Source organism: Ranitomeya imitator, chromosome 1 (assembly GCF_032444005.1).
Source record: "Ranitomeya imitator isolate aRanImi1 chromosome 1, aRanImi1.pri, whole genome shotgun sequence".
NCBI lineage: Eukaryota > Metazoa > Chordata > Amphibia > Anura > Dendrobatidae > Ranitomeya > Ranitomeya imitator.
Window position 1 is genome coordinate 857,437,304 of NC_091282.1, and position 140,733 is coordinate 857,578,036.

A 140,733-nucleotide genomic window follows, 5' to 3' on the forward strand; every position below is an offset into this window, starting at 1 on the left:
CCACGCTCTGTTTTATAGAGGCACAGAGATTCCCCTACAAAACGTCTTGTTTGCATGCAAAGGATATCCTATACTATAACATAAAATATATATATATATATATATATATATATATATATATATATATATATATATATATATTTATCCCACTCATTACAACTCTAATCGCAGCTTTTCACGTAACTTTTTATTTGTGACATATATATGTATGTATATGTGTTCACTCTGAGGTGGGAGGGCGTATATAACAGGGGCTTATTTTATGGACGTGTGGATGACAGATTGATAGTCTTATTGTAGCAAAATATCTGTGTTTAGTTCTGTGCAGTTTCTTTTTTATGGGTGAAGTTCTGTATGTTTAATGTTAATTTAAAGTAACCTTTTCAGGATCAGTCAGACATATTGCCTGATCTTGTTCCCTAACAATTTTTTTTTTTTTTTTTTTTGCATTGTTTTGCACAGCGGAGGAATATAGAGGAAGAAGAAAGCCTGTTTGCTAAAGGAAAGCACTTAGTTTCAGAATATGGAATCAGTTGGTAGAATAATGTATAACAGCGATGGGGATTGGTGTAAGAACATAATTGATGCCATTTGCTCTATGCTAAAATTGGAGTCCTCCATTTTTTATTTTTTTTTCTCCCCAGATGTGGGGCATGTAAATTTCATTATTCTTTGTTTTTAAAGAAAAAAAAAAAAAAAAGCCACTTGATGTTGAACTGTGAAGAATGTGTTCATTTGTAATTGCCAATTTATTCCTTGTAAGAGTCAAATATTCTACCCAAGATGTCGTGTTCTCATTGCTAATACATATATTTTTGGTAAGGGTGCCCAGACCGAAAGTGATTAGCTTCTGTGTTTTCCCCCAAAAAAAGACCTACCGTGTCAAGTGATCCAATGAATATTACCACTATCTTTTTAAAGGGAGTCTGTCACCTACTTTTTCGCCTATAAGCTGCAGCCACCGGCATCAGGGGCTTATCTACAGTATTCTGTAATGCTGTAGATAAGCCCCGATGTAACCTGAAATATGAGAAAAAGAGGTTAGATTATACTCACCTGGAGGGCGGTCCGGTCCGGTGCCTCCCATCTTCATAGGATGACGTCCTCTTCCTTGCTTTTCTGCACCCTCTGGTCCATCCCCATCCTTTGGGTATTGAAGAAAACCAGACATATGTTTTTTTTTTTATTTAAGTGTTGGAAAAAAAATCCAAAGTTTGTTTAAAAAAAAAAAAAAGCATTTTCCGATACCCGTAGCGTCTCCATTTTTGGTGATCTGGGTTTGGATGAGGGTTTTTTTTTTTTTTCTGTGTGTGTGCGCTGAGCCAACATTTTTTATGATAATATTTTGGTGCAGATACGATCTTTTGGTCACCCATAATTGCATTTTAACCCCTTTCTGACCTCAGACGGGATAGTACATCCGAGGTCAGAACCCCTGTTTGATGAGGGCTGCGGCAGTGAACCTGCATCAAAGCCGGGACATGTCAGCTGTTTTGTACAGCTGACATGTGCCCGCAATAGCGACGGGTGGAATCGCGATCCACTCGCCACTATTAACTAGTTAAATGCCGCTGTCAAACGCTGACAGCAGCATTTAACCAGCGCTTCCGGCCATCGGGCCGGTAATGAGCGCATCGCCGACCCCCGTCACATGATTGGGGATCAGCGATACGTCAGGATGATAACCATAGAGGTCCTTGAGACCACTATGGTTACTGATCCCGGCCTGCTGTGAGCACCACCCTGTGGTCGGAGTCCATAGCAAGCCTGCAATTCCGCTACATAGCAGCGATCTGATGATCACTGCTATGTAGTTGAGCCGATCGAGTTGTGCCAGCTTCTAGCCTCCCATGGAGCCTATTGAAGCATGGCAAAAGTGAAAAAAAAAAAAAGTGAAAAAAAAAAATATATAAAAGTTTACATCACCCCCCTTTTTAAAAAATAAAAAACTCAAACCTACACATATTTACAATCGCCCGATCGATCAATAAAAAAAGGGATTAACCTGATCGCTAAATGGCGTAGCGAGAAAAAAAAAAATCGAAACGCCAGAATTACATTTTTTTGGTCGCCGTGACATTGCATTAAAATGCAGTAACAGGTTCTTTTGATCGCCCATCTGCACAAAAGTGGTATCATTAAAAACATCAGCTCAGCACGCAAAAAATAAGCCCTCACCCGACCTCAGATCACGAAAAATGGAGATACTACGAGTATCGGAAAATGGCGCCATTTTTGGGGGGGATTTTTTTTTTCACCACTTAGACACCAAACATGCATATGTTCTTTTTTATCTATGAACTCGTACTGACCTGGAGAATCATAATGGCAGGTCAGTTTTAGCATTTAGTGAACCTAGCAAAAAAACCAAGCAAAAAATAAGCGTGGCATTGCACTTTTTTTTTTTGCAACTTCACCGCACTTTAAATTTTTTTCCCGTTTTCCAGTACACGACATGGTAAAACCAATGATGTCGTTGAAAAGTAAAACTCATCCCTTAAAAAAATAAGCACTCACATGGCCAAATTGACGGAAAAATAAAAAGTTATGGCACTGGGAAGGAGGGGAGCAGAAAAACGGAAAATCCCAAGGTCATGAAGGGGTTAATGCAATGTTGCAGCTACGAAAAAAAAGTAATTCTGGCAGTTTTACTTTTTTCTCATTACGTCGTTTAGCGATGAGGTAAATTTTTTTTTTTTTTTTTATTTTAATGATGGATCCAGTGATTCTGAATGCGGCGATACCAAATATGTGTTTTTTTGTGTGTTTTTTAATTTTGATTGGGGTGAAAGGGGGGTGCTTTGTGTATACAGTTGTGGCCAAAAGTAATGACACCCCTGTAATTCTGTCAGATAATACTCAATTTCTTCCTGAAATTGATTGCAAACACAAATTCTTTGTTATCTTCATTTAATTTGTCTTAAATAAAAAAAAACACAAAGAATTGTTCTAAAGCCAAATTAAATATACCGTATATACTCGAGTATAAGCCGAGATTTTCAGCCCATTTTTTTGGGCTGAAAGTCCCCCTCTCGGCTTATACTCGAGTCATATACCCGGGTGTCAGCAGGGGAGGGGGAGCGGGGGCTGTGTAATCATACTTACCTGCTCCCAGCGCGGTCCCTGCAGTCCCTGGCTTCTCCAGCGCTGCAGATTCTTCCTGCACTGAGCGGTCACATGGCACCGCTCATTACAGAAATGAATAGGCGGCTCCACCTCCCATAGGGGAGGAGCCGCATATTCATTGCTGTAAATGATCGGTGCCATGTGACCGCTCAATTACAGGAAGAAGCTGCAGCGCCGGAGAAGCCAGGGACTGCAGGGACCGCGCCGCAGCAGGTAAGGGGAGCGCAGTGCTATAATTACCTGCTCCTCGCTCCGGCTCCGTCTGCAGTGTCCTCTAGCAGTGACGCTCAGGTTAGAGGGCGCTGTGACGTAGTCAGTGCGCGCCCTCTGCTGAGCGTCAGTGCTGGAGACGGAGCCGCAGAGGAGCAGGTAATTATTGAAAGCGCCGGCGTCCTGAGAAGAGAGGTGAGTATGTGATTTTTTTTTTTATGGCAGCACCAGCAGCATTCTAAGGAGCACCTATGGGGCCATAATCAAAGGTGCAGAGCATATATGGGGCAGCATTATAAGGAGCACCTATGGGGCCATAAAGGTGCAGAGCATATAAGGGGCACAGCATTATAAGGAGCACCTATGGGGCCATAAAGGTGCAGAGCATATAAGGGGCACAGCATTATAAGGAGCACCTATGGGGCCATAAAGGTGCAGAGCATATATGGGGCACAGCATTATAAGGAGCACCTATGGGGCCATAATCAAAGGTGCAGAGCATATATGGCACAGCATTATAAGGAGCACCTATGGGGCCATAAAGGTGCAGAGCATATAAGGGGCACAGCATTATAAGGAGCACCTATGGGGCCATAAAGGTGCAGAGCATATATGGGGCACAGCATTATAAGGAGCACCTATGGGGCCATAAAGGTGCAGAGCATATATGGGGCACAGCATTATAAGGAGCACCTATGGGGCCATAAAGGTGCAGAGCATATAAGGGGCACAGCTTTATAAGGAGCACCTATGGGGCCATAAAGGTGCAGAGCATACATGGGGCACAGCATTCTAAGGAGCACCTATGGGGCCATAAAGGTGCAGAGCATATATGGGGCACAGCATTATAAGGAGCACCTATGGGGCCATAAAGGTGCAGAGCATATAAGGGGCACAGCATTACAAGGAGCACCTATGGGGCCATAAAGGTGCAGAGCATATATGGGGCACAGCTTTATAAGGAGCACCTATGGGGCCATAAAGGTGCAGAGCATATAAGGGGCACAGCATTATAAGGAGCACCTATGGGGCCATAAAGGTGCAGAGCATATAAGGGGCACAGCATTATAAGGAGCACCTATGGGGCCATAAAGGTGCAGAGCATATATGGGGCACAGCATTATAAGGAGCACCTATGGGGCCATAATCAAAGGTGCAGAGCATATATGGGGCACAGCATTATAAGGAGCACCTATGGGGCCATAAAGGTGCAGAGCATATATGGGGCACAGCATTATAAGGAGCACCTATGGGGCCATAAAGGTGCAGAGCATATATGGGGCACAGCATTATAAGGAGCACCTATGGGGCCATAAAGGTGCAGAGCATATATGGGGCACAGCATTATAAGGAGCACCTATGGGGCCATAAAGGTGCAGAGCATATATGGGGCACAGCATTATAAGGAGCACCTATGGGGCCATAATCAAAGGTGCGGAGCATATATGGCACAGCATTATAAGGAGCATCTATGGGGCCATAATCAAAGGTGCGGAGCATATATGGGGCACAGCATTATAAGGAGCACCTATGGGGCCATAAAGGTGCAGAGCATATATGGGGCACAGCATTATAAGGAGCACCTATGGGGCCATAAAGGTGCAGAGCATATATGGGGCGCAGCATTATAAGGAGCACCTATGGGGCCATAAAGGTGCAGAGCATATATGGCACAGCATTATAAGGAGCACCTATGGGGCCATAATCAAAGGTGCGGAGCATATATGGCACAGCATTATAAGGAGCATCTATGGGGCCATAATCAAAGGTGCAGAGCATTCTATATAGCACAGTTGTATATGGAGCATCTATGGGGCAATAATGAACGGTATGGAGCATCTATTTTTATTTTTGAAATTCACCGGTAAATGCTGCATTTTCTACCCTAGGCTTATACTCGAGTCAATAAGTTTTCCCAGTTTTTTGTGGCAAAATTAGGGGGGTCGGCTTATACTCTGGTCGGCTTATACTCGAGTATATACGGTAATTCCACACCAAACATAAAAAAGGGGGTGGACGAAAGTATTGGCACTGTTCGAAAAATCATGTGATGCTTCTCTAATTTGTGTAATTAACAGCACCTGTAACTTACCTGTGGCACCTAACAGGTGTTTGCAATAACTAAATCACACTTGCAGCCAGTTGACATGGATTAAAGTTGACTCAACCTGTGTCCTTGTGTGTACCACACTGAGCATGGAGAAAAGAAAGAAGACCAAAGAACTGTCTGAGGACTTGAGAAACCAAATTGTGAGGAAGCATGAGCAATCTCAAGGCTACAAGTCCATCTCCAAAGACCTGAATGTTCCTGTGTCTACCGTGTGCAGTGTCATCAAGAAGTTTAAAGCCCATGGCACTGTGGCTAACCTCCCTAGATGTGGATGGAAAAGAAAAATTGACAAGAGATTTCAGCACAAGATTATCCAAAATCCGCACAAAGAACCTCGACTAACATCCAAACACGTTCAAGCTGCCCTGCAGTCCGAGGGTACAACAGTGTCAACCCGTACTATCCGTCGGCGTCTGAATGAAAAGGGACTATATGGTAGGAGACCCAGGAAGACCCCACTTCTTACCCCGAGACATAAAAAAGCCAGGCTGGAGTTTGCCAAAACTTACCTGAAAAAGCCTAAAACATTATGGAAGAATGTTCTCTGGTCAGATGAGACAAAAGTAGAGCTTTTTGGGCAAAGGCATAAACATAGAGTTTACAGGAGAAAAAAAGAGGCATTCAAAGAAAAGAACACTGTCCCTACAGTCAAACATGGCGGAGGTTCCCTGATGTTTTGGGGTTGCTTTGCTGCCTCTGGCACTGGACTGCTTGACCGTGTGCATGGCATTATGAAGTCTGAAGACTACCAACAAATTTTGCAGCACAATGTAGGGCCCAGTGTGAGAAAGCTGGGTCTCCCTCAGAGGTCATGGGTCTTCCAGCAGGACAATGGCCCAAAACACACTTCAAAAAGCACTAGAAAATGGTTTGAGAGAAAGCACTGGAGACTTCTAAGGTGGCCAGCAATGAGTCCAGACCTGAATCCCACAGAACACCTGTGGAGAGATCTAAAAATGGCAGTTTGGAGAAGGCACCCTTCAAATATCAGGGACCTGGAGCAGTTTGCCAAAGAAGAATGGTCTAAAATTCCAGCAGAGCATTGTAAGAAACTCATTGATGGTTACCGGAAGCGGTTGGTCGCAGTTATTTTGGCTAAAGGTTGTGCAACCAAGTATTAGGCTGAGGGTGCCAATACTTTTGTCTGGCCCATTTTTGGAGTTTTGTGTGAAATGATCAATGTTTTGCTTTATTCTATTTTGTGTTTTTTTCATTTAAGACAAATTAAATGAAGATAATAATACCAAATAATTTGTGTTTGCAATCATTTTCAGGAAGAAACTGATTATTATCTGACAGAATTGCAGGGGTGTCAATACTTTTGGCCACAACTGTATGTGTGTGTGTATGTATATATATATGTATATATATGTATGTATATGTATGTGTATATATATGTGTGTATATATATGTGTGTATATATGTGTGTGTATATATATGTGTGTGTATATATGTGTATATATATATATGTGTGTATATATATATATATATATGTGTGTATATATATATATATATATATATGTGTATATATATGTGTGTGTGTGTGTATTTTTTTTTTTACATAGGCTTTTAAAAATATTCTTTTACTTTACTCAATAATCTTCACAGGAGACTAGAAGCTGCCATAACCCAATCGGCTCTGCTATATACAGGCGATGATCAAATGGCCTGTATGAAGCTGCCTTGCTATAAGCACCGGCAATACGGCAGTGACAACCATAGAGGTTTGCTGCAGACCTCTGGTTGTCATGCCAACCCATCGCTGATCCGCGATCACGTGACGGCGGCATTTAACAGGTTAGCGGGAATCGTGATCCACCCGTGGCGGTTCCGGGTGGATGTTGGAAGTTAGGAGGTGCATCTCAGATTATCTGATGTGAGTGATGGACAGGGTCTTTGGAAATGATTTGCACCAACTCTAATTAGAAGGTATAAAAAGGAAAATAAGAAGTCTTGAACATGGGAAATAACAAACTGGCATTATTGGGCCATTGACCAAAACTGTTTCTGACGTCGGCTGTCTGCTATCATTTCAGTGCAGGAGGGAGCACACAAATCAATCCTCGCTTCTGACATTGCTCTTCTCATTTGCAAGCACAGGGACTCAAACATATTTTTCAAGCACCCGTGCATGCTCGGATAACACGTCATCTCAGCACCTTCGCTCATCACTACTCTTTCACTTCCGTTTAGGAGAGAGCGCAGTAATGACTTTCTTTGCTTCTGACCATGCTATTACTTCAATGCAAAAGAGAGCGCACACATCGCTCTCTCCTCGCTTCTGCCATTTCTCACCTCTGCTATTACTTCAATGTAGGAGAAAGCGCACAAATCACTGTCCTTGCAGCTGAAATTTCTACACCGCTATTCCCCAGCTAGACCATCTGTGAGGATAGTGATTTTTGCTTCTTTTTTTTTTGTGCAGTGAAATGATAGCATAGTAGAGAAGCAATGTCAGAAGTAAAGCGTGATGTCTTCTCGCTCCTGCAAAGAGTTTTATCTTCCGACAGCCCTTGCTCCATCAATATAAAAGTAGCAGTAGTTTAAGTAACTAAGCACCTTCACTTGCATATTACAATAGTTATTTTGGGGGGGCAATAAAGGAACCAATTTTATGGTTGCTCAGTCTCTTACAAAGCTATATCGTTACTTTAAAGTTCTAATTTAGGGTGACAGGTAGTGTTTTCAGTTGGGGTACTGAAAATAAAGGGACAGCAATGATATTCAATGAGGCAGATAAGCTTTTTTTTTTCAGACTGAATCGGCGCATGAAAAATTGCAACGTGCAGTAGTTTTTTGTGTCAAATAACTCACCTATTCAATTCTTAGTGTACAAAAAAACATCAGATTCAATACAGTGCCACAACACACCATTCGATTTTTACAAATAAATGTAAATTCTTTCATAGGAAACTTTAATTTGTAAATCTATATATATATAATTGTCTATGGGGTACTTCTGTCTGTAACGGAAATCCCGCATCGCTGATTGGTCGCGGCCTGGCACCTGTGACCAATCAGCGACAGGCACAGTCCGGCCGAGAATTAGTCCCTCCCTACTTCCATCCAGTCAGTGCCCGGCACCCGCTCAATACTCCCCTCCAGTCAGTGCTGACACAGGGTTAATGGCAGCGTTAACGAACCGCGTTATGCTGCGGGTAACGCACTCCGTTAACGCTGCTATTAACCCTGTGTGACCAATTTTTTTACTATTGATGATGCCTATGCCGCATCAATAGTAAAAATAATAAAACGTACTATTCTCACCTTCCTTCGTCCGCCGATGCGTGCGCTGTTGCCGCCAGCTTTTGTTCCCAGAGATGCATTGTGAAATTACCCAGAATACTTAGTGGTCTCGCAAGACCGCTAAGCCATCTGGGTAATTTCGCAATGCATTGCTGGGAACGGAAGCTGGCGGCAGCTGCGCGCGCATGGGGACAGCTTCGCTGGACGCCGGCGGGTGAGTATAGAACTATTTTTTATTTTATTTTTTTTTAACGGGGATATGGTGCTCACACTGCTATATATTACGTGGGCTGTGTTATACTGCGTGGCTGCTATATACTACGTGGCCAGTGTTATATACTGAGTGGGCAGTGTTATAGACTGCGTGTCTGCTATATACTACATGGCTCCTATATACTACGTGGCATGTGCTATATACTATGTGGCTGCTATATACATACATACATATTCTAGAATACCCGATGCGTTAGAATCAGGCCACCATCTAGTGTTTAATAACTGCAGATGTATAAAAATGGATGCCATAAGGACGGCAAATGAGGAAAAAAAAAATCTTCTGCGTCTTCTGGATGAATCATGGACATTTTTTTATACTATATACAGTACAGTCCAAAAGTTTGGACACACCTTCTCATTTAAAGATTTTTCTGTATTCTCATGACTATGAAAATTGTACATTCACACTGAAGGCATCAATACTATGAATTAACACATGTGGAATTATATACTTAATTCCAGTTGTTTCACACTTTTTTGTTATGTCTTATATTCTAGGTTCTTCAAAGAAGCCACCTTTTGCTTTGATGACTGCTTTGCACACTCTTTTTTCGGACTTTCTTAAAGTAATGATGGCCACTCATTTTTCTTAGCTGCATTTTTCTTGCCATAATACAAATTCTAAGTAAAGAAAAACGAGTGGCCATTATTACTTTAAGAAATGTAAGTCAGTCAGTCTGAAAAATTGCATGTAAAGAAGCTGCGGAGACACCATCACGTGTTTCTCGACGCAAGCAGTGAATAGCCAGGCCTTTCCCCGGGAAGGAACAACCACGGGAAGGGCAGCATCCTATGAAGGAAAGCCACCTATGCCAAGCATGGTATCCATCCACAGACAGCTGTTTCGGGGTTTTTGCCCCTCATCAGTGTGGAGTAGGAATCTGGCTATTAGGAGCAGTGCCTAGTAAAAAGGCTATAAAGGTACAGATGATTGGCCTCGGGGAGACCAAAACATCCAACACCGTGGAGACACCATCACGTGTTTCTCAACGCAGTGATTCCAGAACACTGCCCCCATCCCTTATGGGAAATATGCAGATGCATGTAAAGAAGCTGCGGAGACACCATCACGTGTTTCTCGACGCAAGCAGTGAATAGCCAGGCCTTTCCCTGGGAAGGAACAACCACGGGAAGGGCAGCATCCTATGAAGGAAAGCCACCTATGCCAAGCATGGTATCCATCCACAGACAGCTGTTTCGGGGTTTTTGCCCCTCATCAGTGTGGAGTAGGAATCTGGCTATTAGGAGCAGTGCCTAGTAAAAAGGCTATAAAGGTACAGATGATTGGCTTCGGGGAGACCAAAACATCCAACACCGCGGAGACACCATCACGTGTTTCTCAACGCAGTGATTCCAGAACACTGCCCCCATCCCTTATGGGAAATATGCAGATGCATGTAAAGAAGCTGCGGAGACACCATCACGTGTTTCTCGACGCAAGCAGTGAATAGCCAGGCCTTTCCCCGGGAAGGAACAACCACGGTCTGAAAAATTGGGCAAACTTTGAAAGTGTCCCCAAGTGCAGTGGCAAAAACCATCAAGCGCTACAAAGAAACTGGCTCACATGAGGACCGCCCCAGGAAAGGAAGACCAAGAGTCACCTCTGCTTCTGAGGATAAGTTTATCCGAGTCACCAGCCTCAGAAATCGCAGGTTAACAGCAGCTCAGATTAGAGACCAGGTCAATGCCACACAGTTCCAGCAGCAGACACATCTCTACAACAACTGTTAGGCCGGGGTCACACTAGACCGTAATACGGCCGAGTGCAATGCGATAAAAAATCGCATTGCACTCGGACCAATGTTAGCATATGGTGCCGCTCCCAGCAGCCGACTTTTTGTCGGCCGTTTTCCTCGGTCCGAGACACTCGCAGCATGCTGCGATTGTCACGGACCGAGGAAAACTCTCGGCTCACTCGCACCCATATAAGCCTATGGGTGTGAGTGAGACAGCGCACACCACTCGGATATCATCCGAGTGATGTGCGCTATAAGCGGACCCCAGCAATGGAGGAGATGGAGAAATTCATTTCTCCGCCTCCTCCGCAGCTGTGCTCCGATCCTCCCTGTGTGAGAGAATCGGAGCACAGACGCATGACACTCGGCACCTGCCCTGCTGCGAGCAGGAGCCGAGTGTCATTAGCATATTGCATCCGATGCTCTCGCATCGGATGCAATACGCTAGTGTGACCCCGGCCTTAAGAGGAGACTTTGTGCAGCAGGCCTTCATGGTAAAATAGCTGCTAGGAAACCACTGCTAAGGACAGGCAACAAGCAGAAGAGACTTGTTTGGGCTAAAGAACACAAGGAATGGACCTTAGACCAGTGGAAATCTGTGCTTTGGTCTGATGAGTCCAAATTTGAGATCTTTGGTTTCAACCACCGTGTTTTTGTGCGATGCAGAAAAGGTGAACGGATGGACTCTACATGCCTGGTTCCCACCGTGAAGCATGGAGGAGATGGTGTGGAGGTGCTTTGCTGGTGACACTGTTGGGGATTGATATAAAATTGAAGGCATACTGAACCAGCATGGCTACCACAGTATCTTTCAGTGGCATGCTATTTCATCCAGTCTGCGTTTAGTTGGACCATCATTTATTTTTCAACAGGACAATGACCCCAAACACACCTCCAGGCTGTGTAAGGGCTATTTGACCAAGGAGAGTGATGGGGTGCTACGCCAGATGACCTGGCCTCCACAGTCACCAGACCTGAACCCAATCGAGATGGTTTGGGGTGAGCTGGACCGCAGAGTGAAAGAAAATGGCCAACAAGTGCTAAGCATCTCTGGGAACTCCCAACAATTTTGAAGAAGACCAATTTTGAAGCTCATTAAGAGAATGCCAAGAGTGTGCAATGCAGTCATCAAAGCAAAAGGTGGCTACTTTGAAGAACCTAGAATATAAGACAACAAAAAGTGTGAAACCGAAATTAAGTACATAATTCCACATGTGTTAATTCATAGTTTTGATGCCTTCAGCGTGAATGTACAATTTTCATACTCATGAAAATACAGAAAAAAATCTTTAAGAAGGTGTGTCCAAACGTTTGGCCTGTACTGTACGTTTCATGTGAACTTGGCCTACAGGCTCATTCAGACATCAGTGTTTCCCTTGTGAGGTCTGTTCACATGTCCGTTTTTTTTTTTTCTTTTCGGATCAAATCATAAAATCTATCTGAAAAAAAAATCAGAACGCACTTGGATGTCATCCTCTGTTTTTCATGGACTACAAGAGAGAAACTTTTTTTTTTCTCTCCCCCCCCCCACCCCCCCTTCCAAGAAAAAGTAAAGAAACTCAGACAACACTGACACTGAACAAAATCAGTGAGAAACTGGAACCGGATTTCTCAAATGAAAGTTAAAATGGATGCCTGAATGAGTCCTTAGACTGATTTCAGTTTGTCGATTTGCAAGGTGAAAGAGTTTTAAAGGAAGTAAGTCAACATGTAATCTTCCTGTGCGGCATCGAACGAAATCCATCTAAAATGGACAGCGAGCTGCCAGTGCAAGATAACACCTTTGAAAGCAGTAAACTCGGGCGTAATTATTGCGGTTGCAGGGGGTGTGACGGGCTGTACGGGAGGAGGTCCTTTCAGGACCTATTTCGGCTGGATGTGCTTATAAGTATTTGATACACTGCCAATTTTGCAAATTTTCCCACCAACCAAGAATGGAGAGGTCTGTAATTTTTAGCACAGATACTCTTCACCTGTGAGAGACAGAAACTAAAAATAAAAACCAGAATATCACATTGAATGTGTTTTTGTATAATGAAATTGCATTTTTTTTCATTAAATAAGTATTTAATCACCTACCAACCAGCAAGAATTCTGCTCTCACAGACCTGTTTGTTTTCTTTACGAAGCCCTCCTACTCTACACTTACTGCTTGTACTAATTGCACCTTTTTGAACTCGTTATCTGTATAAAAGACACCTGTTCACACAATCACACTCCAACCTCTACACCATGGCCAAGACCGAAGAGCTGTTTAAGGATACTGCGGACAAAATTGTAGACCTACACAAGGCTGGGATGGGCTGCAGGATAAGAGGCATGCAGCTTGGTGAGAAGGCAACAACTGTTGGCACAATTATTAGAAAATGAAAGAGACAAGCTGACTGTCAATCTTCCTCACGCTAGGGCTCCATGCAAGATCTCACCTCATGGGGTAAGGATTATTCTGAGAAAGTTCAGGAATCAGCCCAGAACTACATGGGAGGAACTTTTCAATGATTGAAAAAGAGCTGGGACCACCGTCTCAAACATTACTATTAGTAACACATTACGTTATCATGGTTTAAAATCTTGCAGGACATGCAAGGTCCTCCTGTTCACCCCAGCACATGTCCAGGCCCATTTAAATTTCGCCAATTACCATTTGGATGATTCAAAGGAGGCATGGGAGAAGGTCATGTGGTCAGATGAGACCAAAGTAGAACTGTATGGTATCAATTCCACTCACTGTGTGTGGAGGAAGAAGGATTAGTACAACCCCAAGAACACCGTTCTGAATGTGAAGCATGGTGGGGGGGGGGGGGGGCGGAAATACTTTGGGGGTGCTTTTCTGCAAAGGGTATAGGTCGACTGCACCGTATTGAAGGGAGTATGGATGGGGTCATGTATCGCGAGAATTCGGCCAACAACCTCCTTCCCTCTGTAAGAGCATTGAAGATGGGTTGTGGCTGAGTCTTCTAGCACGACAATGACCTGAAACATAGACCAGGGCAACTACGGAGTGGATCCGTAAGAAGCATTTCAAGTACTGGAATTGGCCTAGCCTGTCTCCAGACCTGAACCCAATAGAAAATCTTTAGCTGGAGCTGAAACTCTATGTTGCCCAGTGTAACAGGGTCTACCAAGCTGGGGTACCTCTTTCAGCACCACCCCGTGTTTCAGGAGGTCCACTCTGCTTTTGCTGGATTCTGAATGAAGGACGCTGGCTGGAATTCCTTCATTACATGACACCATATAAAAGCTGACGGCTACTCCACGTATTTCCAGTCTAAAAGAACACACTTTATTCACAGCACACAATATATAACACAGATACACAGGGCAGGCCAATAGAAAAAGCAGGCCAGACATACATTACAATTGCCGCAGGGGGCCGGAGCCTGCTGATATTTACTGTGGGAATTACAAAGGTGGTGGAGGACAAAAGGGGAATATCATGTCCTCTCTGCCCAAGGGCGCAGCCTGTGGACTGATGCATTTCACATGGAACCTATTATACATAATATATAATGCATAACATATTCGTGGTGCTGGGGGTTCTGTAACACGGCTCCCCTTTTCAGCGACGCGATCGGCATACACAGTCTGATCCTTAATAGATCGGTTTGGGGATGACCGAAGTTTATGGGGTTGGTACAAGTTCCGTTTGTCGACTTAGTCCATCAGCATTACCGTTTTGTTTGCCGGGTCTGTAGTGGATGGTGAAGTCGAGAGGTTGTAGGGCTAAACTCCACCGCAGTAATCTGGCGTTGTCTCCGGAGACCCGATTAAGCCAGACTAGGGGATTATGGTCCGTTAAGAGGGAAAACTGTCGTCCATACAAATATGGTTGTAACTTTTTGAGTGCCCATACTATTGCCAGGCACTTCTTCTCAATGGCCGCATAGCTCACTTCACGGGGCAGTAGTTTCCGACTCAGGTAAGCTACCGGGTGTTCTTGGCCGTCCAGCCCGACTTGGCTCAGTACTGCCCCCAATCCAAACATAGAAGCGTCTGTGTGAACAAGGAAACGTTTAGTTGGATCGGGTGCGGCCAATACAGGGGTATTGGTGAGGGCGTCCTTTAGCTGGCGGAAGGCTTCCTCACACTCTGGGGTCCAGGTTACCTGACGGGGTTGGTTCTTACGGGTCAGATCAGTGAGGAGCTTGGCCACGCTGCTGTAATTGGGAACGAATTTCCTGTAATATCCCGCTGTCCCTAGAAATGCCATGACCTGGGTTTTAGTGCTTGGGGTGGGCCATTTGGCTATGGCCTCAATCTTGGCTGGTTCTGGTCTCTGTTTCCCACTTCCCACCCAATGCCCTAAATACTGAACCTCTGATTTGCCCACGTGACTCTTGTTTGGGTTCAGGGTGATTCCGGCCTTGTGGATCCTGTCTAATACTCACTCTAGGTGATTTAGATGCTCTTCCCATGTCGCGCTGTAGATGGCGATGTCATCCAGGTAGGCACACGCATAGTCCTGGAGACCATCCAGAAGCCGGTCAGCCAGCCTCTGGAAGGTCGCCGGGGCAGTCTTCATCCCGAATGGCATAACTTGAAACTGGAATAAGCCAAACGGGGTGACAAATGCCGACTTGGGAATAGCATCAGGACTAAGGGGAATCTGCCAGTAGCCTTTGCATAGATCGATGGTGGTCAAATACTTTGCCCCTGCCAGCCGGTCTAACAAGTCATCCACACGTGGCATGGGATACGCATCCGTCACTGTTTTCTCATTGAGCTTACGATAGTCTACACAAAACCGTGTAGTCCCATCCTTCTTGGGCACTAACACTACGGGGGATGCCCAGGGACTATCTGACTCTTCAATGACCCCTAAACGCAACATCTCTTGTATCTCTTGTTGCATCCCTTCTCGTACAGACTCAGGGACGCGGAAGGGGGGTTGTCGCAGGGGGGTCTGATCCTGGGTCTCAACCTTGTGTTGTGCCAGGTGAGTGTACCCGGGTTTCCCCGAAAACATCCTCTGTCGCTGCCTCAACAACTCCTCCGCCTGCTGTCTCTCCCAGGGACCTAAGTCTTCACCCCAGTGTACCTGGTCCCATGTTTTAGACTGAGTCCTCTCCCCTAAGACATCAGGCAAGGGAAGTCCGGCTAAATTCTCTGCTTCAGGTGCACAGATGGCTACTACCTCTTCAGGGCGCTCCCGATAGGGCTTCAGCATATTCATGTGGAACATGCGGATAACCCTGGGGTCGTCACAGTCGGTGACATTATAGGTGGTGTCGGCTATTTTCCCCACTACCTGGTAGAGCCCCTGCCATGCAGCTTGGAACTTGTTCTGCCTAGCGGGCTCTAACACCAGGACCTTTTGCCCTATTTCCAAGGTGCGCTCTCTGGCCCTCCGATCGTACCATACGTGCTGGCGCCGCTGGGCCACCTGCATGTTCCCACGTATAGCCTGGGTCAGCTCCTGTAGGCGGTCCCGGAATTCCAGCACATAGGGTACAATAGGAACCCCTTCTTTGATGCTCTCCCCTTCCCAGTGTTCTAGCACTAAGTCTAGGGGTCCCCTTACCCGTCTCTCGTATACAAGTTCGAATGGGGAGAACCCCGTGGATTCTTGGGGCACCTCTCGATAGGCAAATAGGAGGTGAGGCAAGAATTTCTCCCAGTCCCTGTAGGTCCTGGTAAAAGTCCCAATGAGTTGTTTTAACGTCCCGTTAAAGCGTTCACACAACCCATTGGTTTGCGGGTGGTACGGGGCGCTTTTAATGGACTTTACGCCGCACAGCTTCCACAGTTGGTTGGTCACCTCTGCTGTAAACTGGGTACCCTGGTCTGAGATAATCTCCTGGGGAAATCCAACCCGTGAGAAAACCTGGAGCAGGGCAGCCGCCACCATCTCTGCCAGTATGTTAGGTAACGCAACCGCCTCTAGATACCGTGTGGCATAATCTACCACTGTCAATATATACCTTTTCCCTGACGGACTGGGTTTGGCTAACGGCCCTATCAGATCGACTGCTACTCGGCTAAATGGTTCCTCCACAATGGGGAGGGGGCGTAATTTGGCCGTGCATCGATCTCCCCTCTTGCCAATGCGCTGGCAACTGTCACAGGTCTGGCAGTATTGACGAACATCATAGGTTACCCCCGGCCAAAAGGAGTTTTGTGTCAGACGATGCCTGGTGCGGCTGACGCCAAAGTGCCCGGCCAAGGGTATGTCATAACAGATTCGCAGTAACTCCTGCCTATACTTCTTGGGAACTACCAGCTGTCGTTTGATAGTGGGGCTCGTCCCTGTGTGGTGCTGCTCTGTGATCTGGTAGAGGAGTCCCTGCTTCCATATAAACTGTTCCCCTTCCAGTACCCCTCTCCCCTCCTGTGCCTTCCCACGATATCCCTCCAATGAAGGATCCTCAAGTAACTCCCTCTTAAATTCATCTGGGGTGGCCCAAGAAATGTGTCTGGCTATGGGAATTCGTGTAGGGCTGGGATGTCTTACCTGGGCCTCCTCTGAGTGTGATTCCGCCTCCGCAGCTCGAGCTTGTCTCCGGGTGGTCACAGGATATATCTCAGCCAGAGGGGCAACCGAGAAGGCAGACAACATGGGCCCCAAGTCATTTCCCAGCAAAACGTCTGCAGGCAAATCCTCAATCAAGCCGACCTCAACAAGGCCATCCCCAACTCCCCAGTTCAGGTGAATCCTGGCAGTGGGCAGTCGATGTATGGCTCCCCCTGCTACATGGACTGCCACTGTCCGGTCCGTCTTGTCTTGGTCCCGTACGAGATGAGGCTTCACAAGGGTCAAAGTTGCTCCGGAATCTCTTAGTCCCTGCATACGTTTCCCATTAACCCACACGACCTGTTGATGCTGTTGTCTATTATCTGCCCGGGCTGTCTGCACGGGGTCTACTTCATGCAGCACTTCCTCCATGTCTTCCACCCCTTGGTTAGTTGTAGCCCCCAATGCTGGGTCAGCTTCGCCTTGGTAGCAGTGTACAGCGGCCCGGCGGAAGGTAGCTGTTCCCGCCTTTGGCCACTGGTTATGCTGAGTCCGGTTAGGACATTGTCTTTGCAGGTGGCCCAGCTGACGGCAGGTGTGGCATCGCGCCCCAGGGGAACTGTGGTAGGCCGGGTTTCTAGCTGGTCCCCCTACAATCTTCGGTGGTTTGGGGCCCTCCAGGTCCATGGGCGGACCCCTAGTGACCATCTTTGATCCGGGCAACTGAGGCCTCCTGGCGTTATGATGTTCATCGGCCAGACGAGCGGCTTCCTCAAGAGTCATTGGCCGCCTGTCCCGAAGCCATTCCTGTGTCTCGGGGTTTAGTCCATTAAAGAATCGTTCTAACAAGATTCTAACAAGAGCTGGAGGACGTCCTCCTTAGTGGTTGCTTGGCTCCCTTGTACCCACTGTAGCAGTGACCGCCGTAATTTACAGGCCCATTCAGCGTGGGTATCGGTTACACGTTTTATAAGTCCGCGGAACTTTTGGCGGTATGCCTCTGGTGTCAGCGCATACCGGGCCAAGATCACTTCTTTGATCCGCTCATACTCCATACAGTCCTCATCAGGTACCGTGCGATAGGCGTCCGCTGCCCGGCCTGTTAGCTTGCTGGCCAGAATCTGAACCCGTTCCTCCGGCTTCACTTGATGAAGGGCACACTGCCGCTCAAAGTCCTGCAGAAAGCCATCAATGTCTTCCTCTGCCTCCCCCAACTGTCGGAAGGCATTATACTGGATCTTTTTGTGGCTTACTGTTGAAGGTACCTGGGCGGAGGCCAGAGCTCCCCCTGCTCGCTGACTCTCCTCTCTCCGCTCTGCCATCTCCATCTTGGCCAGCTCCACTTTGGTCTGCTCTGCCATCTCCATCTTGGCTAGCTCTATCCTGGTCCACTCAGCCTTCAGATCAGTACGCACATCAGCCATCACCTCTCGTATGATCTCTACTGCAGGGTTTGGGCCATAGAACGCCAGTCTGTTCTTTACCTCCTTCTGGAATTCAGTCTCCTCCACGTTCACATTGGGGGGCGCTGCACTGTCGTGTTCCATGATGGCTGCTATCAAATCCGCTTTTGTTTTGTTGCTGGCGATTAACCCTCGGGCTTCCACCAGATCTTTTAATGTAGTCCCCTTTAACTTCTGGTAGTTGTCTTCCATTCATTCCTTTCCTCCTCTAGAAGGGGTATCCCGCTGTCTGCCACCAGTGTAATGGGGTCTACCAAGCTGGGGTACCTCTTTCAGTACCACCCCGTGTTTCAGGAGGTCCACTTTGCTTTTGCTGGATTCTGAATGAAGGACGCTGGTTGGAATTCCTTGATTACATGACAGCATATAAAAGCTGACTGCTACTCCACGTATTTCCAGTCTAAAAGAACACACTTTATTCACAGCACACAGAATATATAACACAGATAAACAGGGCAGGCTAATAGAAAAAGCAGGCCAGACATACATTACAATTGCCGCAGGGGGCCGGAGCCTGCTGATATTTACTGTGGGAATTACAAAGGTGGGGGAGGACAAAAGGGGAATATCGTGTCCCCTCTGCCCAGGGGCGCAGCCTGTGGACTGATGCATTTCACATGGAACCTATTATACATAATATATACTGCATAACATATTCTTGGTGCTGGGGGTTCTGTAACACCCAGCAACAGTCCCGAAACCTAAAAGATCTGTATGGAGGAGTGGGCCAAAATCCCTGCTGCAGTGTGTGCAAACTTGGTCAAGAACTACAGGAAACCTGTCTTCTGTCATTGCAAACAAAGGTTTCTGTACCAAATATTAAGCTCTGTTTTCCCATTGTTTAAAATACTTATATCATGCAATAAAATGCAAATTAATTATGTAAAAATCATACAATGTGGATTTCTGGTTTTTTAGATTTTGTCTCTCACAGTTGAAGTATATTTACGATAAAAATTACAGATCTCTCCATTCTTTGTAGGTAGGAAAACTTGCAAAATTGGCAATGTAAAAAAATAAAATGTTCTGTATGTCCTGAAAGGATTTAGAACGCTACAAGGGCCCATACATCTGACCAACATACGGGGAGTCGAGGTGCACATCTTACACCGTGGCCCATCTGACTCCAGTTACGCCACTGCGTAAGCTGCTGCTGCAATGCTAGCTTAAGTAATAATGTAAGGGATAAAGATATTGTGACATAATACAGTGTGGTCAGTTATTAAACTGGGGAACATAATTCTCCAGTTTATAAATAAAGGAAAGAAAACAAATGAAAAAAAAACTTTGTCCGCATGGCTAAGCACGTCTGGTTTTACTATAAAATATTTTTCCACTTCTTGAGGATGATGAGGGTAACCTCTGGCAATATGTAATATCTAGATATATATTAAGTAAAAAAAATATGTTCTCTTAGTTACTACTGTCACGTTCTTCACCTGTATTTGAAGCAGAATAGGGAATTCTAGGGTGTATTTGGGACAGACTTGTCAGGGGTGCCATTTGTGTACTGAAGTTAGGTTGCCAACCCCTGTGTCCAGGAAGCGTCACTCTAGGGCAGGGGTGTCAAACTGCATTCCTCGAGGGCCGCAAACCATGCGTGTTTTCAAGATTTCCTTAGCATTGCACAAGGTGCTGCAATCATTATGTGTGTAGGTGATTAAATTATCACCTGTGCAGTACAAGGAAATCCTGAAAACATGACCTGTTTGCAGCCCTCGAGGAATGCAGTTTGACACCCCTGCTCTAGGGCAGGGGTCCCCAACTCCAGTCCTCAAGGCCCACCAACAGGTCATGTTTTCAGGATTTCCTTTGCATTGCACAGGTGATGCAATTATTACCTGGGCAAGACTAAGGAAATCCTGAAAACATGACATGTTGGTGGGCCTTGAGGACTGGAGTTGGGGACCCCTGTTCTAGGGGACACCAGGAATGTGAGAGAGGATAAGAAATAGAAGTAAAGGGAAGTAGAAGGGAGTGGAAAGAAAAGGAGCCGGAGTCTCTCCTGGGCCGGTGCCAGCCTCTAATGTTTGTCATGATACATAAGCGTAAAGAGGGCAGAAAATGAGATGAATAGTGATGAGCGAATATACTCGTTACTGGAAATTTCTCGAGCATGCTCTGGTGTCCTCCAAGTATTTTTTTGTGCTCGGAGATTTAGTTTTCTTTGCCACAGCTGAATGATTTACATCTGATAGCCAGCATAAGTACATGTGGGGGTTGCCTGGTTGCTAGGGAATCCCCACATGTACATATGCTGGCTAACAGATGTAAATCATTCAGCTGCGGCAATAAAAACTAAATCTCCGAGCACTAAAAATTACTCGGAGGTCACCCGAGCATGCTCAAGAAATCTCCAGTAACAAGTATATTCGCTCATCACTAGAGATGAATAGATATGAGCCAGGTGAGAGGGCCAATACCTATTTTTGACAATCAACTAAAAATGGGGTTTCTCTGTACATAATCCAGGGCGCCCAGGTATGATTTACTTTTTCTGGACTGTGACTTGGCCTAAAAATTGTTTCATTCTGAGGGTATCCTTAAGTTCTGACACAAATTCAATACCTGATGGAGATTTCTCTTGTTTCAAGTATCTTGGAATCAATTTCCTAGCCACAGGTGTCATGCAGTGCAGTACAGCGCAACCTCCACCAGGGGGAGCCTGGTAGGAAAGCCAGACTGCACACACAGAGCAACTGAACAGACACCACCTAGTGGCGAGAGCGAGGTCAGGAAAACCAAGTCAGAGCACAAGACAGCACAACAGTACAAAAGGGTTTAGACAGAATGGATAGTCAGGACATAGTAAGGGATCCGTAAACCAGGACGGGCAAAATACGGTTTTAGGCCATGTGCACACGCTGCGGATTCCGTTGCAGAATTTTCCGCAGCGGATTTGATTAAATCCGCAGTGCAAAAAGTACTGCGGATTTATCACTTTTTTTGTGCGGTTTCCACTGCGGTTTTAGACACCTGCAGATTTTTAATATGGAGCAGGTGCCAAACCGCTGCGGATTCCGCACAAAGAATTGACATGCTGCGGAAAATAAACCACAGCGCTTCCACGCGGTTTTTTCCACAGCATGTGCACAGCGGTTTTTATTTTCCATAGGTTAACATTGTACTGCAGGGGTGTCAAACTGCATTCTTCGAGGGCTGCAAACAGGTCATGTTTTCAGGATTTCCTTGTACTGCACAGGTGATAATTTAATCACCAACTCATTATTTGTGTAGGTGATTAAATTATCACCTGTGCAGTACAAGGAAATCCTGAAAACATGACCTGTTTGCAGCCCTCGAGGAATGCAGTTTGACACCCCTGTTGTACTGTACACCACATGGAAAACTGCTGCGGATCCGCAGCGTCAAAACCGCTGCGGGTCCGCAGCAAAAACCGCAATGTGTGCACATACCCTAATAGGGACAAACTGAAACGGAGTCAAAAAGCCAAGCCAAGAGATCAGAAACAGGGAGTCAAGCAGATATACAAACAAAGAGACACTGGGAAAGGGCAGGCAGGGGGAGATAACAGACACAGGACAAGTCGGGGTTCACAGTAGGACAAATCAAGGGCTTCCAGAGTCAGGTTCACACGCCAAAGACAGAGCTATACCTGACACTACCCTCAGGATACCTGAGAGCTAAATAGCAAACCCGAGCCCAGAATGAGGCAGAGAAAAGTTAACCCTTGACATGATCCACCCAGAGAAAGAGCAGACAAGACTAAACTCCGGAACGGATCATGACAACAGGAAGGAAGTGCCTGAGCAGGCCTTTTTATTAAACTGGAGATTGAAATATCACTTAGGGAAGGCAAGCTAATTCCATTAAAGGCTGTATGCTGCTCATAGAAACATCCTTTAATATTATTTCTAAACACTCTTTTTCAGTGATTACTTTGTATCTCTGTTCATACTGCACCCACACACAACTGATACACCATTTGAAAGGTAAACTTACCCCCATAGGCAAGAAAATAGCCAAACAAACCACACATCCACGATGTGATCACAAAATACAGTTTAAACATTAACTTTCATAAACCTGCAGTAAGGAAAAATTACCTGCAGGTGGTACCACACTACCCCAAAGCACAAATCCAAACAGATTGCACAGTTTACTGCAGGTGAGTCACACATTTGGAAACATGCACTGCCTATTGTACATTTCAAGCTGCATTTGGAGCGCAGACCTGACATTGTTTGGGTTTGGAATCACTTTGCAGCATGACTAGGAAGAGGCATATAAAAAGCAGGGCAACACGAACGAGACGTCCCAGACCTCTTCAGACACCATCTCAGCGAACATCAAACAGACTACAAGCTCATGAACAAAGACTTGAAAACCATAGACAGGCTCAGCGTCGGACTGGAGAACCTTGGGCCCACCAGAGAAGAATCATTATTGGGACCCACCTTTCAGTTATATACAAATAATACCAATTCTGTTGCAAAATGAGGTAATATCAAAGTGTTTATTAGCATAACACAGTAACCTTCAAAAGGAACCTGAAGACCCAACTCTTCTGACAAGCCTACAACCTGCAGTGATCCTCAGTCTACTGAACCGCCGCATGACCAGCTCCCCCCTCCCCTAGTGTATCCTCACCCATCCCCTGTAGACTGTGAGCCCTCGCGGGCAGGGTCCTCTCTTTACTTGTGTGTGCCTTCTATTGCTCATGTTTACTGTACCTATCTATGTATACCCCTTTTCACATGTAAAACGCCATGGAATAAATGGCACTATAATAGTGAATTATAATTAGCCAATAAATAACTAATTTAACTTAATGTATAAATAACAAACTAAAGAAACACTCCAGGCAAAAAAGAAACACTTATGTCTCGTTCAGGGCCTGTTGGAAAGTTGCATAACACAACAAGGCTGGAGTCACACTAGAGAGGAATACGGACGAGTGCTATGCGACAAAAAATTGCTTGGCACTCGGACCAATTATGTGGCAGCTCCCATCATCTGGTTTTTTTTCCGTCCGTATTATACGTGCAAGTGAAATCGCAGCATGCTGCTATTTGCAACGTATATCGGCCGAGACTCGCCAATGCAAGTCTATGGGTGTGAGGAAAAAACGGGTACCACACGAACCATGCGTGTGATTTGCGAGAAATATGCATCAGTGACACACATATATATGTCTTTATATTTCATAGAGCGATAGCAGAATAGCCGATAATTCATTTGTCGGCTTCTGTAACATTATTGCAGAAGCCGACAGGATAGGAGACATGGTTTACATACAGTAAACCATTGCAGAACAGTTAGACTTGTATATGTCAGTGTCTAATACTGTTATTACTATTTGTGTGTACAATTTGGGACCTGTATGTATTTAATAAAAGAATGTATTCACGGAAAAAACTGGCGTGGGCTCCCGCACAATTTTCTGCGCCAGAGAGGGAATGCCAGTGACTGAAGGCAGATGTTAATAGCCTAGAGCGGTACCATGGTTATTTGCCCCCCTGGCTTAAAAAATCTGCCCTCAGCCACCCCAGAAAAGGCGTATAGCCTCTCTATTCACACTGTCCTGTAGCGGTGGCGTATGGGGTATTAAGGTGTTAATGTCACATGTACAAATCTCATATATACATCCACAATATTATATGGGCCGATACGGTGCTCAGTGAGAAAGAAAGTGGAAACCACCCAATGCATGAATACACCAACCAATCCAGAACAATTGGATAAGCAGAAAATCCCAGACAGGAAAATAGGTGAAAACATATATTTTTATTAATTAATAGGTAGCAAGCAAAATACCATAAGAAATACATAAAATTAATGTGCACGTACACAGGACTGAAATACATATAGCCATATAAAAATATATATATATAGTAACCCCTAAATGGTAATAAAAGTACAAATAGTAGCCCACGTACTAATAAATTTAATATAAAACATGTGTGTGACTATATAAAGTGCAAATACTGTACCCATGCGCACCCCCACGCATGTTTCGGAACAGATTCCTTCTCTGACGAAGGGTTAAATAGTTTACAACCGGGAGCGGTGCTAATGCTACCTCCCTGGCTGTAAACCACTGAAGAATGAATGTGATGCTTCCGGCAGCAGCATCAGTGACGTCAGCGCAGCCTCCCAGCTTGACCCGAGGTGAACTCTTGAGCGTGGGAAAATGACAGTTCATTTTCCCATGCTGCCAAGTTCATGGCTGGGAGGCTGCGTTGACGTCACTGATGCTGCTGCCGGCAGCGTCTCATTCATTCTTCAGTAGTTTACAGCGGGGCTGTAGCATTTTCACCACTCCCGGTTGTAAACTAACCCCCAGATATGGATTACTGTGTGGGACCTTTCGGCAGACAGGTATGGTATATTGTTGTTCTTTATTTTTAATTTTTTACAGGAGATCAAGGGCATGGTTTGGATTTAGCAGAACAATAAAGGTGGCAAAACTGTTCTTTTATTTCATTAAAATACTTTATTCTGCATGTGTGTGTGTTTATTTAACCCTTTACAAACTTTAGGATTAGCAATTTAGCAATGGATATTACCCCATATGCCACTGCTACAGGGAAGTGGTAAGAGAGGGGCTAAGTGCCTTGAATTGGTGCATCTTACAGATGCACCTTTTCTGGGGTGGCTGGGGGCAGATTTTTTTCAGCCGGGGGCCAATAACCATGGTCCCTTTCTAGGCTACTAAGACCTGCACTCAGTCACTGGCTTTCACTCTCTGGCACAGAAAATTGCCCTGGAGCCCACTCCAGTTTTTCCATGAAAACATTCTTTTATTAAATACATACAGGTCCCAAATTCTACACACATAGTACTAACAGTATTAGACACTGACATATATAAATCTAACTGTTCTGCATGGGTTTACTGTATGTAAACCATGTCCCCTATCGGGTTCTGCAATGATTTTACAGAAGCCAACAAACAAATTATTGGCTATTCTGCCATCTATCTCTCTATGAGATATAAAGACAAATATATATATATGTGTGTGTGTGTGTGTGTCTCACTGACATATATATATATATATATATATATATATCTACTATATAAAGCTGAATGTGTGTGTGTGTGTGTGTGTGTGTGTGTGTGTGTGTGTGTGTGTGTGTGTGTGTGTATGTGTGTGTGTATGTCCGGGATTGGCATCTGCACCGTCGCAGCTACAGCCACAAAATTTTGCACAGTCACATGTCTGGACCCCGAGAGCCTCATAGGCTATATTGTGAGGCGAAATTTTAACCCCGTGCGTTCCAATTCACCAAACAATTTTGCCCCTATCTACATAATGGGGAAAAAAGTGAAAGGAAAAGTGTTGGAAGCGTCGCAGCTACAGCAACAACATTTTGCACAGTCACACGTCTGGACCCTGAGAGCGTCATAGGCTACATTGTGAGGTGAAATTTTAACCCCACGCTTTCCAATTCACCAAACAATTTTGCCCCTATCTACATAATGGGGAAAAAAGTGAAAGGAAAAGTGTTGGAGGCGTCGCAGCTACAGCCACAAAATTTTGCACAGTCACACGTCTGGACCCTGAGAGCATCATAGGCTATGTTGTGAGGTGAAATTTTAACTCCGCGCTTTCCAATTCACCAAACTATTTTTCCCCTATCTACATAATGGGGAAAAGTGAAAGGAAAAGTGTTGGAGGCAAATTGACAGCTGCCAGATGTGAACAAGGGGTACTTAAAGAGTGAGAGCGATGGCGCCAAAGAGTATATACCGTACAGTTGCTACGGTGGGACCCCGACATGGGATACTCACCACACACGGGGATATGAACACACACACAAAATGCGTCACACACTACCACGTGCTTGAACACATATACCCCCCTCAGCACAGATTTCACCACACATACACCAACCTCGCCACATAAAAGTCGAAACACAAAAGTCGCCGCTCAAAACTCACCACGCGCAAAACTCGCCACATGCAAAAAATAGGCTCACGCAAAACTCGCCACAAGTGCAAAACTCACCTCATGGAAAACTCGCCACACGCAAAACTTGCACATGCAGAAAAATTGCCACATGCACAAAATTTGCAACACATGCAAAAGTTGCCTCACACAAAACTTGCACATACTCAAAAGGCACCAGACATAAAACTCACCACGCGCAAAACTCGCCATGCGCAAAACTTGCTGCACACAACTTGCTACACTAACCTGTCACATGCAACTCGACACACAAAAAGTTGCTACACGCATGTTGCCACACAAAACTCATCTCACAAAAGTCGCTACATGCATGTCGCCACACACAACTCAACACACACAACTTGACAAACGAAACTCGCCCTAAAACACACACAAGTCTGGTATTAGCCTTCAAAAATAAAAATCTGATTAATAAGCAGACAAACTACAAGAGCAACAAATGTACCATATAGGAAATATGGCAGCTGTCAGTCACATGACCTGTCTATTATGTGTATGTGTGAGGTAATATATACTGCCAGGGGGAGGGCTTCCTGTTGGCTGGGGATTTATCAGGCTGCCAATTTATCTTACAAATACTGAGGTAAAAATACTGAGCAAATAACGTGTTAACGAGGTCTAATACAGGAGATCACACAGGTATATACTATATACAGGGGAGATGACACACAGATATATACTATATACAGGAGAGATGACACACAGGTATATACTATATAAAGGAGGAGATGACATACAGGTACATACTATATACAGGAGGAGATGACATACAGGTATATACTATATACAGGAGGAGATGACACACAGGTATATACTATATACAGGAGCAGATTACCTACAGGTATATACTATATATAGGAGGAGATGACATACAGGTATATGCTATATATAGAAGATGACATACAGGTATATACTATATACAGGGGAGATGACACACAGATATATACTATATACAGGAGAGATGACACACAGGTATATACTATATAAAGGAGGAGATGACATACAGGTACATACTATATACAGGAGGAGATGACATACAGGTATATACTATATACAGGAGGAGATGACATACAGGTATATACTATATATAGGAGGAGATGACATACAGGTATATACTATATATAGGAGGAGATGACATACAGGTATATACTATATACAGGGGAGATGACACACAGCAGGTATATACTATATACAGGGGAGATGACATACAGGTATATACTATATACAGGAGATGACATACAGGTGTATACTATACAGTGGGGCAAAAAAGTATTTAGTCAGTCAGCAATAGTGCAAGTTCCACCACTTAAAAAGATGAGAGGCGTCTGTAATTTACATCATAGGTAGACCTCAACTATGGGAGACAAACTGAGAAAAAAAAATCCAGAAAATCACATTGTCTGTTTTTTTAACATTTTATTTGCATATTATGGTGGAAAATAAGTATTTGGTCAGAAACAAAATTTCATCTCAATACTTTGTAATATATCCTTTGTTGGCAATGACAGAGGTCAAACGTTTTCTGTAAGTCTTCACAAGGTTGCCACACACTGTTGTTGGTATGTTGGCCCATTCCTCCATGCAGATCTCCTCTAGAGCAGTGATGTTTTTGGCTTTTCGCTTGGCAACACGGACTTTCAACTCCCTCCAAAGGTTTTCTATAGGGTTGAGATCTGGAGACTGGCTAGGCCACTCCAGGACCTTGAAATGCTTCTTACGAAGCCACTCCTTCGTTGCCCTGGCGGTGTGCTTTGGATCATTGTCATGTTGAAAGACCCAGCCACGTTTCATCTTAAATGCCCTTGCTGATGGAAGGAGGTTTGCACTCAAAATCTCACGATACATGGCCCCATTCATTCTTTCATGTACCCGGATCAGTCGTCCTGGCCCCTTTGCAGAGAAACAGCCCCAAAGCATGATGTTTCCACCACCATGCTTTACAGTAGGTATGGTGTTTGATGGATGCAACTCAGTATTCTTTTTCCTCCAAACACGACAAGTTGTGTTTCTACCAAACAGTTCCAGTTTGGTTTCATCAGACCATAGGACATTCTCCCAAAACTCCTCTGGATCATCCAAATGCTCTCTAGCAAACTTCAGACGGGCCCGGACATGTACTGGCTTAAGCAGTGGGACACGTCTGGCACTGCAGGATCTGAGTCCATGGTGGCGTAGTGTGTAACTTATGGTAGGCCTTGTTACATTGGTCCCAGCTCTCTGCAGTTCATTCACTAGGTCCCCCCGTGTGGTTCTGGGATTTTTGCTCACCGTTCTTGTGATCATTCTGACCCCACGGGGTGGGATTTTGCGTGGAGCCCCAGATCGAGGGAGATTATCAGTGGTCTTGTATGTCTTCCATTTTCTAATTATTGCTCCCACTGTTGATTTCTTCACTCCAAGCTGGTTGGCTATTGCAGATTCTGTCTTCCCAGCCTGATGCAGGGCTACAATTTTGTTTCTGGTGTTCTTTGACAGCTCTTTCGTCTTCACCATAGTGGAGTTTGGAGTCAGACTGTTTGAGGGTGTGCACAGGTGTCTTTTTATACTGATAACAAGTTTAAACAGGTGCCATTACTACAGGTAATGAGTGGAGGAAAGAGGAGACTCTTAAAGAAGAAGTTACAGGTCTGTGAGAGCCAGAAATCTTGATTGTTTGTTTCTGACCAAATACTTATTTTCCACCATAATATGCAAATAAAATGTTAAAAAAACAGACAATGTGATTTTCTGGATTTTTTTTTCTCAGTTTGTCTCCCATAGTTGAGGTCTACCTATGATGTAAATTACAGACGCCTCTCATCTTTTTAAGTGGTGGAACTTGCACTATTGCTGACTGACTAAACACTTTTTTGCCCCACTGTATATAAGGGAGATGACAAACATGTATATACTGAGGTGAAAATGAGAGGTGTGAGGTGAAAATGAAAAGGTGTGAGTGCAAAATGAGAGGAGTGAGGGAAAATAGTGTAGTGATCGGAAAATGACAGATGTGAGGTCGAAATGACAAGTGTTAGGCGGGAATGAGAGGAGTGAGGGAGAAAATGAGAGGTGTGAGGGAGAAAATGAGAGATGTGAGGGGAAAATAAGAGAAGTGACGTGCTATAACTAACCACAGATATTTACTATGCCCAGACAACGCCGGGCTCTTCAGCTAGTATATATATATATATATATATATATATATACAGTGGGGCAAAAAAGTATTTAGTCAGTCAGCAATAGTGCAAGTTCCACCACTTAAAAAGATGAGAGGCGTCTGCAATTTACATCATAGGTAGACCTCAACTATAGGAGACAAACTGAGAAAAAAAAATCCAGAAAATCACATTGTCTGTTTTTTTAACATTTTATTTGCATATTATGGTGGAAAATAAGTATTTGGTCAGAAACAAAATTTCATCTCAATACTTTGCAATATATCCTTTGTTGGCAATGACAGAGGTCAAACGTTTTCTGTAAGTCTTCACAAGGTTGCCACACACTGTTGTTGGTATGTTGGCCCATTCCTCCATGCAGATCTCCTGTAGAGCAGTGATGTTTTTGGCTTTTCGCTTGGCAACACGGACTTTCAACTCCCTCCAAAGGTTTTCTATAGGGTTGAGATCTGGAGACTGGCTAGGCCACTCCAGGACCTTGAAATGCTTCTTACGAAGCCACTCCTTCGTTGCCCTCGCGGTGTGCTTTGGATCATTGTCATGTTGAAAGACCCAGCCACGTTTCATCTTCAATGCCCTTGCTGATGGAAGGAGGTTTGCACTCAAAATCTCACGATACATGGCCCCATTCATTCTTTCATATACCCGGATCAGTCGTCCTGGCCCCTTTGCAGAGAAACAGCCCCAAAGCATGATGTTTCCACCACCATGCTTTACAGTAGGTATGGTGTTTGATGGATGCAACTCAGTATTCTTTTTCCTCCAAATACGACAAGTTGTGTTTCTACCAAACAGTTCCAGTTTGGTTTAATCAGACCATAGGACATTCTCCCAAAACTCCTCTGGATCATCCAAATGCTCTCTAGCAAACTTCAGACGGGCCCGGACATGTACTGGCTTAAGCAGTGGGACACGTCTGGCACTGCAGGATCTGAGTCCATGGTGGCGTAGTGTGTTACTTATGGTAGGCCTTGTTACATTGGTCCCAGCTCTCTGCAGTTCATTCACTAGGTCCCCCCGCGTGGTTCTGGGATTTTTGCTCACCGTTCTTGTGATCATTCTGACCCCAAGGGGTGGGATTTTGTGTGGAGCCCCAGATCGAGGGAGATGATCAGTGGTCTTGTATGTCTTCCATTTTCTAATTATTGCTCCCACTGTTGATTTCTTCACTCCAAGCTGGTTGGCTATTGCAGATTCAGTCTTCCCAGCCTGGTGCAGGGCTACAATTTTGTTTCTGGTGTCCTTTGACAGCTCTTTGGTCTTCACCATAGTGGAGTTTGGAGTCAGACTGTTTGAGGGTGTGCACATGTGTCTTTTTATACTGATAACAAGTTTAAACAGGTGCCATTACTACAGGTAATGAGTGGAGGAAAGAGGAGACTCTTAAAGAAGAAGTTACAGGTCTGTGAGAGCCAGAATTCTTGATTGTTTGTTTCTGACCAAATACTTATTTTCCACCATAATATGCAAATAAAATGTTAAAAAAACAGACAATGTGATTTTCTGGATTTTTTTTTCTCAGTTTGTCTCCCATAGTTGAGGTCTACCTATGATGTAAATTACAGACGCCTCTCATCTTTTTAAGTGGTGGAACTTGCACTATTGCTGACTGACTAAATAATTTTTTGCCCCACTGTATATATATACACACTGCTCAATAAAATAAAGGGAACACTTAAACAACAGAATGTAACTCCAAGTAAATCAAACTTCTGTGAAATCACACACTGTCCACTTAGGAAGCAACACTGTTTGACAATCAATTTCACATGATGTTGTGCAAATAGAGTAGACAACAGATGAAAATTATTGACAATTAAAGGAGTGGCTCTGCAGGTGTGGACCACAGACCACAACTCAGTACCAATGCTTTCTGGCTGATGTTTTGGTCACTTTTGAATGTTAGTTGTGCTTCCACACTCGAGGTAGCATGAGACAGACTCTACAACCCAAACAAATGGCCCAGGTAGTGCAGCTCATTCAGGATGGCACATCAATGTGAGCTGTGGCAAGAAGGTTTGCAGTGTCTGTCAGCGTAGTGTCCAGAGGCTGGAGGCGCTACCAGGAGACAGGCCAGTACCCCAGGAGACATGGAGGGCGCCGTAGGAGGGCAACAACCCAGTAGCAGGACCGCTTCCTCAGCCTTTGTGCAAGGAGTACTGCCAGAGCCCTGCAAAATGACCTCCAGCAGGCCACAAGTTAAAAATCGACTCCGTGAGGATGGTCTGAGTGCCTGAGGTCCACAGATGGGGGTTGTGCTCACAACCCAATACCGTGTAGACAGACGTGACAGAGTCGTGAGACACCGTGGGGAGCGATCTGCTGCCTGCAACATCTTCAGCATGACCGGTTTGGCAGTGGGTCAGTAATGGTGTGGGGTGGCATTTCTTTGGAGGGCCGCACAGCCCTCCATACGCTCGCTATAGGTAGCCTGACTAACATTAGGTTCCGAGATGAGATCCTCAGACTCCTTATGAGACCATATGCTGGTGTGGTTGGCCCTGGGTTCCTCCTAATGCAAGACAATGCCAAACCTCATGTGGCTGGAGTGTGTCAGCTGTTTATGCAAGATGAAGGCATTGAAGCTATGGACTAGCCCGCCCATATCCCAGACCTGAATCCGATGGGACATCATGTCTTGCACCACTGATAATCTCCCTCGATCTGGGGCTCCACGCAAAATCCCACCCCGTGGGGTCAGAATGATCACAAGAACGGTGAGCAAAAATCCCAGAACCACACGGGGGGACCTAGTGAATGAACTGCAGAGAGCTGGGACCAATGTAACAAGGCCTACCATAAGTTACACACTACGCCACCATGGACTCAGATCCTGCAGTGCCAGACGTGTCCCACTGCTTAAGCCAGTACATGTCCGGGCCCGTCTGAAGTTTGCTAGAGAGCATTTGGATGATCCAGAGGAGTTTTGGGAGAATGTCCTATGGTCTGATGAAACCAAACTGGAACTGTTTGGTAGAAACACAACTTGTCGTGTTTGGAGGAAAAAGAATACTGAGTTGCATCCATCAAACACCATACCTACTGTAAAGCATGGTGGTGGAAACATCATGCTTTGGGGCTGTTTCTCTGCAAAGGGGCCAGGACGACTGATCCGGGTACATGAAAGAATGAATGGGGCCATGTATCGTGAGATTTTGAGTGCAAACCTCCTTCCATCAGCAAGGGCATTGAAGATGAAACGTGGCTGGGTCTTTCAACATGACAATGATCCAAAGCACACCGCCAGGGCAACGAAGGAGTGGCTTCGTAAGAAGCATTTCAAGGTCCTGGAGTGGCCTAGCCAGTCTCCAGATCTCAACCCTATAGAAAACCTTTGGAGGGAGTTGAAAGTCCGTGTTGCCAAGCGAAAAGCCAAAAACATCACTGCTCTAGAGGAGATCTGCATGGAGGAATGGGCCAACATACCAACAACAGTGTGTGGCAACCTTGTGAAGACTTACAGAAAACGTTTGACCTCTGTCATTGCCAACAAAGGATATATTACAAAGTATTGAGATGAAATTTTGTTTCTGACCAAATACCTATTTTCCACCATAATATGCAAATAAAATGTTAAAAAAACAGACAATGTGATTTTCTGGATTTTTTTTTCTCAGTTTGTCTCCCATAGTTGAGGTCTACCTATGATGTAAATTACAGACGCCTCTCATCTTTTTAAGTGGTGGAACTTGCACTATTGCTGACTGACTAAATACTTTTTTGCCCCACTGTATATATGTTCTATCAAACTATGAACAACAGTGATAAGCAGTTATGCTGGAGATAGACATTTCTTACTTCTTGTGTGTCACTGTTCTCCACTGCCCTTATGTAATCTTATACTTGGTTAACCTCATGCTGCCCCAACCGCCCTACTTACAATGTATGAAACTGAAAGTGAAAATGTGTTGCAAATTCTTAGTAGTAAAGCTCCTCCTCTAGACTAGATGTTTGATGTGCGTCTTCCAAGCATCTCACAGCTGCTACTCAGAAGAGGAAGACTGTAAGAAGTGGTCTGATCACTTATATGATGGTGAGAAACTGAATAAGCACGATGTTAATATTTGACAACAGTAAATTTATTGTTACGAATTGATAAAATCCAGGAGTCAGAGTTGCAACTGTGGCTTACCGACTCCACAGCCCTACCTGTCACACAGTGATGTAAGTGGTGAGGTAGACAAAATTCTGGTCATCTCTCCACTAAGGCCATGTTTACACGTTGCGGATTTTACCACGGATCCGCAGCGTTTTTGATGCTGCGGATCTGCGGCAGTTTTCTATGCGGTTTACAGTACCATGTAAACCTATGGAAAACCCAATCTGCTGTGCACATGCTGTGGAAAAAAACGCACAGAAACACAGCGCTGTTCTTTCCACAGCATGTCAATTCTTTGTGTGGATCTGTAGTGTTTCTGCACCCATAGACTTGCATTGATTCGGGAACATCCGCAGCAAAACCGCAGATGTAAAAATGATCTACGGTTTAGCTGCGGGGGAAACGCTGCAGATTGGGAGGAGGGAAGTGTGTGGGCGGAGAATGTGCATGTATGTGTGTGTGGGCTGTCCGTGGGTCTGCCGGGGCATCTGCAGGGCTGTCGGGGGTCTGTGCGGGGGCTGCCGGGGCTATCGGGGGGCTGTGCGGGGGTTTTTTGGGGGGGTGTTTGTGTGTGTGCAGGCATCGTCCAATGGGACTACAAGTCCTATCGGCTATGCCTGCTACAGTGACAGTGATTAGTGTCCCAATGATGGGACAGTAGTAGTTCCATCATCCGGCTAATGTGTTGAATGTAAAAAAAAAACAACAACATACACACATACAGTACATACAACATATGATATACAGTACATACAACATACAGTGCATACAACATATCACATACAGAACATACAACAGTACATACAACATACTGTACATACAACAGTACATACAGCATGACATACAGTATATACAACATTACATACAACATATGACATACAGAACATACAACAGCACATACAACATATAGCACATACAACATATGACATACAGTACATACAACATATGACATACAGTACATACAACATACAACAGTACATACATCTGACATACAACATACTAGAGTACATACAACATATGACATACAGTACATACAACATATAACATACAGTACAAACTACAGTACATACAACATATGACATACAGTACATACAACAGAACATACAACATATAGCACATACATTACATACAACATATGACATACAGTACATACAACAGTACATACAACATATGACATACAACATACAACAGTACATTCAACATATGACATACAGTACATACAACATATGACATACAGTACATACTACAGTACACACAACATATAACACAGTACATACTACAGTACATACAACATATAACACAGTACATACAGCATACAGTACATACAACATATAACAAGTACATATAGCATACAGTACATACAACATATAACAAACCACATACAGTACATACAACATATGACATACAGAACACACCACATACAACAGAACATACAACATATGACATACAGAACACACCACATACAACAGAACATACAACATATGACATACAGTACATACAACAGAACATACAACATAAGATATACAGTACATACAACATACAACATACAACAGTACATACAACATATGAAATACAGAACATACAACAGTACATACAACATATAACAAGTACATACAACATATGACATACAGAACATACAACAGTAGATACAACATATGACATACAGTACATACAATATATAATAGAACATACAACATATTACATACAGTACATACAACAGAACATACAACATATGACATACAGTACATACAGCAGAAAATACAACATTTAGCACATACAACATACAACAGTACATACAACATACAGTACATACATACAGTATATACAACACATACATATAGACATACAGTACATATACACAACACATACAGTACATACAACATAGAGTACATACTCACTATCACCTTGATCCCCGAAGCCATTGCTCACCTGTAAAAAATATTAAAATAATAAACAATATACTCCCTATGTCCGCAGATATCCAATTAGTATATACAACACATACATATAGACATACAGTACATATACACAACACATACAGTACATACAACATAGAGTACATACTCACTATCACCTTGATCACCGAAGCCATTGCTCACCTGTAAAAAATATTAAAATAATAAATATACTGTGTCCGCAGATATCCAATTAATATGACTGTCCCACGACAATCTCCCTTGGAGAACAGCCACATCAGCTGATGCGACCGCTCTCCAGGGGCTCCAGGAATACAATGACGGAAGGTCTCCTTCCGCACTGTATCCCTCCGCCTCTGTGAGAAATAGTTCCTACTCTCGCTTTTGGCACTGCTGTGTGGGAAAATTCCCACGCAACTTTGCCATAAAGTGAGACTAATGAACTCAGGTAACCGCTTCAGTGATGCACTGCAGAAGCCATTGTCTCCTGTCAGTGTGTCACTGGTGGCCCTATAGAGCAGTGACATCACCCAATGTCACTGTCACGGATCCCTCTCTGTGCTGCCGCTAATTTGTCACGTATCAGCTCTCAGCACGTGACTTGGGGTTGTGCCTGCAAGGGTTAATCTATCTCCCCTCTCAGTCCAGCATTCAACCTCTGTCTTATGCTGTAATGGGAGCATAAATCACACACCAACCCAGACCACACAACCGCTCATTCACACTGCCTCCACTCACCGATTACACAGGCGATGAGTCCTGGACTATTAGTAATACTGTCACCACTCATAAGGCTCACACACCTTAGGCTATGGATTCTTTAGAACATACAGGGTTCAACTGTTAAAGTTTTATGCTTTAATACAAAAAGGTTCAGTGCTTACAGTAAAGATAAAGGTATAAAAATATGTTAATAAAAAGACATACAACTATGCAAAACAGTATAAAATAAACAGGAGAAAACTTACAGAAATAGCTAACTGGTAGTCTGCTTCTGCTCCCTGAAGGTAGACTGGATCACATCAGCTTCCCAGGCTGCCCTCACATGTGAACAATTTTGAATGTATACAAACCAAATTTATAGAGTCACCCTGGAGGTAAGATTTCTGGACCAGCCCCTCAAGTTGATATTCTAATTGCTTGTTTTTGATTGGACCACGGCCGTGCCCCCAATGATTATATTATTTTCTCTGAGATCCTTTGTGTAAAGCTTCCCACAGATAGATAGTGTCAGTCTGTAATTGACATCTCTCTTCAAACAGATAGGTGACAAATGTTGCCTTTCTTCTTGGTTCCCAGCACGACTCCCTGGTGAGATTGGAGACAGAAGTCTGCTGTCTCAGGAAAATACATATTAATACCTGGGTGAGACCTGCAGCCTTCAGGACAGATGTTCAATTATTACTAGTCACACAATAAACCTATACATAGTTCACTGCACACATATATTTTTATACATATTTCACTACAGTACTGTCCCCTCATATATTTATACATGAAAATAATATTACCCCTTAGCCTTCATTTTTCCAAACTAAATAACCCCAAGTGTAATAACCTGCTTTGGTATTGCAGACCCCCCAGTCCTCTAATAACCTTGGTCGCTCTTCTCTGCACCCCGCTCTAGTTCAGCTATGTCTTTCTTATACACTGGAGACCAGAATTTTACACTGTATTCTAAGTGTGGTTGCACAAGTGACTTGTATAGAGGTAAAATTATGTTCTCCTCATGAGCATCTATACCTCTTTTAATGCATCCCATTATTTTAATTACCTTTGTAGCAGCTGCCTGACACTGGCCACTAAATGTGAGTTTGTCGTCCACCCATACACACAGTTCTTTTTCATTGACGGTTTTGCCCAGTGTTTTACAATTAAGCACATAATTATACATCTTATTTGCTCTACCCAAGTGTATGACCTTACATTTATCCCCATTAAATCTCATTTGCCATTTATCAGCCCAAGCTTCTAGTTTACATAAATCCTCCTGTAATATAAAATTGTCCTCCTCTGTATTGATTACCCTGGAGAGTTTAGTGTCATCTGCAAATATTGAAATTCTGCTCTGTATGCCCCCTACAAGGTCATTAATAAATATGTTAAAAAGAAGTGGGCCTAATACTGACCCCTGTGGTACCCCACTGCTAACCGCTACCCAGTCCGAGTGTTCTCCATTAATAACCACCCTTTGTTTCCTATCCCTGAGCCAGCTCTTAACCCACTTACACATATTTTCCCCTATCCCCATTGTTCTCATTTTATGTATCAACTTTTTGTGTGGCACCGTATCAAAAGTTTTTGAAAAGTCCATATACACTACGTCCACTGCGTTCCCTTGGTCCAGTCCGGAACTTACCTCTTCATAGAAACTGATCAAATTAGTCTGACATGAACGGTCCCTAGTAAACCCGTGCTGATACTGGGTCATGAGGTTATTCCTCTTCAGATAATCCAGCATAGCATCTCTTAGAATACTCTCCAGGATTTTACCCACAGTAGAAGTTAAGCTTACTGGCCTATAATTTCCAAGTTCAGTTTTTGTCCCCTTTTTGAATATTGGCACCACATTTGCTAAACGCCAGTCCTGTGGTACAGACCCTGTTATTATGGAGTCTTTAAAGATTAAAAATAATGGTCTATCAACAGGGGCTGGCTGGCACTTTTCAGCCTGGGGGGCAATCACAAGGCAGTGGCCCACCAGTTGCGGTGGACCACCCCTGCCCTCCTTATCTCTGGTCCCTGCATTAAAGCAGCAGAAATAACATGCTTTAAAAAATGGGAAGGTATATAGATATGGGAACAGAACGGAGCTTGCTGAATAGATATGGGAACACAAGCAAGCTTACTACCTACATAGATACTGCAACAGAAGAAAGCTGACTGCATAGACACGAGAATGGAACCAAGATTACTACATACATACCTGAACTGAAATGAGCTTACAAAAAAGATATGTGAGCAGAATCAAGCTTGCTACAAAGCTATGGGAAAAGAACGGAGCTTACTACAGAGATAAGGGAGCAGAGCCAAGCTTTCGCTAACTAAGTCTACTACATAGATAGAGCAATAAAACCAAGACTCCTACGTAGATATGGGAACAGAACCAAGCTTACCGCATACATATGGTACCAGAATCTAGATTACTACATTGATACAGTGCCAGAACCAAGCTTACTGCTTACATATGGTACTATAACTGAGCTGATTTACAAACATACATACAACTCCAGAAACACGGACATGTAAAACACACAGTATGGCAGGGGTGTTGCTAGGGTCATAAAAGATCAGGGGCCCAAGCCCCAAAGTGCATGTCTCCCCATACGACCCCCCTCTAGCTATTTAAAATAGCATCTATACGTGTATAATTACAGTATATACTGTTGCTAACCAAAAACACACAATGCAATGACCAATATTATAAAATTACGGCTATAAAATGACAAATAATACGGCTACACAATGTCAACTACCATAACCACTACACAGCGAATACATAATATTATCATATTACCATTACCTCTACATAACAAAACACTTTATATAAATACCAATGACACCGCTATACACCTTCTACTACATAATGACTGAAACACATTAAGCTGTTACTAAATAAAAAAAAGAAAACAAAAATGCTACTAAAGAGCAATAATACCACCTTATAGTAACCGTATATTGGTAGATCCCAGCCCTGCACATACATGTGATTACAGTACAGTCATATATAGTAACTTACAGATGACGTTTTTTTCTGATTCAGGTGCCCCTATGAAAACTATTAATTTCCCTATTTATAACAAATAATGTCCTCTGGGTTCCCAACCAGCTCTGTATACAGTGGGTACGGAAAGTATTCAGACCCCTTTACATTTTTCACTCTTTGTTTCATTACAGCCATTTGGTAAATTCAAAAAAGTTTATTTTTTTCACATTAATGTACACTCTGCACCCCATCTTGACTGAAAAGGAAAAACTGAAATATCACATGGTCATAAGTATTCAGACCCTTTGCTCAGTATTGAGCCTTCTTGGGAATGATGCAACAAGTTTTTCACACCTGAATTTGGGGATCCTCTGCCATTCTTCCTTGCAGATCCTCTCCAGTTCCGTCAGGTTGGATGGTGAACGTTGGTGGACGCCATTTTCAGGTCTCTCCAAAGATGACCATTGGGTTTAGGTCAGGGCTCTGGCTGGGCCAGTCAAGAATGGTCACAGTTTTTCTTAAGTCGCTCCTTTGTTATTTTTGCTTTGTGCTTAGGGTCATTGTTTTTTTGGAAGGTGAACCTTCGGCCAAGTCTGAGGCCCACAGCACTCTGGAAGAGGTTTTTATCCAAGATATCTCTGCACTTGGCCGCATTCATGTTTCCTTCAATGTCAACCAGTCATCCTGTCCTTGCACCTGAAGAACACCCCATAGCATGATGCTGCCACCACCATATTTCGCTGTTGGCATTGTATTGGGCAGGTGATGAGCAGTGCCTGGTTTTCTCCACACATACCGCTTAGAATTATCACCAAAAAGGTCTACCTTCATCTCATCAGACCAGAGAATCTTACTTCTCATAATCTGGGAGTCCTTCATGTGTTTTTTTAGTAAACTATTGGGGCTTTCCTATGTCTTGCACTGAGGAGAGGCTTCTGTCGGGCCACTCTGCCATAAAGGCCCGACTGGTGGAGGGCTGCAGTGATAGTTGACTCCATCTCCCTACTGCATCTCTGGAGCTCAGCCACAGTGATCTTGGGGTTCTTCTTTACCTCTCTCACCAAGGCTCTTCTCCCACGATTGCTCAGTTTGGCTGGACGGCCAGGTCTAGGAAGACTTCCGGAGGTCCCAAACTTCTTCCATTTATAAGCGTCTGTTCTATAAGGAACCTTGAGAACTGCAGAAATTCTGCTGTAACCTTGGCCAGATCTGTGCCTTACCACAATTCTGTCTCTGAGCTCCTTAGCCAGTTCCTTTGGCCTCATGATTCTCATTTGGTCTGACATGCACTGTGAGCTGTGAGGTCTTATACAGACAGGTGTGCGCCTTTCCAAATCAAGTCCTATCAGTTTAATTAAACACAGCTGGACTCCAATGAAGGAGTAGAACCATCTCAAGGAGGATCACTAGGAAATGGACAGCATGTGACTTAAATATGAGTGTCTGAGCAAAGGGTCTGAAGACTTATGACCATGTGATATTTCAGTATTTCTGTTTTATTAAATTAGCAAAAATTTCTACCTTCCTGTTTTTTTTCAGTCAAGATGGGGTGCAGAGTGCACATTAATGAGAAAAAAATGAAGATTTTTGAATTTACCAAATTGCTGCAATAAAACAAAAAGTGAAAATTTTAAAGGGGTCTGAATACTTTCCATACCCACTATGTATATAGGATAATATGTAAGTGGTGTATATTACGCAATGACTACAGACATCAGATATTACACCAGTCACATATCCAGTATATACCATCAGATGTCTGTGCACGTAGTATATTACATATAGTATACAGGATATGTGACTGGTGGGTGATATGTCTACAAACATCAGATGTCATATACAGGATAGTATGTGACTGGTATACTGTATATAATACTACGAGTACAGACATCAGGTGTTTGACCATCACATACAATATTATCTACTATATAACATCTGATATCTGTACACATAGTATAAGGGTATGTTTCCATGGTCAGGAAACGTAGCTCTTTGGATGCAGCGGATACCCCGCTCCGCCCAAAGTGCTGCCCCCCTTTGTACGCGTGGTGATTCCGCCTGTGTTCATTGAGCACATGCGCATGCGGAATCACCGCATCCTGTACATAGAGTGGGTTATTTATCTTGCGGAGACGGAGCGTCTTCTCCGCAAGATAGACATGCTGCGATCTAGAAAGACGCGCTGCATGTGCGTAAATGCAGGGCCGCCAGATGCGTCCCTGCACGCATAGTGGAGATGGAATTTCATAAAATCTCCTCCACTATGCTGTAATATCTGGACGCTGCGGATATACACAGTGTCCAATCCGCAGCAAATCCTGATGTATTATGCCACGTGGAAACATGCCCTTACACATACAGGATAATATATTACTTGCATATGAAACATTGTCATACAAACATCAGATGTTGTACGGTATACACATGTGTATGTATGTAGATACGTATACATGAGAGTGTGCATACTGTATAACATCTCATGTCTGTACGCAAAGTATAAGGCCATGTTCACACTTGCGCATATTTGCCATGTTTTTTTTCTGCGCAGATTTGTTAACAAAACCTGATGCCAGCAAAGTGAATGAGAAACGTGAAGTGTCCTGCAGATGTTGAGTATTTCTTGACTTAGTTCACACAGGGCGTTTTTGCAATGTATGTTATTGTTGATGCTTTTCTTATGCAAATTTTCAGCTGCATTTTACAGAACCAGCAAAGTCTATGAGATTTCAGAAATCTCATGCACACTGTTTTTTTGTCATCAGGATTTTGTGCTTTGCATGTCTTTTTGCACAATGGAGCATGTCACTTTCACCATTTGTTTACCCACTGAAATGAATGGGTGGTGAAAAAATGCTGACAAAACACACCAAAAACTCAGGTATCAGGTTTTGCTGCGTTTTTGTGCCAAAACCCTGATTCTATAGAATAGGACTTTTTTTTTCAACATTTAGCTTTATCAGCATGCACAAGAGACAAATCTAGGATGCCAAAACCGCAGCAAAAACCTCATTAAAAACGCAGCAAAAAACGCAGGAAAAACAAACGTTTTTCTGCAGCTTCTTTCCTGCCAAGAGATCAGGTTTTGCTGCAGAAAAACCGCATAGTGTGAACTTACCCTTTCAGATTTGGTGCAGAGAATAATCTGCAGCATGTCAATTCTCTGTGCATTCTTCCCTGCGTTTTTCACCATTGATTTCACAATCAGTTAAAAGCGCAGGGATAAAAAATACTGGTTTTGTAGCTGCGTGTTTCCTGCAAAGAAAGGCTGAAATTTTACTTTGTGCACATTCCCCAAGGGTATGTCCACAGATATTTCTGCCCCATTTCTGTCTTTCTTTGCAGGAAAAAGGCTGCATATTGTAGTTTTTGAGGTGTTTTTTACATGCAATTTTATTGCAGATTTGTCCCCACTTATTAGGCCGGGATCACACACAGTGCGCTATGGCCGAGTCTCGCAGGTTAAAACCAAGCTCTGGCACCGACACTCCAGAGCGGAGCATGCGGCCGCACAGCAATACATGGAGCCGCACGCTCTGATCTGGAGTGTCGGTGCCAGAGCTTGGTTTTAACCTGCGAGACTCGGCCGTATCTCACTGTAGTGTGACTCCGGCCTTAAGGTACCGTCACATTAAGCCACGCTGCAGCGATATAGACAACGATGCCAATCGCTGCAGCGTCGCTGTTTAGTCGTTGTGTGGTCGCTGGAGAGCTTTTTACATTTACAATGGTAACCAGGGTAAATATTGGGTTACTAAGCGCGGCCCTGCGCCACCCTGTGTGTGATGCCGATCCAGCGATGTGCTCACTTGTAACCAGGGTAAATATCGGCCCTGCGCTTAGTAACCCGATGTTTACCCTGGTTACCATTGTAAATGTAAAAAAAAACACTACATACTTACATTCCGGTATCTGTCTGTCCCCCGGCGTCACCTTCCCTGCACTGTGTAAGCGCCGGCCGTAAAGCAGAGCGGTGACGTCACCGCTGTGCTCTGCTTTACGGCCGGCCGGCGCTGACAAAGTGCAGGGAAGCTAACGCCGGGGGACGCGACAGACACCGGAATGTAAGTATGTAGTGGGTTTTTTTTTACATATACAATAGTAACCAGGGTAAATATCGGGTTACTAAGTGCGGCCCTGCGCTTAGTAATCCGATATTTACCCTGGTTACAAGTGAACACATCGCTGGATCGGCGTCACACATGTCGATTCAGCGATGTCAGCGGGTGATCCAGCGACAAAATAAAGTTCTGGCCTTCTAGCTCCGACCAACGATGTCACAGCAGGATCCTGATCGCTGCTGCGTGTCAAACACAACGAGATCGCTATCCAGGACGCTGCAACGTCACGGATCGCTATCGTTATCATTCTAAAGTTGCTCAGTGTGAAGGTACCTTTAGTCTGCGTGAAATCTGCAGCAAAAGCACTGATAAAAGTGATATGCTGAAGATTTACATCTCTACCAAATCTGCAAGGAAAAAACATAAGGAATGTTTGCACGAGACATCAGGATTCTCAGTCACTTGATGGCATTAGGAATCCCTTTAGGTTTTGTGACAAATCTGTGCAGAAAAATCTGCGACAATCTGCAGCGTGTGCACAGGCCCTAACACATACAACATAACATATAAGTGGCATTTGATATACTGTTAGGCCGGGTTCACATTAGTGTTTGAGTCCCCAGCGTGGTGCTGTGGACTTGTTTCCTTAAGCTCTGCCTACTTCCACATGCGTCCTGTCTACCTATCTTTAACATTGTGTACGCAGGGACATGTGTTGTATGCGGTGCGACGTTTTGATGTGCCTGCCGAATGCAACATGTTGCATTTTCTTGTGTTCTAAGGGGACGTCAAAATGATGCACGCGGATGCATCCACATACAATGCATGTCCCTGCGTACACAATGTTAAAGATAGGTACGCAGGACGCATGCAGAGTAGGTGGAACTTAAGGAAAGAAGTCCGCAGCACCACGCAGGGGACTCAAACGCTAATGTGAACTTAGCCTTATACAGTATATGCATTTTTGTATGTATAATACAGATCTAGGATAGTGTGTACACGGTATAACCTCTGATCTCTGTATTATTCTTTGTACCAGGCTCAGGCTGGATCAGTCCAGGGCAGGATTCAGTAATGTGTCTCTGGTCACTCTGAGGTACAGGGATGGAGATTTATTGCAGGAGATTGAACTTTCCTGCAGATCTGGTGATCCTGGAGCTGATAACCTGTCACTGACAGGGCGACCCTGAAAGTTCACTCTCCTGCAATAAATCTCAGTGATCAGCAGAGCATCGGCCGCTGACTATATACAGGAGCGGCCCTGGACTTATCAGCGTCCCCTGCTCACCACACAGAAGCTCTACAGCACTCACCATCAGGTCTCCTGTCTGAGCCGCCCACAAGCTCCTCTCCGGCCGGAAGAAGATATACAGCCGCGCTCCCCCCACTCCAGCAGAGCAGACGGCCGCACACAGGGAGCTGTGCCTGCGTCTGTGTCTCCTCCACTGTGATGCTGCCTGCACAGCTAAAACAAGGCGGCCCCCTGGCGGCCTTAATCAGCTGCTTAGTGACCGGCCCAGGGGGCAAATGCCCCTTTTCCACCTGGGCCAGTCCGCCCCTGTCTATCAATGACTGTACTTAGTTCCTGCAGTGCTCGGGGGTGTATTCCATCTGGGCCCGGAGATTTGTCAATTTTAGTGATTTTTAGGCACCGCCATACTTCCTGCTGGGCTAAGCAGATGACACTTAATGGAGAACATTTTTTTATCACTGATCATATTGTCTGCCATTGGGATTTTCTTGTGTAAATACTGATGGAAAAAGTCATTTAGCATATTGGCTTTTTCCTCATCCTTATCCACCATTTCACCCAGACTATTTTTAAGGGGGCCAACACTATCATTTTTTAGTTTCTTACTATTTCTGTAGTTAAAGAATATTTTGTGATTATTTTTACTCTCTCTGGCAATGAGTCTCTCTGTCTCAATTTTTGCTGCCTTGATTTGCCTTTTACATAATTTATTTAATTTTCTGTATTTATTTAGTGCCTCCTCACTTGCTTTAATTCTCTAAATGGTTTCTTTTTGTCACTTATTGCGCCCCTTACAGCTCTATTTTGCCCTAATTGGTTTCCTCCTATTTCTAGTATGTTTATTCCCATACGGTATATATTGTGCACAGGTCCTATCCAGGATGCTAATAAACGTCTCCCATTTTCTTTGTGTATTTTTATGTCTCATGATATTGTCAAAGTTAATTGCACCAAGATCCTCACTCATCCGTTGGAAATTTGCCCTCCTGAAGTTTAGTGTCCTTGCAACCCCTCTACTACACATCTTATACATTAAAACTTATTATTTTGGGATCACTATTACCCAAGTGACCCCCAACCCTTATATTTCATATGCGGTCTGGTCTGTTGGTTAATATTAGGTCTAGCAGTGCCCCCTTCTTGTTGGGTCCTGAACCAATTGTGAAAGGTAATTGTCTCAGTTGTCAAAAAAACGATTACCTTTGCTGGAACCCAATGTATTTCAGGGTAGTTGAAATCCCCCATAATAATGACTTCTCCTTGAGTAGCAGCCCCATCTATTTGCTTTACGAGGATATTCTCTGTTGCTTCCATAATTTTTTGGGGACTTATAACAAATCCCTATCAGTAATTTATTATATTTCCCCCTCCCCTTATCTCCACCCACAGGAACTCTACATTTTCATTAGATTCACATATATTATCACGCAGGATGGGTTTTAAGGATGACTTTACATATAGACACCCCCCCACTAGCTTATCTTTACGGTCATTTCTGAACAGGCTATAGCTCTGCAAGTTAACAGCCCAGTCATGGCTCTCGTCCAGCCACGTCTCAGATATCCCCACTATGTCATAGTTATGCTCCAACAAAATTAATTCTAATTCCTCCATTTTGTTGGCGAGGCTTCTGGCATTAGTATACATACACTTTATGTATCTATCTGTACCTCTATTCTTTCTTAAATAATTAACTGTTTGAACCCCACCTCCCATGCCACCGCCACTCCCAATTTCATTATTTGTGCCCAGGTCTCTATCTGCACTATCCTAAAAAATGAATACCCTCCCCCAATCCCTAGTTTAAACACTCCTCCTACCTTCTGGCTATTTTCTCCCCCAGCACAGCTGCACCTTCCCCATTGAGGTGCAGCCAGTCCCTAGAGTAGAACCTGTAGCCAACTGAGAAGTCGGCCCAGTTCTCCAGGAACCCAAACACCAATTTTTGAGCCACTTATTAACCTCCCTAATCTCCCATGGCCTCTCTGGCATGGCACATGGTACAGGCAGTATTTCGGAAAATACCACCTTGGAGATCCTTGCTTTAAGCTTGCAGCCTATTTGCCTGAAATCATCTTTAAGGACCTTCCACCTACCTCTAACTTTGTCATTTGTGCCAATATGCACAATGACCGCTGGGTCCTCATCAGCCCCTCCCAGTAATCTGTCAACCTGATCAGCGAAGTGTCGGACTCGAGCGCCACGTAGGCAGCATATCGTTCGACGATCCCTGTCTTTGTGACAGATTGCCCTATCTGTTCCCCTAATAATTGAGTCCTCCACTACCAGCACCTGTCTGGCCTGCCCTGCTCTCCTATTTCCCCCCTTACTGGAGCAGTCACTCCTCCGGCTTTCAGAGGACATGCCTTGCTGCAGCAGTGCTACCCTTGTACTGGCACCCCCCTCATCTGCCAACTTAGGAAACTTATTAGGGTGTGCCTGATCAGGACTAGCCTCCCTGGCACTCTTCCCTCTACCCCGCTTTCTAACTGTCACCCAGCTTGCTGCTTCACTGTCCTGCAGCTCCATCCTACCATCCCCCACCTCATCTATCCCATTGAGCATCTTCTCAGTGAGCAGAAGACTCCTGTGCACAATGTGCTCACATCTCGCACAGCAGTATGCACCCTCGACCGGCTGATCAAGGACTGCATACATGTGGCAAGATGTGCACTGGATGGCATTAACAATAGTGGAGCACATTTCCTAATGGGGATTGCACCAGACAGAAATGTTAAATAAAAAATAAATTCAAAGTTTTAATAAAATACAGATAGCAATCCAGTAATTCCTCCCTTGGAAACTTCCTGAATCCAAAGTCACTGAATCACAAGTCACACACTTACCGCCGTTTTAACTTACGCTCCGTTCACACTCGCTAAGCAGATTTAAAGATTTTTTTCCCCCTCAGCAGCAATCCACCCTGCTGTTCAATGCACTTCCAAGAGGGAAGTAGATGTCCCATGCCCATTTTACAAAGACGTTAGCAGTACCCTGGGACAGAGGTATTAGAATCTTTAGGACTTCCTCATGGTGTCTGCCAAATACGGTCATTTTTTTTTATCCAAGGGCCATTTGTATATTTATACCATCTTTTGAGGGCCATGCAAATTGTGCACTAACTCTGCCCACAGAGTACGCCCTGACTCTGGCACTGGTATTCATACGTAATCTTTCATTGCCGCACCTCAGCATTCAGTAGTGAACACTACATGTGTGTGCTCACAGGACAAGAAGAAATTAATGGTCGGGTCACTTCTTTTAACCACTTAATGGATTTGAAAACCTGAAGCTGTTAAAAGATGCTCAAAAGATTCAACACATGCATTGCAAGTCGTTTTTACATTGCTGTGCATATGTTCATTCTTTTTAGTGTTTACTGTGCGCTTTTTCGGGCAGGTTATGGAGTCTGACAAATGTCATTAACTCATTACCCATACCATCAAGCTTTTTTGTAGTAGCACATGTATCAGACGCATTCTTTTGTGAATGGATCATTAATTGATATGGATCTGCAGATTATTCAAGCATCAGAAAGATGGGCGATGGTATTAACATTAAACTTAATAAACGAATGGGATCTTTAGGCCACGTTAACACACGACAATATTTTGGTCAGTATTTCACATCGGTATTTATAATTCAAAACCACGAGTGGGTGATAAATACAGAAGTGGTGCATATGTTTCTATTATACTTTTCCTCTGATTGTTCCACTCCTGGTTTTGGCTTACAAATACTGAGGTAAAATACTGACCAAATACTGAGAATGTAAATGTGGCCTTAGGCAGAGTTCAGATGAGTGTATGTAAAATCATATCCATATTTTCATCCATGTACTAACAATATGGCCGTTTTTTTTACTTCTGTATAGAATCGGTTTTATAGATCAACATTTTATAATATAATAATAGGCCAAATACAGTTTCCTATCTTACAGAGAACCTGACATATGATACATGCTGCCCGACCCATGGGCACTGGCTACACGATCTCAGTCAGGTATGTTGGACTGAACATACAGTACTGTAATATCCGCCAGGGACTGAGCTGAAGAGGACACAATTTGGACAAGTGGGTCCCTGGTGGCTTCTCCCCTCCTGATCTGTGTGTGTATAGGAGACCTGTGACTCCAGGGCAGGCGGCAGGGAGAGACTAGTCTTCAGTGCGGCTCAGTCCTGCCAGCTATTAAAGTATGTTTTTCTCTCAGACACCGCATTTTAGAGTTAATCTTGTAAAGCTGAAATCATGCAGCCAGCGTCTGACACACGCTACCTATAGACTAGACAGAATATATCAGTTGTCAGATTCCCTTTGACAACTGCAATGTATCTGTGAAAAAAACATAACACGGTAACCTGTTTGTGATCCATTCTCTGTGTGCCCATTGATGTATTATGGACAAGTCTGATCTGCAGAATGGATCAAGGTGGCACAGACAGCAAATATTATTTCTCAACATACGGATCATGGGTCTGTGTGTAAAAACGTTCACGTGAACTGTCCCATTGTTTTGGTTTATGTGTAGTTCATTTGCACACAGACGTGTAATATGCTTATCTAGAGCTGGGGCATGTGTTGCATGAGACTTGCTTTGAAGTCTATAGCACGTGAGACTTTCGATAAAAAACAAATCTGTGTTGGATTGCGGATCGCAATGCCATAACTGCAGTAGAACCGCAACATACTGTATGTGAAACACACTGTAAAATATCATCAAAGAACAATAGGATTTTTCTACAAAGGTGTGGCAAAAAAACAACCCTCACCATATCCGCAACGTGTGAATGTGTAAGAGGGTGGTGGTGTGAGCTGAGGCTGCTGCAGAGAGAACTTTGTGTTGATAGCTGCAAGAGAGGACCCCCAGCCAGTAACGGAGTGGACTTGTGAGATTTGAAAGACTTTTCCGGGTGCAGCGAGGGTGCCTGTCCTGTGTTAGTTTGAGGAGCCACGAAGATACCAAGAAAGTGATTTACAGTTCCCAGGAGCACCTCTAGGACCCAGAAGCAAGGAGAAGACCACGTTTCATGGAGCTGACGGCAAGCCGTGCACACCACAGTTCTAGACTGTTGGGGGCCCCCGGGACTGGATCTGAGTCCCCAACATCACTGTGAGTTTGTTCCTGTTTTGTGCACATGTCAGGGCCTAGTATAGGCTTCAATAGTCAGAACACGGAAGCCGTGAGGCCTGCTTAGTAAAGACCAGGGAGGTTATACATAGAGTAGCATCATTCTTTGTTTATTGACGGCATTTACTTGTGTGACATATATTGAGTAGGTAACAGTTGGAGCACCGTGCTATTTTACGGACAAGCTAATGAATGTAACTCTTGTAAATTATCTTTTGCTATTGCATACCCGTTTGCATCTTCCTCATCCACTTCATTCCTTGCCTTCCAATAAATCTACCCTTTGTTGTTTGCACCTCATCTTGTGTACAGTAGTCTTCCTGCACCATGGTGGTCCCCCGGCCATCGCTTCAAATGCACCCTCACAGGTGGCAGACTGAAAATTAGTGTCAAATACTGATACAGGAAAAGCATTAAAAAAACCACACAAAAACAATGATTTTTATATTAATAATATAATAATAATTTTTATTTATATAGCGCCAACATATTCCGCAGCGCTTTACAAATTATAGAGGGGACTTGCACAGACAATAGACATTACAGCATAACAGGAATACAGTTCAAAACAGATACCAGGAGGAATGAGGGCCCTGCTCGCAAGCTTACAAACTATGAGGAAAAGGGGAGACACGAGAGGTGGATGGTAACAAATGCTATAGTTATTCGGACCAGCCATAGTGTAAGGCTCGGGTGTTCATGTAAAGCTGCATGAACCAGTTAACTGCCTAAGTATGTAACAGTACAGACACAGAGGGCTATTAACTGCATAAAGTGAATGAGAACATTTTTTTAAATAGGCCACACAGGGATCCTTACATTAATGCATTGATTTATTAAGAAAATAAATAAAAAAAGAAACCTTGAAGTATTCTTTTTCTGTTTAGGACGGAAAATGTTTTAACCCCTTCCCACCACAGCCAATTTCTGTTTTTGCCTTTTGTTTTTTTTCTCCCCTTCATCCAAAGGTGATACAGTATATATATATTTTTTACGTGTATATATCCATATGACAGCCTGTTTTGTGGGATGAATTGTAGTTTTGAATGATATCAGTAATTTTACTACACAATGTGCTGGAAAACAGGAAAATAAATTCTCATTATGGTGAACAAAAATGCAATTCTGTTTTTGTTTTCTGGCTTCGATTTTGCAATGCTCTTTGTGCAGTAAAAATGTCCTGATAACATGATTTTCCAGGACAGTATAGTTATTGCAATACTAAACTAAATTTCAGTTTTTAATTTAAGTGCTGAAAAAATTGGAGACTGTAAAAATAATTTGATTGCTGTTGCCATTATTTTTTTCTTTGATGGAGCTGCAAGGTGAAGTGTTAAACATTACTATTTTGGGGTAAGTTTTTATAATTTTTTGTCAATTTTTAAGATGCAGTGACCTAAAAATGGCAAATTCGCCGTTTTAATTATTTTTCTCTTTACAGATTGGACTTTTACAGAAACAGTGATACTAAATATATTTTTTTATTTTTATGGTAAAAGGGGGTTTACACTTACATACTTTTTTTAATAATTTTAAAAACATTTTTTAGTCATACTAGGGGACTTGAACCTGGAATCAAAGTATTGCAGTATAGGGAGAAAACGACCGATGAAACCAGGCTCCTGGGTGTTATACCAACCTATTGGCACCCTGTGGTCACATCGCAGGGAAAAAGATTGTCGGTGGGAGATGGTGTACACATGCACCAGCAATCAGTCCATTTAAATGCTGCTGTCTATCTGTTTAGACGGACACTGCTAGTCCAGGCAGATGCCATGGCTGTATAACACAGCTATCATCAGCTAGTTATGATGCAGGCTCAGTTCCTGGGCCCGCTTCATATACCTGCACACATTGTAGGAAGTACTATTATGTCATACATCAAGAAGGAGTAAAAAATGACCATATATTGACCTAGTCTCCCTTATAACTTTTTTAATGCAGTATACGGACTGTTGCTAGTCAGGTCCAAACTAGATTACTGCGCTTTCTCAATTTTTTTCTATTGAGAGAACCTGGTTGAGTTTAGTTGCTGCGTTACCGTAAGGATGTAATCCGCATACATGCAGTGCACACAAGGAATACAGACAAATCTTGTCACAATTTTGTAGTCTGCAGTCATATCAGAGTGGTTGCAGACTTTTATTCTGAAACTGGACAACCACTTTCAGCTGTAGTTGGTCAATTTTTTTCCCTAAAGAATAAGATAATTATTTGTGATACATATTTATTTTTTTGATTGAGTTGATAAAAATAAGTAGTTAGCTAGTAGTAAGGACTACATGCCAAAGGGACTGTCTGATGATGTTATATTTTCACTGCTCCTCTGCCTCCCGTCTTCCTCCTTTCTTGGGGACACTTCACGCTTGAGTACTGACTTTTTTGGAAAAACAGCATGGCTATATTGATGACCCAAACTGCACGCTCTTTGATGCTGCAAGCAGAAACAACTTTAACTCTTCAGCATCGGACTGGCAGGAAGGCACTGAAACTGGTAAAATCCAGTGATCCAGCCAGAGTTAGAGCAGCGCTTGCAAGCTTTACAGCAATAAGCTTCTAAGCGCTGTGCTCATGGTCTGGGAAACTCGCTGCCACTGATAACCTAGGCAAAAAAAAACAGTAAATTATATAATTACAAAATATTTTTTTGAGAGAAAAATTTAAAAGTTGCTTGTTTTTCCAAGCACTTTGCAATTTTACCCATTTGAGAAGATGATGCAAGCAACCAGGAGTGTTTGGATTTTGATCAAGTTATAGATCCATTAGCAACCATTTTATGTTCAACAGTACAAACTGTGCTGAGAAACTAATTTCCTAAGATTTGTACCCAAAGAAATAATGTTGCAAACAGCGTTACAATGTTTTAGGTAGTTTTACACACACGTAACAGTGATGAACACATGATAGATCGGACAGGATCACTTCTGAACGCCAAACTTGTGTCTGTTTACAACTGGAAAACACAAGAATAAATTGTTTCAATAAGTGCAGGTTTAGTACACAGTCCAATAAGATCTTGTATAGCATAAGCGATGACCTGGTGGAGGGCGTGAATGCTGGGTATCAATGTGATATCAGTGTCGGTGGATAATGCACATATATATATATTAGTATACATGATAATTAAACATTTAAAGGGAACCGACCATCTGATTCGTGCTGCCTGAACCAGTGTATACATGGGTAGATCTCACCAGGCAATTCATCATTATTTAACACCACAAAAGTGACTTAAATTATAACAGAAATCTAATCCACTGAAAGACTCTTTCTCTGTTGCACGGCAGCTGACGAATGTACCATTTATTCAGACACACTAATGAATTTAGCGCATATTACTGTAGCATCTTAGATCAAGACTGGAAAACAAAATGCCAGACTTGACTATGGAGAGAATTTGTTAAAGGGAACCTGTCACCCCCAAAATCGAAAATGAGCTAAGCCCACCGGCATCAGGGGCTTATCTACCGCATTCTGGAATGCTGTAGATAAGCCCCCGATGTATCCTGAAAGATGAGAAAAAGAGGTTAGATTATACTCACCCAGGGGCGGTCCCGCTGCGGTCCGGTCCGATGGGCGTCGCGGTCCAGTCCGGGGCCTCCCATCTTCATAGGATGACGCCCTCTTCTTGTCTTCACGCTGTGGCTCCGGTGCAGGCATACTTTGTCTGCCCTGTTGAGGACAGAGCAAAGTACTGCAGCGCGCAGGCACCGGGAAAGGTCAGAGAGGCCCGGCGCCTGCGCACTGCAGTACTTTTCTCTGCCCTCAACAGGGCAGACAAAGTAAGCCTGCGCCGGAGCTGCAGCGTGAATACAAGAAGAGGACGTCATCCTATGAAGATGGGAGGCCCCGGACCGCGACGCCCATCAGATTGGACCGCCCACGCAGGTGAGTATAATATAACCTTTTTTTCTCATCTTTCAGGATACATCGGGGGCTTATCTACATCATTACAGAATATAGATAAGCCCCTGATGCCTGTGGGCTTAGCTCACCTTCGATTTTGGGGGTGACAGGTTCCCTTTAAGACTCGGGTTTGTAACCCCCTTCTACTAAGCACCAGCCACTTTTCAAAATGTTAGATAAGCTAGCATAAAAACAGCAAAACGATGCAAAAAAAACTACTCATTGCCTAAAGTTTTCTTTTACTTTGCTACACAAGTTTTCTGGCAAAAAAGGCTTGATGAATTGACCCCTAAATGTCTTTCATTTTTACAGCGTACATGTGTCAGTACAATATGTCTAAATAATCATAATGTTAATTTCCAGTTGTACATGCAAACATAGATTTACTAAAATGTATCATTTTCCAGATCAATTGTAAAAAACCTAATAGTTATTTCAAGTGTTTCATTAAATGAGAGTGCCTTATGAATATACAAAATCTGTAGTATACTGAAAATGTAGAACTACGTCTAGCTATAGCCCAACATTATATTTTTCCAGGACAGCTAGAACTTTTCATTTACATTTTTTCGTTACAGTACTCATTAAAAATAAGCAAAAACTGTGTCTACCAAGTTCTTATTGTCTTCTTGTTTCTATGCAGGAAATCTTAAAGCGAACCTGTCAGCAGAATTTTGCTAAATAAACTACAGACACTGTCAGGTTGCCACTGTTACACTGATTAAAATGATACTTGGGGTGTAGAAATCCTTCTTTTGTAATCAGTGTGTGAAGTTTTCAGTTACTGATATGCCTGTGCTCCGGGGCGGGACTGTAGGCAGGTTCTTATCTTCCTGCTCTAAGCCAGAGGAACCAAGGAAAGACCTGCTGCCCCGAAGCACAAAAATGTTCCTCATCATCCTTATGTCCAGGGGTAGTCAGACAGGTTGGGATGGTTTTCAGGCCTCCCAGACCTGACAAAGGTGCCTCAGGGATTAAGGCACTACAGGGGGTCATCAAGAGGCATAGATTCAGTCAGGCTGCAGACAGTAAGTGAGCTAATCCAATTATCAGCCTTTTGGAAGGTAATTGAGACTCTAGACAATATGGAGAATACACAGAATGATGCAGGGCAACAAGAGAACACTATGAAAATCAGTAAAGTATAAATATACACAAAATGATACCCACATAACATATCACACCATCACACAAGATTATACAAGAACCACAAGACGGATTTCTTCACCCCAGGTATAATTTTAATCAGTATAACCAGGGCCGGACTGGCCATCTGGCAATTCTGGCAAATACCAGAAGGGCCTGTCTGGTCGCGGACTGCCTTGTCTGCTACGTTGTTAACAGAATCGGTGTTCTCAAGACACCCATACTGTTAAGAGTTGTAATGGAGCACAAAGTCGCTGACTCCGTCACTTAGCAGGTATCATTAGAAATATTGGTCTTGTAGTAAATCTTCCTTTCCTCCATCAATTTTAGTAATATATCCCATCTGGTTCTTGGGGATGGGCCTGTGTGATTTCAAATACCAGGGCTGAATTTCAGCCCCAGTCCGTACCTGAGTATAACAGCTCCAGCCTGACAGTGCCTGTAGTTTACTTAGCAAAATCCTGCTGACAGATTCACTATAAAGGAAACCTGTCAGTTGGTTTACAATCTACATCTATCTGCTATTTATTAGCTGTATATCATGCTTTTCAATAAACTATATGATACTGTAGTATCTAAAAAAAGGTTCAACCTTTGCTGTGTCTTGTGTGCTAGTCATGGACTTGTTATTGGGCATTTTGCGGTGAATATTTGCAATATATCTATGTATTTACCAACCTATGAAAATCACTATCAACAGATAAAAATCCTAGACTAACAATATATGAAACCAAAAAGATTATTTTAGTTGGGAAAATAACAAAAAATATAAGTAATGTACCCAAGGAAGGAAAAAAAGAACAAATAGGGGCAAACAATTATCAATTAAGAAAATAATGTTTATAAATAAATAAATGAATGCATAATGGTGGGGAGAGGTCAGACTAAAAGACAAGCATCAGGCAACAATGATGGAACATGATCCATAACAAGGACACAAAATTCCTGATATGAGAGGCAAAACCCTCCTAATCTATCCTCCGTATTTGTAATGACATACTTATGAATCATGTATGAAACACGTTAACCCCTTCATGACCCAGCCTATTTTGACCTTAAAGGCACAGATGATTGGCCTCGGGGAGACCAAAACATCCAACACTGCGGAGACACCATCACGTGTTTCTCAACGCAGTGATTCCAGAACACTGCCCCCATCCCTTATGGGAAATATGCAGATGCATGTAAAGAAGCTGCGGAGACACCATCACGTGTTTCTCGACGCAAGCAGTGAATAGCCAGGCCTTTCCCCGGGAAGGAACAACCACGGGAAGGGCAGCATCCCATGAAAGAAAGCCACCTATGCCAAGCATGGTATCCATCCACAGACAGCTGTTTCGGGGTTTTGCCCCTCATCAGTGTGGAGTAGGAATCTGGCTATTAGGAGCAGTGCCTAGTAAAAAGGCTATAAAGGCACAGATGATTGGCCTCGGGGAGACCAAAACATCCAACACTGCGGAGACACCATCACGTGTTTCTCAACGCAGTGATTCCAGAACACTGCCCCCATCCCTTATGGGAAATATGCAGATGCATGTAAAGAAGCTGCGGAGACACCATCACGTGTTTCTCGACACAAGCAGTGAATAGCCAGGCCTTTCCCCGGGAAGGAACAACCACGGGAAGGGCAGCATCCTATGAAAGAAAGCCACCTATGCCAAGCATGGTATCCATCCACAGACAGCTGTTTCGGGGTTTTGCCCCTCATCAGTGTGGAGTAGGAATCTGGCTATTAGGAGCAGTGCCTAGTAAAAAGGCTATAAAGGCACAGATGATTGGCCTCGGGGAGACCAAAACATCCAACACTGCGGAGACACCATCACGTGTTTCTCAACGCAGTGATTCCAGAACACTGCCCCCATCCCTTATGGGAAATATGCAGATGCATGTAAAGAAGCTGCGGAGACACCATCACGTGTTTCTCGACGCAAGCAGTGAATAGCCAGGCCTTTCCCCGGGAAGGAACAACCACGGGAAGGGCAGCATCCTATGAAAGAAAGCCACCTATGCCAAGCATGGTATCCATCCACAGACAGCTGTTTCGGGGTTTTGCCCCTCATCAGTGTGGAGTAGGAATCTGGCTATTAGGAGCAGTGCCTAGTAAAAAGGCTATAAAGGCACAGATGATTGGCCTCGGGGAGACCAAAACATCCAACACTGCGGAGACACCATCACGTGTTTCTCAACGCAGTGATTCCAGAACACTGCCCCCATCCCTTATGGGAAATATGCAGATGCATGTAAAGAAGCTGCGGAGACACCATCACGTGTTTCTCGACGCAAGCAGTGAATAGCCAGGCCTTTCCCCGGGAAGGAACAACCACGGGAAGGGCAGCATCATATGAAAGAAAGCCACCTATGCCAAGCATGGTATCCATCCACAGACAGCTGTTTCGGGGTTTTGCCCCTCATCAGTGTGGAGTAGGAATCTGGCTATTAGGAGCAGTGCCTAGTAAAAAGGCTATAAAGGCACAGATGATTGGCCTCGGGGAGACCAAAACATCCAACACTGCGGAGACACCATCACGTGTTTCTCAACGCAGTGATTCCAGAACACTGCCCCCATCCCTTATGGGAAATATGCAGATGCATGTAAAGAAGCTGCGGAGACACCATCACGTGTTTCTCGACGCAAGCAGTGAATAGCCAGGCCTTTCCCCGGGAAGGAACAACCACGGGAAGGGCAGCATCCTATGAAAGAAAGCCACCTATGCCAAGCATGGTATCCATCCACAGACAGCTGTTTTGGGGTTTTGCCCCTCATCAGTGTGGAGTAGGAATCTGGCTATTAGGAGCAGTGCCTAGTAAAAAGGCTATAAAGGCACAGATGATTGGCCTCGGGGAGACCAAAACATCCAACACTGCGGAGACACCATCACGTGTTTCTCAACGCAGTGATTCCAGGACACTGCCCCCATCCCTTATGGGAAATATGCAGATGCATGTAAAGAAGCTGCGGAGACACCATTACGTGTTTCTCGACGCAAGCAGTGAATAGCCAGGCCTTTCCCCGGGAAGGAACAACCACGGGAAGGGCAGCAAAAACCCCGAAACAGCTGTCTGTGGATGGATACCATGCTTGGCATAGGTGGCTTTCTTTCATAGGATGCTGCCCTTCCCGTGGTTGTTCCTTCCCGGGGAAAGGCCTGGCTATTCACTGCTTGCGTCGAGAAACACGTGATGGTGTCTCCGCAGCTTCTTTACATGCATCTGCATATTTCCCATAAGGGATGGGGGCAGTGTTCTGGAATCACTGCGTTGAGAAACACGTGATGGTGTCTCCGCAGTGTTGGATGTTTTGGTCTCCCCGAGGCCAATCATCTGTGCCTTTATAGCCTTTTTACTAGGCACTGCTCCTAATAGCCAGATTCCTACTCCACACTGATGAGGGGCAAAACCCCGAAACAGCTGTCTGTGGATGGATACCATGCTTGGCATAGGTGGCTTTCTTTCATAGGATGCTGCCCTTCCCGTGGTTGTTCCTTTCCGGGGAAAGGCCTGGCTATTCACTGCTTGCGTCGAGAAACACGTGATGGTGTCTCCGCAGCTTCTTTACATGCATCTGCATATTTCCCATAAGGGATGGGGGCAGTGTTCTGGAATCACTGCGTTGAGAAACACGTGATGGTGTCTCCGCAGTGTTGGATGTTTTGGTCTCCCCGAGGCCAATCATCTGTGCCTTTATAGCCTTTTTACTAGGCACTGCTCCTAATAGCCAGTATTTTGACCTTAAAGACCTTGCCGTTTTTTGCAATTCTGACCAGTGTCCCTTTATGAGGTAATAACTCAGGAACGCTTCAACGGATCCTAGCGGTTCTGAGATTGTTTTTTCGTGACATATTGGGCTTCATGTTAGTGGTAAATTTAGGTCAATAAATTCTGCGTTTATTTGTGATAAAAACGGAAATTTGGCGAAAATTTTGAAAATTTCGCAATTTTCACATTTTGAATTTTTATTCTGTTAAACCAGAGAGATATGTGACACAAAATAGTTAATAAATAACATTTCCCACATGTTTACTTTACATCAGCACAATTTTGGAAACAAAATTTTTTTTTGTTAGGAAGTTATAAGGGTTAAAATTTGACCAGCGATTTGTCATTTTTACAACGAAATTTACAAAACCATTTTTTTTAGGGACCACCTCACATTTGAAGTCAGTTTGAGGGGTCTATATGGCTGAAAATACCCAAAAGTGACACCATTCTAAAAACTGCACCCCTCAAGGTACTCAAAACCACATTCAAGAAGTTTATTAACCCTTCAGGTGCTTCACAGCAGCAGAAGCAACATGGAAGGAAAAAATGAACATTTAACTTTTTAGTCACAAAAATTATCTTTTAGCAACAATTTTTTTATTTTCCCAATGGTAAAAGGAGAAACTGAACCACGAAAGTTGTTGTCCAATTTGTCCTGAGTACGCTGATACCTCATATGTGGGGGTAAACCACTGTTTGGGCGCACAGCAGGGCTTGGAAGGGAAGGAGCGCCATTTGACTTTTTGAATCAAAAATTGGCTCCACTCTTTAGCGGACACCATGTCGCGTTTGGATAGCTCCTGTGTGCCTAAACATTGGCGCTCCCCCACAAGTGACCCCATTTTGGAAACTAGACCCCCCAAGGAACTTATTTAGATGCCTAGTGAGCACTTTAAACCCTCAGGTGCTTCACAAATTGATCTGTAAAAATGAAAAAGTACTTTTTTTTCACAAAAAAATTCTTTTCGCCTCAATTTTTGCATTTTCACATGGGCAGTAGGATAAAATCGATCATAAAATTTGTTGGGCAATTTCTCCCGAGTACGCCGATACCTCATATGTGGGGGTAAACCACTGTTTGGGCACACGGCAGGGCTCGGAAGGGAAGGCGCGCCATTTGACTTTTTGAATGGAAAATTAGCTCCAATTGTTAGCGGACACCATGTCGCGTTTGGAGAGCCCCTGTGTGCCTAAACATTGGAGCTCCCCCACAAGTGACCCCATTTTGGAAACTAGACCCCCCAAGGAACTTATCTAGATGCATATTGAGCACTTTAAACCCCCAGGTGCTTCACAGAAGTTTATAACGCAGAGCCATGAAAATAAAAAATAATTTTTCTTTCCTCAAAAATGATTTTTTAGCCTGGAATTTCCTATTTTGCCAAGGATAATGGGAGAAATTGGACCCCAAATACTGTTGTCCAGTTTGTCCTGAGTACGCTGATACCCCATATGTGGGGGTAAACCACTGTTTGGGCGCACGGCAGGGCTCGGAAGGGATGGCACGCAATTTGGCTTTTTAAATGGAAAATTAGCTCCAATCATTAGCGGACACCATGTCACGTTTGGAGAGCCCCTGTGTGCTTAAACATTGGAGATCCCCCAGAAATGACACCATTTTGGAAACTAGACCCCCAAAGGAACTAATCTAGATGTGTGGTGAGGACTTTGAACCCCCAAGTGCTTCACAGAAGTTTATAACGCAGAGCCATGAAAATAAAAAAAAAAATTATTTTCTAAAAAATGATCTTTTAGCCTGCAATTTTTTATTTTCCCAAGGGTAACAGGAGAAATTTGACCCCAAAAGTTGTTGTCCAGTTTCTCCTGAGTACGCTGATACCCCATATGTGGGGGTAAACCACTGTTTGGGCACATGCCGAGGCTCGGAAGTGAAGTAGTGACGTTTTGAAATGCAGACTTTGATGGAATGCTCTGTGGGCGTCACGTTGCGTTTGCAGAGCCCCTGATGTGGCTTAACAGTAGAAACCCCCCACAAGTGACCCCATTTTGGAAACTAGACCCCGAAAGGAACTTATCTAGATGTGTGGTGAGCACTTTGAACCCCCAAGCGCTTCATAGAAGTTTATAATGCAGAGCCGTGAAAATAATAAATACGTTTTCTTTCCTCAAAAATAATTATTTAGCCCAGAATTTTTTATTTTCCCAAGGGTAACAGGAGAAATTTGACCCCAATATTTGTTGTCCAGTTTCTCCTGAGTACGGTGATACCCCATATGTGGGGGTAAACTACTGTTTGGGCACATGCCGGGGCTTGGAATTGAAGTAGTGACGTTTTGAAATGCAGACTTTGATGGAATGCTCTGCGGGCGTCACGTTGCGTTTGCAGAGCCCCTGATGTGCCTAAACAGTAGAAACCCCCCACAAGTGACCCCATTTTGGAAACTAGACCCCGAAAGGAACTTATCTAGATGTGTGGTGAGCACTTTGAACCCCCAAGTGCTTCATAGAAGTTTATAATGCAGAGCCGTGAAAATAATAAATATGTTTTCTTTCCTCAAAAATAATTATTTAGCCCAGAATTTTTTATTTTCCTAAGGGTTACAGGAGAAATTGGACCCCAAAAGTTGTTGTCCAGTTTCTCCTGAGTACGCTGATACCCCATGAGTGGGGGTAAACCACTGTTTGGGCACACGTCGGGGCTCAGAAGGGAAGTAGTGACTTTTGAAATGCAGACTTTGATGGAATGGTCTGCGGGTATCACGTTGCGTTTGCAGAGCCCCTGGTGTGCCTGAACAGTAGAAACCCCCACAAGTGACCCCATTTTAGAAACTAGACCCCCCAAGGAACTTATCTAGATATGTGGTGAGCACTTTGAACCCCCAAGTGCTTCACAGACGTTTACAACGCAGAGCCGTGAAAATAAAAAATCATTTTTCTTTCCTCAAAAATTATGTTTTAGCAAGCATTTTTTTAGATTCACAAGGGTAACAGGAGAAATTGGACCCCAGTAATTGTTGCGCAGTTTGTCCTGAGTATGCTGGTACCCCATATGTGGGGGTAAACCACTGTTTGGGCACACGTCAGGGCTCGGAAGTGAGGGAGCACCATTTGACTTTTTGAATACGAGATTGGCTGGAATCAATGGTGGCGCCATGTTGCGTTTGGAGACCCCTGATGTGCCTAAACAGTGGTAACCCCTCAATTCTACCTCCAACACTAACCCCAACACACCCCTAACTCTAATCCCAACTGTAGCCATAATCCTAATCACAACCCTAACCGCAACACACCCCTAACCACAACCCTAACCACAACACACCCCTAACCACAACCCTAATTCCAACCCTAACCCTAAGGCTATGTGCCCACGTTGCGGATTCGTGTGAGATATTTCCGCACCATTTTTGAAAAATCCACGGGTAAAAGGCACTGCGTTTTACCTGCGGATTTTCCGCGGATTTTCAGTGTTTTTTGTGCGGACTTCACCTGCGGATTCCTATTGAGGAACAGGTGTAAAACGCTGCGGAATCCGCACAAAGAATTGACATGCTGCGGAAAATACAACGCAGCGTTTCCGCGCGGTATTTTCCACACCATGGGCACAGCGGATTTGGTTTTTCATATGTTTACATGGTACTGTAAACCTGATGGAACACTGCTGCGAATCCGCAGCGGCCAATCCGCAGCCAAATCCGCACAGTGTGCACATAGCCTAATTCTAAAGGTATGTGCACACGCTGCGGAAAACGCTGCGGATCCGCAGCAGTTTCCCATGAGTTTACAGTTCAATGTAAACCTACGGGAAACAAAAATCGCTGTACACATGCTGCGGAAAAACTGCACGGAAACGCAGCGGTTTACATTCCGCAGCATGTCCCTTCTTTGTGCGGATTCTGCAGCCGTTTTACAACTGCTCCAATAGAAAATCGCAGTTGTAAAACCGCAGTGAAATGCGCAGAAAAAAACGCGGTAAATCCGCCATAAATCCGCAGCGGTTTAGCACTGCGGATTTATGAAATCCGCTGCGGAAAAATCCGCAGAGGAACAGAATACGTGTGCACATACCGAAACCCTAACCCTAGCCCTAACCCTAGCCCTAACCCTACCCCTACCCCTAACCCTACCCCTAACCCTAACCCTACCCCTAGCCCTAACTCTAGCCCTAACCCTAACCCTACCCCTAACCCTACCCCTAGCCCTAACCCTAACCCTAGCCCTAACCCTACCCCTAGCCCTAACCCTACCCCTAACCCTAACCCTACCCCTAACCCTAACCCTATTCTAACATTAGTGGAAAAAAAAATTTTCTTTATTTTTTTATTGTCCCTACCTATGGGGGTGACAAAGGGGGGGGGTCATTTATTATTTTTTTTATTTTGATCACTGAGATAGATTATATCTCAGTGATCAAAATGCACTTTGGAACGAATCTGCCAGCCGGCAGATTCGGCGGGTGCACTGCGCATGCGCCCGCCATTTTGGAAGATGGCGGCGCCCAGGGAGAAGACGGACGGGACCCCGGCTGGATCGGTAAGTATGATGAGGTGGGGGGGACCACGGGGGGGGGATCGGAGCGCGGGAGGGGTGGAATGGAGAACGGGGGGCGTGGAACGGAGCACGGGGGGCTGGAACGGAGCACGGGGGGTGGATCGGAGCACCGGGGGGGGTGGATCGGAGTGCAGGGGGGGTGATCGGAGCACGGGGGGGTGATTGGAGCACGGGGGGAGCGGACAAGAGCACGGGGGGAGCGGAGCACTGGACGGAGGGGAGCCGGAGCAGTGTACCGGCCAGATCGGGGGGCTGGGGGGGCGATCGGTGGGGTGGGGTGGGGGCACATTAGTATTTCCAGCCATGGCCGATGATATTTCAGCATCGGCCATGGCTGGATTGTAATATTTCACCCGTTATAATAGGTGAAATATTACAAATCGCTCTGATTGGCAGTTTCACTTTCAACAGCCAATCAGAGCGATCGTAGCCACGAGGGGGTGAAGCCACCCCCCCTGGGCTAAACTACCACTCCCCCTGTCCCTGCAGATCGGGTGAAATGGGAGTTAACCCTTTCACCCGGCCTGCAGGGACGCGATCTTTCCATGACGCCACATAGGCGTCATGGGTCGGAATGGCACCGACTTTCATGACGCCTACGTGGCGTCATGGGTCGGGAAGGGGTTAATATATGATATCAGAGTATTGGCAAAAAATGTATTGGCAAAAAATGCATAAGAGGCTAGATTGCTAATAATATGCTGAATGAATATGCAAATTCCATAACAATGCAAGTCAATAATGAATAAACACTAAATAATGCATATACCTTAAGACATAGTAAGCCCAGAAAAAAAAACAGATTTAATTGATATATAATTGGTTGCCCCTATTTGTTTTTTTTTTTCTTCCTTCATTACATTACTCATATATTTGTTATTTTCCCAACTGGAGAAATCCTTTTGGTTTATATCTCTGTATTTGTTTCCCATGATCATTTATGATATGGCTTTGAAATAAAAAAATATATATTTCTCAACTGGATCATTAGTGAATGATTGTTATTTGGTGGATTGGAGCTGGGTTTGAGGTTACCCAGTGGACGTAATGACTGAAAACCGCAGCCTGAGGTGAGTTTGGACTATGGATGCTGCCATTCCTTTGAACAATAACACAGACCAAGCTACAGCCAAATCTCCTAGGCATGCGCAATGAAGCAAGATGTATTTGGCTCATCTTCATATTTGCACTGCACATGCTCTGGGTGTCAGCACACTGAATGAAGGAGATGCCTGGGAGACATGGCTTCATCCCAGCCTGCGGGACTAATCATAGTAATAGCACCTCCCACATGACAAGTAGTAGATGAAAAAAAAGAAATAATCTCTTTGATTTTTTATATCATGCAGTTTATTAAAAAATTATGATTCACAGCTACTAGAGGTGATAGAAACACTAAAACACTAATTGTTTAGTGGATTGTAAAGCAATTAACCCCTTCCTGACCTTTGACGCATACGCTGCATCATGAAAGTCGGTGCCATTCCGACCCATGACGCAGCGTATGCGTCATGGCGGAATCGTGTTACTGCAGGCCGGGTGAAAGGGTTAACTGTAATTTCACCCGGCGTGCAGGGACAGGAGGAGTTGTACTTTAGCCCAGGGGGGTGGCTTCACCCCCCCGTGGCTACGATCGCTCTGATTGGCTGTTGAAAGTGAAACTGCCAATCAGAGCGATTTGTAATATTTCACCTAAAAAACTGGTGAAATATTACAATCCAGCCATGGCCGATGCTGCAATATCATCGGCCATGGCTGGAAACACTAATGTGCCCCCACCCCACCCCACCGATCGCCCCCCCCCCAGCCCCCCGATCTGTGGTCCGCTCCCCTCCGTCCTGTGCTCCGCTCCCCCGTCCTCCTGTCTGCTCCCCCCATGCTCCAATCCCACCCCCCGTGCTCCAATCCCACCCCCCTGCACACCGATCCACCCCCCCGCACACCGATCCACCCCCCCGCACACCGATCCACCCACCCGCACACCGATCCACCCGCCTGCACACCGATCCACCCCCCCATGCTCCGATCCCTCCTCCCCGTGCTCCGACGCCCCCCCCCCCGTGCCCTGATCCCCCCCCCCTTATACTTACCGAGCCTCCCGGGGTCCGTCCGTCTTCTTTCCTGGGCGCCGCCATCTTCCAAAATGGCGGGCGCATGCGCAGTGCGCCCGCCGAATCTGCCGGCCGGCAGATTCGTTCCAGAGTGAATTTTGATCACTGTGATAAAACCTCACAGTGATCAAAATAAAAAAACAAAACAGTAAATGACCCCCCCTTTGTCACCCCCATAGGTAGGGACAATAATAAAATAATTTTTTTTTTCCCCCACTAAGGTTGGAGTTAGAACTAGGGTTAGGGTTAGGGGTAGGGTTAGGGTTAGGGGTAGGGTTAGGGGTAAAGTTAGGGTTAGGGGTAGGGTTAGGGTTAGGGGTAGGGTTAAGGGTAGGGTTAGGGGTAGGGTTAGGGTTAGAGGTAGGGGTAGGGGTAGGGTTAGGAATGTGCACACGTATTCTGGTCCTCTGCGGATTTTTCCGCAGCGGATTTCATAAATCCGCAGTGCTAAACCGCTGTGGATTTATCGCGGATTTACCGCGGTTTTTCTGCGCATTTCACTGCGGTTTTACAACTGCGATTTTCTATTGGAGCAGTTGTAAAACCGCTGCGGAATCCGCAGAAAGAAGTGACATGCTGCGGAATGTAAACCCCTGCATTTCCGTGCAGTTTTTCTGCAGCATATGTACAGCGATTTTTGTTTCCCATAGGTTTACATTGAACTGTAAACTCATGGGAAACTGCTGCGGATCCGCAGCGTTTTCCGCAGCGTGTGCACATACCTTTAGAATTAGGCTATGTGCACACAGTGCGGATTTGGCTGCGGATTGGCCGCTGCGGATTCGCAGCAGTGTTCCATCAGGTTTACAGTACCATGTAAACATATGAAAAACCAAATCCGCTGTGCCCATGGTGTGGAAAATACCGCGCGGAAACGCTGCGTTGTATTTTCCGCAGCATGTCAATTCTTTGTGCGGATTCCGCAGCGTTTTACACCTGTTCCTCAATAGGAATCCGCAGGTGAAATCCGCACAAAAAACACTGGAAATCCGCGGTAAATCCGCAGGTAAAACGCAGTGCCTTTTACCCGCGGATTTTTCAAAAATGGTGCTGAAAAATCTCACACGAATCCGCAACGTGGGCACATAGCCTTAGGGTTAGGGTTGGAATTAGGGTTGTGGTTAGGGTTAGGGGTGTTTTGGGGTTAGGGTTGTGATTAGGGTTACGGCTACAGTTGGGAAAAGGGTAAGGGGTGTGTTGGAGTTAGAATTGAGGGGTTTCCACTGTTTAGGCACATCAGGGGGTCTCCAAACGCAACATGGCGCCACCATTGATTCCAGCCAATCTTGTATTCAAAAAGTCAAATGGTGCTCCCTCACTTCGAGCCCCGACGTGTGCCCAAACAGTGGTTTACCCCCACATATGGGGTACCAGCATACTCAGGACAAACTGCGCAACAATTACTGGGGTCCAATTTCTCCTGTTACCCTTGAGAAAATAAAAAATTGCTTGCTAAAACATCATTTTTGAGGAAAGAAAAATGATTTTTTATTTTCACGGCTCTGCGTTGTAAACGTCTGTGAAGCATTTGGGGGTTCAAAGTGCTCACCACATATCTAGATAAGTTCCTTGGGGGGTCTCGTTTACAAAATGGGGTCACTTGTAGGGGGTTTCTACTGTTTAGGCACACCAGGGGCTCTGCAAACGCAACGTGATGTCCGCAGACCATTCCATCAAAGTCTGCATTTCAAAAGTCACTACTTCCCTTCTGAGCCCCGACGTGTGCCCAAACAGTGGTTTACCCCCACACATCGGGTATCAGCGTACTCAGGAGAAACTGGACAACAACTTTTGGGGTCCAATTTCTCCTGTAACCCTTGGGAAAATAAAAAATTCTGGGCTAAAAAATTATTTTTGAGGAAAGAAAACGTATTTATTATTTTCACGGCTCTGCGTTATAAACTTCTGTGAAGCACTTGGGTGTTGAAAGTGCTCACCACATATCTAGATAAGTTCCTTTCGGGGTCTAGTTTCCAAAATAGGGTCACTTGTGGGGGGTTTCTACTGTTTAGCCACATCAGGGGCTCTGCAAACGCAACGTGACGCCCATAGAGCATTCCATCAAAGTCTGCATTTCAAAACGTCACTACTTCACTTCCGAGCCCCGGCATGTGCCCAAACAGTAGTTTACCCCCACATATGGGGTATCACCACACTCAGGAGAAACTGGACAACAAATATTGGGGTCAAATTTCTCCTGTTACCCTTGGGAAAATTTAAAAATTCTGGGCTAAAAAATTATTTTTGAGGAAAGAAAACGTATTTATTATTTTCACTGCTCTGTGTTATAAACTTCTGTGAAGCACTTGGGGGTTCAAAGTGCTCACCTCACATCTAGATAAGTTCCTTTCGGGGTCTTGTTTCCAAAATGGGGTCACTTGTGGGGGGTTTCTACTGTTCAGCCACATCAGGGGCTCTGCAAACGCAACGTGACGCCCGCAGAGCATTCCATCAAAGTCTGCATTTCAAAACGTCACTACTTCACTTCCGAGCCCCAGCATGTGCCCAAACAGTGGTTTACCCCCACATATGGGGTATCAGCGTACTCAGGAGAAACTGGAAAACAACTTTTGGGGTCAAATTTCTCCTGTTACCCTTGGGAAAATAAAAAATTGCGGGCTAAAATATCATTTTTGAGAAAAGAAATTTTTTTTTTTATTTTCATGGCTCTGCGTTATAAACTTCTGTGAAGCACTTGAGGGTTCAAAGTGCTCACCACACGTCTAGATTAGTTCTTTTGGGGGTCTAGTTTCCAACATGGGGTCATTTGTGGGGGATCTCCAATGTTTAGGCACACAGGGGCTCTCCAAACACGACATGGTGTCCGCTAATGATTGGAACTAATTTTCCATTTAAAAAGCCAAATGGCGTGCCTTCCCTTCTGAGCCCTGCCGTGCGCCCAAACAGTGGTTTACCCCCACATATGGGGTATCTGCGTACTCAGAACAAACTGGTCAACAAAATTTGTGGTCCAATTTCTCCTATTACCGTTGGCAAAATAGGAAATTGCAGGCTAAAAAATCATTTTTGAGGAAAGAAAAATTATTTTTTATTTTCATGGCTCTGCGTTATAAACTTCTGTGAAGCACCTGGGGGTTTAAAGTGCTCAGTATGTATCTAGATAAGTTCCTTGGGGGGTCTAGTTTCCAAAATGGGGTCATTTGTGGGGGAGCTCCAATGCATAGGCACACCGGGGCTCTCCAAACGCGACATGGTGTCCGCTAACAATTGGAGCTAATTTTCCATTCAAAAAGTCAAAAGGCGCGCCTTCCCTTCCGAGCCCTGCCGTGTGCCCAAACAGTGGTTTACCCCCACATATGAGGTATCGGCGTACTCGGGAGAAATTGCCCAACAAATTTTAGGATCTATTTAATCCTATTGCCCATGTGAAAATGAAAAAATTGAGGCGAAAATAAATTTTTTTGTGAAAAAAAAAGTACTTTTTCATTTTTACGGATCAATTTGTGAAGCACCTGAGGGTTTAAAGTGCTCACTAGGCATCTAGATAAGTTCCTTGGGGGGTCCAGTTTCCAAAATGGGGTCACTTGTGGGGGAGCTCCAATGTTTAGGCACACAGGGTCTCTCCAAACGCGACATGGTGTCCGCTAACGATGGAGATAATTTTTCAGTCAAATGGCGTTCCTTCCCTCCCGAGCCTTACCATGTGCCCAAACAGTGGTTTACCCCCACATGTGAGGTATTGGTGTACTCAGGAGAAATTGCCCAACAAATTTTAGGATCCATTTTTTCCTGTTGCCCATGTGAAAATGAAAAAATTGAGGCTAAAAGAATTTTTTTGTGAAAAAAAAGTACTTTTTCATTTTTACGGATCAATTTGTGAAGCACCTGGGGGTTTAAAGTGCTCACTATGCATCTAGATAAGTTCCTTGGGGCATCTAGTTTCCAAAATGGGGTCACTTGTGGGGGAGCTCCAATTTTTAGGCACACGGGGGCTCTCCAAATGTGACATGGTGTCCGCTAAAGAGTGCAGCCAATTTTTCATTCAAAAAGTCAAATGGCGCTCCTTCCCTTCCAAGCCCTGCCGTGCGCCCAAACAGTGGTTTACCCCTACATATGAGGTATCAGCGTACTCAGGACAGATTGGACAACAACTTTAGTGGTTCAGTTTCTCCTTTTACCATTGGGAAAATAAAAAAAATTGTTGCTCAAAGATAATTTTTGTGACTAAAAAGTTAAATGTTCATTTTTTCCTTCCATGTTGCTTCTGCTGCTGTGAAGCACCTGAAGGGTTAATAAACTTCTGGAATGTGGTTTTGTGCACCTTGAGGGGTGCAGTTTTTAGAATGGTGTCACTTTTGGGTATTTTCAGCCATATAGACCCCTCAAACTGACTTCAAATGTGAGGTGGTCCCTAAAAAAATGGTTTTGTAAATTTCGTTGTAAAAATGAGAAATCGCTGGTCAAATTTTTACCCTTATAAGTTCCTAGCAAAAAAAAATTTTGTTTCCAAAATTGTGCTGATGTAAATTAGACATGTGGGAAATGTTATTTATTAACTATTTTGTGTCACATAACTCTCTGGTTTAACAAAATAAAAATTCAAAATGTGAAAATTGCAAAATTTTCAAATTTTTCACCAAATTTCCGTTTTTATCACAAATAAACACAGAATTTATTGACCTAAATTTACCACTAACATGAAGCCCAATATGTCACGAGAAAACAATCTCAGAATCGCTAGGATCCGTTGAAGCGTTCCCGAGTTATTACCTCATAAAGGGACACTGGTCAGAATTGCAAAAAATGGCAAGGTCTTTAAGGTCAAAATAGGCTGGGTCATGAAGGGGTTAACAACTTCTCTTTGACATGTAGAGTACAATATGTTGCTTTTTTCCACATCTTATTTTTACTTACCATACTCTTTACCAAGAACAGGCTGATCGCTCCATATAAATGTGCCCCATCGAGCAGAGTCCTGTAGCCGCTGAGATGGCTGGATTGGGTCATACCATGCAGTCTCCCGGAGAAGCTGAGAAGCGCCTAGAAAAAGTTATTTGTTATTTTATTATGACATCCAAAATCACATTTCCAAATTACGGTACTCTGACTTCAAAGGAGGACTTGGCAGTATAATAGCTAATACTGTGAAGTTTGAGATATTGGCTCTAAAGGCAAAACAAATTATAAGAGACAATTTGCATTTAGTTTTGTTGACCTTTGTATTTTTTTATATCTTACAAACAGTATTTTGCTACAGTTATTATTATTGTTATTTGTTATTATTATAGCGGCATTTATTCCATGTGAGGAGGGGTATACATAATAAAAAACAAGTACAGTAATCTGGCTCAAAACGAGTCACCAACTGGTACAGGAGGAGAGAGGACCCTGCCTATGAGGGCTCACAGTCTACAAGGGATGGGTGAGGATACATTAGGTGAGGGTATATCTAGTCATGCAGCAGTTTGGTGGAACGAGTGTCACTGCAGGTTGAAGGCTTGTTGGAAGAGGTGGGTCTTCAGGTTCCTTTTGAAGGTTTCCATGGTAGGTGAGAGTCTGATATGTTGGCATAGTGAGTTCAAACGTAGGGGGGATGCACATGAAAAATCTTGGATGTGATTGTGGGAAGAAGAGATTAGAGGGGAGTAGAGAAGGAGATTTTGTGAAAGTCGGAGGTTGTGTGCAGGTTAGTGTTTGGAGACTAAGTCACAGATGTATAGTGGAGACAGGTTGTGGATGGCTTTTTATGTCATGGTCAGGGTTTTGAACTGGAGTCTCTGGGCAATGGGGAGCCAGTGAATGGATTGACAAGAGGATTAGTCTGGCAGCGGATTATAGGCTAGATTGGAGGGGTGCGAGAGTGATAAGGTACCGTCACATTAAGCGATGCTTCAGCGATATAGACAACGATGCCGATCGCTGCAGCGTCGCTGTGTGGTCGCTGGAGAGCTGTCACGCAGACAGCTCTCCAGCGACCAACGATGCCGAGGTCCCCGGGTAACCAGGGTAAACATCGGGTTACTAAGCGCAGGGCCGTGCTTAGTAACCCGATATTTACCCTAGTTACCTAAAAAAAAAAAAAAAAAACACTACATACTTACATTCCGGTGTCTGTCGCGTCCCTCGCAGTCAGCTTCCCGCACTGACTGTGAGGGCCGGCCGTAAAGCAGAGCACAGCGGTGACGTCACCGCTGTGCTTTACGGCCGGCGCTCACAGTCAGTGCGGGAAGCTGACTGCGAGGGACGCGACAGACACCGGAATGTAAGTATGTAGTGTTTGTTTTTTTTAAGGTAACCAGGGAAAATATCGGGCTACTAAGCGCGGCCCTGCGCTTAGTAACCCGATGTTTACCCTGGTTACCAGTGAAGACATCGCTGAATCGGCGTCACACACGCCGATTCAGCGATGTCAGCGGGTGATCCAGCGACGAAATAAAGTTCTGGCCTTCTAGCTCCGACCAGCGATCTCACAGCAGGATCCTGATCGCTGCTGCGTGTCAAACACAACAATATCGCTATCCAGGACGCTGCAACGTCACGGATCGCTATCGTTATAGTTCTAAAGTCGCTCAGTGTGAAGGTACCTTTAGAGGGGAGGTCACAAAGCAGGAGGTTGCAGTAGAGGTGGGAGATTATGAGGGCAAGCACTAGTACTTTTGTAGATTCTTGGTTGAGGAATGTGCGGATCCAGGAGATATTTTTTACTTGGAATTGGCAGGAAGTGGAAAGGGCTTGGATGTGTGGTTTGAAGGAGAGATCAGAGTCAACGGTTACCCCGAGGCAGCGAGCTTGTAGTACTGGGGAGAGTGAGCAGCCATTGACTTTGATGGATGGATCAGTTGAGGGGGTTGAATGAGATGGTGGAAAGATGGTGAATTCTGTTTTATCCATGTTAAGTTTTAGAAATCTAGCAGCGAAGAAAAATGAAATAGTGGACTGACATTGTGGGATTCTTGTTAGTAAGGTGATATCGGGTCCAGATAAATAGATCTATGTGTCATCAGCATAGAGGTGATATTGATAGCTGTTAGGTAAGAGGAGATCCAAGATAGGGCCAATTCTGTGATTTCAAGAGATTAAAGAATCTGTAGTAAGAGGGAATGGTCCACTGCGTCGAAGACAGATGATAGGTCCAGGAGTAGGAGGACAGAATACTATCACTTGGATTTGACAGTTAGTAGGTTGCTCTTGACTTTAGCCCCTTTCTGACATCGGACGTAATAACTAGGGATGAGTGAATAGCTTCAGATAACTCCTTATCCAAATAGAAAAAAAAGAAAATAAAAAGCAGCACAAAAACAACCAAAGGGTGGAAAACTTCCCAGGTATGTACCAAACCTATTGAATATATCCACAAAAATGGAGGCAGCACACCATAATAGGATCAAATCATGTGCAGTTTAATTGCCCCATCTGGCGACGTTTCGGTCCAAAAAATTGTGAACCTTTTTCAAGCCTTCCTTATCCGAATAGCTAGAGCGCTTACCAAATAGCTGCATCGGTAATCCGGATACCTGGAGCACTCCCGATAATCAGCCCAACAAACAACCTCTCAACGCATGCGTTGTGACTGTCACACAGCAGCGACACAAGCCGCTGCGGCGCTGAACCGCTGATTATCAGGAGCGCTACAGGTATGCGGGTTCCCAATGCAGCTATTCGGTAAGTGCTATAGCTATTCGGATAAGGAGTTATTCAAAGCTATTCACTCATCCTTACTAATAATCCATCCATGTGCCCTGGGCCTATTTGACCACGGACGATTATTTTGTCTGCACGATCACCCGCACACACAGGTGGTGTGTGGGCGATCGCAGCCGGGTGTCAGCTGATTCAGACAGCTGACACTCGGCACTAAGTGCCAGGAGTGGTCACAGACCGCTCCCGCCACACAACAGTATCACTGCGCTTGATTGGCCAGCAAACTCACCTGACCTTAATCCCATAGAGAATCTGTGGGGTATTGTAAAGAGGAAGATGAGACACCAGACCCCACAATGCAGACGAGCTGAATGCTGCTATCAAAGCAACCTGGGCTTCCATAACACCTCAGCAGTGCCACAGGCTGATCGCCTCCATGCCACGCCGCATTGATGCAGTAATTGATGCCAAAGGACCCCCGACCAAGTATTGAGTGCATTTACTGATTACACATTTCAGTAGGACAACATTTCGGATTTTAAAATCATTTTTTCAAGCTGGTGTCATAAAGTATTCTAATTAATGAGAAAATGACTTTTAGATTTTCATTGGCTGTAAGTCATAATCAACATTAGCAGAAATATACACTTGAAATAGATCACTCTGTTTGTAATGATCTAATATACGAGTTTCACTTTTTGTAGTGAAGAACTGAAATAAATTAACTTTTTTGATGATATTCTAATTTTGTGAAATGCACCTGTACTTTCCCCACTGTATATACTCCAGCTCCAGGGTCTCTTATGTAATGTACAGTTAGGGCCAGAAATATTTGAACAGTGACCAAATTTTCAAGATTTGGGCTCTGTATGCCACTATTTTTTATTTAAAATTAAACAACTGGGATGCAATTGAAGTGTATACTTACCGGTTTAATTAAAGAGGTAGAATAAAAATATCCTGTGAAAACGTTGGGGAATTACAACCATTTTTCTACAATACCTCTTCATTTCGGGGGCTCAAAAGTAATTGGACAAATTAACTTTACCATAAATGAAATGTTCATTTGTCATACTTTGTAGACAATAACTGCCTGAAGTGTGGAAGTCATAAACGTCACCAAACCATGGGTTTCCTCCTTTATATACATTTCCAGGCCTTTAAACCTGATTTTAGTTGTTGTTTGTTTGTGGGTCTCTTTGCGTTAAGTTTTGTCTTAAGCATGTGAAATATATGCTTGATGTGATTGAGATCCGGTGATTGACTCAGCCATTGCAGCATATTCCACTTCTTTACTTTAAAAAACTCCTGGGTTGCTTTTGTAGTATGTTTTGGGTCATTGTCTATGTGTACTGTGAAGCGACGTCCTATCAACCTTGCTACATTTGGTTGAATCTGAGCAGAAAGTATTCCTGTACACTTCAGAATTCATCCAGCTGCTTCTGTCTCCAGTCACATCATCAATAAACAATAATAGTGACCCAGTGCCATTGGAAGCCATGCATGGTCATGCCATCACACTGCCTCCACCATGTATTACAGAGGATGTGGTGTGCTTTGAATCATGAGCTGTTCCAAGCATTCTCCATACTTTCTTCCTCCCATCATTCTGGTACAGGTTGATCTTAGGCTCATTTTATTCAATGCTTTTCCAGAACTGGGCTGGCATCTTTAGATTTTTTTGGTAAAATTTAATCTGACCTTTCTATTTTTAGGGCTGATTAATGGTTTGCACCTGGTGGTGAACCCTCTGTATTTACTCTCATGATGTCTTCTCTTTATTGCAGACGTACATGCTTAAACACCTACCATACTTGCTAGAGAGTGTTCTTGTTGTGAAGGGGTTCTTTTTTACCATGGAAAGGATTATGTGATCATCCGCCACTGGTGTCTTCTGTGAATGTCCAGGCCTTTTGGAGTCCACAAGGCCACAAGTACACTCTTTGCTTTTGCAGAATGTACCAATCTGTTTATTTGGCATACCTAACATTACTGCTATCTGTCTGAAGGATTTATTTTTTCTGCAGCCCAATGATGATCTGTTTCTCTTCCATTGAGAGCTTTTTGGACCTCATGATGTGGGGTCATAGCAACTGCTTCCAAATACAAATCCCACACCTGGAATTAGCTCCAGGCCTTTTACCTATTTTACCTACTTAATTAATATTGGCTTAACAAGGGAATAGCCCATGCAACCCATTAAAGAGCTTTTGAGATAATTGTCCAATTACTTTTGGTTCCTTTAAAAAAGAGGCAGTTACATTTTAAAGATTTCTAATCTCTAAATCCTTACTCCAATTAGGGTGTGAATAATTAAAGCTGAGAGTATGCACGTTAAGTCAATATTGATCATATTACTGTATCTTGAATATGTTTTGGTATACAGCTAAAATGCCAAAACTCGTGTCATTGTCTAAATATTTCTGAACCTAACTGTATATACTCCAGCTCCAGTGTTGTCTCCTGTGATGTATATGCTCCAGCCCCACTATCTCCTATTTGATGTATATGCTCCTGCCCCAGTGTCTCCAATGTGACGTATAAGCACCATTCCCATTTGATCAGTGATGACTTTCCCACTGTAAGGACATAAGAAGTGTAATATACATGAGTGTTTGAAACAACTTACTGCTGTGAGTTCTTTACAAAACTTATCAGAAAGAGTCACCTGCACTCCAGACTGACGCAAAGCTGGAAAAGCAGTTGCAAGTAGCAACATCATCACTGCCAACTAACATCACAGCTGCACTAAAGAGAAGCAGTTCCAGCTGTCACATTAGGGGTGAGCTAATTTATTATTCAACCAAATATACCATGATCATTTTTAAGTTGATAATTTAGTACGGCCCCTGAATTATGTCATAAATATCCAAATAGCTCATCGCAAAAATAGGTTTCCCACCATTCGTCTAGTACTGGTGTCATGCTAATTGACAACCTGTTCTCCACTGCCTAATTGGCGGAATCTTGCTGTCAATCAGCATGACAGCAGTAGTCCCGCCCTGTCAACAGAATGAGAAACCGCTGCTCTGTTGACAGGGTGTAGCTGAATCTCTGGCAGGAGCGGTCAATGACCAGCAGATAGGTCAAAAGGGTCCCCTATTTCAATAGCCAGTAAAGGCTACGTATACAACCGTGAGCTGATAGTAATAGCCAGGGAAGCTCCATGGGTATTACCCCCTTCCCAGGCTATAAATATCTGCCCCCAACCGTAGGCATTCCCTTTGCTGGTTAAGAAAATTATGCGGGAGCCCACGCAATTTTTTTCAGAAAAGTAATCCTTTATTAATTAAATACATGTACAGTAAGCTGCACATACTTTACTAACTGTATTTGTCATTGACATCCATATGTTCTAATTGCATTTACTGTATGTAATACATCTACTCTATGCTGTCGGCTCCTGGTATGATTTTACACTATGCGGCTCCTGATATGATTTTACACTACGCGGCTGCTGAATTGCCGGCTTTTCTCCTATCTGTGCAATATATGTATATATATATATATATACATATATATATATATATATATATATATATATACAGTGCCTACAAGTAGTATTCAACCCCCTGCAGATTTAGCAGGTTTACACATTTGGAATTATCTTGGCATTGTGACATTTGGACTGTAGATCAGCCTGGAAGTGTGAAATGCACTGCAGCAAAAAAGAATGTTATTTCTTTGTTTATTTTTTTTTAAATTGTGAAAAGTCTTTTCAGAGGGTCATTTATTATTCAACCCCTCAACCCACCAGAATTCTGTTTGGTTCCCCTAAAGTATTAAGAAGTAGTTCAGGCACAAAGAACAATGAGCTTCACATGGATTAACTATCTCTTTTTCCAGCCTTTTCTGACTATTTAAGACCATCCCCAAACTTGTGAACAGCACTCATACATGGTCAACATGGGAAAGACAAAGGAGCATTCTAAGGCCATCAGAGACAAGATCGTGGAGGGTCACAAGGCTGGCAAGGGGTACAAAACCCTTTCCAAGGAGTTGGGCCTACCTGTCTCCACTGTTGGGAGCATCATCCAGAAGTGGAAGGCTTATGGAACTACTGTTAGCCTTCCACGGCCTGGACAGCCTTTGAAAGTTTCCTCCCGTGCCGAGGCCAGGCTTGTCCGAAGAGTCAAGGCTAACCCAAGGACAACAAGGAAGGAGCTCCGGGAAGATCTCATGGCAGTGGTTTCAGTCAATACCATAAGTAACGTACTCCACCGCAATGGTCTCCATTCCAGACGAGCCCGTAAGGTACCTTTACTTTCAAAGCGTCATGTCAAGGCTCGTCTACAGTTTGCTCATGATCACTTGGAGGACTCTGAGACTGACTGGTTCAAGGTTCTCTGGTCTGATGAGACCAAGATCGAGATCTTTGGTGCCAACCACACACGTGACGTTTGGAGACTGGATGGCACTGCATACGACCCCAAGAATACCATCCCTACAGTCAAGCATGGTGGTGGCAGCATCATGCTGTGGGGCTGTTTCTCAGCCAAGGGGCCTGGCCATCTGGTCCGCATCCATGGGAAGATGGATAGCACGGTCTACCAGGAGATTTTGGCCAAGAACCTCCGCTCCTCCATCAAGGATCTTAAGATGGGTCGTCATTTCATCTTCCAACAAGACAACGACCCAAAGCACACAGCCAAGAAAACCAAGGCCTGGTTCAAGAGGCAAAAAATCAAGGTGTTGCAGTGGCCTAGTCAGTCTCCTGACCTTAACCCAATTGAAAACTTGTGGAAGGAGCTCAAGATTAAAGTCCACATGAGACACCCAAAGAACCTAGATAACTTGGAGAAGATCTGCATGGAAGAGTGGGCCAAGATAACTCCAGAGACCTGTGCCGGCCTGATCAGGTCTTATAAAAGACGATTATTAGCTGTAATTGCAAACAAAGGTTATTCCACAAAATATTAAACCTAGGGGTTGAATAATAATTGACCCACACTTTTATGTTTAAAATTTATAAAAATGTAACTGAGCAACAACACTTTTTGGTTTGTAATATTTATGCATCTGTTAATAAATCCTGCTCTTGTTTGAAGTTTGAAGGCTCTAACTTATTTGCATCTTATTAAACCTGCTAAATCTGCAGGGGGTTGAATACTACTTGTAGGCATTGTATATATATACAGTGGGGGAAATAAGTATTTGATACCTTGCTGATTTTGTAAGTTTGCACACTGACAAACGCATGAACAGTCCAATGGAAACTTCGCCCTAGACCTCAAGCAGCTTCGATTGTGTGCCTCTCCACTCTTCCTCCAGACTCTGGGACCTTGATTTTCAAGGTCTAGTGTGAAGTATCCATAATCAATGATGGTTTTGGGAGCTATGACATCTGCTGGTGTAAGTGCACTGTGTTTTATCAAGACCAAAGTCAGCGCAGCCGTCTACCAGGAAATTTTAGAGCACTTCATGCTTCCCTCTGCCGACAAGCTTTTTGGAGATGGAAATTTCATTCTCCAGCAGGACTTGGCCCCTGTCCAAACTGCCAAAAGTACCAATAACTGGTTTAGAAACAACAGTATCACTGTGCTTGATTGGTCAGCAAACTCGTCTGACCTTAACCCCATAGAGAGTCTATGGGGCATTGTCAAGAGGTAGATGAGAGACACCATATCCAACAATGCAGATGAGCTGAAGGCTGCTAGCAAAGCAACCTGGGCTTCCATAACACCTCAGCAGTGCCACAGGCTGATCGTCTTCATGCCACGCCGCATTGATGCAATAATTGATGCAAAAGGAGCCCCGACCAAGTATTGAGTGCATTTACTGAACATACATTTCAGTAGGCCAACATTTCGGATGTTAAAATCATTTTTTCAAGCTGCTGTTATAAAGTATTCTAATTTACTGAGACAATGACTTTTATGTTTTCATTGGCTGTAAGCCATAATCATCACATTAACAGAAATAAACACTTGAAGTAGATCACTCTGTTTGTAATGACTCTATAATATATGAGTTTCACTTTTTGTATTGAAGAACTGAAATAAATTAACTTTTTGATGATATTCTAATTTTGTGAGATGCACCTGTATATGTTTTGAAGAATATTTCCTTTGAAAACGATGTGTAAATGACATAGAGAATTGCTCTATGTAAATGCTCATGTTAAAATCGCATTGCAATCGGAAAACAATCAGATGACAATGGGATGTAAATCGGATGCTAGGTGTCAAAAATCTGATTGTACTTGCATGACACTCGCATGACATTTGCATTACAGTTGTGCCCCTCAACAGGGAGACTTGGACCAATTTTTCATACGTTTAGTGTGACTCCGGCCCTACTAAGGCAAAGGCTAAAATTCACTTTATTTAGACTCCTCAAAAAATACTTACTGGGCTGGAGTGCCGCCTGCTCTCTTTGTCTGTGTTGATTTTGCCATCGAAGGAAGGGCTCCCGTTTGTTACTAAGTAAAACATTTGATTTAACATCTACACCCCAAGGACTTGTGGTAAAGGAAACTGCCTGGTGCAGGATGGGGGAGTTGGTAGCTCCATAGAGTGATGCAGGCTTATCACTAGAAAAATAAAATAAAATTAAAACACTTGTTTCCTACAGTTTGTATGGTTTGAATGGAGAGCTGTATACATTGTCTTTCAAAAGTATTTAAAGAAGCACTTCGATCAAATTTTTTACCATCTTAATATACTGAATTCATCATTACACTGCATACTTACAATTGCTCATTTGTCATTCTACCCAGTTAATTCTTCTCTTTTCTCTGCTCTATGTAGAAACAGGAAGTCTCTTGTCCTTGCATTTATCATTCCCCTCTTCAACTCCTGACCCAGCTGCTCTGCTCCTTCCCCCTTTGCCAGGCACTTTTGCAGTGACTCATGACTCATACAGGGAAACTTGACCCCCTGTTTCTAAATAGAGCTTAGAAGGAGTCAGCTGGTCAGTTTTTAATCACATGATGTCATAGCACTATTGGAAAAGAGACAAATTAACTGGGTAGAAAGGCAAAATGAGCAATTGTAAGTACACAATACTCCATAATATGATGACTGCAATATATTAAGAGCATAAAAACTTTTGATGGGAGGAGAGCTTCTCGAAAAAGCATGGGTGCATTAACAACCTTTGGGATGTTTCTGAAAACTTTGCTTGCTTCTTTTCTATTCAACATGCATGATATACCTTAAAATTATAGAAAACATTATGGACAATATCTAATTTCCTATTTTCTCTTGTGCAATAATCCGTTTAAGAAATTTCACCTAGAAAGCAACTGATGATTTAATAATTATATGGATGGGAAGCTATGATGACCTTACCAACTTTGTAAACGAATTTAACCTGAACCCATGGGAGATTTCCTTTACTCCTATTGTGGAGAAGGGTAGTATTGACTTCCTTGATCTAACAATTACTCATCACGAAAATCATTACAAAGATTTTTTTTTTTTAAACGTAGATACAAACAGTTATATCCACTTCACCAGTGGGCATTATCCTATTATGGCTAAAGAGCATCCCCTGAGCAGGTCTTTTGAAATCAAATAACCCGAATTTTCCCCAACAATTCGATTTGGGACTAATAAATTTTGAACAAATCTTAATACTGGAAAATAAACATGGAAAGAAGAGTGAGAGCTTACACTCTACAAGAGAGAGAGAGGACCCCACTAACCATAACAGCTAACACTCTACAGACGAGAGAGATAGAAAACCCCACTGACCATTAGAGCTTACACTCTACAGACGAGAGAGAGGACCTCACTGATCATAAGAGCTTACACTCTGCAAATGAGAGAGAGGACCCCGCTGACCATTAGAGCTTACACTCTACAGACGAGAGGGAGGACCCCACTGACCATAAGAGCTTACGCTGAACAAGAGAGAAAGAGTGGACCCCACTAATCATAGGAGCTTACACGCTACAGACGAGAGAGAGATAACCCTGCTGACCATTAGAGCTTACACTCAACAGGAGAGAGAGGACTCCACTGACCATGACAGAATAACACTCTACAGGATAGTGGTGGACAACGATATCCCCTAATATATGGGCTGCGCTGTGGTAAATGAGAAACCTTTTGTGTTCCAAAATGGTTTTATTGTGCCAGTGTGTTTTGGTCCCAGATCGTCATCTTTCTCAAGGTAAAAAGACAAATCTACACTCTACAGGAGAGAAGACTCCAGTGATCATAAGAGCTTACACTCTACAGAAGAAGGAGAAAGAAGACCCTGCTAATCATAAGAGCTTACATATTACAGAGAGTACCCCACTGACCATAATAGGTTACAGTCTACATGGGAGATAGAGAGAGAGAGGTACCTGCTGACTATAAGAGCTTACAATCTACCGGAGAGATACAGTTGAAACCAGAAGTTTACATACACTATATAAAAAGGCACATATGCATTTTTTACTCAATATCTGACATGAAATCAGAATAAACTTTTCCCGTTTTAGGTCAATTAGGATTACCATAATTATTAATATTTTCCAAATGCCAGAATAATGAGAGTGAGAGAATGGTTTAAGGTATTTTTATTACTTAGTGTAAAGTCAAATGTTTACATACATTTCATTAGCATTTGGTACCATTGCCCTTAAACTGAAGGACATGAATAAAATGTTTGAGATATCCTTCCACAAGCTTCTCACAATAGTTGGTCGGAATTTGGGCCCATTCCTCCTGACAAAACTGGTATAACTGATTCAGGTTTGTAGGTCGCCTTGCTCGCACCAGCCTTTTTAGCTTTACCCATAAATCTTCAATAGGATTGAGATCAGGGCTTTGTGATGGTCACTCCTAAATGTTGATTTTGTTATCCTTAAGCCACTTTGCTATCATTTTGGCAGCATGCTTCTGGTCATTATCCATTTGGAAGACCCATTTCTGCCCAAGCTTTAACTTCCTGGCTGATATGTTGAGATGTTACTTCAGCATTGCCATATAATCTTTTTTTCTCATGATGCCAACTATTTTGTGAAGTGCACCAGTCCCTCCTGCAGCAAAGCAACCCACAACATGATGTTGCCACCCCCATGTTTCACAGTTGGGATGGTGTTCATAGGCTTTGTAGCTTCTCCCTTTTTCTTCCAAACGTAACGATGGTCATTATGCCCAAAAAGTTCCATTTTAGTTTCATCATACCACAGGACATGTCTCCAAAAATGAAGGTCTTTGTTCCTGTGTGCCTTTGCAAATATTAAACTTTTTTTATGTTTGTTTTGGAGTAATGGCTTCTTCCTGGCAGAGTGGCCTTTCAGCCCATGTTGATACAGTACAGGTTTCACTGAGGATATTGACACAATCATACCAGCTTTCGCCATCATCTTCACAAGGTCTTTTGCTTTGTCCTTGGGTTGATATGCACAGGTTGGACCAAAGCACTTTTATGTCTGGGACACAGAACCTGTCTCCTTCCTGAGCGGTATGATGGCTGGACATTCCCATCTTGTTTGTACTTGCGTATAATTGTTTGTACAGATGAACGAGGTATCTTCAGGTATCTTGAAATTGTACCCAAGGATGAGCCAGACTTGTGCAAGTCCTTTCTCTTCCTGATATATTGGCTGATTTCTTTAGACTTTTCCATGATGGTACACAAAGAAGCAGTGTGTTTCAGGTGTGCATTAAAATACATCCACAAGTGTGTCTCTAATTAACTCAGATGTCACCAAATAGCCTATCCAAAGCTTCCAAACACGAGACTGTTGTGAATTCTGTGGTCAAGCTCCCTCCTGTGGTCATGAGTGGTACTTCGGCTGGTTCTGTCTATGAGCTTCCTCTGGTGGATGTGAGTGGGGCTGCGGCTTCTGAGTTTCCTTCCTCAGGTGACGAGGTTAAGTCGTTAGGTGCTGCTCTACTTAACTCCACCTAGTTCTTTGTTCCTGGCCTCCAGTCAATGTTCCAGTATTGGCCTTGCTATCTCCTGGATCGTTCCTGTGGCCTGTCTGCCTTGCATGAGCTAAGTTTTGCTTATGTTACTTTTGTTTCCTATATTTTCTGTCCAGCTTGCTATATTGGTTTTTCTTGCTTGCTGGAAGCTCTGAGACACAGAGGGAGCACCTCCGTACCGTTAGTCGGTGTGGAGGGTCTTTTTGTCCCCTCTGCGTGGTTATTTGTAGGTTTTTGTGTTGACCGCAAAGCTATCTTTCCTATCCTCGGTCTATTCAGTAAGTCGGGCCTCACTTTGCTAAATCTATTTCATCTCCGTGTTTGTATTTTCATCTTACTCACAGTCATTATATGTGGGGGGCTGCCTTTTCCTTTGGGGAATTTCTCTGAGGCAAGGTAGGCTTATTTTTCTATCTTCAGGGCTAGCTAGTTTCTCAGGCTGTGACGAGGCGCCTAGGTTCTGGTCAGGAGCGCTCCACGGCTACCTTTAGTGTGGTATGATAGGATCAGGGATTGCGGTCAGCAGAGTTCGCACGTCTCAGAGCTCGTTCTATTTAGTAACTAAACAGGTCACTTGTGTGCTCTTAACCACTAGGTCCATTGTGATTCTGAATCACCTGTTCATAACACGAGACATCAGCATATGGGCAGTCCAGAATTGTTTAAAGGCATAGTAATCTTAGTGTATGTAAACTTTTGACTTTGCAGTAAGTAATAAAAATGCCTTAAAACATTCTGTCTCTCTCTCTCTTATTATTCTGGCATTTCACAAATATTATTATGGTAATGGGAAGCATGGTGGCTCAGTGGTTAGCAGTGCAGCCTTGCAGTGCTGGGGTCCTGGGTTTAAATCCCACCAAGGACAACATCTGCAAGGAGTTTGTAGGTTCTCCCCGTGCTGCGTGGGTGTTCTCCAGTTTCCTCCCATACTCCAAAGACATTCTGATAGGGAACTTAGATTGTGAGCCCCATTGGGGACAGCGATGATATTGTCTGTAAAGAGCTGTGGATTTAACCCCTTAATCCCATATGACGTACTATCCCGTCAAGGTGACCTGGGACTTAATTTCCAGTGACGAGATATCGCAGCTGACATCCGGCACTATGTGCCAGGAGCGGTCACGGATCGCAGTGTTCTGGCAGTATAGGGAAGCATCGCACAGGGAGGGGGCTTCCTGCGTGCTTCCCTGAGACCCTCGGAGCAACGTGATGTGATCGCGTTGCTCCAAGGGTCTCCTACCTTCTTCTCCCTGCAGGCCCCGGATCCAAAATGGCCATGGGGCTGCATCCGGGTCCTGCAGGGAGGTGGCTTACCAGCGCCTGCTCAGAACAAGCGCTGGTAAGCCTGCAGCCCTGCATGTCAGATCGCTGATCTGACACAGTGCTGTGCACTCAGCGATCTGACCCTATAACATGATGCCCCCCCCTCTTCCCCTTTTCCCCCGGGGCAATGTTGTAAAGTTAAAAAAAAATATTCACATGTGTAAAAAAAGAAGAAAAAAAACTAAATAAAGAAAAAAAAAATATTGTTCCCATAAATACATTTCTTTATCTAAATAATAAAAAAAAACTATAAAAGTACACATATTTAGTATCGCCGCATCCGTAACAACCCCACCTATAAAACTGTCCTGCTAGTTAACCCCTTCAGTGAACGCGGTAAAAAATAAAAAAAAACGAGGCAAAAAACAACGCTTTATTATCATACCGCCGAACAAAAAGTGGAATAACACGCGATCAAAAAGACGGCTATAAATAACCATGGTACCGCTGAAAATGTCATCTTGTCCCACAAAAAAACGAGCCACCATACAGCATCATCAGCAAAAAAATAAAAAAAATTATAGTCCTCAGAAAAAAGCGATGCAAAATAATTATTTTTATATAAAATAGTTTTTATCGTATAAAAGCGCCAAAACATTAAAAAATGATATAAATGAGGTATCGCTGTAATCGTACTCACCCAAACAATAATACCGCTTTATCAATTTTACCAAACGTGGAATGGTATAAACGCCCCTCCAAAAAGAAATTCGTGAAAAGCTGGTTTTTGGTCATTCTGCGTCACAAAAATCGGAATAAAAAGCGATCAAAAAATGTCACGTGCCCGAAAATGATACCAATAAAAAAGTCAACTCGTCCCGCAAAAAACAAGACCTCACATGACTCTGTGGACCAAAATATGGAAAAATTATAGCTCTCAAAATGTGGAGACGCAAAAACTATTTTTTACAATAAAAAACGTCTTTTAGTGTGTGACAGCTGTCAATCATAAAAATCCGCTAAAAAAACGCTATGAAAGTAAATCAAACCCCCCTCATTACCCGCTTAGTTAGGGAGAAATAATAAAATTTAAAAAATGTATTTATTTCCATTTTCCCATTAGGGTTAGGGCTAGGGTTAGGATTAGGGCTAGGGTTAGGATTAGGGTTAGGGGTAGGGTTAAGGCTAGGGCTAGGGTTAGGGCTAAGGTTAGGGTTAGGGCTAGAGTTAGGTGTTATGAACAGGTGATTCAGAACCACAATGGACCTGGTGGTTACGAGCACAGAAAATGACCTGATAGTTGCTAATCACATAGGACGAGCTCTGAGACGTGGGAACTCTGCTGACCGCAATCCCTAATCCTATCACACCACACTAGAGGTAGCCGTGGATTGCTCCTAATGCTCCCTATGCAACTCGGCACAGCCTGAGAAACTAGCTAGCCCTGAAGATAGAAAAATAAGCCTGCCTTGCCTCAGAGAAATTCCCCAAAGGAAAAGGCAGCCCCCCACATATAATGACTGTGAGCAAAGATGAAAACACAAACACAGAGATGAAATAGATTTTAGCAAAGTGAGGCCTGACTTACTAAATAGACCGAGGACAGGAAAGATAGCTTTGCGGTCAGCACAAAAACCTATTAACAACCACGCAGAGGGCGCAAAAAGACCCTCCGCACCGACTAACGGTACGGAGGTGCTTCCTCTGCGTCCCAGAGCTCCCAGCCAGCAAGACAAACCAATATAGCAAGCTAGACAGAAAAAATAGCAAACAAAAATAACACAAGCAGAACTTAGCTTATGCAGGGCAGACAGGCCACAAGAACGATCCAGGAGAAAGCAAGACCAATACTGGAACATTGACTGGAGGCCAGGAACAAAGAACTAGGTGGAGTTAAATAGAGCAGCACCTAACGACTTAACCCCGTCACCTGAGGAAGGAAACTCAGAAGCCGCAGCCCCACTCACATCCACCAGAGGAAGCTCATAGACAGAACCAGCCGAAGCACCACTCATGACCACAGGAGGGAGCTTGACCACAGAATTCACAACAGTTAGGGCTAGAGTTAGGGTTAGGGATAGGGTTAGGGCTAAGGTTAGGGGTAAGGTTAGGGGTAGGGTTAAGACTAGGGTTAGGGCTAGGGTTAAGGTTAGGGTTAGGGCTAGGGTTAGGGCTAGGGTCAGGGCTAGGGTTAGCCTTGGTTCCCATTGCGTTATGGCGGTACGTTTAACAGACTACGTTACACGGCGGCATAACACGGTGTAACGTAGTCCATTAACGCCGCCATTGCTTGTAATGGTGAACGCATCGCTAGCGCACACCCACATTGAGCCAATTCTACGTTGAAAAAGTAAAACAGTGCTCCTTCCCTTCCGGGCTCTCCTGTGCACCCAAACAGGGGTTTACCCCACAATATGGGGTATCAGAGTACTGAGGACAATTTGGACAACAACTTTTAGGGTTCAATTTCTCTTGTTACTCTTGGGAAAATAAAAATTTGAGGGGCTAGAAAAAAACATTTTTGTGAGAAAAAATGTTTTTTTATTTTCACAGCTCTGCGTTATAAACTGTAGTGAAACACTTGGGGGTTCAAAGTTCTCACAACACATCTAGATAAGTTCCTTGGGGGTCTAGGTTCCAATATGGGGTCACTTGTGGGGGGGTTCTACTGTTTAGGTACATTAGGGGCTCTGCAAATACAATGTGACGCCTGCAGACCAATCCATCTAAGTCTGCATTCCAAATGGCGCTCCTTCCCTTCTGAGCTCTGCCATGCGCCCAAATGGTGGTTCCCCCAACATATGGGGTATCAGCCTACTCAGAACAACTTTTGGGGTTCAATTTCTCCTGGTACCCTTGGGAAAATACAAAACTGGGGGCTAAAACATAATTTTTGTGGAAAAAAATTATTTTTTATTTTCACGGCTCTGCATTATAAACTGTAGTGAAACACTTGTGGGTTCAAAGTTCTCACAACACATCTAGATAAGTTCCTTAGGGGGTCTACTTTCCAAAATGGTGTCACTTTTGGGGGGTTTCAATGTTTAGGCACATCAGTGGCTCTCCAAACGCAACATGGCGTCCCATCTCAATTCCAGTCAATTTTGCATTGAAAAGTCAAATGGCGCTCCTTCTCTTCCGAGCTCTGCCATGCGCCCAAACAGTGGTTTACCCCCACATATGGAGTATCAGCATACTCAGGACAAATTGCACAACAACTTTTGGCATCTAATTTCTTCTCTTACCCTTGGAAAAATAAAAAATTATGGGCAAAAATATCATTTTTTTGAAAATATGATTTTTTATTTTTACGGCTCTGCATTATAAACTTCTGTGAAGCACTTGGTGGGTCAAAGTGCTCACCACACATCTAGATAAGTTCCTTGGGGGGTCTACTTTCCAAAATGGTGTTACTTGAGGGTGGTTTCAATGTTTAGGCACATCAGTGGCTCTCCAAACGCAACATAGCGTCGTATCTCAATTCCAGTCAATTTTGCATTGAAAAGTCAAATAGTGCTCCTTCCCTTCCGAGCTCTGCCATGCGCCCAAACAGTGGTTTACCCCCACATATGGGGTATCAGCGTACTCAGGACAAATTATACAACAACTTTTGCGGTCCATTTTCTCCAGTTACTCTTGGTAAAATAAATCAAATTGGAGCTGAATTAAATTTTGTGTGAAAAAAAGTTAAATGTTCATTTTTATTTAAACAATCCAAAAATTCATGTGAAACACCTGAAGGGTCAATAAACTTCTTGAATGTGGTTTTGAGCACCTTGAGGGGTGCAGGTTTTAGAATGGTGTCACGCTTGGTTATTTTCTATCACATAGACCCCTCAAAATGACTTCAAATGAGATGTGGTCCATAAAAAAATGGTGTTGTAAAAATGAGAAATTGCTGGTCAATTTTTAACCCTTATAACTCCTTAAAAAAAAATGTTGGTTCCAAAATTGTGCTGATGTAAAGTAGACATGTGGGAAATGTTACTTATTAAGTATTTTGTGTGACATATCTCTGTGATTTAAGGGCACAAAAAGTCAAAGTTGGAACATTTCAAAATTTTCGCCAAGTTTCCATTTTTTTCACAAATAAACGCACGTCTTAGGATAGTTTCACATTTGTGTTCGAATCCGCAGCGTTTAATCCGCATCCGCAAGTGCAGGAAAAACGCATAGAAACACGTGCAAACGCAGCGTTTTCTAGATGCATGCGGGAACGCATGTGGTTAATAAAACGCTGCGTTTTCCCGCTTTATCATGCTTTTGTCATGCGTTTGCGCATTTTGTGCGCATGGTGGAAAATTTTACAGGAGAAAAATCTAGATAACCAGAAACCGCCAATGGGACTACAGAGGGTGTGTATTATGGGATATCTATATATAGACCCTAGGACTGCTGAAATCTTAACAGTGTGCTACTGTGTGTTACAACTAGAATTGATTGTTAATTTTGTTGTTATTTATTTTATTACAGATTTCTGGCAACCAGAGAGAGTTTATCATCCCTCCACTTCCAATACCGGCTTGGAATTTCCACCCTGTTGAGAATAGTTGTAGACACATGTCGGGTTTTGTGGAATGTTCTCCGGGATGAATTGATACCCCTACCCACCGCGGACATGTGGATTGAAATTGCTTAAAAATTCTGGAGTGTGTGTGATTTCCCCAACAGTTTGGGAGCGTTGGATGGAAAGCATATCCGCATTATCAAACCAGCCAGAACAGGATCGGAATACTTCAATTATAAAAAATATTTTTCTGTTGTGCTCATGGCAATAGCAGATGCGGACTGTTGCTTCATCGCCGTGGACATTGAAGCTTTTGGCCGTGGCAACGATTCCCAGACTTTCAAGAACTTGGATATGGGGCGCCGTGTGTATGAAAAAAGTTTTAATTTTCCATGGCCACGACCTCTAACCAACACTCAAGGTCCACCGATGCCATTTGTTATGGTTGGGGATGAGGCCTTTCAGATGTGTGAAAACCTACTGAAGCCATATTCCAGTCGGGACTTGAACCACACAAAAAGGATCTTTAATTACAGACTGACCAGGGCCCGAAGAACAGTAGAGTGTACCTTTGGGATTCTAGTCTCAAAATGGCGCATTCTTGCAACAGCCATTAATCTAAAAAGGTGGTCAAAGCCTGTGTGGTTCTCCACAATTACATAATGGCTAAGGAGCGACCCAACATTGAACTGGATGAACCAGTTGGAAACCCATTGACAGATTACCAGCATCACCCGCTGCGGTCAACTGCTGAAGTTGGCCACATGCGGGACCAATTTGCTGCCTTTTTTATTCTGATATTGGACGTGTGTCATGGCAGGACAATATTGTGTAAATGTCCTGTTGGGATTTGATCTGTACCAGTTATTTGTTTAAATGTTAATAATATTTGTTGTTAATAAACTTAAATTTTTGGGTATCTTGACTGTGTCTTCTATGTATTTGCTCTACAAAATAAGGCTGCCGTCACAGTAGCAGTGTTTGGTCAGTATTTTACATCAGTATTTGTAAGCCAAAATCAGGAGTGGGTGATAAATGCAGAAGTAGTGCATATTTTTCTATTATACTTTTCCTCTAATTGTTCCACTCCTGGTTTTGCTTACAAATACTGATGTAAAATACTGACCAAATACTGCTAGTGTGACGGCAGCCTTAGGCCGAAGTCACACTACAGCGAGATACGGCCGAGTCTCGCAGGTTAAAACCAAGCTCTGGCACCGTCACTCCAGAGCGGAGCGTGCGGCCGCATAGCAATACATGGAGCTGCACGCTCCGTTCCGGAGAGTCGGTGCCAGAGCTTGTTTTTAACCTGCAAGACTCGGCTGTATCTCGCTGTAGTGTGACTCCGGCCTTAGGTTGTTAGTGGTAAGGTTGTTGACGTCATTGCATCCTGATTCTGTTCTGCTGTATCTATTTGACTGAAAAGACGAAGGCTGTTTAATGCAAAACAGATCTATACTTATCAAGTCAGGTGTCAGAAATAATGAATTCATGATGCACATATAACAGCCTCATGAATTCACTATTTCTGACACCTGTGCAGGTGAGCATAGATATGCCGTGTATGACCACCATCGTCCCTTCCCTTTGTGTGGAATAGATTACGTACACAGAAGAGAAAATGGAGGTTATACAAGGCAGTTCTCTACTCACCAGGTCAGGTGTCCTAACTAATGAGTTTTTGGACACCTGACCTGTTGAGTATAGTTCTGCATTGTATTGCCGCCATTTTCTCTACAGTCTCCAACACTAGTCACAGACTAAGCAGAAGGAAGAGATTATGGAGAAAATACAAGTATAAATTTTTTGGCCCACCTCATATCTTCTATACTAAAGACACACAAAAATGCAGTGTTGTACTTGCTAACTACTGGAGCTATGATGTGGGCAAAAAATAAAGTGTGCGGCGCAGTTTTTTATTTGGCGCACGGTGTGTGTTGCTGGCGTCGAAATACACAATTAACCAAACCTTTTTGGGGGCAAAAACATTATTATTTATTTTTTTTAACAAACAAATAAATAAAAAAATTAACTGCGCCTGCTTGGGGTAGAGTGCTGGAAACGGGGGGTATGTAGCTGTGAAGCTTGACTCACTGTGGACGACACAGGGGTGGCAGGAGAAGGGGCAATTAAACTACCGGGGTCTGGCAGATCGGAGATGGGGCTTGACACATGAGAGGGCTGAGACACACTGGAAGGGTGAGACAAATCTGACATAACAGACACATTGGGAGGTGAGGGGGGAGGTATAAAAATGGTCCACTTTTTTTCCTCCCTTTTTGGGATCAGTGCTGCGGTCTGGGGAGCCTCGGCGGCCTCATTTCTTGCGGCCTGGTCATGGTGGCCAAACTGTCACTGTCTTTATCATGCTGCTGCTGCTGCATGGTTGTGGTAGAAGTTCGTAAGGCCATTCCAGGGTCCTGCTGCATCATGGTGGCGGAGCGGAAGGACATGCCAGGGTCCTGCTGCATCGTGGTGGCGGAGTGGAAGGGAATGCCAGGGTCCTGCTGCATCGTGGTGGCGGAGCGGAAGGGAATGCCAGGGTCCTGCTGCATCGTGGTGGCAGAGCGGAAGGGAATGCCAGGGTCCTGCTGCATCGTGGTGGTGGAGCGGAAGGCCATGCCAGAGTCCTGCTGCTGCATGGTGGTGTCAGTGGAGGAGGTCCAAGCAGGAGCAGCAGTTGTCATGGTGGTGGCGGTGGGCTGTCCTACAGCACTCGGCATGGTGGTGGTGCTGTAGTGGTGTCCGGCAGTGCTTGGAATGGAGGTGGCCGTGCAGTGGTATGCAGCAGAGGTCGGCACTGAGGTTAATCGTGACAGTGAAGGCACAGGTGGATATGCCACAACTGTCTGCTGAAAATACCAACTCTGCTGCATAGCCTGCACATAAGCAGCATTGCAGGCCTGCATGACACTAAGCTTGAGATCAGGAGTAAGATGTTCCAACATGCCCTGTTCAATTTGGTTAAAAAATGATGTGCTGGCCTCTGGAGGTCAGCTTTTACTTGGTCAAGGCTTTTGGTGACCTCCTGGATACGTGTATTCATATGGCTAATGGCAGTATCCAGTCGGTCACCCAAAGCCTTGAGTCCATCATTAAAAACCGAGCTCAAGTGCAAAAACTCGGGCATGAGTGACCTGTCCGATGCCCTCTGCCGCTGCCGGGAGGAGCCCAAAAAAAAGGGGCAGAGGACTGGGAAAGGGGAACACCTGATGGACCAGCTTCCTGGTCTCCAGTTAGTGAGGCAGGCCCACTTGCTGCAGCGCTGCTGGATGGCTGGGACAGGTCTGTGGCTGTATGATGAAGGACCGCTCCAGAACCTGGGTCAACAGTGCTGCTCCATGTGCTGTGAATAAAGGAAAAAAAATTAATACCAAAAACTTAAAAAACGCCAACTCCTGTTGAATAGAAACATACAGATTATGACAATACAACACAACCTAATACACAGAAAAAAATACTTACGTTCTCTGGGCAAGGACCGGTCTTAAAAATACCAGAATGCTGTAGTATTTATACTTTCGGCTCCAGAACCACTTGGAACACGGCTCTCTTGGCGCAGGTCCTTGTTGAAGCGGTCCTTCATCGAACACCAACGTGCTTTGACTTTGAGCACTGTTGAAAAAACAAAAAAATAATGGTTAGACAATGGACTTTTGGCAGTGCTCACACAACTGTGTGTGATGAGAGAAACTCCTGAGAGTTTCTGCATCACACACATTTGTAGTGAGCACGGCCAAGGTCTCTGCTGCATCACACTGCATTGCAATACTTACAAAATGCATTTTGGTCCCGAGTCGGGGCGTTGTCCCAGCCATCCCACATTGCTTTGGCCACCTCATTCCATAGCCGCCGGATCGTCACATTGTCCGAGTGCTGGGGAACCCGGGTGTCCTACAACGGGTCTCGCTCATGGACCAGGGAGATGAGGATATCGTTGTCAATGAGGCCCTCATCCCGTTCTGGAACCTAAAAAATAAATGAATACATTAATGTTGGATACATTAACATAAGGAAAAGAAAGAAAACAGAGGCTGAGAAATGGCATGAATAATGAAAGTCAAGATAAAAAAGGAGTCCAGAAGAAAAATGTAAAGAAAGAGGAAAGTAAAGAAAGGAAGATTCAAGAATACTAAAGTGAGGATACAATAAACAGTCACCCAGGTATACTTACACGCTGCCGTCTTGCCACCCGACCGTGACCCCGCTGCTCCTGCTCACCCTCTGCCGCAGTGGAAGAAGTGCTCTAAAAAAGGAATAAAAAATTCTCACATGTGTAGAAGTGACAGTGAATACTTACCAATCTGAGGAGTTAAGTACTCACTTCATTGACATGTTCGGCTTGAGAAGGCCCAAGACGTTGCTCCTCATCAGAAGAAGATGACATTCTGATACATGCAGAAAGAAAGAAATGGCAGAAATTAGGACATGTAGAGACAGAAAATAGAAAATAAAGGCATTGGCTTTGATATACTCACATTGTTCAGTGTCTTGTTTCCTCCAAGGTTCTTGCCTGCGTCTGCTCTGCTTCTCTGTCTGCTGAGTAGTGACCTGCAAATGTCCACTCCCTCCCTTTATCACCTTGAATGTGGGGGGTGGCTACTCAGTGTCTAGGCATGTTTTTCTCTGGTGCAACGTGTTACGCCGCTACCTGATACTTACCTGTCCGGCCGGCACGCTCCCGATGCTCCTTCCTGCTCCCCGTCTTCCTGCTTCTCCGGCGCTCGTCCATTCTGTGGTCCGTGCATGCGCAGATGTACGCCTTTCATCGCTGGGGCTTCTGGGAGGTTGTGACCCGGCAGCTCCGCCTCCAATATGGCGGCACCCGTCCGGTACTTCTTCCCAGCGTCTGCCCTGCTCAGACGCCTTTGCGTCTATTGCGTTCGCTGGTTAATTGCCAGCATCTCCTTAGGTTCCTAGGCTCTGTTCCGTGCATCCTTTGCTGTTGTCTCAAACTGTCTCTGTTTGCCGTTCCTGCTAGTCCCGTGTTCCTGCCGTGACTTCCAGTCCCGTGTTCCTGCCGTACCTTCCAGTCCTGTGTTCCTGCCGTGCCTTCCAGTCCCGTGTTCCTGCCGTGCCTTCCAGTCCCGTGTTCCTGCCGTGCCTTCCTGTCCCGTGTGTTCCTGCCGTGCCTTCCAGTCCTCTGTCCCTGCCATGCCTTCCAGTCCTGTGTTCCTGCCGTGCCTTCCAGTCCTGTGTTTCTGCCGTGCCTTCCAGTCCTGTGTTCCTGCCGTGCCTTCCAGTCCTGTGTTCCTGCCATACCAACCAGTCCCGTGTTCCTGCCGTGCCTTCCAGTCCTGTCTTCCTGTCATGCCTTCCAGTCCTGTGTTCCTGCCATACCTACCAGTCCTGTGTTCCTGCCATGCCTTCCAGTCCTGTGTTCCTGCCGTGCCTTCCAGTCCTGTGTTCCTGCCAGTCCCGTGTTCCTGCCGTCCCTGCTAGTCCTGAGTCTCCGTTGTTTTTGTGTGCTTTGATCTTACTGGTCAGTACTTTGTATTTTGCTGCCTCTATCTGTCCAGTACATCCACCATTCTAGTCACTTCAGTAGCTCCGTCTTCGCTCCGTCTTCCATTTTCTCTTTGTTCTATCTTCAGTCGTCCCTTTGGCTGTGGCAGTTGCGGCTTCACCCTCCGTGGGTCTGTCCCTAACACTTCCTGTACAGGGGGTGGCACCATCTGGTTCACTCGCCCTCGGGGGCTCTGAAGTCGTGACCCAGAAGGTCCACTTCCTAAGTCCTGATACAACGCATGCGTTCACAAACGCAAGCAAACCAAACGCATGTGCTTGCGGCCGCATGCATTCACATAGACAGCAATGCGTTTTTTTTCCGCATTCCATCCGCTAACAACCACATACATTTCTAGGCGGCAAATTGATGCCTCTAAAATTACTACATGTAGCGTTTACCGCGCCAAACCGCAGACGACGAAACGACGCATGCGTCGTCAAACGCGGCAAAACGCAATCGATCACAGACACATGCATCTCTAATGTTAAATATAGGAATACACAACGCATGCGGATAATTGCGGAAGAAACGCTGCGGTCACAACCGAAAATGTGAAACCGGCCATATCGAAGAAATTTTACCACTATCATGAAGTACAATATGTCACGAGAAAACAATGTCAGACTCATCAGGATCCGTTGAAGCGTTCCAGAGTTATAACCTCATAAAGGGACAGTGGTCAGAATTGTAAAAATTGGCCCGGTCATTAACGTGCAAACCACCCTTGGGGCTTAAGGGCTTAATGGCGCTATATAAGTGAGTAAAATAGATAACTAAAAAAATAATCCTAACTGACATAAAACAGAACATTTTTATTCTGATTTCATGTTACATATTGAGAAAACATGCATATGTGTCTTTTTACAGTATATAGTGTATGTAAACTTCTGGTTTCAACTGTATATATAGAGATAGGAACCCGCTGACCATAAGAGCTTACAATCTACAGGAGAGATAGAAAGAGAGAGAGAGAGGTACCTGCTGACCATAAGAGTTTACATATTACAGAAGAGATAGAGAAGACCCCACTGACCATAAACGCTTACAATCTACAGGAGTGATATATAGATAGAGGACCCCGCTGAATCTACAGGAGATATATAGAGGGAGAGGACCCCGCTGACCAACAGAGCTTACAATTTACAGGACAGAGAGAGAGGACTCTGCTGACAATAAGAGCTTACCCTGCAGAAGAAAGAATGAGAGAAGACCCTATAAGAGCTTACACTCTACATGAGAGCGAGGACCCGGCTGACCATAACAGCTTACACATGACATAGGGTATACGTGAGTTCCGTGACCTGGAAAAAAAATTACCCCAACCCCCTTAAACAGATCTCTTAACAATCTAAAGAATAAACTTCTAACGTACTCAAAACAGCAGACGGAGACATATGTTGGATTTAATTGGCCACAGCAGCCATTTTATTAAATAAAAGATAACAGAACTTTTATGACAACCCAGAATAGGAGGGGCGGTCCTCGAAGCCCCAAAGTTATAAAAAACTCAGTATCCCAAAAACTCCACAATGTTCAGCCCAGGATGAGTCTTACCCCCAGCCGTAAAGCACCAGCTCAGGGATAGATAACAACCAATCCTGGTCCACCGAACCCACCCCCATGCCAGGGGTCCATAAATCCACCTCACGCGGAATAACCGTACCGCGCCTTGTTAAATTCTCTCATGGGGTGTCCAGGACCTCTCAAGATCCCCACCCCATTGAACCACGATTTACCATTTCCACCGACTTCGAGGACCTCCACCCCCGCCAACTGCCGTGACAATACCCTGACAGCATTCACATAACAAAATAAATACATTTAGACGCCTCTTAAAACAATACTCCAAAAGCCCACATATGCCGACTTCACCCCCCCCATTACCCTAACCAAAAAAGGGAGGGTGGGCGGGAGATTCCTCACTTGTCACGCAGGCACCTAAAATGGATGCCTGCGTGAGGAGCGTGCCCCTTTTTATGTGCCCCCTCCCCACAGTCCCCTAGTTCCACCTCTTATTTTCAAAAAATGCCCCTAAAGCCACCCCTCAAGTTCCCAGTTAACCCCTTACCACCGTATCCCTTCTAACTGCTCCAGCTCCCCAGGTCCCACGTAACCCCGTCATGGCGGCCTCCCTTTACGTGCCGTGGGCCCCCAGTACGGCCTTTCTTGACATAGGGTATACGTGAGTTCCGTGACCTGGAAAAAAAATTAACCCAACCCCCTTAAACAGATCTCTTAACAATCTAAAGAATAAACTTCTAACGTACTCAAAACAGCAGACGGAGACATATGTTGGATTTAATTGGCCACAGCAGCCATTTTATTAAATAAAAGATAACAGAACTTTTATGACAACCCAGAATAGGAGGGGCGGTCCTCGAAGCCCCAAAGTTATAAAAAACTCAGTATCCCAAAAACTCCACAATGTTCAGCCCAGGATGAGTCTTACCCCCAGCCGTAAAGCACCAGCTCAGGAATAGATAACAACCAATCCTGGTCCACCGAACCCACCCCCATGCCAGGGGTCCATAAATCCACCTCACGCGGAATAACCGTACCGCGCCTTGTTAAATTCTCTCATGGGGTGTCCAGGACCTCTCAAGATCCCCACCCCATTGAACCACGATTTACCATTTCCACCGACTTCGAGGACCTCCACCCCCGCCACGAACACGAATGGCCTGACACCTTAGCCATTCATGTCCCTCCACACCTTCAAGCTTAATTCAATGCCACTACGGATAGCCAAACACCACATATCATTACCCACCGTGTTCAGGTGCACGCCATCAGCTCTCCAGTAAGCTCCTTGACCCGATTCCAAGTCCACATGTCTCACGGCCAACGCGCCATTCCTCACCATAAACCGAGATATGGCCCTGTTTATTTTAATCCGGGCCCTGTTCACCCCCTCGTGTGATCTAGCACCTCTCCATCTTTTACGGGGAATGATGTCGGACCACACCAACAACACTTTTGGAAACATGACCCAGAACCTCAGGATATCGAATTTGATATCCTTAATCAGCTCCCTACAAGACCGTTTAGCCAAATCATTCCCCCCTAAATGTATCACCACGATCTCCGGCACTCTATCCAGTCTAACAAAACGATGAAATTCAGGTAACCATTCCTTCCACACCATCCCCCTTTTACCGATCCATCGTAAAGTCACTGTCTCTCGAGAAAGACCCAACTGACGACCGTCCGGACGAACCGCAGCACGCAACGCAGCCCATACAACATACGAATGCCCCATGATCCAGACGAGCATCGGATCAGGCCCTGCAACACAGAAAGAAAGGCAACAAACAATTAACTTAACACAGCTTCTAACTCACAATAGGTTTGGGCGAACATACGACTGGAATCTTGAAGATTCCCACCTCCCAATTCTCCGAACCACATCCTCACCAAGGCCCCACCTAGCGGCCTCAGTCGCTGCCCCGATCCTGAAGGAGTGACCACTATATTGTGTTGCAGGTAAGCCCGCTGCCGCCAAACATTTCCTAAAAACAGAAATAAACTGAAAACGGGACAAGAAAGACCCATTTTCGTGCACCAAGAATGGCTCGTCTAACTACCCCGCCCTTTGCCATGTACTTCTTCACGGATGCCACCGGGGATCCTTCAACATTGAACAACACCACTTTGCACCCTTTCCCATACACGTCCGTTTTGGAAGCCTTAATAAACACTACCACCTTATTCCCTTCGACATCCACGTTTTCTCTTAACAAAATACCTTTTTTACTAACGGACGGGCTAACCAACTCACCTAACCGAAATGCCCCAAAGAAGGCCAAAGAAAAGGCTGCACAGAACAGAACCACTTCCCATTCGGAAAAACACACCTCTTGCAACTTCCGCTCAATGGCTGAGAGCACCTCATAAGATACGGGTCGGCGACCGTCCGAAGCCTTCCAGCCTTTCTTCCAACCCCGAACAACTTGCCGAACCAAGAAGGATTTCGTTATATCCTTACCCCCCCTCCATTTAAGGTTGAAGGCTAGCCCCGCCAGAAACTTATTCAAACGTGTCACAGACCAACCTGCCTCCCAATGATGACCTAAGAACAACAACAAACCATACTCCTCCTCCATATCCTGGTCCATACTTGACATCCAGGATTCCCACAAGCTCCAAGCCTGATTATAATGAGACCAAGATGAATCCGCGAGCGATTTGGTAAATAACTCTGTTACGGCCCTCGCGGCAGGTTCCACAACTCCACTGGACAATCCCGGCCCGCGCTCTCCGCCTGTGGTGCCAAATCCCGGAAAAGCTGCCACTGAAATTGAGAAAGAGCAACAACTATTGGATCAGGCGCTGACAAGCTAACTTCAGATACAATCCATAAGTTAAACTTAAGACCCAGGAAAACCAAGTGCTGCAAGACCTTCACTACTGCAGGCGTAGCCGCTGACAACGAGTTTACCGCCGTCACCGTTCCAACATGCTCACAATGAAAAGAAATCTTCAAATTCCTCAATTTGTCACCCCACAGGGCCAACGCAACTACCCTGGGGAACAAATGCAACAGTAGCCGGTTGTTTGTTAACCCCTCCTCCTTCCATTCTTCTGGCCAAGCCGCTGCTGACCAGCTACCATGAAAGAAAAGACCAAAGCCACTCATTTCAACGACATGCACCAAAATGCCCAAGGAGGTAGCATCTGCCACCGGCTGAATCCACAGAGATCTGCCATTGTACTCGTCAAGAAAATCCGCCCACATCTTCAAATCGTCCCGAAACTCTTTCTTTATCCTGATGAAATGCAAAGGGGACTTTACCCCTACTGTTGCCAAGGATAGGCAGCGGCAGAACGCTCGACCCATCGGCATGATCCTACATGCAAAGTTCAGTTTCCCTAACAACGATTGCAAACTGCGCAAATTTATCTTCTTCAAACCAATCGTATTAACCACATCTTGGCGCAACGCGGTAACCTTGTCTGCAGGTAGCCTACATTCCATTGCTACCGTGTCGATTTCAATGCCTAGGAAGCTCAACACTGTCACCGGACCAACTGTTTTATCCTCCGCCAAAGGCACCCCGAAGTTTTTTGTCACACTCTCCATTGTATGCAACAAAATCGAACAATCTGCTGATTCCGCTGGCCCTATAAACAGAAAGTCATCCAGATAGTGCGAACATGAGCGTATCCCAGACACATCTTTCACCACCCATTCTAGGAACGTGCTGAAGGCCTCAAAGTAAGCACATGAAATCGAGCAACCCATGGGAAGACAACGATCAACAAAGAAGCCGCCATCCCAAAAACAACCCAATAAATGCAAACTGTCAGGATGAACTGGCAACAAACGAAAGGCCGCTTCGATGTCGGTCTTAGCCAGCTTAGCCCCCTTTCCACATGCTCTAACCCACTCCATCGCTGAATCGAATGATAAGTACGACACCGAACTCAACTCGGGATCAATACCATCATTAACCGAAGATCCCTTCGGAAATGACAGGTGATGGATTAACCTAAATTTATTAGGTTCTTTCTTAGGGACCACGCCAAGAGGTGACACCCTCAGATTTGCAATCGGAGGGGCGACAAACGGGCCTGCCATTCTTCCCAGAGCAACTTCCTTATTCAACTTCTCCGACACGACCTCCGGGAATTGTAATGCCGATTTCAAATTTTTTCTTTTTAAACTAACATCCTGCTCAACATAAGGGATTTTGAAACCCTCCTTAAAACCGTCGCGCAATAAAACTGCAGCTGACCTATCAGGGTATCTACTTAGAAAGGCCTCCATCACGACCCACTGCACCGGAGTCACCCCTTTTGTCAGCTGAATCTCCAACTTTTTGCCTGTTACCCCTGAAACATTTTGAAGCGCTATGCACCCCCCCGCAGGTTGAACACTCGTGCCTATATTTACACTTGCTCCCGAATCTGCATATGCCATCATTGAAGGCGAAACACAGTCCCTTCTGCAAAGCCGCCGAGTGTCCTGACTGCCCTGAACTCCCGGCGCTCCCGTGAAAAGGCTGGCTAGTCTGACCTAAACGGGACGGGACCATAACTCTCATCCACAACGCTATGTCCTTGTGATCCCACCTGATACTTGGCCTAAAAGCCTTACGCTGACGAAACTGTTCGTCATAGCGTAACCAACCCTGTCCCCCATAGGTCCTGTAAGCCTCCCCTATGGCATCTAAGTAACAAAATAATGCCGAGCAATTTTCCGGGGCCTTCTCCCCGATTACGCTAGCCATAATAGCGAAAGCTTGCAGCCAATTTGAAAATGATCTGGGAATCAGCCTATATCTCCGTTTCTCCTCATCTTCTTTTTTAGAGTCCTCCCTTCTAGGTCTATCCAAATTAAATCTCTCTAGGGGTAAAAGAGAAAATATTTCTATGTACTCCCCTTTCCAGATTTTTTCCCTAACCTCTTGTTTTAAATGTGCCCCTAACGGGCCCTCGAAGCAGACATAGACCTCCCCCCTAGCCGCATCGTCTAGTTGCGGTACATCCTCCTTTTCCTTATCCTGCAAAGCTCCCTCACCTGGTGCATCAATTCCTGACCCAGGCCCTGGTGCTGTTCCGTCCTTCTCCCTTGATGAGCTCCCCGTGTCTGCCGCAGGACCCGCACTGCTGGATGTACCCGTAACTTCAGACAACTGTCTAGACCCCTCAAACGACCCCGTATTTCCCAACCAAGCAGCTGACGACAAAGACCCCCTGCTAAGACCGGACCCCCACAAGCCCGCTAGCTCCCCTAAACCTCTAAGGATTAAACCCATACCCCCGCTAGCAACTCCCAAAGTAATGTCACTATTCCTAGCTTCAGGGGAAACTATGCCTGGCAAATTAAAGATAGGGAAAATGTTCTCACCTAGCTGCCTGGGTGCTGTGAGCCCAGCAGCCGAAGATCCAGCTCCCAGCCGAAGGTGTCCTGCATCCCGACCGGCTTGATCCGCGATGTTGCCCGCCGAACTCCTGGCGGCCGTATCCGTGTCCTGGCGACTCGGTGATGCCGTCGACTGCCCTGGTGCTGCGGAAAGGGAAAAGGCCGAGCCAGCATCCTGCCGCCCGATGGAAGATGTGCGGCTCCTTGCCACGGATACGTCCCCGGCACTGCGTACCGAAGCGACGGAATGTCGCCTGCCGGAATCCGGAAAATTTCCGCCACCACCAGCAGAGGACGCAGATCCAGGAAAGTTCCGGCCATCACCAGCAGAGGGCGCAGATCCAGGAAAATCCCGGCCATCACCAGCAGAGGGCGCAGCTGCAGGAAAATCCCGGCCAACACCAGCAGAGGGCGCAGAACTTGCAATATCCAGGCCACCACCAGCAGAGGGCGCTGCTGCGTTGAAGACTCCAGAGCTGTGCACTGCAGAAGGCCGCACGCTGATGCCAGGGCCAGCCGACTGCCGCCCGCATAATCCTCGGCGCTGAGGGGCCACCGCACCTGACCCCCGTCTCCTCGGCTGTCGCTGCCTCCCACGCTGAGCGGCGCCAGCGGGCATGCTGGCGGCCGCCGTACCGGCTCCTGCTCCTGCCGCCCCACGTCGCCCGGACACTGAAGGAGGGGAGGAAGGATCCACCCCCCGTTGTAGGCCCCGCCGCACTGGAGGATTCCTCCCGGCGCCGCGCTGTGAGGTGGAGGGAACAGCGCTGCTTACCGGAGGGTCCGCAGAGGGGCTCCTATTTCGGCGCCGGGCCCTGGGGATGATGTCTGGGCTTAGGCGCGCCGGAGGCCTAGTCCTCCGCGGCCGGCGCCCGTCCTGCGGTGCCTGCGATGGTGCTCCCGATGTCCCCTGGAGAAGGCTGTTAACGGATGCATTCAGCCAATCTGTCCCCTGGGAGCTGGCTGCCGTCCGGAGACGCTGGAGGATCGCTTCAACGTCCATTCTGGTAAGTGTGACAGAGATTCCTCACTTGTCACGCAGGCACCTAAAATGGATGCCTGCGTGAGGAGCGTGCCCCTTTTTATGTGCCCCCTCCCCACAGTCCCCTAGTTCCACCCCTTATTTTCAAAAAATGCCCCTAAAGCCACCCCTCAAGTTCCCAGTTAACCTCTTACCACCGTATCCCTTCTAACTGCTCCAGCTCCCCAGGTCCCACGTAACCCCGTCATGGCGGCCTCCCTTTACGTGCCGTGGGCCCCCAGTACGGCCTTTCTTTACAGAAGAGAGAGCGGACCCTGCTGTCCAAGATCTTACACTCTACAGAAGAGAGGCACAGAACCAGTAACTCTGGAGATGAAAAACTACTCTTCTGTACAAACTGTGCTCCACTGGGAACTGCTGATCTGTGATGGCCCAGGTGCTGACCATTACTGCACTGCAAGATGTCATAGCTGTGGGGCATTAGGCCGGGGTCACACTAAAGAGGAATATGGACGTATGAGAGGCGCAAAAACAACGCATTGCACACGGACCAATGTTTCTCTATGAGGCAGCTTCCAACAGCTGTATATTTCTCAGCCGTTTTTTTACGGGCTGATAAAATAGCAGCATGCTGCGTTTGGCAGCGTATTGTGCAAAAAATCCGCCAATGAAAGTCTATGGGGGCGGGAAAAATATGGATTACACACGGATCATGCATGTGACTTGCGAGAAATACGCACCGGTGTTCTATAGAAAAGCCGGCAATTCAGCGCGGTGTACAGTAAAATCACACTGACAGGTTAGAATAGAATAGATAGAATAAATGTCTATATATATATATATATATATATATATATATATTCTATTTATATTTAATACAGAGCTAGATAGCATAAAAGCCGGTAATTCAATTGCTGGCTTTTGCTATCTCCTTATCAAACCCGACAGGATATTAGACATGGTTTACATACAGTAAACCATTTCATATGCCTTATATCTTTACATATTCCTCACTAATAATGTTAGTATTGTGTGTGTGCAAAATTTGGGAGCTTGTTTTTTTATTTTTCCTTTATTTCAGAAGACGAGGGTCGTCACTTGGATTGAGCGTACAATAAAGATATTAAAACCCCATGTGTTTATTTATTTCATTAAAATACTTTATTCATAACGTGTGTGTGTACTTTTTAACCCTTTATTAATATTGGATTAATAATGGATAGGTGTCTTATTGACATCTCTCCATTATTAACCAGGCTTAATGTCACCTTACATTAGCAAGGAGACATTAACCCCTTATTACCCCATATCTCACCGCTACAGGGGAGTGAGAAGAGAGTGGCTAAGTGCCAGAATAGGCACACCATGGTCCCTCTCTAGGCTATTAATATCTGCCCTCAGTCACTGGCTATCCCACTCTGGCGGAGAAAATTGCGCGGGAGCCCAAGCCATTTTTTTCCGTGATTTAACCCTTTATTTTAACACCTAGAGCTCCCAAATTTTGCACACACACACTACTAATATTATTAGTGAGGAATATGTAAAAAATATTACGGATATGAATTGGTTTACTGTATGTAAACCATGTCTCATATCCTGTCGGGTTTGATATACTATATATATATATATATATTTATATATATATATATATATATATATATATTTATATAGACTGTATATATGTTTTCACTAATATTTGAGCCCATGGATCCATTATATGTCCATTTTGCAAGCCAGAGAGAAAATCTCGCCGTATGGATGCCATACAGATGCCATATGGATGACACACAGATACTTTTTTGGAGTACAAATTGCATCCTTGCAATTGCATTGAATACGGATCACTGTTCAGGAACTTTTTTGCGTATTTTGGCCGTAAAAAACAGACTGTATTTTTATACGTTAGGTCTGACCCCGGCCTTAGGCAACAATGCAAAATTATCTTAGCCTGCTTTCTGACTCCAGCAGTGTGGGAAATGGTAGTGGGCGATGTTCTTTTTTTTTTGCCAATCGAATCATAAAATATTTGAATTTGTGTGAAAATGTGAATTTCAGAAAATTTGACTGGAGCTTGATCCTCCGCAATTCTATCCGCTCATCTCTAGACTCTAGTCCAGGGGTCCCCAACTCCAGGCCTCGAGGGCCGCCAACAGTGCAGGTTTTCAGGATTTCCTTAGTATTGCACAGGGGTTGAAATCATCACCTGTGCAGATGATCACATTACCACCGATGCAATACTAAAGAAATCCTGAAAACCTGCACTGTTGGCGGCCCTCGAGGCCTGGAGTTGGGGACCCCTGCTCTAGTCTAACCCACAGTCATCACAAACCTTAATAACAGCTTGCACCTAGACTGTTGATGTTAACACATCCTACTATATCTGTTATTAGCCAACTGCATTTTTCCTCTTACCTATTGATGGATTTTGGAAATTCTGTTTCCAGTGACCTGCACGACACAACATTTTCCCCAATAGGCAGCTCCATGCTGGTGACAATGATCTCCTGCAGACAAGGTGAGGCCCGTGAATGTTACTAGTTATGTATTGTATTCTCCAGTGCTCACCATGGTAACCACAGCAGTTACTATGTGCAGTAACAAGATCACAGCAGAATGGGCAGTCCTATTGTTACAGTACATTTTTCAGCAGCACTGGCTTCTTCTCAGTTCAGCAGACCTATCCCCGCTCTCTTGTGTACATTTGATGACATCCGAGTGCAGTCCACAGACTCACTGACTTCCTTAGCTTAGTGGGAATCCAATAATCGGAGCTAAGGTGGGCATGCAGGGTTTGGACTGGCTCAGTATGAAAAATCAAACATGGTCACATTTGTGCTGGTGCGGTCCGATGTTTTGTCAGATCGCATTCGGAATGAAAATATGGTCAAGTGCACAAGCCCTAGCAGAAGATAATCATCTGCAACATTTGCAGTTTCACATCACTGGTCTCTTAGCAGCCAACAACAAACACAGGATATTAAAATGAGTTTTTACTGGTCATATGGGCAGCACTCCAATAGGAAAAATACCGGTCATATGGGCAGCACTCCAATAGGAAAAATACCGGTCATATGGGCAGCACTCCAATAGGAAAAATAAAAGTGGTTTATTGGTCCATGTGCGATGTTTCAGTCCAGGATGTGGACCTTTCTCAAGCTTGTGAAAGGTCCACATCCTGGACTGAAACGTCGCACATGGACCAATAAACCACTTTTATTTTTCCTATTGAGAAAGGTCCACATCCTAGACTGAAACGTCGCACATGGGCCAATAAACCACTTTTATTTTTCCTATTGGAGTGCTGCCCATATGACCAGTATTTTTTCTATTGGAGTGCTGCCCATATGACCGGTATTTTTCCTATTGGAGTGCTGCCCATATGACCGGCATTTTTCCTATTGGAGTGCTGCCTTCATTTTTTGAACTATAGCATGAGGTTTGGTATATACCTGGAAGGATTTTTTGCACCCCTTGTTTTCTTTTGGTGCTTTTTGCTTTCTTTTTCTATATCTATCTATCTATCTATCTATCTATCTATCTATCTATCTATCTATCTATCTATCTATATATATATGTATATATATATATATATACAGTGGGGCAAAAAAGTATTTAGTCAGTCAGCAATAGTGCAAGTTCCACCACTTAAAAAGATGAGAGGCGTCTGTAATTTACATCATAGGTAGACCTCAACTATGGGAGACAAACTGAGAAAAAAAAATCCAGAAAATCACATTGTCTGTTTTTTTAACATTTTATTTGCATATTATGGTGGAAAATAAGTATTTGGTCAGAAACAAAATTTCATCTCAATACTTTGTAATATATCCTTTGTTGGCAATGACAGAGGTCAAACGTTTTCTGTAAGTCTTCACAAGGTTGCCACACACTGTTGTTGGTATGTTGGCCCATTCCTCCATGCAGATCTCCTCTAGAGCAGTGATGTTTTTTGCTTTTCGCTTGGCAACACGGACTTTCAACTCCCTCCAAAGGTTTTCTATAGGGTTGAGATCTGGAGACTGGCTAGGCCACTCCAGGACCTTGAAATGCTTCTTACAAAGCCACTCCTTCGTTGCCCTGGCGGTGTGCTTTGGATCATTGTCATGTTGAAAGACCCAGCCACGTTTCATCTTCAATGCCCTTGCTGATGGAAGGAGGTTTGCACTCAAAATCTCACGATACATGGCTCCATTCATTCTTTCTTGTACCCGGATCAGTCGTCCTGGCCCCTTTGCAGAGAAACAGCCCCAAAGCATGATGTTTCCACCACCATGCTTTACAGTAGGTATGGTGTTTGATAGATGCAACTCAGTATTCTTTTTCCTCCAAACACGACAAGTTGTGTTTCTACCAAACAGTTCCAGTTTGGTTTCATCAGACTATAGGACATTCTCCCAAAACTCCTCTGGATCATCCAAATGCTCTCTAGCAAACTTCAGACGGGCCCGGAAATGTACTGGCTTAAGCAGTGGGACACGTCTGGCACTGCAGGATCTGAGTCCATGGTGGCGTAGTGTGTTACTTATGGTAGGCCTTGTTACATTGGTCCCAGCTCTCTGCAGTTCATTCACTAGGTCCCCCCGCGTGGTTCTGGGATTTTTGCTCACCGTTCTTGTGATAATTCTGACCCCACGGGGTGGGATTTTGCGTGGAGCCCCAGATCGAGGGAGATTATCAGTGGTCTTGTATGTCTTCCATTTTCTAATTATTGCTCCCACTGTTGATTTCTTCACTCCAAGCTGGTTGGCTATTGCATATTCAGTCTTCCCAGCCTGGTGCAGGGCTACAATTTTGTTTCTGGTGTCCTTTGACAGCTCTTTGGTCTTCACCATAGTGGAGTTTGGAGTCAGACTGTTTGAGGGTGTGCACAGGTGTCTTTTTATACTGATAACAAGTTTAAACAGGTGCCATTACTAAAGCTAATGAGTGGAGGAAAGAGGAGTCTCTTAAAGAAGAAGTTACAGGTCTGTGAGAGCCAGAAATCTTGATTGTTTGTTTCTGACCAAATACTTATTTTCCACCATAATATGCAAATAAAATGTTAAAAAAACAGACAATGTGATTTTCTGGATTTTTTTTTCTCAGTTTGTCTCCCATAGTTGAGGTCTACCTATGATGTAAATTACAGACGCCTCTCATCTTTTTAAGTGGTGGAACTTGCACTATTGCTGACTGACTAAATACTTTTTTGCCCCACTGTATATATATATATATATATATATATATATATATACACACATATATATATATATATATATATATATATATATACACTGCTCAAAAAATAAAGGGAACACTTAAACAACAGAAAATAACTCAAAGTAAATCAAACTTCTGTGAAATCAAACTCTCCGCTTAGGAAGCTACCCTGTTTGACAAACAGTTTCACATGCTGCTATGGAAATGGAATAGACAACAGATGGAAATTATTGGCAATTATCAAGACACACTCAATAAAGGAGTGGTTCTGCAGGCGGGGACCACAGACCACATCTCGGTACCAATGCTTTCTGGCTGATGTTTTGGTCACTTTTGAATGTTGGTTGTGTTTTCACACTCGTGGTAGCATGAGACAGACTCTACCACCCACACAACTGGCTCAGGTACTGCAGCTCATCCAGGATCACATCAATGTGAGCTGTGGCAGGAAGGTTTGCATTGTCTGTCAGCGTAGTGTCCAGAGGCTGGAGGCGCTACAAGGAGACAGGCCAGTACACCAGGAGACCTGGAGGGGGCCATAGGAGGGCAACAACCCAGCAGCAGGACCGCTACCTCACCCTTTGTGCAAGGAGCAACACGAGGAGCACTGCCAGAGCCCTGCAAAATGACCTCCAGCAAGCCACAAATGTGCATGTGTCTGCACAAACGGTTATAAACCGACTCCATGAGGATGGTCTGAGTGCCCGACATCCACAGATGGGGGTTGTGCTCACAGCACAACACAGGATTGGCAAATTCGCCACTGGTGCTCTGTGCTCTTCACCGATGAAAGCAGGTTTACACTGAGCACATAAGACAGACGTGATAGAGTCTGGAGACGCAGTGGAGAGCGCTCTGCTGCCTGCAACATCCTTCAGCATGACCGATTTGGCAGTGGGTCAGTAATGGTGTGGGTTGGCATTTCTTTGAAGGGCCGCACAGCCCTCCATGTGCTCACCAGAGGTAGCCTGACTGCTATTAGGAACTGAGATGAGATCCTCAGACCCCTTGTGATATCATATGCTGTAACTTCATTTTTCACTTTGATTTTGAGCATCATTCCAACTACAGACCTCCGTGGGATAATAGTTGTGATTTACGTTGATAATTTTTAGGTTTTAATGTCCTCAACGCATTCCAATATGTAATGAATAAAGATTTACAACTGGAATATTTCATACAGTGATATCAAGGATGTGGGATTTTAGTGTTGCCTTTATTTTTTTGAGCAGTGTATTAATATATATATATATATATATATATATATATATAGTTGTCATTGACACATATATATGCATTTATATTAGAGATAGATAATTGCAAGAAGTGAGAGCAGCACAGAAAAACAAATTCAGAGTGCAAAGCCCCTCAGACATGTTCCAAACCTTATAATAAAAGTCCAAAAAGTCAGAGGCAGCACACCATTGCAAATAAGTTTCAAAAAGTGTTCAGGTTTTAATAGTCCATCATGGCGACGTTTCAGCTCATGGAGAGCCTTTCTCAAGCAAGGTAATGGTGTACAAACATGGTATTTATCATACAGACAATTTAAACATACTTAATAGTATTCGTGCAAAAAAGGTTATAACAGCACAGCGGCCGGAAAGCAGAGCGGTGACGTCACCGCTCTGCTTTCCGGCTGACCGACGCTCACAGCCAGTACAGGAGGAGTGCAGAGAAGCACAGCGCTAGAGGACAGACAGCGTTAGGTAAGTATGTACTGTTTGTTTTTTTTACTTTTAGGATGGTAACCAGGGTAAACATCGGGTTACTAAGCGCGGCCCTGCGCTTAGTTACCCGATGTTTACCCTGGTTACCAGTGAAGACATCGCTGGATCGGTGTCACACACGCCGATCCAGCGATGTCAGCAGGGAGTCCAGCGACGAAATAAAGTTCTGGACTTTCTTCAGCGACCAACGATCTCCCAGCAGGGGCCTGATCGTTGGTCGCTGTCACACATAACGATTTTATTAACGATATCGTTGCTACGTCACAAAAAGCAACGATATCGTTAACAATATCGTTATGTGTGAAGGTACCTTTAACCTGCGATATCTGTTGTTGGTGACTCGGATAAACACTTGCATTGTGAAATCCGGCAGGCTCTTCAGCAGCCAGCAAAACCGGTGGCTGGAAATCACACCATGCTGAGGTTTGGCCGTTTTGCATGCTCAATGCCGGATCCGGGTGGTCTCACATTATAGTCAATCACGTGGATCCTGTGAAACCCGTCCGGCTCTTTCCAGACAGCAGTGCCTGCCGGATTTCACAACCACTATGATAACAAGGGCAGAAACAAAAGGTAAATGTCAGACTAAAATGATGCAAATGTTCACCAGAGTCTTCAGATGGAAAAGTTTATTGGAGTGGATCTGCTTTACACCACCACAGATTGACTTTAATAGGGTGTTTCCCAGGTCAGTTGTGAAAAACCCTCTATGGGCCGAGAGATGGCGGCAGAGGTGGATTCATTGTAGTAAACGTTTCCATTTACAGTTGCTAGATAACATTTTGCTTTACCTTGAATATTGTTTAAAGGAAACCTGTCAGGTCCCCTGTGCCCCCAGAACCACCAGCAGTTATGTTTGCATATATAAATTCCCTGCCTAAGGCTGGAGTCACACACAATGTATAAAAAAAAAATCGGTCCGTTTTACAAGGACGATAATTGCAGAAATGTTCCCTGACCAGTGATCCGTATGTCATCCATGCGCAGTGCGAGGATGCGATTTTCTCACATGTAAGCATCCGTGTGACATCCGTATGACATCTGTATGGCGGGATTTTCTCGCCGGCTTGCAAGATGGATCCATGGGCTCAAATATTTGTGAAAACATATATACAGTCTATATATATATATGTCAGTGAGACAGACATAACAGGGAGAGAATAACAGTCTAGTAATAATAGTAGATATGATCAGTGAGAAGGAAGCACTCAAAGCAGAATCTTCAGAAAATGGAAATCACACACTCTTCAGTATCAAGGCTCTTTCACATATCACTTTTCTTGGTATGTGTGCTACTTATTATTTTTGTGAATAGATGTAAAGCCTATGGCCGGCGTCACACTTGGCGTAAGACAATACGGAACGTATTATACGTCCGTACTACGCGTTCAATACGCCAAAATGTCTCCGTAATCGACTTCCGTAGTTAATGCGTTGCTTAGGTGTGGTCGCGTATTTTGCGCAGGTGCTTGTGCGTGTGTAATCCATATGTGATCCGTATGGCATATTTTTCACGCACCATCACAAAATGGACATTTAACGGTTTTCAGGCCTGCAAATCATTTAAACCCTCATTAACCACAATATTTAAGCCCTCTACAACAGGTGGACCCCTCCCATCTGCCCTATATGTTCTCTAGCATATTTTGGCTGTGTTGCTTTGACCTTAGAGGGAACCTGTCACCTGAATTTGGCGGGACTGGTTTTGGGTCATATGGGCGGAGTTTTCAGGTGTTTGATTCACTCTTTCCTTACCCGCTAGCTGCATGCTGGCTGCAATATTGGATTGAAGTTCATTCTCTGTCCTCCATAGTACACGCCTGCACAAGGCAAGATTGATTTGCGCAGGCGTGTACTATGGAGGACAGGAATGAACTTCAATCCAATATTGCAGCCGGCATGCAGCCAGCGGGTAAGGAAAGGGTGAATCAAACACCCGAAAACTCCGCCCATATGACCCAAAACCAGTCCCGCCAAATTCAGGTGACAGAGTCCCTTTAAAAACATGTCTGACCCTGTGTATTTAAGCACAACTCAGCGGGTGTTGCTTCACTGGGTGTTGTCTCGTCGCTTTGGCCAGCCATATCAGGTCAATGTTGATCCGCGAAGGAGGAGACAAAGATTGTGGGTACATCCTCTATTGACACAACGCAAGAGTAAAGGACATTTCCAGAGACTATACTCATCTTTGAGGGCACATCCTGACAAGTTTTACCTGCATAGTCGCATGTCCATCAGGACTTTTGACATGTTGTTGGAGATCTTACGTCCTGGGATCACCTATCAGGACACCTGGATGAGAAAAGCCATCTCTGCTGAGGAGCGTCTGCTCCTAACCTTACGGTATGTATTCCACATTCGCACATTTTTTTTTTGTTTTTTTTTAAAAACTGTGTGGTGTCCTACTATGTTTCATTAACTTAACTTGGACATGAAGCCACAAGCACATATAAAAGAATGGTGTAAATATTCTACTATATAAAGATTTTAAAATGAACCTTTTTCTTTTGGAAATAATGTCATAGTAAATGAAATATTCACTTGTGCTTATTCCTGTTTTCGTAGTCATCATGTTAATTTTTTTTTACCTTTTTCTTGTATTGCAGCTTCCTGGCCACAGGCTTGTCCTATGCGGGTCTACACCTGGAGTTTCTGATTGGGCGGTCAACAATTTCAGGCATTGTTCGGACAACCTGTTCACAAATCTGGCAGAAACTTCATGAAGTTGTGTTGCCTGAGCCAAAACAGGACGATTGGCTCAAAATCGCCACTGGTTTCAAAAATAATTGTGGCTTCCCTAACTGCATTTGAGCTGTGGATGGGAAACATATCAGGGTGCGTAAGCCGCCGAACTCTGGTTCCCAATTCTACAATTACAAGCAGTTTTTCTCTGTAGTTCTGTTAGCAGTTGCTGACAGTAACTACAGGTTTATAATTGTAGACATTGGGGCCTATGGGCGAACTGGAGACTCTAGGGTCTTCAATTCGTCCATAATGGGTCGGCGGCTACGTGACAACCAGTTGAACCTCCCACCACCACAACAACTCCCAGGCTCCAATGCGGAAGCAGTGCCTTTTGTTTTGGTTGGAGATGAGGCCTTCCAACTGACGAGGCACGTCATGAGGCCTTACCCCAGGCGCAACCTTGACCACCGGCGGAGGGTGTTTAATTTGAGACTTTCCAGGGCACGGAGACTGGTTGAGTGCGCATTTGGTATTCTTGTTGCTAAATGGCGTGTTCTTCAGTCTGCCATCCAGCTGAGTGAGGCTACAATCAATGAAGTGATCAAAGCCTGTGTAATTCTACATAATTTCACAAGAATACATGATTGTTCCTCTCAAAATTTGGAAGCTCACCTCATGAACAATGTTAGTATGCCTACCCCATATGTCCCTCCTCCGCGTCGTCCACTTTCTGGTCTTAAAGTTCGTGATGTGTTTACAAATTATTTTTTGACGCCTCAAGGTGCTACTCCCTGGCAAGACTATGCATTTTTGCATGTGTAATTATTTAGATCTATAAATTATGTGTTAACCAATTTAGAAACTCGGTCTGTTGTATTTAATTATGTCACATATGGTTATGAGCATATCATGTGTGTGTGTGATGGAAGAATGAATAGAGCGCATCAAGACTTTGGTAGTAATAGAACTTTTTACTGTTGTAAATTTGTTATGGTTTGTTTTTGTTTTTTGGACATAACCATTATTTGGCCTCTAAATGGCCTTTTTTGAGTGTCACAACAAATTATTTACAACATCCACAATAAAGACTGTTATGTTGGCACAATCTCAAAGAATATTGTGGATACAAATCATATTCTAAAAAATAAAAAAAATGAAAAAATAACCCAAAAAAACAAAAAAAAACATAAAATAACAAAAATTACAAGTCCTGGTAGGTTGGTGCAGGAGATGTAGCTTGCTCAGTGTCAGCATCAGGTGGCCTTTGTAGGCCCAATTGTCCAGCACCCTGTGCATATGTTGTAGTGGCCTGAGGGACAGTAGCCCAGCTAGGATGCTGTGAACTTTGAAGAGTGGGGCGAGGATTTGTGAGATAACCCTGCTGTTGCTGACCATATGGCCGGGAATCATACCCTAACCCAAAATGACCATATTGTCCATACCCAGGTTGGGACCAGCCTCCAGCACTGGGTGTGGACAAGTGGCCATATTGGGATGGTTGATGATATCCCGCCATATGTTGCTGAGGTTGCCATTGTGGGTTAGTTGTGGGTTGGGGTTGAGGTGTTGGCTGACGTGGAGGGGGTGCTTCAGATCCTTGTTGAGCAGCCAGGCCTTGTAATCTCTGAGGCCGCAGAATATTTTCGGGTGACATCTGCCACTGTTCAATCATCAGCAAGAGATTGTATGGGTTATTTGGCGGGGTGCATGCATCAATAAGGATCTGAAAACACCCTCTCACACGAAGCCTCAACTCCCGCTTTATGGACCTCAAGTACTGGGCAAGGCTCCTGGTAAAGCCCTCCTCCCCATCATCCTCTCGAACCCGGGCCAAATAGTTCATGACCCCAGCATCCACGTTTCTCCTGCTTTGGAGAAGCTCTCTCCTGCGTCGTGAACGCTGTGGTCTGACTGCAGCCTGTGGGGATGGACCCAGGGCAACAGTTGGGCTGCTGCTATTTCCAGGGTCATCCTGGCTAGGTGGTGGTGCTGCTGCTGATGATGATGCTGCGGCGGCAGATGCAAACTGTGGGGCCTCTTGTGGTGGGTCGGATGCAGATGGAGCTGCCTGGCCAGATGTGGAGGATCCAGGAGGGATGGAGCCTGAGGGAGCAGCAGATGGACCAGCCACCTCTTCACCTTCCCCAACTGGGTCAATGACCAGTTCCGAGTCAGACCCTGTCTCCCTGTCAGTGAGGTTAGACTGAGTTCTGAAAAATAATAATGTATATTTTTACAAAAAAATTTTTGCAAAATTTTCTAACAATAAAACATTTGAAAAAGTTAGTTATGTTTTTACTTACGGCCTGAGGTCCATGCTGGGGTTAAGAAAGCTTAGGCGGTCAAAATAAATATATATATTTTTTTTTGGAGGTGCCCCGGCTCCACTTCGCTCCCGCTGCTGCCTCTCCCTCCTATATTGGTCACGGATACTCCGCCACCTTGTTGTAACATCACCCACTGAAACAACAAAAATTAAACACATTGATTAGCCCATTAAGCAGAGTGCTCACAAAAGGTGTAATAGACTACACAGATTTAAGCGTATCATCCAAATAGGCATTTGTGGAGCACATTTAATATTAAAGTTACAAAAATCACACAATTATGAAGCAAGGCCACAAGGGCAGAGTCACCTAACCTCTATCACAGAAAGGACAATTAATGGGAAACACTGTTAGTAAGGGACACCTATTCAAAACATTAATGAAATCCGTTTATCATGTACAACACCATGTATCTACTGGTGTGCTTTCTAGTTCATTCATGAATATTTATGAAATTATTGTTGAGAAATTCAAAGTAGTATGGGCATGCTGTTTGACAAGAACATTACATTTCAAACATGGGTGTACTTACTTATCTGTCGCTGTGCCTCACGTGGCTGCTGGTCATAATGTGGGAAGAGGGACCCACACACACTCCTCCATGCTGCCTCTTCTTGTGCCCTGTTGGCATAATTTGGGTCTCTTTGGTCCCAGATGACAGGCCTCTCTTGGACCAAAATGATCAGCATGTCCACATTTATAATGTTAGCCATGATGATTCTCACTCCGTGGAGGCGTGCAGCAGACTTCCGGGTTCACTGTCTGGCTTTTTCAGCTAATTAGCATGTCTCACCTGCTTGATTGAGGCCTTTGGACATTTCCGGACATCTGCCAGTAAGCTGCGTATTTCTCGCAAGGCACACGCATGGTCCGTATGCATTCCGTATTATTCGCTCTCCCATAGACTTGCATTGGCGTATTTTTTGCGCAATACGCTGACAAACGCAGCATGCTGCGATTTTCTGCGCCCGTAGAACGCCGTATATTACGGATCCGTAATATACGGCTGATAGGACGAGACCCATTGAGAATCATTGTGTCGTATGTTATGCGAGTTTTACGGACGTAGTTTCTGCGCTCTTACGTCCGTAAAACTTGCAAGTGTGACGGCGGCCTATTATATTCAGTGTTTTTTTTCAAGCAAAAACAATATAAATATATATATATACAGTATATATACGCTGTATATATATATATATATATATATATATCCACACATACAGTATATATATATATATATGTATATATATATATTCCATATAAAAAGAGAAGAAAGTATGATGGCACCAGGATAGGTGGTTTTAGATGGCCTTCAAGTGAGCAAATTACTGCAGCAATCAAAGTCTCTCATGGCAATCGGACCAACGGTGGAATACAATCGCGCTGCGGTGCTCTACCAAACAGTAATTCGTATTGAACATCCAAAGAAAAAGAAAAGGTGGCACTCATCAAGCGATGTATTAAAAATCCTTTATTCTTCCATATATCGGAGTAAGGACATGCCTTTCGGGCTGCAGGTAAAACGAGAGGGGGTGCGGGGAGTGAACCAGACGACGGCCGTTTCGCGCACGATGCACTTCAACGTGTCCAGGTATGCGATTGGGAAACAAACCATTCCGTTATAGTGAATACAAAAACAGCTGTGTGACATCACTAATTAGTCTATGCCCAGATAAATATGTGCCTTCTTAAAAACAGAGTCACAATCACATAAATTTGCAGAGCGACAAATAAATCACTTATTACTATTAAAAAAACCTTATTTCTATAAAAAGACAGACATGTCTAACTTATCATTTAGACCCATTGGACCTTGAGCATTAGCTCTCAGAATCCATTTTGCTTCCTGTTGTAGGAGAAGTTTGTTGTAATTTCCTCCCCTCGAAGGGTGTTTAACTACTTCCAATCCTGCAAAGTTCAGTAATCTGGGATTAGCGTTATGTTTTTCACGCATATGGTTAATCAACCGTAAGGAACCTTTCCCTGAACTAATGGAACTAAAATGTTCCCTAGATCTTGTGCACATTGGACGAATAGTTTTACCTATGTAATAAAAATGGCAAGGACAAAAAAGAATATATACAACATTTTTACTCCTACAGGAAATGAAATCTTTAGTAATGTGTTCTATTGGACCTATCTTTAATGGACTATGTATTAAATGGAGCTGGCAATAATTGCAATTTCCGCATCTATAATTACCTGGACTGGAGGTGGTTTTTAACCAATTTTTTTCCTCCGGTGCTATACGATTCTGCAGTAATATGTCTCCCAGATTTTTTGTGCGTTTATACGCAAATTGTGGATTGCCAATATTCATTTTGGCTAAATCCCGATCTGAGTGCAAAATGTTCCAGTTCTTTCTAATAGCTGTGTGAACAGCTCTGTCCATTGGGCTATGTTTAAAATTAAAAATCACCCTCTGTTCAGTTTTAGTCTGCTGGACGTCTCTAGATTTATCTTTATTTCTTTGTTTTTTAAGGAGATCAGTCTGTGTGACTTTTTCTGCACGTTTTTCTGCTTCGTCAAGTAATAATTTTGGGTAACCCCTCCCTAAAAAACTTGACTTTAGGTTTTTTAATTGTCCTTTATATGCCTCGTCCATATTGGTGATCTTACGATATTGGAGCATTTGGCTGTAGGGCAAACCACGTTTTGTGTGAAAGGGATGTGCACTCTCAAACCTCAACATGTTGTTTGTGGCTGTTGATTTTTTATGTACACAGGTATTAACCCCTTTCTGACATCAGACGTACTATCCCGTCGAGGTGGGGTGGGCCCCTATGACCACCGACGGGATAGTACGTCATACGCGATCGGCCGCGCTCACGGGGGGAGCGCGGCCGATCGCGGCCGATCGCGGCCGGGTGTCAGCTGCCTATCGCAGTTGCCAGGAGCGGTCACGGACCGCTCCCGGCACATTAACCCCCAGCACACCGCGATCAAACATGATCGGGATGTGCTGGCGGTGCAGGGAAGCATCGCGCAGGGAGGGGGCTCCCTGCGGGCTTCCCTGAGCCCCCCGCAGCAACGCGATGTGATCGCGTTCCTGCGAGGGTCTCCGTACCTCCCTGCCTGCTCCAGGCCCGGATCCAATATGGCCGCGGCATCCGGGTTCTGCAGGGAGGGAGGTGGCTTCACAGAGCCTGCTCAGAGCAGGCACTGTGAAGCCTGCAGCACTGTAAGTCATATCGGTGATCTGACAGAGTGCTGTGCAAACTGTCAGATCACCGATCAGTGATTTCTTCCCCCTGGGGCAAAGTAAAAAAGTTAAAAAAAATTTTTCCAAATGTGTAAAAAAAAATGAAAAAAAAATATTCCTAAATAATGAAAAAAATATATATATATTATTCCCATAAATACATTTATTTATCTAAATAAAAAAAACAAAACAATAAAAGTACACATATTTAGTATCGCCGCATCCGTAACGGCCTGACCTATAAAACTGGCCCACTAGTTAACCCCTTCAGTAAACACCGTAAGAAAAAAAAAAAAAACGAGGCAAAAAACAACGCTTTATTATCATAACGCCGAACAAAAAGTGGAATAACGCGCGATCAAAAAGACAGATATAAATAACCATGGTACCACTGAAAACGTCATCTTGTCCCGCAAAAAACAAGCCACTATACAGCATCATCAGCGAAAAAATAAAAAGTTATAGTCCTGAGAATAAAGCGATGCAAAAATAATTATTTTTTCTATAAAATAGTTTTTATCGTATAAAAGCGCCAAAACATTAAAAAAATTATATAAATGAGGTATCGCTGTAATCGTACTGACCCGAAGAATAAAACTGCTTTATCAATTTTACCAAACGCGGAACAGTATAAACGCCTCCCCCAAAAGAAATTCATGAATAGCTGGTTTTTGGTCATTCTGCCTCACAAAAATCGGAATAAAAAGCGATCAAAAAATGTCACGTGCCCGAAAATGTTACCAATAAAAATATCAACTCGTCCCGCAAAAAACAAGACCTCACATGACTCTGTGGACCAAAATGTGGAAAAATTATAGCTCTCAAAATGTGGTAACGCAAAAAATATTTTTTGCAATAAAAAGCGTCTTTCAGTGTGTGACTGCTGCCAATCATAAAAATCCGCTAAAAAACGCGCTATAAAAGTAAATCAAACCCCCCATCATCACCCCCTTAGTTAGGGAAAAATTTAAAAAATGTATTTATTTCCATTTTCCCATTAGTGTTAGGACTAGGGTTAGGGCTAGGGTTAGGGCTAGGGTTAGGGTAGGGTTAGGGCTAGAGTTAGGGTTAGAGCTACGGTTAGGGTTAGGGCTAGGGTTGGGGCTATGGTTAAAGGGACTCTGTCACCTGAATTTGGAGGGAACAATCTTTAGCCATAGGGGCGGGGTTTTCAGGTGCTTGATTCACCCTTTCCTTACCCGCTGGCTGCATGCTGGCTGCAATATTGGATTGAAGTTCATTCTCTGTCCTCCGTAGTACATGCCTGCACAAGGCAATCTTGCCTTGCGCAGGTGTGTACTATGGAGGACAGAGAATGAACTTCAATCCAATATTGCAGCCAGCATGCAGCCAGCGGGTAAGGAAAGGGTGAATCAAACACCCGAAAACCCCACCCCTATGGCTGAAGATTGTTCCCTCCAAATTCAGGTGACAGAGTCCCTTTAAGGCTACAGTTAGGGTTGGGGCTAAAGTTAAGTTAGGGTTAGGGTTGGGGCTAAAGTTAGGGTTAGGGTTTGGATTACATTTATGGTTGGGAATAGGGTTGGGATTAGGGGTGTGTCAGGGTTAGGGGTGTGTTTAGGGTTACCGTTGAGATTAGGGTTAGGGGTGTGTTTGGATTAGGGTTTCAGTTATAATTGGGGGTTTCCACTGTTTAGGCACATCAGGGGCTCTCCAAACGCGACATGGCGTCCGATCTCAATTCCAGCTAATTCTGCGTTGAAAAAGTAAAACAGTGCTCCTTCCCTTCCGAGCTCTCCCGTGTGCCCAAACAGGGGTTTACCCCAACATATGGGGTATCAGCATACTCAGAACACATTGGACAACAACTTTTGGGGTCCAATTTCTCCTGTTACCCTTGGGAAAATACAAAACTGGGGGCTACAAAATAATTTTTGTGGAAAAAAAAAGGATTTATTTTCACGGCTCTGCGTTATAAACTGTAGTGAAACACTTGGGGGTTCAAAGTTCTCACAACACATCCAGATAAGTTCCTTGGGGGTCTAGTTTCCTATATGGGGTCACTTCTGGGGGGGTTTCTATTGTTTACGTACATTAGGGGCTCTGCAAACGCAATGTGACGCCTGCAGACCATTCCATCTAAGTCTGCTTTCCAAATGGCGCTCCTTCCCTTCCGAGCTCTCCCATGTGCCCAAATGGTGGTTCCCCCCCACATATGGGATATTAGTGTACTCAGGACAAATTGGACAACAACTTTTGGAGTCCTATTACTCCTGTTACCCTTGGGAAAATACAAAACTTGGGGCTAAAAAATAATTTTTGTGGGAAAAAAAGATTTTTTATTTTCACGGCTCTGCGTTATAAACTGTAGTGAAACACTTAAAGGTTCAAAGTTCTCACAACACATCTAGATAAGTTCCTTGGGGGTCTAGTTTCCAATATGGGGTCACTTGTGGGGGGTTTCTACTGTTTAGGTACATTAGGGGCTCTGCAAACGCAATGTGACGCCTGCAGACCAATCTATCTAAGTCTGCATTCCAAATGATGCTCCTTCCCTTCCGAGCTCTGCCATGTGCTCAAACGGTGGTTCCCCCCCACATATCGGGTATCAGTGTACTCAGCACAAATTGGACAACAATTTTTAGGGTCCAATTTCTCCTGTTACCCTTGGAAAAATACAAAACTGGGGGCTAAAAAATAATTTTTGTGGAAAAAAATATTTTTTATTTGTATGGCTCTGCGTTATAAACTGTAGTGAAACACTTGGGGGTTCAAAGCTCTCACAACACATCTAAATGAGTTCCTTAGGGGGTCTACTTTCCAAAAAGGTGTCACTTGTGGGGGTTTCTACTGTTTAGGTACATTAGGGGCTCTGCAAACGCAATGTGACGTCTGCAGACCATTCCATCTAAGTCTGCATTCCAAATGGCCCTCCTTCCCTTCCAAGCCCTCCCATGCGCCCAAACGGTGGTTCCTCCCCACATATGGGGTATCAGCGTACTCAGGACAAATGGGACAACAACTTTTGGGGTCCAATTTCTCCTGTTACCCACGGGAAAATACAAAACTGGGGGCTGAAATATAATTTTTGTGGGAAAAAATGTTTGTTTTATTTTTACGGCTCTGCATTATAAACTTCTGTGAAGCCCTTGGTGGGTCAAAGCGCTCAAAACACATCTAGATAAGTTCCTTAGGGTGTCTACTTTCCAAAATGGTGTCACTTGTGGGGGGATTCAATGTTTAGGCACATCAGTGGCTCTCCAAACGTAACATGGCGTCCCATCTCAATTCCTGTCAATTTTGCATTCAAATGGCGCTCCTTCACTTCCGAGCTCTGTCATGCGCCCAAACAGTGGTTTACCCCCACATATGGGGTATCGGCATACTCAGGAGAAATTGTACAACAACTTTTGGGGTCCATTTTCTCCTGTTACCCTTGGTAAAATAAAACAAATTTTTTTCTTACTTTCGACTCTGCAAAAACTATTACTGTTTCACTTATTCATTCTCGTCTGGACTATTGTAACTCTCTACTAATCGGCCTCCCTCTTGCAAAACTCTCCCCTCTCCAATCTGTCCTGAATGCTGCAGCCAGGATCATATTCCTCACCAACCGTTACACCGATGCCTCTACCCTGTGCCAGTCATTACACTGGTTACCCATCCACTCCAGAATCCAGTACAAAACTACTACCCTCATCCACAAAGCACTCCATGGCTCAGCACCACCCTACATCTCCTCCCTGGTATCAGTCTACCACCCTACCCGTGCCCTCCGCTCCGCTAATGATCTCAGGTTAGCATCCTCAATAATCAGAACCTCCCACTCCCGTCTCCAAGACTTTACACGTGCTGCGCCGATTCTTTGGAATGCACTACCTAGGTTAATACGATTAATCCCCAATCCCCACAGTTTTAAGCGTACCCTAAAAACTTATTTGTTCAGACTGGCCTACCGCCTCAATGCATTAACCTAACGATCCCTGTGTGGCCTATTTATAATTAAAAAAAAAAAAAAAAAAAGTTCCTCGCATCATGTTCTCATACACTTTATGCAGTATTAGCCCTCTGTGTCTGTACTGCTACATACTGGTTCATGCAGCTTTACATGAACACCTGAGCCTTATACTATAGCTGGTCCGAATAACTAAAGCAATTGTTACCATCCACCTCTCGTGTCTCCCCTTTTCCTCATAGTCTGTAAGCTTGCGAGCAGGGCCCTCACTCCTCCTGGTATCTGTTTTGAACTGTATTTCTGTTATGCTGTAATGTCTATTGTCTGTACAAGTCCCCTCTATAATTTGTAAAGCGCTGCGGAATATGTTGGCGCTATATAAATAAAAATTATTATTATTATTAGCTGAAGTAAATTTTTTGTGAAAAAAAGTTAAATGTTAATTTTTATTTAAACATTCCAAAAATTCCTGTGAAACACCTGAAGGGTTAATAAACTTATTGAATGTGGTTTTGAGCACCTTGAGGGGTGCAGTTTTTAGAATGGTGTCACACTTGGGCATTTTCTATCATATAGACCCCTCAAAATGACTTCAAATGAGATGTGGTCCCTAAAAAAAAATGGTGTTGTAAAAACGAGAAATTGCTGGTCAACTTTTAACCCTTATAACTCCATATAAAAAAAAATTGGGTTCCAAAATTGTGCTGATGTAAAGTAGACATGTGGGAAATGTTACTTATTAAGTATTTTGTGTGACATATCTCTGTGATTTAATTGCATAAAAATTCAAAGTTGGAAACGTAAAATTTTCAAAATTTTCACCAAATTTCCGTTTTTTTTTCTCACAAATAAACGCAGGTAATATCAACAAAATTTTACCATTATCATGAAGTGCAATATGTCACGAGAAAACAATGTCAGAATCACTGAAATCCGTTGAAGCGTTCCAGAGTTATAACCCCATAAAGGGACAGTGGTCAGAATTGTAAAAATTGGCCTGGTCATTAACGTGCAAACCACCCTTGGGGGTAAAGGGGTTAAATTCTGAATAGGGGGATGATAAAGAATCGCCCCCACGTCTCAAATATCTGAGTCGTGAAAGAGATCAATAGCATTCCCCAGAGAGATTGGGGGCATGTAGTTAGAATGTATTATCACATAATACCTTCAAATTTCTTGAGAAGTGGTATATCCAAAAGACCGGTACCGCTATGGGTACGCCGGTCGCATGCGTCTTTGCTAATTTGATTCTTGCGATTTTTGAAAATAAATACATCTATAATTCCCTAAATCCTTTTCTTAAACATATACGCTATTTTTTAAGATATGTCGATGACATATTTATTATATGGGACGGGACAAAAGAACAATATGAGGAATTTGTAAATTACTTAAATATTACAAATGTGGAAAACATGCGGTTCACATCCTGTTTTGGAGGAAATAGTTTAGTTTTTCTGGACGTGAAGATCGATGTTGTGGATGGACACATTAATACCTGTGTACATAAAAAATCAACAGCCACAAACAACATGTTGAGGTTTGAGAGTGCACATCCCTTTCACACAAAATGTGGTTTGCCCTACAGCCAAATGCTCCAATATCGTAAGATCACCAATATGGACGAGGCATATAAAGGACAATTAAAAAACCTAAAGTCAAGTTTTTTAGGGAGGGGTTACCCAAAATTATTACTTGACGAAGCAGAAAAACGTGCAGAAAAAGTCACAAAAAACAAAGAAATAAAGATAAATCTAGAGACGTCCAGCAGACTAAAACTGAACAGAGGGTGATTTTTAATTTTAAACATAGCCCAATGGACAGAGCTGTTCACACAGCTATTAGAAAGAACTGGAACATTTTGCACTCAGATCGGGATTTAGCCAAAATGAATATTGGCAATCCACAATTTGCGTATAAACGCACAACAAATCTGGGAGACATATTACTGCAGAATCGTATAGCACCGGAGGAAAAAAATTGGTTAAAAACCACCTCCAGTCCAGGTAATTATAGATGCGGAAATTGCAATTATTGCCAGCTCCATTTAATACATAGTCCATTAAAGATAGGTCCAATAGAACACATTACTAAAGATTTCATTTCCTGTAGGAGTAAAAATGTTGTATATATTCTTTTTTGTCCTTGCCATTTTTATTACATAGGTAAAACTATTCGTCCAATGTGCACAAGATCTAGGGAACAATTTAGTTCCATTAGTTCAGGGAAAGGTTCCTTACGGTTGATTAACCATATGCGTGAAAAACATAACGCTAATCCCAGATTACTGAACTTTGCAGGATTGGAAGTAGTTAAACACCCTTCGAGGGGAGGAAATTACAACAAACTTCTCCTACAACAGGAAGCAAAATGGATTCTGAGAGCTAATGCTCAAGGTCCAATGGGTCTAAATGATAAGTTAGACATGTCTGTCTTTTTATAGAAATAAGGTTTTTTTAATAGTAATAAGTGATTTATTTGTCGCTCTGCAAATTTATGTGATTGTGACTCTGTTTTTAAGAAGGCACATATTTATCTGGGCATAGACTAATTAGTGATGTCACACAGCTGTTTTTGTATTCACTATAACGGAATGGTTTTGTTTCCCAATCACATACCTGGACCCGTTAAAGCGCCTCATGTGCGAAACGGCCGTCGTCTGGTTCACTCCCCGCACCCCCTCTCGTTTTACCTGCAGCCCGAAAGGCATGTCCTTACTCCGATATATGGAAGAATAAAGGATTTTTAATACATCGCTTGGTAAGTGCCACCTTTCCTTTTTCTTTGGATGTTCAATATATATATATATATTATTATATATATACTCCGCAACAGATACAAAAATGCGAGCGGCACAGTCCCACATCCAATAATGCTAAAAAGCTCCCACGGTCCGCCACTTAGATGAAACTGATCCACCTGCCGCTGACCCAGAACATCGGGTGCTCCTTCAGGGAAAAAAAACTTCTGTCCATGTATCCTAGTAAGAAAAAAGCTGAGGGCACTCACCAGTTTTCGAAGGTCACTTCTTTATTAATATCAACTCCAGATAAAATTCCTGGCTGGGGGAGAGGGAGCCGAAGCTCGTGTGAGCAGGGGAGGACGACGGCCGTTTCGCGCTGTGCCTGCGCTTCTACGGGTCCAAAGGCTGGAGGCGCTACAAGGAGACAGGCCAGTCCACCAGGAGACATGGAGGGGGCCATAGGAGGGCAACAACCCAGCAGCAGGACCGCTACCTCAGCCTTTGTGAAAGGAGGAACAGGAGCACTGCCAGAGCCCTGCAAAATGACCTCTAGCAGGCCACAAATGTGCATGTGTCTGCACAAACGGTTAGAAACCAACTCCATGAGGATGGTCTGAGCTCCCGACGTCCACAGATGGGGGTTTTGCTCTCAGCCCAACACCGTGCAGGACGCTTGGCATTTGCCACAGAACCCCAGGATTGGCAAATTTGCCACTGGCGCCTTGTGCTCTTCACAGACGAAAGCAGGTTAACCCTGAGCACATATGTCAGACGTGACAGTCTGGAGTTACCATGGAGAGCAATCTGCTGCCTGCAACATCCTTCAGCATGACCAGTTTGGCAGTGGGTCAGTAATGGTGTGGGGTGGCATTTCTTTGGAGGGCTGCACTGCGCTCCATGTGCTCGCCAGAGGTAGCCTGACTGCTATTAGGAACTGAGATGAGATCCTCAGACCCCTTGTGAGACCATATGCTGGTGCGGTTGGCCCTGGGTTCCTCTTAATGCAGGACAATGCCAGACCTCATGTGGCTGGAGTGTGTCAGCAGTTCCTGAAAATTAAGTCATTGAAGCTATGGACTGGCCCGCCCGTTCCCCAGACCTGAGTCCAATTGAGAACATCTGGGACATCATGTCTCGCACCATCCACCAACGTCACGTTGCACCACAGACTGTCCAGGAGTTGGCAGTTGCTTTAGTCCAGGTCTGGGAGGAGATCCTTCAGGAGACCATTCGCCGCTTCATCAGGAGCATGGCCAGGCATTGTAGGGAGGTCATACAGGCACGTGGAGGCCACACACACTACTGAGCATCATTTCCTTGTCTGTTGTGAATTCTGTGGCTGAATTCACTTCTGTGGTCACAAGTGGTATTGCAGTCTCTGGGCTTCCTCCCTCAGGTGTTTTGGTGAGCTCGTTGGCTGCCTTGCTATTTAGCTCCACCTGAGTCTGTCTTCCTTGCTCCTTGTCAATGTTCCAGTGTTGGATCTGAGCTACTGCATCTTTCCTTGGGCCTGCTGCTCTGCTAGATAAGTGCTTCTAGTTTGTTTTCTGTTTTTTCTGTCCAGCTTGCTATTAACTTTTGCTGGAAGCTCTGAGAAGCAAAGGGGTGCACCGCCGTGCTGTTAGTTCGGCACGGTGGGTCTTTTTGCCCCTTTGCGTGGTTTTCGTTTTAGGGTTTTTTGTAGACTGCATAGTTCTCTTTGCTATCCTCGCTCTGTCTAGAATATCGGGCCTCACTTTGCTGAATCTATTTCATTCCTACGTTTGTCTTTTCATCTTGCTAACAGTCATTATATGTGGGGGGCTGCCTATTCCTTTGGGGTATTTCTCTGAGGTAAGTCAGGCTTGTATTTCTATCTTCAGGCTAGTCAGCTCCTCAGGCAGTGCCGAGTTGCATAGGTAGTGATAGGCGCAATCCACTGCTGCTTATAGTTGTGTGAGGATAGATCAGGTACTGCAGTCTACAGAGATTCCACGTCTCAGAGCTCGTCCTATTGTTTTTGGTTATTGCCAGATCTCTGTATGTGCGCTGATTACTGCATGCTGTGTTGCCTGATTGCCAGCCATAACAGTACAAGGAGCCACACCAATGATTCCCAATAGAGGGAAAAAAGAAATCCTGACAGCATTTTTTTTTCTTAGCTCTGTCTTCAGTCTTTTTTTTCCCCTAGACATTAGAGTGCTTCAGGACACAGCTGTGGACATGGATATTCAGGATCTGTGCTCCTCAATGGATAATCTCGTTGTAAATGTACAAAAGATTCAAGATACTATTGATCAGAAATCGATGCTAGAACCAAGAATTCTGATTCCTGATTTGTTTTTTGGTGACAGAACTAAATTCCTGAGCTTCAGAAATAATTGTAAGCTATTTTTGGCCTTGAAACCTCATTCTTCTGGTAATCCTATTCAACAGGTTTTGATTATTATTTCTTTTTTGCGCGGCGACCCACAGGACTGGGCGTTTTCTCTTGCACCAGGAGATTCTGCATTGAGTAATGTTGATGCATTTTTCCAGGCGCTGGGATTGCTTTACGATGAGCCTAATTCAGTGGATCAGGCTGAGAAAAATCTGCTGGCTTTATGCCAGGGTCAGGATGATGTAGAAGTATATTGTCAGAAATTTAGGAAGTGGTCAGTACTCACTCTGTGGAATGAATCTGCACTAGCGGCTTTGTTCAGAAAGGGTCTCTCTGAAGCTCTTAAGGATGTTATGGTGGGATTTCCTATGCCTGCTGGTTTGAATGAGTCTATGTCCTTGGCCATTCAGATCGGTCGTCGCTTGCGCGAGCGTAAATCTGTGCACCATCTGGCGGTATTGTCTGAGAGTAAACCTGAGCCTATGCAGTGCGATAGGACTATGACTAAAGTAGAACGGCAAGAACACAGACGTCTGAACAGACTGTGTTTCTATTGTGGTGATTCTACTCATGCTATTTCTAATTGTCCTAAACGCACTAGGCGGTTCGATAGCTCTGCCGTTATTGGTACTGTACAGTCCAAATTCCTTTTGTCCATTACCTTAATGTGCTCTTTGTCATCGTATTCTGTCATGGCGTTTGTGGATTCAGGCGCTGCCCTGAATCTGATGGATTTGGATTATGCTAAACGTTGTGGATTTTTCTTGGAGCCTTTGCGGTGTCCTATTCCGTTGAGAGGAATTGATGCTACACCTTTGGCCAAGAATAAGCCTCAGTACTGGGCCCAGCTGACCATGTGCATTGCTCCTGCACATCAGGAAGTTATTCGCTTTCTGGTACTGCATAATTTGCATGATGTGGTCGTGTTGGGGTTGCCATGGCTACAAACCCATAATCCAGTATTGGATTGGAACTCTATGTCGGTAACCAGCTGGGGTTGTCAGGGAGTACATGGTGATGTTCCATTTTTGTCTATTTCGTCATCCATTCCTTCTGACATCCCAGAGTTCTTGTCGGACTTTCAGGATGTATTTGAAGAGTCCAAGTCTGATGCCCTACCTCCGCATAGGAATTGTGATTGTGCTATCGATTTGATTCCTGGTAGTAAATTCCCTAAGGGTCGTTTATTTAATTTGTCCGTACCTGAACACACCGCTATGCGCAGTTATGTGAAGGAGTCCCTGGAGAAGGGACATATTCGCCCATCGTCGTCACCATTGGGAGCAGGGTTCTTTTTTGTAGCCAAGAAGGATGGTTCGCTAAGACCGTGTATTGATTACCGCCTTCTTAATAAGATCACTGTTAAGTTTCAGTATCCCTTGCCATTGATTTCTGACTTGTTTGCTCGGATTAAGGGGGCTAGTTGGTTTACTAAGATTGATCTTCGTGGTGCGTATAATCTGGTGAGAATCAGGCAGGGAGATGAATGGAAAACGGCATTTAATACGCCCGAGGGTCATTTTGAGTATCTGGTGATGCCGTTCGGACTTGCCAATGCTCCATCTGTTTTTCAGTCTTTTATGCATGACATTTTCCGTGAGTATCTGGATAAATTCTTGATTGTTTACTTGGATGACATTTTGATCTTCTCAGATGATTGGGAGTCTCATGTGAAGCAAGTCAGAATGGTTTTCCAGGTACTGCGTGCTAATTCCTTGTTCGTGAAGGGATCAAAGTGTCTCTTCGGTGTGCAGAAAGTTTCATTTTTGGGGTTCATCTTTTCCCCTTCTACTATCGAGATGGATCCGGTTAAGGTTCAGGCCATCCAGGATTGGACTCAGCCGACATCTCTAAAAAGTCTGCAGAAATTCCTGGGCTTTGCTAATTTTTATCGTCGCTTCATCTGTAATTTTTCTAGCATTGCCAGACCATTGACCGATTTGACCAAGAAGGGTGCTGATTTGGTTAATTGGTCTTCTGCTGCCGTGGAAGCTTTTCAGGAGTTGAAGCGTCGTTTTTGCTGTGCCCCTGTGTTGTGTCAACCTGATGTTTCTCTTCCGTTCCAGGTCGAGGTTGATGCTTCTGAGATTGGTGCAGGGGCGGTTTTGTCACAGAGAGGTTCTGGTTGCTCAGTGTTCAAACCATGTGCTTTCTTTTCCAGGAAATTTTCTGCTGCTGAGCATAATTATGATGTGGGCAACCGAGAGTTGCTGGCCATGAAGTGGGCATTCGAGGAGTGGCGTCATTGGCTTGAGGGTGCTAAGCATCGCGTGGTGGTTTTGACTGATCATAAGAACCTTACTTATCTTGAGTCTGCCAAGCGCTTGAATCCTAGACAGGCCCGTTGGTCGTTATTTTTTGCTCGTTTTGATTTTGTGATTTCATACCTTCCGGGCTCTAAAAATGTGAAGGCGGATGCTCTGTCTAGGAGTTTTGTGCCCGACTCTCCGGGATTATCTGAGCCGGCGAGTATCCTCAAGGAAGGAGTCATTGTGTCTGCCATCTCCCCTGATTTGCGGAGAGTGTTGCAGAAATTTCAGGCTAATAAACCTGATCGTTGTCCGGCCGAGAAACTGTTCGTCCCTGATAGGTGGACTAGTAAAGTTATCTCTGAACTTCATTGTTCGGTGCTGGCCGGTCATCCAGGAATCTTTGGTACCAGGGAGTTGGTTGCTAGATCCTTCTGGTGGCCATCTCTGTCGCGGGATGTGCGTGCTTTTGTGCAGTCCTGTGGAATTTGTGCTAGGGCTAAGCCCTGCTGTTCACGTGCCAGTGGGTTGCTTTTGCCCTTGCCGGTCCCGAAGAGGCCTTGGACACATATTTCGATGGATTTCATTTCTGACCTTCCCGTTTCTCAAAAAATGTCGGTCATTTGGGTGGTCTGTGATCGCTTTTCTAAAATGGTCCATCTGGTGCCTTTGGTTAAATTGCCTTCCTCCTCTGATTTGGTGCCTTTGTTCTTCCAGCATGTGGTTCGTTTACATGGCATTCCTGAGAATATTGTTTCTGACAGAGGTTCCCAGTTTGTCTCGAGGTTCTGGCGAGCCTTTTGTGGTAGGATGGGCATTGACCTATCTTTCTCCTCGGCCTTCCATCCTCAGACTAATGGCCAGACCGAACGAACCAATCAGACCTTGGAAACATATCTGAGATGTTTTGTTTCCGCTGACCAGGATGATTGGGTGTCATTTTTGCCGTTGGCTGAGTTCGCCCTTAATAATCGGGCCAGCTCGGCTACCTTGGTCTCTCCATTTTTCTGCAATTCTGGGTTCCATCCTCGTTTCTCTTCAGGACAGGTTGAGTCTTCGGACTGTCCTGGTGTGGATTCTGTGGTGGACAGGTTGCAGCAGATCTGGACTCAGGTAGTGGACAATTTGACCTTGTCCCAGGAGAAGGCTCAGCTTTTCGCTAATCGCAGACGCCGTGTGGGACCCCGACTTCGTGTTGGGGATCTGGTTTGGTTATCTTCTCGTCATATTCCTATGAAGGTTTCCTCTCCTAAATTTAAACCTCGTTTTATTGGTCCGTATAGGATTTCTGAGATTCTCAATCCGGTGTCTTTTCGTCTGATCCTCCCAGACTCCTTTTCCATACATAATGTATTCCATAGGTCGTTGTTGAGGAGATATGTGGCACCTATGGTTCCATCTGTGGAGCCTCCTGCCCCTGTTTTGGTGGAGGGGGAATTGGAGTATATTGTGGAGAAGATTTTGGATTCTCGTGTCTCTAGACGGAAACTCCAGTATCTGGTCAAATGGAAGGGTTATGCTCAGGAAGATAATTCCTGGGTTTTTGCCTCTGATGTCCATGCCCCAGATCTTGTTCGTGCCTTTCATGTGGCTCATCCTGGTCGGCCTGGGGGTTCTGGTGAGGGTTCGGTGACCCCTCCTCAAGGGGGGGGGTACTGTTGTGAATTCTGTGGCTGAATTCACTTCTGTGGTCACAAGTGGTATTGCAGTCTCTGGGCTTCCTCCCTCAGGTGTTTTGGTGAGCTCGTTGGCTGCCTTGCTATTTAGCTCCACCTGAGTCTGTCTTCCTTGCTCCTTGTCAATGTTCCAGTGTTGGATCTGAGCTACTGCATCTTTCCTTGGGCCTGCTGCTCTGCTAGATAAGTGCTTCTAGTTTGTTTTCTGTTTTTTCTGTCCAGCTTGCTATTAACTTTTGCTGGAAGCTCTGAGAAGCAAAGGGGTGCACCGCCGTGCTGTTAGTTCGGCACGGTGGGTCTTTTTGCCCCTTTGCGTGGTTTTCGTTTTAGGGTTTTTTGTAGACTGCATAGTTCTCTTTGCTATCCTCGCTCTGTCTAGAATATCGGGCCTCACTTTGCTGAATCTATTTAATTCCTACGTTTGTCTTTTCATCTTGCTAACAGTCATTATATGTGGGGGGCTGCCTATTCCTTTGGGGTATTTCTCTGAGGTAAGTCAGGCTTGTATTTCTATCTTCAGGCTAGTCAGCTCCTCAGGCAGTGCCGAGTTGCATAGGTAGTGATAGGCGCAATCCACTGCTGCTTATAGTTGTGTGAGGATAGATCAGGTACTGCAGTCTACAGAGATTCCACGTCTCAGAGCTCGTCCTATTGTTTTTGGTTATTGCCAGATCTCTGTATGTGCGCTGATTACTGCACGCTGTGTTGCCTGATTGCCAGCCATAACACTTGTCTTGAGGCACTTCCACTGAAGTTGGATCAGCCTGTAACTTCATTTTCCACTTTAATTTTGAGCATCAATCCAACTCCAGACCTCCGTGGGATATTAGTTATGATTTACTTTGATAATTTTTAGGTTTTATTGTTCTCAACACATTCCCCTATGTAATGAATAAAGATTTAAAACTGGAATGTTTCACTCAGCGATATCTGGGATGTGGGATTTTAGAGTTCCCTTTATTTTTTTGAGCAGTGTATATTTACAGTGGGGCAAAAAAGTATTTAGTCAGTCAGCAATAGTGCAAGTTCCACCACTTAAAAAGATGAGAGGCGTCTGTAATTTGCATCATAGGTAGACCTCAACTATGGGAGACAAACTGAGAAAAAAAAATCCAGAAAATCACATTGTCTATTTTTTTAACATTTTATTTGCATATTATGGTGGAAAATAAGTATTTGGTCAGAAACAAAATTTCATCTCAATACTTTAATATATCCTTTGTTGGCAATGACAGAGGTCAAACGTTTTCTGTAAGTCTTCACAAGGTTGCCACACACTGTTGTTGGTATGTTGGCCCATTCCTCCATGCAGATCTCCTCTAGAGCAGTGATGTTTTTGGCTTTTCACTTGGCAACACGGACTTTCAACTCCCTCCAAAGGTTTTCTATAGGGTTGAGATCTGGAGACTGGCTAGGCCACTCCAGGACCTTGAAATGCTTCTTACGAAGCCACACCTTCGTTGCCCTGGCGGTGTGCTTTGGATCATTGTCATGTTGAAAGACCCAGCCACGTTTCATCTTCAATGCTCTTGCTGATGGAAGGAGGTTTGCACTCAAAATCTCACGATACATGGCCCCATTCATTCTTTCATGTACCCGGATCAGTCGTCCTGGCCCCTTTGCAGAGAAACAGCCCCAAATCATGATGTTTCCACCACCATGCTTTACAGTAGGTATGGTGTTTGATGGATGCAACTCAGTATTCTTTTTCCTCCAAACACGACAAGTTGTGTTTCTACCAAACAGTTCCAGTTTGGTTTCATCAGACCATAGGACATTCTCACAAAACTCCTCTGGATCATCCAAATGCTCTATAGCAAACTTCAGACGGGCCCGGACATGTACTGGCTTAAGCAGTGGGACACGTCTGGCACTGCAGGATCTGAGTCCATGGTGGCGTAGTGTGTTACTTATGGTAGGCCTTGTTACATTGGTCCCAGCTCTCTGCAGTTCATTCACTAGGTCCCCCCGCGTGGTTCTGGGATTTTTGCTCACCGTTCTTGTGATCATTCTGACCCCACGGGGTGGGATTTTGCGTGGAGCCCCAAATCGAGGGAGATTATCAGTGGTCTTGTATGTCTTCCATTTTCTAATTATTGCTCCCACTGTTGATTTCTTCACTCCAAGCTGGTTGGCTATTGCAGATTCAGTCTTCCCAGCCTGGTGCAGGGCTACAATTTTGTTTCTGGTGTCCTTTGACAGCTCTTTGGTCTTCACCATAGTGGAGTTTGGAGTCAGACTGTTTGAGGGTGTACACAGGTGTCTTTTTATACTGATAACAAGTTTAAACAGGTGCCATTACTACAGGTAATGAGTGGAGGAAAGAGGAGACTCTTAAAGAAGAAGTTACAGGTCTGTGAGAGCCAGAAATCTTGATTGTTTGTTTCTGACCAAATACTTATTTTCCACCATAATATGCAAATAAAATGTTTAAAAAACAGACAATGTGATTTTCTGGATTTTTTTTCTCAGTTTGTCTCCCATAGTTGAGGTCTACCTATGATGTAAATTACAGACGCCTCTCATCTTTTTAAGTGGTGGAACTTGCACTATTGCTGACTGAATAAATACTTTTTTGCCCCACTGTATATTTCATGACTTTTTCTGATAATATTACATATTGAGGTGCTTGGACTTCATGTTTTCTCTCCTACTTTATGGAGGTTCAGCCCTGTCTAATCTTAATATTTACTTACCATTTTAAATTAATTATTAATAAAATTGGAATTTTTTAACTTAATTGTAAGGCTACTTTCACACTAGCGTCGTACTCGGCCCATCGCAGTGCGTCAGGCCGACGTACCAACGCTAGCAGTGAATGCGCCGCACAATGGGGGCAGCGGATGCATTTTTCCAGCGCATCCGCTGCCCCATTGTGAGGTGCGGTGAGGTGGGGGCGGAGTTCCGGCCGCGCATGCGGGGTCGGAAATGGTGGACCGTCGGCAGCAAAAAACGTTGCATGTAATGTTTTTTTGCAGCCGACGGTCCGCCACAACACGGCACAACTGTCGCGACGTGTGGCAAAGCGTCGCAATGCGACGCTAATGCAAGTCAATGGAGAAAAACGCATCCTGCAAGCACTTTTGCAGGATACGTTTTTTCTACAAAACGACGCATAGCGACGTGCAGTGCACGACGCTAGTGTGAAAGTAGCCTAAGGGACATTTGTTGATATACAGGTCCTTCTCAAAAAATTAGCATATAGTGTTAAATTTCATTATTTACCATAATGTAATGATTACAATTAAACTTTCATATATTATAGATTCATTATCCACCAACTGAAATTTGTCAGGTCTTTTATTGTTTTAATACTGATGATTTTGGCATACAACTCCTGATAACCCAAAAAACCTGTCTCAATAAATTAGCATATTTCACCCATCCAATCAAATAAAAGTGTTTTTTAATAACAAACAAAAAAAACAACAAATAATAATGTTCAGTTATGCACTCAATACATGGTCGGGAATCCTTTGGCAGAAATGACTGCTTCAATGCGGCGTGGCATGGAGGCAATCAGCCTGTGACACTGCTGAGATGTTATGGAGGCCCAGGATGCTTCAATAGCGGCCTTAAGCTCATCCAGAGTGTTGGGTCTTGCGTCTCTCAACTTTCTCTTCACAATATCCCACAGATTCTCTATGGGGTTCAGGTCAGGAGAGTTGGCAGGCCAATTGAGCACAGTAATACCATGGTCAGTAAACCATTTACCAGTGGTTTTGGCACTGTGAGCAGGTGCCAGGTCGTGCTGAAAAATGAAATCTTCATCTCCATAAAGCATTTCAGCCGATGGAAGCATGAAGTGCTCCAAAATCTCCTGATAGCTAGCTGCATTGACCCTGCCCTTGATGAAACACAGTGGACCAACACCAGCAGCTGACATGGCACCCCACACCATCACTGACTGTGGGTACTTGACACTGGACTTCAGGCATTTTGGCATTTCCTTCTCCCCAGTCTTCCTCCAGACTCTGGCACCTTGATTTCCGAATGACATGGAAAATTTGCTTTCATCAGAAAAAAGTACTTGGGACCACTTAGCAACAGTCCAGTGCTACTTCTCTGTAGCTCAAAAGTGGCTTTACCTGGGGAATGCGGCACCTGTAGCCCATTTCCTGCACACGCCTGTGCACGGTGGCTCTGGATGTTTCTACACCAGACTCAGTCCACTGCTTCCTCAGGTTCCCCAAGGTCTGGAATCGGTCCTTCTCCACAATCTTCCTCAGGGTCCGGTCTCCTCTTCTCCTTGTACAGCGTTTTCTGCCACATTGTTTCCTTCCAACAGACTTACCATTGAGGTGCCTTGATACAGCACTCTGGGAACAGCCTATTTGTTGAGAAATTTCTTTCTGGGTCTTACCCTCTTGCTTGAGGGTGTCAATGATGGCCTTCTTGACATCTGTCAGGTCGCTAGTCTTACCCATGATGGAGGTTTTGAGTAATGAACCAGGCAGGGAGTTTATAAAAGCCTCAGGTATCTTTTGCATGTGTTTAGAGTTAATTAGTTGATTCAGAAGATTAGGGTAATAGGTCGTTTAGAGAACCTTTTCTTGATATGCTAATTTATTGAGACAGGTTTTTTGGGTTATCAGGAGTTGTATGCCAAAATCATCAGTATTAAAACAATAAAAGACCTGACAAATTTCAGTTGGTGGATAATGAATCTATAATATATGAAAGTTTAATTGTAATCATTACATTATGGTAAATAATGAAATTTAACACTATATGCTAATTTTTTGAGAAGGACCTGTATGTTGTTTGAAGTGTCTAATAGCTAACATTTTTTTGGGACATATAAGTATTATACATATTTGGTATTGCTGCGTTCAGGAGCACCTCATCTATCAAAAAGTAGACATAATTAGGCCAATTGGTAAATGGCGTAATAAGAAAAAAAATCAAAATGCGAGAATAACTTTTTTTTGGTCGCTGCAACATTGCAATAAAATGCAATAACAGGCGATCAAAACATTGTATCTACCCCAAAATGATATCAATAAAAACGTCAGTTTGGCATACAAAAAGTAAGCCCTCACCCAAATCCTGAAAAATGGAGACACTACGGGTCTCAGAAAATGGCACAATGTTTTTTGTTTTGTTTTTTTACAAACATTGGAATTTTTTTGACCACTTAAATAAAATAGAAGCAATACATGTTTGGTATCTGCGAATTCGTAATTACATGGAAAATCATAATGATGGGTCAGTTTTAGCATTTATTGAGCATGGTAAAATAATAAAAAATAATTGCAGAATTGCACTTTTTTTTTGCAATTTCACCCGACTGTCAATGGTGACATTCAAAAGTACATGTCTCACAAAAAACAAGCCCTCAAATGGCCATACTGACAGAAAAATAAAAAAATAAAAAAGTTATGGCTCTGGGAATAAAGTGAGCAAAAAAATGAAAACGCAAAAATAGAAAATCACAAGGTCGTAAAGGGTTGGTGCATGGCCCGGCTGGACATGTAGCTGATGAATGTTGTGAATAGCTCCCCCCAGAATCCTGACATTTATCCTGCTTACCGGGGAATTTCAGGCTCCTGCACCGGGTGCACCATCAGAGGAGAGTCTGCAGCCTTTCCAGAGCAAAGGAAGACAAGATTTCGGCATGACACAGCAGGACAGGAGCAGAAGCATGCGGTGGCCAAGGCGGGAACTGCAAACGAAGATGGCGCCGCATCGGGCCCTGCTACAGTGACGGAGGATGCTGAGCAGGGTAAGCACCTGGACATCGTGGTGTGCCTGGAGGAGTATGCCAAGATGCCTAAGAGGAGGATAAGTAATTTAACTAAGGGTCTGGCCTGTCAGTCCTGCCAGTGAGTCACACAGCGAGGGTGCTCCGCCGCCAGTTGAAAGCAGTGGCATTCAGATGGGCACCCCCAACGCCAATCTTGATTTCTCTGTCGAGAGAGGCGGCAGAGCCAACGCTGAAGATGTGTTTAAAGCTGTATCACAATGCTGCTTTACTTTGACAGACATGAATGGACATATGGGTTCCCTAAAGATAGATCTGTCATGCATCAGGCACGATATGCAAAAAATAAGAGAACGCATGGCCTCTGTGGAGGGATGGGTGGTGGAGGTGGAGGATATTTTACCACCCTTAATATTATCACTGTGTTGTAAAAAACTGATGACCTGGAGAACAGGCTTCGGAGCAATAATATACAGTATGCCTTGTTGGTGTCCAGGGGAGAGCAGAAGGGAATGCTCCAGTTGACTTTTTGGGGAATTGGCTGACCTCCACACTTGCTTGTACTTATCCAGATCTCCATATTGCTGGATCAAAGGTGTCTATATTCTGTGGTGTAGTGACCAATGGTACAGCCCGGGGGTGCTGTGTGTGCACTGCAAGATGCACTTGGAGGCATAATTCTGATGAGACAAATTCCGGCAGTGTTGTGAATGGCCGATATGTGACGCAGAGGTAGTCTGCGTGGTAAGTCTGATGCAATTTTGTTGTTCTGGGACCTGTAGTCCCTCAAGAGTGTGTATATGTATGGAGTAGTTGTAAGGGAGACTTACTAGGCTAGTTGTGTGAGATGGGCGGGACAAACTAGCCACACATCCACACTCCCACCTGTGGGAGTGGTTAGTACTATATAATGTGACTGAGGTCTGGTCACATGGTCTTGGAGTGTGGACCTGAATGGTCTATGCCGGAAGGTCCTGGAAGCCTGTGTTGGAAGTCCTGGAGAATAGGATTCCTGAAGAGCACATGGCAGGGCTCTGGACCTAGCACATGCCAGTGTGTGGAACGGATGGAGATCCGTTTTGTACTGACCGGGGTCAGAGTGAGAAATGTCTGAAGGATACCTCTATGGAGGAGAGGAATCTGAGAAACCTGTGCGGCACCAACAGGTAACGGAAAGGGGTTCCGTGTTATGCTAACCGGGGTTAGAAGAGAGACATTGTGTATGGGGCACCTCTGAGGCCAAGAGATGTCCAGGAATCTGTGAAGGTCGCCAGCAGGTAACGGACGAGGTCCGTGTCTTATGCTTACCAGGGTCAGAGACGAACTGTGGTGAAGTTGAATATGTTCAGATGGTGTTCAAGCTGTTGCCAAGTTCCTGAGGATGTGCTTTATGTCGTGTGAAATAAACCTAAAAGACTGTTTTATAAGAAATCCGTGCCCGAGTGCGTTAATCCCGTGCCAAGCGAGTGTCCCCCAAGACACGTAGTAGGCGCTATGCTACAATTCCTACATTTCTCCTTTGAGGTTCAGAAGAGACACATACAGTTTGAAGATATCAAGAAGAGGCTACGGGCAGTTACAATTTCAGTATTCTATGTTATACACTGCAAGATTGAGAGTTGCTGCCCTCAATGAAACCCATTTTTTTTATGATCCAAAAGAGGCATTGTGGTGGCTGGACCTTCACGATTGCCAACTGAGATCTTAGTGATGCGGGTGTATGATTCATTTTTATTATCTTTAGGTTGATCTTGTTCCATATTGTTGCAGTTTCATTTTTTCTCTCTATAATAGCCATATGTTCCATTGTATTACCTCTGCATAGATAGTTACAAAAAAATATATTATTATGGCTAACATATGGTCCTCTCTGAGTAAGCCTGACCATTCTGCATGGAATGTACAGGGACTGGGAGAGTATAATAATGTGATAATTTGTCTTCAGGAAACACATGCAACATTAGAAAGTGTGCAGTCTCTGAGCAAACGGTGGGGAGGTCCTTCTTTTAAAGCTACTTATAGTTCTCATGCCAGAGGTGTTAGCATATTTATACACCAGAATATTCCTTTTATGTCAAAAATCCTGGATAGACCAGGAGGGTAGATATATCTGTTTAGTGTGCTTGCTGTTTGGGGTCTGGGTGTGTAATGGTGCAGTGTATGTTCCGCCACCATTCTCAATGAAAATTATAGAAACACTTCTCACATTTCTTATCGAGTACCAATGTACTCCGATTGTTATGATGGGAGATTTCAATGCTTATATTAGCCCAACACTAGATAAATATCATGGGGACTCAGTGAGTGGGGAGGGGAGAGAGACGACACTGGGTAAGATATTGGGGGAATTGCAATGGTATGATATTTGGCGCACTAAATTTCCATTGTCACGCCAATATTTTTGTTTCTCAGCCTCTCACTCCTTCTTGATGAGAATAGGCTTGGCTATATATAATCAGTTCTGCTACCGTTGGTGGAAAAGGTAGAGTATCTTGCAAGACGGCTGTCTCCATTATCCTTTGCGGTTAGTCAATACTCTCCCTGCAGCTAATAAATCTCGGGCAATGTGGAAGCTCAACCCTCACTGGTTGGCTGTATTTAGAGAAGATAAGGCGGGTCTGCGGGAAAAGCTAAATCATTTTTTCCAGGACAATATTGGCCTGGCTTCCCCACTGATAGTCTGGGACACTAAGAAAGCTTTCCTAAGGGGTATTCTTATTGAGGAAATTTCTTCCAATAAATCAAAGAGTAGGGCCCTTACTGGTGAGTTACAATGTGGGGTAGATGAGGCAGAAAAGTGTTTTCTAGAATCTCCCTCTCTGGAGCATAAAGAAACTTGGGTAGGGGCACAAAAAATACTAAATAACCATCTTCTTAAACAAGCGGAAAATAAGAAATTCTTTATTAAACAAATTTATTATACAGAAGGGGAAAGTGAGGACATCTCCTGGCTACGGTGGCTAGGGCACAGAAGGGATCCCCAGTTATAGCCACAATTAAAACGGCGGATGGGAAAATGTTTCCGATTTTATAATCTACTATATAATTGTCTAAGGGTCACTTCCGTCTGTCCTTCTGTTACGCATATTCATTGGTCGCGGCCTCGGTCTGTCATGGAATCCAAGTCGCTGATTGGTCTCGCCAGCTGCCTGTCATGGCTGCCGCGACCAATCAGTGATGGCCACAGTCCGATTAGTCCCTCCCTACTTCCCTGCAGTCAGTGCCCAGTGCCCGCTCCATACTCCCCGCAGTCAGTGCCCGGCGCCCGCTCCATACTCCCCCCCCAGTCACCGCTCACACAGGGTTAATGCCAGCGGTAACGGACCGCGTTATGCCGCGGGTAACTCACTCCGTTACCGCCGCTATTAACCCTGTGTGACAAAGTTTTTAGGCAGCATCAATAGTAAAAAGATCTAATGTTAAACATAAAAAAACAAACAAAAAACCTGCTATTCTCACCTTCCGTAGTCCGACGATGCGCTCCCGCCAGCTTCCGGTCCCAGAGATGCATTGCGAAATGACCCAGAAGATTTAGGGTACCGTCACACACTGCCATTTCGATCGCTACGACGGTACGATTCGTGACGTTCCAGCGATATCGTTACGATATCGCTGTGTCTGACACGCAGCAGCGATCAGGGATCCTGCTGAGAATCGTACGTCGTAGCAGATCGTTTGGAACTTTCTTTCGTCGCTGGATCTCCCGCTGTCATCGCTAGATCGGTGTGTGTGACACCGATCTAGCGATGCGATCTAGCGATGCGTTCGCTTGTAACCAGGGTAAACATCGGGTTACTAAGTGCAGGGCCGTGCTTAGTAACCCGATGTTTACCCTGGTTACCAGCGTAAATGTAAAAAAAAAAAAACAGTACATACTTACATTCCGGTGTCCGTCAGGTCCCTTGCCGTCTGCTTCCCGCACTCACTGACTGCCGGCCGTAAAGTGAAAGCAGAGCACAGCGGTGAGGTTATGGATCATTATTACCTTGGCCATTTATCATTGCCACAGTTAGCAGCAGAACAAAGGGAGGCTTTGAATGTGTCACTCCTGGTGGAAGAATTAGAAGAGGCCCGGAATACCTTTCAAGCAAATAAAGCCCTGGGTACCGATGGAGTTATATAAAGAGTTAAGCTCAGTATCCTGCCCCAGTTGCTGGAGGTCTTCCAGGTGTCCTTGGAGATGAGTAGATTACCTAGCTCAATGTGTGAAGCAGCAATAGTACTAATTCCAAAACAGGCCAGTCTGTACTGACTTCTGTAGGCCTATATCGTGGTTACAAGTTGATAAGATTTTGGCTAAAGTACTGGCACTGCGGCTTATTAAAGTTATTACATCTTTGGTTCATGAGGGCCAGATGGGCTTTATGATCAGATGGGCTTTATGAGAGTCAAGTCTACTGCTAAAAATATAAGATGCCTTTATCTTAATCTACAGATGCCTACGGGGGGAGCATTATTCAATATAAAGTCTGCCTATGGGGGACTACATTATACTATATGGAGACCTATGGAGAGTGCATTATACTATATAAATGCCTATGTGGGGTACTTTTTAGTATATTGAGGACTATCTGGTGCATTATACTATATGGAGGCTATCTAGGCGGCCATGATACAGTGTGGAAATTACAGTGAGGGGGGGGGGGGGGCATCATACAGTGTTGGAGCCAAAGTTTGGGGGCTACTAAGTGGTCATTATACTTTGAGGGTGGTACTATACAGTGAGGGGGTATTATACTGTGCATAATAGAGCCTCATACTGTGTATAGAGGAGCTGTACAGAGGGGAGACTCGGGACATTATTAAATCTAAAGTGGGCACTTATAGTGCTGGAAATATGAGCTATGAAATGTTGGTCTTTGAATAGAGATTATTCTCTGCAACATCGCGGTCATCTGCTGAGGTTCTCCTATACCCACAATTAGGGTGCGTCACAAAGTTGTAATCAAGGTAACCTGGTTAGGGGCCCACTCTGAAGTTCTGCACCCCCCCCCCCCCGAACCACAACCCTAGCTGTGCCTGGGAGCTGCTGGCATCACAACAGGACGCT

The 140,733-nt window shown here is 44.3% G+C and overlaps 1 protein-coding gene across 1 annotated transcript; it reads right to left on the reverse strand.

The window, feature by feature from the left end:
* Positions 1-51,176: 51,176 nt before the first annotated feature.
* TEKTIP1 (tektin bundle interacting protein 1) lies at positions 51,177-104,420 on the reverse strand. Its single transcript, XM_069741945.1, has 4 exons — positions 104,306-104,420; positions 79,249-79,430; positions 70,172-70,297; positions 51,177-52,818 (listed from the first exon to the last, which is right to left on the reverse strand). Exons 1-4 carry the CDS (start codon positions 104,377-104,379, stop codon positions 52,784-52,786), a joined length of 417 nt encoding a protein of 138 aa, XP_069598046.1. The 5' UTR covers positions 104,380-104,420; the 3' UTR covers positions 51,177-52,783.
* Between the last annotated feature and the right edge of the window lie 36,313 nt (positions 104,421-140,733).

Bases quoted from the DNA above. Each gene is read 5' to 3' on its own strand.
- TEKTIP1 (XM_069741945.1), bottom strand. From the start codon at position 104,379: ATGGAGCTGCCTATTGGGGAAAATGTTGTGTCGTGCAGGTCACTGGAA. The intron at 79,431-104,305 runs GTAAGAGGAAAA...TTATTTTTCTAG, and splicing joins TTTCCAAAATCCATCAATAG to TGATAAGCCTGCATCACTCT. The intron at 70,298-79,248 runs GTAAGTATTTTT...AACTTTTTCTAG, and splicing joins GCAGGCGGCACTCCAGCCCA to GCGCTTCTCAGCTTCTCCGG.